At 39.7% G+C, this 144,179-nt stretch overlaps 1 protein-coding gene across 1 annotated transcript; it reads right to left on the bottom strand.

The window, feature by feature from the left end:
* Positions 1-25,956: 25,956 nt before the first annotated feature.
* On the bottom strand, positions 25,957-109,380 carry LOC120853743 (sperm equatorial segment protein 1-like). The gene is made up of 2 exons (XM_040227658.1): positions 109,278-109,380; positions 25,957-27,131 (listed from the first exon to the last, which is right to left on the bottom strand). Exons 1-2 carry the CDS (start codon positions 109,378-109,380, stop codon positions 26,116-26,118), a joined length of 1,119 nt encoding a protein of 372 aa, XP_040083592.1. The 3' UTR covers positions 25,957-26,115.
* Positions 109,381-144,179: the final 34,799 nt, after the last annotated feature.

The raw sequence follows: 144,179 nt of genomic DNA on the forward strand, positions 1-144,179 counted from the left end.
TCTCTGACCACACTGCTATGAGACTAGATATCAACTACAAGAAAATAAATATAAGAAACACAAACACATGGAGATTAAACAACATGTTTCTAAATAACCAACAGGTTACTGAAGAAATCAAAAGGGAAATAAAAAAATTTCTAGAAACAAATGACAATGAAAACACAACTCAAAACCTATGGGATGCAGCAAAAGCGGTCACAAGATTTAAGTTCATAGCAATATAATCCTACCTTAAGAAACAAGAAAACATTGAATAGACAACCTAACTTTACACTTAAAACAACTGGGATAAAAAGAACCAAAAAACCCCAAAATTAGTAGAAGGAAAGAAATCATAAAGATCCAAGCAGAAATTAATGAAAAAGAAACAATAGTAAAGATTAATAAAACTAAAAACTGGTTCTTTGAGAACATAAACAAAATTGACACACCTTTAGCCAGACTCATCAAGAAAAAGAGAGAGAAGAATCAAATCAATAAAATCAGAAATGAAAAAGGAGAAATTACAACAAACAATGCAGAAATATGAAGGAGTATAGGAGACTATTATGAACAACTATATGGCACTAAAATGGACAACCTGGAAGAAATGGACATGTTCTTAGAAAAGTTCAATCTTCCAAGACTGAACCAGGAAGAAATAGAAATTATGAACAACCCAATTACAAGCACTGAAATTGTAGCTGTGATGAAAAATCTCCCCCCCCCCAAAAAATGCCCAGGACCAGGTGGCTTCACAGGAGAATTCTATCAAACATTTAGAGAAGAGCTAATGCCTATCATTCTAAAACTCTTTCAAAAAATTGCAGAGGAAGGAACACTTCCAAATTCATTCTACAAGGCCACCATCACCCTGATACAAAAACCAGATGACGACAACACAAAAAAAGAAAACTATAGGCCAAAATCACTGATGAACATAGACGCAAAAATCCTTAACAAAATTTTAGCAAACAGAATTCAGCAACATATCAAAAAGCTCATAAACCATGATCAGTTCAGTTCAGTCGCTCAGTTGTGTCCAACTCTTTGCGACCCCATGAATAGCAGCACGCCAGGCCTCCCTGTCCATCATCAACACCCAGAGTTCACCCAAACTCATGTGCATCAAGTCGGTGATGTGATCCAGCCATCTCATCCTCTGTCGTCCCCTTTTCCTCCTGCCCCCAATCCCTCCCAGTATCAGGGTCTTTTCCAATGAGTCAACTCTTTGCATGATGTGGCCCAAGTATTGAAGTTTCAGCCTCAGCATCAGTCCTTCCAATGAACACCCAGGACTGGTCTCCTTTAGGATGGACTGGTTGGATCTCCTTGCAGTTCAAGGTACTTGCAAGAGTCTTCTCCAACACCACAGTTCAAAAGCATCAATTCTTTGGCACTCAGCTTTCTTCAGAGTCCAACTCTCACATCCATACATGACCACAGGAAAAACCATAGCCTTGACTAGACGGACCCTTGTTGGCAAAGTAATATCTCTGCTTTTTAGTATGCTGTCTCAGTTCAGTTCAGTCACCCAGTTGTGTCCGACTCTGTGACCCCATGAATCGCAGCATGCCAGGCCTCCCTGTCCATCACCAACTCCCGGAGTTCACTCAGATTCACGTCCATTGAGTCAGTGATGCCATCCAGCCATTTCATCCTCTGTCTTCCCCTTCTTCTCCTGCCCCCAATCCCTCCCAGCATCAAAGTCTTTTCCAATGAGTCAACTCTTCGCATGAGGTGGCCAAAGTACTGGAGTTTCAGTTTTAGCATCATTCCTTCAAAGAAATCCCAGGGCTGATCTCCTTCAGAATGGGCTGGTTGGATCTCCTTGCAGTCCAAGGGACTCTCAAGAGTCTTCTCCAACACCACAGTTCAAAAGCATCAATTCTTCGGCCCTCAGCCTTCTTCACAGGCCAACTCTCACATCCATACATGACTCCTGGAAAAACCATAGCCTTGACTAGATGGACCTTAGTCGGCAAAGTAATGTCTCTGCTTTTGAATATACTATCTAGGTTGGTCATAACTTTTCTTCCAAGGAGTAGCGTCTTTTAATTTCATGGCTGTAGTTACCATCTGCGGTGATTTTGGAGCCCCCAAAAATAAAGTCTGACACTGTTTCCACTGTTTCTCCATCTATTTCCCATGAAGTGATGGGACCGGATGCCATGATCTTCGTTTTCTGAATGCTGAGCTTTAAGCTAACTTTTTCACTCTCCTCTTTCACTTTCATCAAGAGGCTTTTTAGTTCCTCTTCACTTTCTGCCATAAGGGTAGTGTCATCTGCATATCTGAGGTTATTGATATTTCTCCCAGCAATCTTGATTCCAGCTTGTGTTTCTTCCAGTCCAGCGTTTCTCATGATGTACTCTGCATAGAAGTTAAATAAGCAGGGTGACAATATACAGCCTTGACGTACTCCTTTTCCTATTTGGAACCAGTCTGTTGTTCCATGTCCAATTCGAACTGTTGCTTCCTGACCTGCATACAGATTTCTCAAGAGGCAGCTCAGGTGGTCTGGTATTCCCATCTCTCTCAAAATTTTCCACAGTTTCTTGTGATCCACACAGTCAAAAGCTTTGGCATAGTCAATAAAGCAGAAATAGATGTTTTTCTGGAATGCTCTTGCTTTTTCCATGATCCAGCGAATGTTGGCAATTTGATCTCTGGTTCCTCTGCCTTTTCTAAAACAAGCTTGAACATCAGGAAGTTCACAGTTCACGTATTGCTGAAGCCTGGCTTGGAGAATTCTGAGTGTTACTTTACTAGCATGTGAGATGAGTGCAATTGTGAGGTAGTTTGAGCATTCTTTGGCATTGCCTTTCTTTGGGATTGGAACGAAAACTGACCTTTTCCAGTCCTGTGGCCACTGCTGAGTTTTCCAAATTTGCTGGCATATTGAGTGCAGCACTTTCACAGCATCATCCCTCAGGACTTGAAACAGCTCAACTGGAATGCCATCACCTCCACTAGCTTTGTTCATAGTGATGCTTTCTAAGGCCCACTTGACTTCATATTCCAAGATGTCTGGCTCTAGATGAGTGATCACACCATCGTGATTATCTGGGTCATGAAGATCTTTTTTGTACAGTTCTTCTGTGTATTCTTGCCATCTCTTCTTAATATCTTCTGCTTCTGTTAGGTCCATACCATTTCTGTCCTTTGTCGAGCCCATCTTTGCATGGAATGTTCCCTTGGTATCTCTAATTTTCTTGAAGAGATCTCTAGTCTTTCCCATTGTGTTGTTTTCCTCTATTTCTTTGCATTGATCGCTGAAGAAGGCTTTCTTATCTCTTCTTGCTATTCTTTGGAACTCTGCATTCAGATGCTTATATCTTTTCTTTTCTCCTGTGTTTTTCACTTTTCTTTTCACAGCTATTTGTAAGGCCTCCCAGACAGCCATTTCGCTTTTTTGCATTTCTTTTCCATGGGGATGGTCTTGATCCCTGTCTCCTGTAGAATGTCATGAACCTCATTCCATAGTTCATCAGGCATTCTCTCTATCAGATCTAGGCCCTTAAATCTATTTCTCACTTCCACTGTATAATCATAAGGGATTTGATTTAGGTCATACCTGAATGGTCTAGTGGGTTTCCCTATTTTCTTCAATTTGAGTCTGAATTTGGTAATAAGGAGTTCATGATCTGAGCCACAGTCAGCTCCTGGTCTTTTGTTGACTGTATAGAACTTCTCCATTTTTGGCTGCAAAGAGTATAATCAATCTGATTTTGGTGTTGACCATCTGGTGATGTCCATATGTAGAGTCTTCTCTTGTGTTGTTGGAAGAGGATGTTTGCTATCACAGTGCATTTTCTTGGCAAAATTCTATTAGTCTTTGCCCTGCTTCATTCCGCATTCCAAGGCCAAATTTGCCTGTTTCTCCAGGTGTTTCTTGACTTCCTACTTTTGCATTCCAATCCCCTAGAATGAAAAGGACATCTTTTTTGGGTGTTAGTTCTAAAAGGTCTTATAGGTCTTCATAGAACCGTTCAACTTCAGCTTCTTCAGCATTACTGGTTGGGGCATAGACTTGGGTTACCGTGATATTGAATGGTTTGCCTTGGAAACAAACAGAGATCATTCTGTCGTTTTTGAGATTGCATCCAAGACTGCATTTCGGACTCTTTTGTTGACCATGATGGTTACTCCATTTCTTCTGAGGGATTCCTGTCCGCAGTAGTAGATATAATGGTCATCTGAGTTACATTCACCCATTCAGTTCATTTTAGTTTGCTGATTCCTAGAATGTTGACGTTCACTCTTGCCATCTCTTGTTTGACCACTTCCAATTTGCCTTGATTCATGGACCTGACATTCCAGGTTCCTATGCAATTTTGCTCTTTACAGCATCAGACCTTGCTTCTATCACCAGTCACATCCACAGCTGGGTATTGTTTTTGCTTTGGCTCCATCCCTTCATTCTTTCTGGAGTTATTTCTCCACTGATCTCCAGTAGCATATTGGGCACCTACTGACCTGGGGAGTTCCTCTTTCAGTATTCTATCATTTTGCCTTTTCATACTGTTCATGGGGTTCTCAAGGCAAGAATACTGAAGTCGTTTGCCATTCCCTTCTCCAGTGGACCACATTCTGTCAGACCTCTCCACCATGACCTGCCCATCCTGGGTAGCCCCGTGGGCATGGCTTAGTTTCACTGAGTTAGACAAGGCTGTGGTCCTAGTGTGATTAGATTGACTAGTTTTCTGTGAGTATGGTTTCAGTGTGTCTGCCCTCTGATGGCCTCTTGCAACAAACCATCTTACTTGGGTTTCTCTTTTTTGAGCATGGGGTATCTCTTCACGGCTGCTCCAGCAAAGTGCAGCCACTGTTCCTTACCTTGGATGAGCGGTATCTCCTCACTGCCGCCCTTCCTGATCTTCAAAGTGGGATGGCTCCTCTAGGCGCAGCCACCGCTCCTTGGATGTGGGATTGCTCCTCCCGGCTGCCACCCCTGGCCTCAGGCGCAGGGTGGCTCCTCTCGGCTGTCGCCCTTTGGGCATGGGGTCCTCCCGGCTTCTGCCCCTGACCTCAGATGTGGGGTAGTTCCTCTCAGCCGTGCTTAGCGCACCGGTCACAGCCGCCTGCGCTTAGTGCGGTTGGTCATAACTTTCCTTCCAAGGAGTAAGCGACTTTTAATTCCATGGCTGCAACCACCATCTGCAGTGATTTTGGAGCCCCCCAAAAATAAAGTGTGACAGTTTCCACTGTTTCCCCATCTATTTCCCATGAAGTGATGGGCAATTGCAAAGAATGCTCAAACTACCGCACAATTGCACTCATCTCACACCATGACCAAGTTGGGTTTATTCCCGGAAAGCAGTATTCTTAAATATATGCAAATCAATCACTGTGATATACCATATTAACAAATGGAAAAATAAAAACCAGATGATAATTTCAATAGATGCAGAAAAAGCCTTTGACAAAATTCAGCACCCATTTATGATTAAAACTCTTTAAAAAATGGGCATAGAAGGAACCTACCTCAACATAGTAAAGGCCATATATGATAAGCCTACAGCAAACATTATTCTCAATGGTGAAAAACTGAAAGCATTCCCTGCTAAGATCAGGAACAAGACAAGGGTATCCAGTTTCACCACTATTATTCAACATAGTTCTGGAAAGCCTAGCAAGAGCAATCAGAAAAGAAAAAGAAACAAAAGGAATCCAGATTGGAAAAGAAGAAGTAAAGCTCTCACTGTTTGCAGCTGACATGATACTGTACATAGCAAATCCTAAAGATAATATCAGAAAATTACTAGAACTAATCAGTGAATTTAGTAAGGTTGCAGGATACAAAATCAAAACACAGAAATCACTTGCATTTCTATATACTAACAGTGAAAAATCAGAAAGAGAAACTAAGGAATCAATACCATACCACTGCAACAAAATTAAATATCTAGGAATAAACTTACCTAAGGAGACAAAAGAACTGTACACAAAAAATTATAAGACACTAATGAAAGAAATCAAAGATGATGCAAACAGATAGACAGATATTCCATGTTCCTGGGTAGGAAGAATCAATATTGTGAAAATGACTATACTACCAAATGCAATCTGCAGTTTAAATGTGATCCATATCAAATTAAAATGGCATTTTTTTTTCACAGAACCAGAACAAAAAATTTCACAGCTCATATGGAAACACAAAAGACCCTGAATAGCCAAAGCAGTCTTGAGAAAGAAGAATGGAGCTGGAGGAATCAACCTTCCTGACTTCAGGTTATATTACAAGGCTATAGTCATTAGGATAGTACGGTACTGGCACAAAAACAGAAATATAGACCAATGGAACAAGACAGAAAGCCCAGAAATAAACCCATGCACCTAAGGGTACCTTATTTTTGACAAAGGTGGCAAGACAGCCTCTTCAATAAATAGGGCAAAGACAGCCTCTTCAATAAATGGTGCTGGGAAAACTGGACAGCTACATGTAAAAGAATGAAATTAGAACACTTCCTAACACCATACACGAAGATAAACTCAAAATGGATTAAAGACCTAAATGTAAGAGCAGAAACTATAAATCTCTTAGAGGAAAACACAGGCAGAAAGAACATTCAATGACATAAATCAAATCATAAATCTATGACCCACCACCTAAAGTAATGGAAATAAAAACAAAAGTAAACAAGTGGGACCTGATTAAACTTAAAAGCTTTTGCAGACCAAAAGAAACTATAAGCAAGGTGAAAAGACAACCCTTAGAATGGGAGAAAATAACAGCAAATGAAACAACTGACAAGGGATTAATTTCCAAAATATACAAGCAGGTCAGATAACTCAATACCAGAAAAACACACAACCCAATCAAAAAGTGGGAAAAAGACCTAAACAGACATTTCTCCAAAGAAAACATACAAATGACTAACAAACACATGAAAAGATGCTCAACATCACTCATTATCAGACAAATGCAAATCAAAACCACAATGAGATATCCCCTCACACTGGTCAGAATGGCCATCAACAGAAAGTCTACAAACAACAAATGCCGGAGAGGCTGTGGAGAAAAGGGGACGCTCTTGCACTGTTGATGGAAATGTAAACTGATACAGCCACTATGGACAACATTATGGCGATTCCTTAAAAAAGGAAGAATAAAACCATCATACGACCCAGCAATCCCACACCTAGGCATATACCCTGAGGAAACCAAATTGAAAAAAAACACATGTATCCCATTGTTCATTGCAGCACTATTTACAATAGCTAGAACATGGAAGTAACCTAGATGTCCAGGATAAAGAAGCAGTGGTACATATACACAATAGAGTATTACTCAGCCATAAAAAGGAATGCATTTAAGTCAGTTCTAATGAGGTGGATGAACCTAGAGCCTATTATACAGAGTGAAGTAAGTTAGAGAATGATAAATATCATAGTCTAACACATATATTTGGAATCTAGAAAAATGGTACTGAAGAATTTGTTTACAGGGCAGCAATGGATAAATGGACATAGAGAATAGACTTACAGACATGGGGAGCGGGAGGAGAGAGTGAGATGTATGGAGAGAGTACCATGGAAACTTACATTACCATATGTAAAATAAATAGCCAACAGGAATTTGCTATATGGCTCAGGAAACTCAAACAGGGGCTCTGTATCAACCTAGAGGGGTGGGGTAGGGAGGGAGATGGAAGGGAGGTTCAAAAGGGAGAGGATATATGTACACCTACCCTGCTTATTTAACTTCTATGCAGAGTACACCATGAGAAACGCTGGACTGGAAGAAACACAAGCTGGAATCAAGATTGCTGGGAGAAATATCAGTAACCTCAGATATGCAGATGACACCACCCTTATGGCAGAAAGTGAAGAGGAACTAAAAAGCCTCTTGATGAAAGTGAAAGAGGAGAGTGAAAAAGTTAGCTTAAAGCTCAACATTCAGAAAATGAAGATCATGGCATCCGGTCCCATCACTTCATGGGAAATAGATGGGAAAACAATGGAAATAGTGTCAGACTTTATTTTTGGGGGCTCCAAAATCACTGCAGATGGTAACTGCAGCCATGAAATTAAAAGACGCTTTTGGAAGAAAAGTTATGACCAACCTAGACAGCATATTCAAAAGCAGAGACATTACTTTGCCGACTAAGGTCCGTCTAGACAAGGCTATGGTTTTTCCAGGAGTCACGTATGGAGAGTTGGACTGTGAAGAAGTCTGAGGGCCAAAGAATTGATGCTTTTGAACTGTGGTGTTGGAGAAGACTCTTGAGGGTCCCTTGAAGTGCAAGGAGATCCAACCAGTCCATTCTGAAGGAGATCAGCCCTGGGATTTCTTTGGAAGGAATGATGCTAAAGCTGAAGCTCCAGTACTTTGGCCACCTCGTGCGAAGAGTTGACTCATTGAAAAAGACTGATGCTGGGAGGGATTGGGGGCAGGAGGAGAAGGGGACGACAGAGGATGAGATGGCTGGATGGCATCACTGACTCGATGGAAGCGAGTCTGGGTGAACTCTGGGAGTTGGTGATGGACAGGGAGGCCTGACGTGCTGCAGTTCATGGGGTCGCAAAGAGTCGGACACGACTGAGCGACTGAACTGAACTGAACTGATGGCTGATTCATGTTGAGGTTTGACAGAAAACAACAAAATTCTGTAAGGCAATTATCCTTCAATTTAAAAAATAATTTAATTAAAATAAAAAATATACAAAAATGTGTTGGATGCCATGAAAGCAGTACTCAGAGGGAAACTTATAGCATTAAATGCCTATGTTAAAACAAATAGATATTTTAAACGAATAATTTAGGGACTTCCCTGGTGGTCCTGTGGTTACAACTCTGTGCTTCCAGTGCAGGCAGCACAGATTCCATCTCTGGTCAGGGAACTAGGGTCCCACATGCTGCAGAGCCAAAAAATAAAATAATAATAATTTAGCTTTACACCTTAAAGAACTAGAAAAAGAAGAACACAATAAACACAAAGCTAGAAGGTGGAAGAAAATAATAAATATTAGAATGAAGACAAAGTTAGAGCATAGGAAAACAAAATAAGTGAAAATAAAGTTAGTTCTTTGAAAAGACCAACAAAATTGACAAATTTTTAGCTAGAATAACACAGAAAGAGAAAGAGGAGACTCAAATAACTAAAATCAGAAATGAAAATGAGGACATTACTATCTACTTTACAGTAATAAAAATAACTATAAGAGAGTACTATAAACCATTGTATGCCAAAAAATTAGATCTAGATGAAATCTGCAAGTTCCCAGAAACACAGATATCAAAAACAGACTCAAGAAGAAATAGAAATAGAAAATCTTGATAGACCTATAGCAGTAAAGATTGAGTCAGTAATCAAAAACCTCTTTCCCAAGAAGAAAAGTTCATGATTAGATGGTGTCACCAGTGAATCTACCAAACATTAAAGAAAAATTAACATCAATTCTTCACAATTCTTCCAAAAGATAGAAGAGGAGGGAATATCTCCTAATTCATTCTATGAGGTCAGATAAACACATTTCAAGAAAAATTACAGCTCAATATCCTTTATGAATATAGATACAAAATTCTTTAAGAAAATACTAGGAAACAGAATCCATTGGCATATTAAAAAGAATAGACTCTATGTTCAAGTAGGATTTATCCCAAGAATACAAGTGTGAATCAGTATAAGAAAATCAATCAGCATGATACACCACATTAATAAAAGAAATGAAAAAAACCATATTGTCTTCTCAACTGATGCAGAAAAATCATTTGACAAAACTCAACACCCTTTCATGTTAAAAAAAAAATTCAGAAAAGTAGAATTGATTGGCATTTTCTCAACATAATAAAGGTCATTTATAAAAAAAAGAACCCACAACTAGCATCATACTCAGTAGTGAAAGACTAAAAGCTTTCCCCCTAAGATCAGGAACTAGATAAAGATGATCACTTTCTCCCCTGCTATTCAACATTTGCTGGAAATTCTAACCAGGGCAGTAAGGCAAGAAAAAGAAATGAAATGCACCCAAAAGGAAAAGTCAATCTATCTTTATTTGTAGATGACATGATCCTACATAGAGAAATTCAAAATAATCCACAGAGCTACAATAACTATATAGTACTATATAGTAACTACACACTATAATAAATTCAGAAAAGCTGCACAGCAGACAAAATCAGTTATGTTTCTATACATCAACAATGACCAAGCTGAAAACAATTCCATTTACAATAGCATTCAAAACAATCAAATACTTGAGAATAAATTTCCCCAAAGAGGTGAAAGATTTTTACACTAAAAATATAAAACATTGTTAAAAGGCATTAAAGAAGACCTAAATAAACAATCAAAAAAAAATCCTTTGATGGAATATTTCTATTTTAAGGCCCAAGGATATCTACAGATTTAATGCAATCCCTTTTAAAATTCAAGCAGTCTTTTTTTTTTTTTTTCCCCAGGAATGGAAAAGCTAGTTCTCAAATTCATATGGAATTGCAAGTTGCCCGGAATGAGCAAAAGCAATCTTAAAAAAGAAAAACAAAGTTGGGGAACTCACACTTCCCCATTTCAAAACTTATTACAAATCTACAGTAAGCAAAATAGTGTCATAATAGCACAGGGATAAACATGTAGATCAATGGAGTGGAATTCAGAGTTCAGAAATAAACTCATTTATCTATTGCCAGTTGATTTTCAACATTGGTGCAAGAGCATTCATTGGGGAAAAATAATCTCTTCAACAAATGGTGCTGGGACAACTGGATATTCACATACAAAAGAGTAAAGTTCAACTCCTACCCACATCACATACAAAAATTAATTCAAAATGGATCAATGACCTAAGTATTAATATAAGAGTTCATACTACAAAACTCATAATAAAATATACACTATCATATGTATCTTAGAAAGCAAGGACTAAAGAAAGAATTTTCAAATGAACGTTTCAAGAACTTTGCCAGATTATAGAGGAGATATTTTGAATATTCTCAAATCATGCTATACAGCTTTGACCCTGTATAAGCATAGAAAACCTCTTTAAAGCTGCAAGTAACAAAAAGCTATTATTTATTAAGCACTTAGTATGTACCAGTCCCTTCACATATGTTATTCTTTTTAAACTTTTTAATTCACCCAATATCAACAGGTATTCTACATCACTGAAAAAAAAAATAGAAGCTACAATCTGGAATTCCCTCAATTTTTTGCTACAGAACCTATAATCTCACCAATATCTGAGCCCATTCTTTCTCCTTCCCTCCTATTGCAATAAAGGAGGTGTTAATCTTTTCATCTATAGAAAAAAAAAAAATCCTCTACCAGAACTCTGGATCTCCATTTCACCCTCCTACCCATCTTCAGGCTCTCCTTGTCTTCTGGCTCCTTCTCATCAGCTCCTAAACACGAGTCTCACCTATCTCAAAATAACTAATATTTTCCCTAGGCTTTACTTTCCCCTCCAGATAATCATCTTTTCCTCTCATCCTAGGCAGTTAAGTATCTCAAGAATTGTCTACATTTTATATCTCTATTTTCTTATCTCAACTTATTTGTCCAGTATGCCTTCCTCATCAACACCTCTACCACAACCATTTTTGGACTAATTGAGAACAAGATCTTGAGTCTTTATCTCGATTTCTCAATTACAACAGTGTCAATTCCTCCCAAGTTATATATTTCACATAAAGACTTTAGTTCCAACTGAAAGTACTGGAGGCAGATATTGTTACTGAGGCTGCACAGGCATATTCCTGAGCAAATGGCTTGGGATAAGATGCTGAGCTTTGCAGGAGAAGTGAGGGCAGTGGAGAAAGGCAGTGAAAGAAGAGAAGCAGGGAGGAATGGACCACCTCCCCCACGAGGGGCGCCCCATCAGCAAGTATGTCCTTGAAATGACACAGGAGCAGGGTTCTTCCAGGCTCCACATTTGCCCCTTTCATCATAAAGTAAGAACAGCTGAAAAGAATAGATGCTATGAATACTGCTGTGAAGCAGAAGAAAACCAAGGCAATGTTTTAGTTAAATAAGTAAAGGAGAGGAAAAAAAGGGAAAGGAAGCACAAAGCCCAAAGTACCGGTGGCAAATATCCACCAGGGAAGATGAACATGATGAGGAAGATCCCAAAGGTGGCAAATTCTTCTTTCTTTAAATACTTTTCCTTTGGCTTCTATTTTGGAGAAGAAAATGGCAACCCACTCTAGTATTCTTACCTGGGAAATCCCATGGATATAGGAGCCTGGTGGGCTACATCCACGGGGTCACAAAGAGTTGGACATGACAGAGAGTCTTCCCCTTCACTTCACTTGACTTCTATTTAACTACACTTTCCCTAGTATGCCTCTTACTTCTCTATTCTTGCCCCCAGTTGCTTTAGGAGCGCCTTTTCCTTATTTGTCTTTTTAAATTGGAGTTCCTTAAGCCCTAGTTCTAGGCCTTATTCTCTTCTCTTCTCTATATATTACATACAGAATCTTGCTATATCAGTGGTTTATATTCCCATTTATATGCAGATAGCTCCTAAATACGTATATTCCCAACTATTTAAGGTTTAGACCAATATATCTAACTGGTACATGTCTCATAGGCATCTTAAATATAGTAAAAAAAAATAGCATTTCCAAAATAATCTCATTCATAAATTTGCTTACTCTTAAACATACTGAACCAAGGACTTCCAGATGTTCAAGCTGAATTTGGAAAAGGCAGAGGATCCAGAGATCAAATTGCCAAAATCCATTAGATCATAGAAAAAGCAAGAGAGTTCCAGAAAAACATCTACTTATGCCTTATTGATTATGCCAAAGCCTTTGACTATGTGTATCACAACAAACTGTGGAAAATTCTTAAAGAGAAGGGAATACCAGACCATCTTACCTGCCTCTTGAGAAATCTGTGTGCAGGTCAAGAAGCAACTATCAGAACTGACATGGAACAACGGACCAGTTCCCAGTTGGGAAAGGAGTACATCAAGGCTGTATATTGTCACCCACTTATTTAATCTATATGCAGAGTACATCATGTGAAATGCCAGGCTGGATGAACCACAGGCTGGAAACAAGATTGCAGGGAGAAATATCAATAAACTCAGATACACAGATGACACCACCTTTATGGCAGAAAGCGAAGAGGAACTAAAGAGCATCTAGATGAAGGTGAGAGAGGAGAGTGAAAAAGTTGGCTTAAAATTCAGCATTCAAAAAATGAAGATCATGGCATCCAGTCCCATCATTTCATGGCAAATAGATGGGAAAACAATGGAAACAGTGACAGACTTTATCTTTTGGGGCTGCAAAATCACTACAGATGGTGACTGCAGCCATGAAATTAAAAGATGCTTGCTCCTTGGAAGAAAAGCTATGACCAACCTAGACAGCATATTGAAAAGCAGAGACATTACCTCGCTGACAAAGGTCCATCTAGTCAAAGTTATGGTTTTTCCAGTAGTCATGTATAGATGTGAGAGTTGGACCATAAAGAAAGCTGAGCGCCAAAGAATTGATGCTTTTAAACTGTGGTGTTGGAGAAGACTCTTGAGAGTCTCTTGGACTGCAAGGAGATCAAACCAGTCAATCCTAAAGAAAATAAACTGAATATTCATTGGAAGGACTGATGCTGAAACTGAAGCTCCAATACTTTGGCCACCTGATGCAAAGAACCGACTCATAGGAAAAGGCCCTGATGCTGGGAAAGATTAAAGGCAGGAGGAGAAGGGGATGACAGGATGAGATAGTTGGATGGCATCACTGACTCGATGGACATGAGTTTAAGCAAGTTCTGGGAGTTAGTGATGGACAGGGAAGCCTGGTGGGGGCAGTCCATGGGGTTGCAAAGAGTTGGATACAACTGAGCGACTGAACTGAACTGAATGTGTTAATATTATTGAGCACTCCTTTGTCTTAGACATCAATCACCAAGTTCTATTGATTCTTAAATCCTTAATATCTCTTGAACTCAACTACTTATTTCTATTCCCTCTGTTACCTTCCAGATCCAGAACATCATCTTTCACCAGATTCTTATAGTCTCATAACTGACCTCTACTCCCAATCTGTTCCCTCTTTTATGTACCCTGCAGCCAACTAGGATGACTTGTTAAAAATGCTTAAAATCATTTAAAATATTCTTATGGTCTTTAGGACAAAGTACAAACTCCTGCTGCTGCTGCTAAGTCGCTTCAGTTGTGTCCGACTCTGTGCAACCCCATAGACGGCAGCCCACCAGGCTCCCCATCCCTGGGATTCTCCAGGCAAGAACACTGGAGTGGGTTGCCATTTCCTTCTCCAACAAACTCCTAAACACAACTAAAATCCCTGGACATTATATATAAACTAGATATAAGAAGACTCTTAAAGGTAAACAAAAAAAGGTATACTGGCTAAAGGCCTCTAAACCCAAGAAATGGCATGGTAGCGCATTCTCCATGGACTTCCCTGGTGGCTCAGACGGTAAAGCGTCTGCCTATAATGCAGGACACCTGGGTTCAAACTCTGGGTTGGGAAGATCTCCTGGAGAAGGAAATGGCAACCCACTCCAGTATTCTTGCCTGGAGAATCCCGTGGACAGAGGAGCCTGGCGGGCTACAGTCCATGGGGTCACAAAGAGTTGGATACAACTGAGCAACTTCACTTGCAGGGCATTCTCCAGATTTCCTTCTTTGCCTCATACACCCCAGACTTGGAGCTGAAGCAGTTGACAACTCTGAAAAAGGAGGCAGCACATACATAAAAACCCCATAAAAGCCATTCCCTTTAGCCAAAGGATCTGGGAAGGGGGAGGCTAGCAATGCAGAAAACTTTTAGATAGTAACCACTCTATTCCAGCAAAATAGTACAGAAAAACTGTGACCACCAGCAAAACCCAAGTAGGGATGCTGCCCTCACCAGTGTGGTGCCAGAGAAAGGGGAGTAGGAAGCCAGAAATTTCATCCCTGATGGGTGTACTGAATAGTGGAGAGCATGGGGACAGCCTGGACTTCTACCTCTATTCAGCAGTAGTAAGTCATCCTTCCTGCTCACCACTACAGTGGTGAGAAAGGAGGCCTAGTGGAGAATGTTCACCACTAACTTAGCAGGAATGATAATCAACTGATGTCAACACCAAGATGACCGAGATGTTAGAATCATATTACAAAAATGTTAATGTAGCCATCATAACATGCTTCAGTGAACATTATAAATATGATCAATATAAATGAAAAAGTATAAAATTTCCCCAAAGAAACAGAAGATATAAAGGAGTACCAAATGAAAATTTTAGAATTGAAAAATAAAATAACTGAAACAAAAAGCTAAGTGAACAGTCTCAACAGAAGAATAGGGGGCAGGAGGCAGGGAACAGAGGAAAGAATATGTAAACTTGAAGACAGAGTAATAAAAATTACAGAAATCTGAATGAGAAAGCAAACCAAAAAGATAAATGAAGAGAGCCCCAGAATCCATAGTACTATAGTAAAATGACATGCCTGTCACTGGAGTCCTCGGAAGAGAGATTAAGGTAGAGTTGAAAAAGTGCTCAAAGAAATAATGAATGAAAAGTTCCCAAATTTGGCAAAACCCATAAGCCTATAGATACAAGAATCTGAACAAATTCCAAATAGGATAAATCTAAAATAATCCACACCAAGATATCTTATAGCAAACATGTCAAAATTAAAGTCAAAGAAAAATCCTTGAAAGCAGTGAGAAAGAAGTGACATCTTACCACCAAGAAAAGACAAAACAAATGACAGTGGATTTCTCATCAATTATACTTCTGTATTTTAGTAATGACCATGTGACCACTGAAATTAAAATACCATTCTAAGTTGTTCAAAAATGAAATAAGTATGCTGCTGCTGCTGCTGCTGCTAAGGCGCTTCAGTCGTGTCTGACTCTGTGCGACCCCATAGACGGCAGCCCACCAGGCTCCCCTGTCCCTGGGATTCTCCAGGCAAGAACACTGGAGTGGGTTGCCATTTCCTTCTCCAACGCGTGAAAGTGAAAAGTGAAAGTGAAGTCACTCAGTCGTGTCCGACTCTTAGCGATCCCATGGACTGCAGCCTACCAGGCTCCTCCGTCCATGAGATTTTCCAGGCAAGAGTACTGGAGTGGGCTGCCATTGCCTTCTTTGAAATAAGTAGAAACCTAGGAAAACATAAGAAGGCTTGTCCACAGAAAACTCAGAATACTAATGAAAGAAATTAAAGGTCTAAATAAATGGAGAGACAGATTGTGTGAATGGATTGGAAGATTCAGTAAAGATGTTACTCATCTCTAAACTGATATCTAAGTTTGATGCAGTTTCTATCAAAATCCCACAAAGATTTTTTTTCTGTAGACATAGGCAAGTTTTTTTTTTATAAAATTTACATGGAAAGGCCACAAAGCTAGAATAATTATTTAAAATAAGAGAAAAAATGGGAGAGGGACTTCCCTGGTGGTCTAGTGGTTAAGACTCTATGCTCCCAATGGAGGGGGCACTGGATCGGTTTCTAGTTGAAGAACTAAGATCCTGCATACCCCATGGTGCAGAAAAAAAAAAAAAAAGGGAAGAAATAAGAGAAATTCATTTATTTAATTTCAAGATTTATTAAAGACAGTAATCAAGACTGTATGCTATCGGCAAAGGGATAAACACTAAACCAACAGAATAAAGTATTCAGAAATAAGTAGATCTCTACATACATGCCTAATTGATTTTTTTTTAAAGATACAAAAGCAATTCAATGGCAGAAAGATAGACTTCTCAAAATATGGTGCTTGAGCAACTGAACATTCATAGATTAAAAAAAAAACCTCAAGCTTAGCTTCACAGCTTATGTAAAAATTAACTCAAAATGGATCATAGACTTATAAGTAAAATGTAAAACTATAAAACTTTAAGATAAAAACATAGAAGAAAATCTTCCAGGTACAAGGGTAACCAGAGCTCTTAGTCTTGACACCAAAGGCATTATTCATGAAAGGATTAACTGGACTTCATCAAAATAAAACTTGTGCCCTACAAAAGACTATGTAAAGAGTATGAAACAACAAGCTACAGATGGGGACAAAGTATTTGCAAACCACATATACAATAAAAGACTAGCAACTAGTATGCATAAAGAGCTCTCAAAATTCAACAGGGGAAAAAAAAGGAAAAGGAAATAAGAAAGAATCCAATGAGAAGACAAAACACATGATGTGACATTTCACCAGAGAACACAGGGATGGCAGATAGGCACACAAATACTATGAATAACCATTATGAAAATGCAAATTAAATCCGCCATAATCTACTACAATACATACCCACTGCTGCTGCTGCTAGTCACTTCAGTCACGTCCGACTCTGTGCAACCCCATAGACGGCAGCCCACCAGGCTCCCCTGTCCCTGGGATTCTCCAGGCAAGAACACTGGAGTGGGTTGTCACATACCCATTAGAATTTCTTTAAAAAAAAAAAAAAAAAAGGATAACAGCACCAATGCTGACAAGGATAAAGAGAAACTGAATTGTTTACACATTCCTGGTGGGAATGTTAGATGGTATGACCTCTATGGAAAAGAGTTAAAAGAGTTTCTTTGAAATCTAAACACACAGCTTCCATACAATCTAGTATTGTACCCCTGGGTATTTATCCCAGAGAAATTAAGACTTATGTTTACATAGAAAGCTATATAAGAATTCTTTTTTTTTTTTAATAAGAATTCTTATACAGCTTTATTCATAATAGCCAAAAACTGGGAATAACTCCCATGTCCTAGAATGGGTGGAATGGTTAAACTCTGGTACACCTGTTTCATGAAATACTACCCAGCAATGAAAAGGAGGGAGCTATTGATACAGCAGCCGGGGTGAGTCTGCAGGGAACTGTGCTGAGTGAAATTAGGCAATCTCAAACATTTACAGTTACACAATTCCACTTATACAAAATTCTTAAAAGACAAAATTATAGAAATGTAGAGCACAATCATTGTGTCAGGGGTTAATGAAGGACTGGGGGCTGGAGAAAAGTGTGGCTATAAAAAAGGCAACATGAAGGATCTTTGTGCTGATAGAAATGGTCTGTATATTGACGGCACCAATGTTAATATCCTGGTCATGATATTTTACTATAATTTTGTAAGATCTTATCATTGTGGGAACTGGTATCGGGTGTACAGAATTTCTCTGCATTATTTCTTACAACTACTGTGAATATACAAGTATCTCAAACTAAAAATATCAGTTAAAAAAAAAGAGAAGTAATAAACTGGGGAAAATATCTGTAGCAAGCATATAAGGCACAGGACAACAAAATCATTTTACAAAAAGCTTTAAAATAAACATTTTTTAAAGTTTTAGTAAAAAGCTTTTTTAAAAGCTTTAGTAAATTAATAATTAAAATAGTAAACATCTTCCAGAATGATAGGGAAACAGATATGTATATATAATTTTTTTTTTAAATTACCATTAGAATTTGGGAAAAAAACCATTTATCAGCATTCAAAGGAATACAAATTAAAACTTCAATAAGGTATAATCATCTTTCTATGAAATTGGCAAAAAAAACCCTAAATTAAAAAAATATATCCAAACGTAACTGAGTTGCATGAAAAAGTGCTCTTGTATACTCCTTGTATATTTGCTAGTGTTAACTGTAAAAAGCATTTCTAAGTTTTGACCTAGTAACCCAAATTCAACAATCCATCTGAAGAAAAATAAAAATGTCGTCAAAGATGTACAACCAGTAATGCTCACCCCAGCTTTGTTTGCAGTAGAAAAACTTGGAAACAAGCCCATGTTTAACAATAGCGAATGATTTTACAATTTATATATAGTACATACATACAATGGAATTAACTAAAAGTTATGCTTTTAAGAACACTTACTGACAAGGAAATGTTCAAGATATATTAAGTAAAAAATATACTAATTTGTCACTAAGTGATTCTCTTTGGGTCACGGGTTTACAGATTTAAATTTTTTTGTTTCTACCTTTGATATTCCAAATCTTAGAGTGGGAAGGGCAAGACACAAAGCATAAAGACTCTCAAAGAAAAAAATGTGTAAATTGGTTTTATAAATGTTTTAAATTTCTACATGGAAAAATCAAAATACAAACAATAAGCCTGAAAAAATATTTGTAAAACTATGACACAAAATTCTAATTTCCTATTATATAAAAGGTTGTATGCATCACTAATAAAGAGCAAACCATAGAGAAATAAATAGACTATTTCTACAGATAAAATATAAATACAAAAAAAATGTTCAACTCATAACTAAGAAATATACATTATAACAATAACTAGCTGGCATTTTTTCATTTATCAGATTGGACAAATGTAAAAGTTTGATCAAGTATCTCACTTTCAAAGGTGTGAAAAAACTGGCACAACTAAAAGTGCATGTCTACACGAAAACATGCACATGGATGTTTACAGCAGCTTTTTCATAACTGCCCCATCTTGGAAACCACCAAGATATCCCTTCAATAGGTGAATGGATAAACTGTGGTTCAGTTCAGTTCAGTTGCTCAGTCATGTCCGACTCTTTGCGACCCCATGAATCACAGCACGCCAGGCCTCCCTGTCCATCACCAACTCCTGGAGTTCACTCAGACTCACGTCCATCGAGTCAGTGATGCCATCCAGCCATCTCATCCTCTGTCGTCCCCTTCTCCTCCTGCCCCCAATCCCTCCCAGCATCAGAGTCTTTTCCAATGAGTCAACTCTTCGCATGAGGTGGCCAAAGTACTGGAGTTTCAGCTTTAGCATCATTCCTTCCACAGAAATCCTGGGGTTAATCTCCTTCAGAATGGACTGGTTGGATCTCCTTGCAGTCCAAGGGACTCTCAAGAGTCTTCTCCAACACCACAGTTCAAAAGCATCAATTCTTCGGCGCTCAGCCTTCTTCACAGTCCAACTCTCACATCCATACATGACCACAGGAAAAACCATAGCCTTGACTAGACGGACCTTAGTCGGCAAAGTAATGTCTCTGCTTTTGAATATACTATCTAGGTTGGTCATAACTTTTCTTCCAAGGAGTAAGCATCTTTTAATTTCATGGCTGCAATCACCATCTGCAGTGATTTTGGAGCCCCCAGAAATAAAGTCTGACACTGTTTCCACGGTTTCCCCATCTATTTCCCATGAAGTGATGGGACCGGATGCCATGATCTTCGTTTTCTGAATGTTGAGCTTTAAGCCAACTTTTTCGCTCTCCTCTTTCACTTTCATCAAGAGGCTTTTTAGCTCCTCTTCACTTTCTGCCATAAGGATGGTGTCATCTGCATATCTGAGGTTATTGATATTTCTCCCGGCAATCTGGATTCTAGCTTGTGTTTCTTCCAGTCCACCATTTCTCATGATGTACACTGCATATAAGTTAAATAAGCAGGGTGACAATATACAGCCTTGTCGTACTCCTTTTCCTATTTGGAACCAGTCTGTTGTTCCATGTCCAGTTCTAAGTGTTGCTTCCTGACCTGCATACATCTGTTCAATAAAATGCCATACAGTACTGAAAGAAATGAGCTGTCAAGCCACAAAGACATGGAGGGACCTTAAATGCATATTGCTAAGTGAAAGAAGCCAATCTGAAATGGTTATGTACTGTATGATTCTAATTATATGATATTCCGGAAGAGGCTAAAATATAAAGATACCAGTACTGCATGGGCTGGAACACAGATATCACTTTGCCAGCAAAGGTCCATATAGTCAAAGCTATGTAGTCATGTAGGGATGTGAGAGCCTGACCACAAAGAAAGTTGAACACTCAAGAATTGATGCTTTCAAATTGTGGTGCTGAAGACGACTCTGGAGAGTCCCTTGGACTGCAAGGAGATCAGATTAGTCAATCCTAAAGGAAGTCAAAATTCTCCAAGCCAGGCTTCAGCAATACGTGAACCATGAACTTCCTAATGTTCAAGCTGGTTTTCGAAAAGGCAGAGGAACCAGAGATCAAATTGCCAACATCTGCTGGATCATCAAAAAAGCAAGAGAGTTCCAGAAAAACATCTCTTTCTGCTTTATTGACTATGCCAAAGCCTTTGACTGTGTGCATCACAATAAACTATAGAAAATTCTGAAAGAGATGGGAATACCAGACCACCTGACTTGCCTCTTAAGAAATCTGTATGCAAGTCAGGAAGCAACAGTTAGAACTGGACATGAAACAACAGACTGGTTCCAAATAGCAAAAGGAGTACGTCAAGGCTGTATATTGTCACCCTGCTTATTTAACTTATATGCAGAGTACATCATGAGAAATGCTGGGCTGGAAGAAGCACAAGCTGGAATCAAGATTGTGGGAGAAATATTAATAACCTCAGATATGCAGATGACACCACCGTTATGGCAGAAAGTGAAGAGGAACTAAAAAGCCTCTTGTTGAAAGTGAAAGAGGAGAATGAAAAAGTTGGCTTAAAGCTCAACATTCAGAAAATGAAGATCATGGCATCCGGTCCCATCACTTCATGGGAAATAGAAGGGGAAACAGGGGAAACAGTGTCAGACTTTATTTTTGGGGGCTCCAAAATCACTGCAGATGGTGATTGCAGCCATGAAATTAAAAGACGCTTACTCCTTGGAAGGAAAGCTATGATCAACCTAGATAGCATATTCAAAAGCAGAGAAAAATAGGAAAGAGAAAAGGGGGTTAGGTGAAATAAAATTGGTCACTAGTAGATAAATTGTTGAAACTGGATGCTGGGTACATGGGTTTATTAATCTGTTTACTTTTGCACATGTTTAAAATTTTCCGTAGCAAACTCTTTGCCGACTAAGGTCCGTCTAGTCAAGGCTATGGTTTTTCCAGTAGTCATGTGTGGATGTGAGAGTTGGACTGTGAAGAAGGCTGAGGGCCAAAGAATTGATGCTTTTGAACTGTGGTGTTGGAGAAGACTCTCTTGAGAGTCCCTTGGACTGCAAGGAGATCCAACCAGTCCACTCTGAAGATCAGCCCTGGGATTTCTTTGGAAGGACTGATGCTAAAGCTGAAACTCCAGTACTTTGGCCACCTCATGCGAAGAGTTGACTCATTGGAAAAGACTTTGATGCTGGGAGGGATTGGGGGCAGGAGGAAAAGGGGACGACCGAGGATGAGATGGCTGGATGGCATCACCAACTCGATGGACATGAGTCTGAGTGAACTCCAGGAGTTGGTGATGGACAGGGAGGCCTGGCGTGCTGCAATTCATGGGGTTGCAAAGAGTCAGACACGACTGAGCAACTGAACTCAACTCAAAGGAATTCAACCCTAAATATTCATTGGAAGGACCAATGCTAAGCTCCAATACTTTGGCCACTTGTTGCAAAGAGCCGACTCATTGAAAAAGACCCTGAATCTGGGAAAGATTAAAGGCAAAAGGAGAAGGGGGCGGCAAAGGATGAGATAGTCAGATAGTATCACCCACATGAATCTGAGAAAACTCTGGAATAGTGAAGGACAGAGGAACCTAGCATGCTGTAGTCCATGGTGTTGCTAACAGTCAGACACTACTTAGCTACTGAACAACAAATGGAAGGTTGGGAGAAGGAGAGATGAGTAGGTAATGCACAAGGCCTTTTTTAAGACAGTGAAACCATTGTGTATGATATTGTAATGGTGAATACATGGTATTTTACATTTGTCAAAACTGAAAGAATGTACAACACAAAGAGTGAAACTTAAGGTACTATGGACTTCAGTAATAATAATGTATCAACATTGGTTCATCAGTTGTAACAAATGTACCACACCAGCATAAGCTATAAATAATAGGGGAGATTTGGGGGGAGGAGAGCAAGGTATGTAGGAACTTTGTACTCTTTTTAAATTTTTTTGCAGCTCACAACTGCTCTAACAGAATAAAGATCTGATTTTTAATAACTTGTCCTATTGGAGGATTCTATGAACTAACTGTTCTGAAAATTATTAAACATAGGGAAAGATTCAAGCACATGATGCCTTTCCAACACACTGGACCACTGGGGACTCAAACAACATATGGGAGGCACTTTCTCTTTATAAGACATATTTCAGCTAATAAAGGAAGGAATGACATCCCCTTTTTAAACACCTGATCAATTAATCTATCCATGTAATAATCATCAAAGCCTGCTAAAAATATAAAAACAGACATACCAGATTGACAACACATCTTGACAAAAACCAAAACCATCAACCTGAGTCTGACAAAGCCTCTCTAGATCTAACTACCAACTTACCAAAAACATACTAAATGGTACTATGGGGGGATATAATCAGCAAAATCCATGCTGTGTAAAACCACAAGTACAATGACTAATTTCTTTGACAAATTTTAAGAAGGGGAAAAAGAAGAGGTGTCGATTAAAAGAGATTTAAATCAACTAATCTCAATGTGTAAACATTATTTGGATCTATTTAGTTTGTTCCATTCAAACTAAATTTATTATAATATTTTTATTTACTTATTTATTTTTGGCTGTGCTTGATCTTCGTTGCTTTGCACAGGTGTTCTCCATTTGTGACACGGAGGGGCTACTCTCTAGTTGTCATGCTTGCACTTCTCACTGTGCTGGCTTCTCTTGCTGCCAGTGGGCTCTAGGCTCGCAGGTTTCACTACTGCGGCACAAAGGCTCAACAGCTGCAGCAGGGGGGCTCTAAGGCACATGGGCTTTGCTTTAGTAGTGGGGCACACAGGCTCAGTAGGTGCAGCTCATGGACCCTAGAGCAGGGGCTCAGTAGTTGTGGCACACAGGCTTAGTTGCTCGGGGGCATGTGGGATTTTCCCGGACCAAGGACCAAATCCATGTCCCCTGCATTGGCAGGTGGATTCTTATCCACTGTGCCACCAAAGTCCAGGCTGATAAAATTTTAAAATTATTACACAATCAGAAATTTGAACATTGACTAGATTTGATGACTTAAAGAATTATTAAACTTTTATGTGTGGTATTTTTGGTAGTTTTTTTTTTTTTAAAGCTTATAGAGCTTTACACTATCATATTTACAAATAAAATGAAAAGTATCTAGTACTTAATCCAACATGAAAATAGGAAAGAGAAAAGGGGGTTAGGTGAAATAAAATTGGTCACTAGTAGATAAATTGTTGAAACTGGATGCTGGGTACATGGGTTTATTAATCTGTTTACTTTTGCACATGTTTAAAATTTTCCGTAGCAAAATTGTTTTTTAAAAATAAGCAACAGTGGACTTCCGTGGTGGTCCAGTGGTAAAGAAATCACCTGCCAGTGCAGAGGACACCGGCTCAACCCCTGGTCCAGGAAGATCCCACAGGCCATGGAGAGACAAAGGCCAAGTGCCACAACTACTTGAGCCCTTGCACTCTAGGACTCATGCACCGTGACGACTAAACCCACACACTGCGACTACTGAAACCCACTCTAGAGCCTGTGCTCCACAGCAGGAGAAGCCGCCGCCATGAGAAGCTTGAGCACTGCAGCGAGAGTAGTCCCAGCTAGTCACAACTAGAGAAAGCCCTCACCCAGCAACGAAAAGCCAGCATAGTCAGAGTAATAAATCAATCATTTTATAAAATACAATAAGCAACAGTAGTAAACAGTAAAAGTGTTATCAGACAAAACGTGTATACTCCTTTTTATAATACAGCTAACTGTGTGGGAGTTAGTTTTGATCCCTGCTACTCCCTCAGTCACTGTATCCATTCAATCACCAAATCCTGTTGATTCTACCTCTTAACTGTCACTTCTTCCCATCTAGTCCAAGCTAAATTTGACCTGTGCACACTTCTACTTCTGCCTACTTTCAAAACTGTAGCCAGAGTGGGGTTTTTTAAGAACACAAATTTGATCATATCTACCCTTTGCTTAGAATCTACTGACGACTTCACACTATCAGATAAAGGCTAAAATTATTCAATATGCAATTTGAGGATTTGCAAGATCTAGTCCAGCCCCATGTACCTTACCAGCTCCATCTGGAGGTGCTCTCCTCTACCTTTCTGTTTTTTTTTTTAATTTCATTTATTTATTTTAACTCTCTCCTACCTTTCTATACTCTGGCTGCTTCTTGAACTTGCCATTACTCATTCTCACCTCACAGCATTTACACATGCTCTTCCCTCTACCTGGAATGCCCCCTTCTTCCTTACACACAACCTTATCGTACAGATCTCACTTTAAGGCTACAGTCCATGAAGTTTCAAGAGTTGGACATGACTTAATGACAAAACCACCACAAATTGTGAAACAGAATTACCTGTACCATAATCACAAAATTACAGTTAACCTTAATGGTGTTAGTCGTGTGTGTGTGCATGTGAAGTCACTTCAGCTGTGTCTGACTCTGTGCAGCTCTATGAACCTGCCAGGCTCCTCTGTCCATGGGATTCTCCAGGCAAGAATACTTGAGTGGGTTGCCATGCCCTCCTCCAGGGGATCTTCCTGACCCAGGGATCAGAACTGCATCTCCTGAAACTCCTGAACTGCTGGAGGATTCTTTACCATTGAGCCACCAGGGAAGTCCATGTTAGTCATACTCCCAGATGCAAAATTTGGAAAGCTTCCATGTATATGTGTATAAACAAACAGAAAATAAGTGAGAATGATCTCGTTACAAATCCAGGTTACAGTCCTTCACTAATACTCCAGAAGTATTTAACAACAAAGGAATAGGGATGTATCTTAATATATCATCCACCTTTCAAAAGTGGCACATATATAATATTCAGATAAAAGTAGTTTTGATTACAAGCTCCAATTATGCTATTCAGATAGAACACTCAGATCCTCTAAAAGAGTAATAAGATAACATATCTTAAAATTTTACATTTATATGCAATTATTTTAAACCAGCTACTCTGGAGAAGGGAATGGCAACCCACTCCAGTTTTCATGCCTGGAGAATCCCATGGACAGATACCTGGTGGGCTGCAGTGCAAGGGGTTGCAAAGAGTTGGACACGACTGAGCGACTAACACTACTACTACATATATAGTGGACTGCACAGTCTCTTAAGTCTTATAAAATGGAAGAATTCACTAACCTCTCAAGTAAAATCAAAGCGTAAACACTTTAAAGATTAGATACTCATAACTTTTACAATGAATGAGAAAACTACAAACTCCTGAACCAAAATTTTATTTTAATTTGTTAGCTTTCAGTGCATATGAAACTTTTTCATAACATGTGACATATAAAGATGTTAACACAGTGAACTACAATAGAAAATATTTTCATACAATTTTTGAATCACTAATATGCTTATTTCTCCCACGAACGAATGCACAGTTAGCTTAAATCACCTTTGTCATGAGTATCAAGTATGTGTAAAATTTTTATATTATTATTTAATAACTGCTTAAGGAGGTTGTGAGTTTCTTCTCCATGACCAACACATAGTATTTTTTTCAATGTATGGACTACTACAGTAGCTTTTCCTCTCATCTCTGATGGAACATATTTTATATCTAAATATTCAGATAATTTATATCTAGAACTATACAGCATGTTAATAACAGTTATAATGTCATAAACTCCACCACTGCTTCGTCCTTGTGGTAACAACTGGGATTTATACATTTTTTCTAATTTATGTTCTGCTGCTATGGCTAGAGCAAGGCTTCGTTTTAGGTGTTCTTTAGAGGCTCGGATGTCCGCTCTATATTCTGGCTTGTAGCTCTCAGGAAGAGGTACGTGATGCAACTGTGAATTAATATCTGCAATTCTTTTCAAAACGTCTTCATTATACACATCATGTGATTCAAGATAATCCATTCCATTGTCACCTGAGAGCTGAGGAACATCTTCTTCCGTGGCAGTATCCAAGTCAGTGCTCCTGCTTAAAGAGGTGACATCTTGACTTGGTTCAGTAACACTTGGCACTTGCGTTGGTGCCTCAGTGCGATGTTCAATTGGCTCTGGCTCCGGCTCTGGCTCATCTTTCTCAATAAAAGGTTCTTTTGCATGTAAAACAACAGAAACATTATTTGGTTTAATCGACCAGAATGCTGTGCTTTTAGTACGTTTTTTCTTGTCTATTTCCAGTGTGAAGCCCCTAGTAGGGAAAGTTGTAGTTTCTTCACTGACAGGATTGATTAAAACATCATTGTCACCTGGACCGACATCATGTGTATATTTTAGCTCCTTAACTCTTGATACTCTCGGTCCTATGAAATTAGCATTATTTGGAGACTTTGATTTTTTCTGACGACCTGGCTCCTTAGTGGGAACACTTAGTATTAGGTTCTGTAAAACTTGTACGTAATGATTCAAGTTTTGTTCTTCATCAGGCGTCACAGTTACTCCTTAAGGGAAAAAAAAATAAGTAACATTTATTATTATATATGACATACTGACAGTATGTACTCACCTAAGTTTACTTCACATGCTATCACTTAAAAGTTGAGATAAAGAACCAAGAAATAAAGCACCTCTGACACAGTCAACTCTCACCTAAATAAACAAAATTATTTTTAAAGATTCTTATTAAAATACATGAGCAAGATTACTGTAAAAGTTGTATATTAACACAATTCTCTATTTCTCTTTGCTTTTACTCTCCTATATAACTTACGATTCAGTAGGTAGCTTATTAAAACAAAATTCTTAGTTATGTTCTCTAACACAGGGGTGTGTTATAGTAGACTCACAGTGGCTCATTAGAGCCAACTATTAAATTTTAAGGAACAACATGAGCCAGATGGTAAACATAGACATCACTAAAAATTAAATTCTGTATTTACAATTAAGTAAATATATTCAAAACAAGGTAATAAATATTCAAAACTCACCCTTTCTTATTATTTTATTTCATCTCACTATTATCTTTGCTCTTGAGGTTATTTATATCTAGTATGTTATAAATGCTATGTAGTGGCTGGCTTCCCCGGTCACTTAGTGGTAAAGAATTTGCTTGCCAATGTAGGAAACGTGGGTTCAGTCCCTGGATCAGGAAGATCCCCTGGAGTAGGAAATAGCAACCTACTCCAGTGTTCTTGTCTGGAAAATTTGTATCTAGTACATTATAAATCCTATATAATGGGATTTATAGGTTTATTGATGTTTATCACTCGACAGGGAGGTGAAAGAGATAAACAGATATGCCTCTGTTTATCTCTTTCACCTCCCTGTCGAGCAATGTCAAGTAGGTAGTTTGAAATCGACCATGGTGAGAGTATTTATACCATGTAAATGGGCAAATGCTATAAGTCAGGGTGTATTCATCTCTCAGAAAAGCCAGTTGTTAAACATTTACCAGTATATCAGTCGGACACAACTTAGCAACTAGACCATCAACACTCCTTTCAACCCAGAAAAGATCTAACTACAGCCTCTGGGTCATATCCACCCAAATGTTTTTATAAATAAAGTGGGTTTTTTTTTTTCCACTCAGTCTTGCTCCTTTGTTTATGTATTATATACACTGCTTTGCTGTTCAGTAGAGCTGAATAGTTGGAACAGAGACTTTATGGCCTAGAAAACTATCTGGGCCTTTACAGAAAAAGTTTACTGATTTCTGGTTTAAATCATCAACATTTTACTCTTACAGTAAAATGGCAGTTCTATTTATACTGGTATTTTGTAGCATCTTCTCATTTTCAATGTGGAAAACAGAAAAGATTACTGAATAATATACTCTGAAATTCTGTTCAACTCCCCTACTCTGATGGATATAAATTGATTTAATTCAAGGAGGTAAGTTACCTTTTCCCAAACACTAATGAATAAGTTCTAATTGAACATTCCCTCTGCAGGCAAAATGGAATAACAAACTTTCTGCCCAGAAGGCACTTTTATTCAGCTCTTTAGCAAGCACAAGTTCAGTTTAGTTCAGTTGCTCAGTCATGTCTGACTCTTTGCGACCCCATGAATCGCAGCACGCCAGGCCTCCCTGTCCATCACCAACTCCCGGAGTTCACTCAGACTCTCGTCCACCGAGTCGGTGATGCCATCCAGCCATCTCATCCTCGGTCGTCCCCTTCTCCTTCTGCCCCCAATCCCTCCCAGCATCAGAGTCTTTTCCAATGAGTCAACTCTTCGCATGAGGTGGCCAAAGTACTGGAGTTTCAGCTTTAGCATCATTCCTTCCAAAGAACACCCAGGGTTGATCTCCTTCAGAATGGACTTGTTGGATCTCCTTGCAGTCCAAGGGACTCTCAAGAGTCTTCTCCAACACCACAGTTCAAAAGCATCAGTTCTTCAGTGCTCAGCCTTCTTCACAGTCCAACTCTCACATCCATACATGACCACTGGAAAAACCATAGCCTTGACTAGACAGACCTTTGTTGGCACAGTAATGTCTCTGCTTTTGAATATGCTATCTAGGTTGCTCACAACTTTTCTTACAAGGAGTAAGTGAAAAGGAAAGATATAAGCATCTGAATGCAGAGTTCCAGAGAATAGCAAGAAGAGATAAGAAAGCCTTCTTCAGCGATCAATGCAAAGAAATAGAGGAAAACAACAGACTGGGAAAGACTAGAGATCTCTTCAAGAAAATTAGAGATACCAAGGGAACATTTCATGCAAAGATGGGCTCGACAAAGGACAGAAATGGTCTGGACCTAACAGAAGCAGAAGATATTAAGAAGAGATGGCAAGAATACACAGAAGAATTGTACAAAAAGGATCTTCATGACCCAGGTAATCTCGATGGTGTGATCACTCATCTAGAGCCAGACATCCTAGAATGTGAAGTCAAGTGGGCCTTAGAAAGCATCACTACGAACAAAGCTAGTGGAGGTGATGGAATTCCAGTTGAGCTAGTTCAAATCCTGAAAGATGATGCTGTGAAAGTGCTCCACTCAATATGCCTGCAAATTTGGAAAACTCAGCAGTGGCCACAGGACTGGAAAAGGTCAGTTTTCGTTCCAATCCCAAAGAAAGGCAATGCCAAAGAATGCTCAAACTACCGCACAACTGCACTTATCTCACATGCTAGTAAAGTAATGCTCAAAATTCTCCAAGCCAGGCTTCAGCAATACACGAACCATGAAATTCCAGATGTTCAAGCTGGTTTCGAAAAGGCAGAGGAACCAGAGATCAAATTGCCAACATCCGCTGGATCATAGAAAAAGCAAGAGAGTTCCAGAAAAACATCTATTTCTGCTTTATTGACTATGCCAAAGCCTTTGACTGTGGGCATCACAAAAAACTGTGGGAAATTCTGAAAGAGATGGGAATAGCAGACCACCTGAGCTGCCTCTTGAGAAATCTGTATCCAGGCCAGGAAGCAACAGTTAGAACTGGACATAGAACAATAGACTGGTTCCAAATAGGAAAAGGAGTACGTTAAGGCTGCATACTGTCACCCTGCTTATTTAACTTATATGCAGAGCAAGCACAAAGTAGTCCCCAAATGCTTTTCCTCCTCTCTTTCTCATCTGTTAAATTTAGACCAGATGGAATTTTAATCAAACTTGAAAGCATATTTCTAAATTTTGAAAAAGTCTTAGTCAGAAGTTTAATAGGCCATGTGACAGTGGAAAGATGCTAGACATGTCTACTAGAGATCTAGATTCTAAAAGCAGACTCTGCATTTTATGTCATGTTTAGAAAAGTCTGGCATCTTCAAGATCCATTTGATGATAGGTGAAAAAAGAAAGAGAACGTAGATTTATTTGTATATTATCCTCATAATTTTTTATGAATAAATGATATAGCATCATACATTTGTCTGGAAATTGAGATTTTTTTTCACCGATTAGAAGGATAACATTATCAAATTCATGTGGGCATTTGCCCCTGAGGAGAGAGAATGGGACTGAAGTTGGACATTAAAGGGGTCTTTGAACTTATCTATAAACTTTTACTCTCTAAGCACACACGCCCAATCATTTAGCACAGTAAACAATTAAAGGTCATATTTTAAAAAGAAAATACTTATTTACATATTCTTATGTGTATAAATTAGATTAGGTCCAGTAGACAGAGTGCCAGAAGAACTATGGATGGAGGTCAGTAACATTATACAGGAGGCAGTGACCAAAATCATTCCAAAGAAAAAGAAATGCAAGAAGGCAAGTGGTTGTCTGAGGAAACTTTACAAATAGCTAAGGAAAGAAGAGAAGCAAAAGGCAAAGGACAAAGGGAAAGATATATCCAACTGAATGCAGAGTTCCAAAGAAGAGCAAGGAGAGATAACAAGGGCTTTTTCAATGAACAATGAAAAGAAATAGAGGGAAACAACAGAATAGGGAAGAATAAAGAACTCTTCAAGAAAACTGGAGCTATCAAGGGAATATTTCATGCAAGGATGGGCACAATAAAGGACAGAAACAGTAAGGACCTAACAGAAAAAGAAGAGATTAAGAAGAAGTGGCAAGAATACACAGAAGAATTATACAAAAAAAAAAAAATCTTAATGACTCAGATAACCACAATGGTATGGCCACTCACCTAGGGCCAGATATCCTGAAGGGTGAAGTCGAATGGGCCTTAGGAAGTATTACTACCAACAAAGCTAGCAGAGGTGATGGAATTCTAGCTAAGCTATTTAAAATCCTAAAAGATGATGCTGTTAAAGTATTGCACTCAATATGCCAGCAAATTTAGAAAACTCAGCCATGGCCCCAGGACTGGAAAAGATCAGTTTTCATTCCAATCCCAAAGAAGAGCAATGGCAAAGAATGTTCTAACTACCATACAATTGTGCTCATTTCACGTGCTAATAAGGTTATACTCAAAATTCTTCAAGCCAGGCTGAAGCAGTGTGTGAACCAAGAATTTCCAGATATATAACCTGAGTTTAGAAAAGGCAGAGGAATCAGAGATCAAACTGCCAACATTCATTGTATCAGAGAAAGCAAGGGGATTCCAGAAAAGAAAAAAAAAAAAAAACCTACCTGTGCTTCACTGACTAGGCTAAAGCATTTGACACTGTGGATCACAACAAACTGTGGAAAATTCTTAAAGAGTAATACCAGACCACCTTACCTGTCTCCTGAGAAACCTGTTTGTAGGTCAAGAAGCAAACAGTTAGAACTGGACATGGAACAACTGACTGGTTCAAAATTGGGAAAGGAGTATGACAAGGCTGTATATTATCATCCTGCTTATCTAACTTAAATGCAAAATACATCATGTGAAATGTCAGATTGGATGAATCACAAGCTGTAATCTAGACTGCCCGTAGAAATATCAAAAACCTCATCTATGCAGATGATACCATTCTAATGGCAGAAAATAAAGAGGAATTAGAGAGTATCTTGATAAGGGTGAAAGAGGAGAGTGAAAAAGCTGGCTTGAAACTCAACATTCAAAAACCTAAGATCATGGCTGCAGATCCCATCACTTCATGCCAAATAGATGGGTGAAGTGGAAGCACTAACAGATTTTAGTTTCTTGGGGACAAAATCACTGCATGGTGACTGCAGCCATGAAATTAAAATATACTTGTTTCTTGGAAGGCAAGCTAAGACAAATCTAGACAGTATATTAAAAATCAAAGACCTCACTTTGCAGACAAAGGTCCATCTAGTCAAAACTATAGTTTTCCCAGTAGTCATGTATGGATGTGAGAGTTGGACCATAAAACAGGTTGAAAGGTGAAGAATTGATGTTTTCAAATTGTGGTGCTGGAGAAGACTCTTGAGAGTCCCTTGGACGATCAAACTAGTCATCATTCCTGAAGAAAATCAACCCTGAGTATTTATTGGAAGGATGCTAAAGCTGAAGCTCCAATACTTGGACCACCTGATGCAAATAGCTGACTCAATGGGAAAGACCCTGATGCTGGGAAAGACTGAGGGTAGGAGGAGAAGGGAGGGATAGAGGATGAGATGGTTGAAAGGCATCACTAACTCAATTGACATGAGTTTGAGCAAATTCCAGGAGACAGTGGAGGACAGAGGAGCCTAGTGTGCCACAGTCCATGGGGTAGCAAAGTCGAACCCGACCTGGCGATTGAACAACAGCAAATATTTATAAAATGCATTGTCCTGAATCTAGAGGTTTTTCTGAAGGAAAATACTAAGGAAGATTAACTTGTGACCTAGTGCAGTGAAAAAATATCTTTCATTCTGGTTCTGGTTCTACCACTTTCTAGCATCATGATCTTATTTCTCTACTACTAAATTACTATCTACTAAATTTCTCTGAATATCTACTTAACTATAGAATTAAGATACTAAATCTGCCCTTTATCTCATAGACTTAAAAATATTGGTTATTTGAAAACACTTTAGGAGGCGGTCCTTAGATGGTGGAGGAATAGGACAGGGAGACCACTTTCTCCCCCACAAATTCATCAAAAGAACAGTTGAACGCTGAGCAAATTGCACAAAACAACTTCTGAATGCTGGCAGAAGACATCAGGCACCCAGAACGGTAGCCCATTGTCTTTGAAAGGAGATGCAGAAGTCTTGAGGCTACTGTAAGAATAAGACTGAAAACCAGAGGCAGGAGGCTTAAGTCCAAAACCTGAGAACACCAGAGAACTCCTGACTCCAGGGAACATTAATCGATAAGAGCTCATCAAAAGCCTCCATACCTACATTGAAACCAAGCACCACCCAAGGGCCAACAAGTTCCAGAGCAAGACATACCATGCAAATTCTCCAGCAACACAGGAACATAACTCTGAGCTTCAATATACAGGCTGCCCAAATTCACACCAAACCCACTGACATCTCAAAACTCACTACTGGACACTTCATTGCACTCCAGAGAGAAGAAATCCAGCTCCACACACCAGAACACTGACACAAGCTTCTCTAACCAAGAAACCTTGACAAGCCACCTGTCCAACCCCACCCACAGAAAGGAACCTCCACAATAAACAGGAACCACAAACTGCCACAATACGGAAAGGCCACCCCAAACACAGCAATATAAACAAGATGAAAAGGCAGAGAAATACTCAGCAAGTAAAGGAACAGGATAAATGCCCAATAAACCAAACAAAAGAGGAAGAGATAGGGAATCTACCTGAAAAAGATTTCAGAATAATGATAATGAAAATGATCAAAAATCTTGAAAACAAAATAGAGTTACAGATAAATAGCCTGGAGACAAGGATTGAGAAGATGCAAGAAATGTTTAACAAGGACCTAGACAAAATAAAAAAGAATCAGTATATAATGAATAATGCAATAAATGAGATCAAAAACACTCTGGAGGGAACCAACAGTAGAATAACAGAGGCAGAAGATAGGATAAGTGAGGTAGAAGATAGAATGGTGGAAATAAATGAAGCAGAGAGGAAAAAAGAATGAAAAGAAATGAGGCCAACCTCAGAGACCTCTGGGACAATGTTAAATGCCCCAACATTCGAATCATAGGAGTCCCAGAAGAAGAAGACAAAAAGAAAGACCATGAGAAAATACTTGAGGAGATAATAGTTGAAAACTTCCCTAAAATGGGGAAGGAAATAGTCACCCAAGTCCAAGAAACCCAGAGAGTCCCAAACAGGATAAACCCAAGGCAAAACACCCCAAGACACATATTAATCAAATTAACAAAGATAAAACACAAAGAACAAATATTAAAAGCAGCAAGGGAAAAACAACAAATAACACACAAGGGGATTCCCATAAAGATAACAGCTGATCTTTCAATAGAAACTCTTCAGGCCAGGAGGGAATGGCAGGACATACTTAAAGTGATGAAAGAAAAAAACCTACAGCCCAGATTACTGTACCCAGCAAGGATCTCATTCCAATATGAAGGAGAAATCAAAAGCTTTGCAGACAAGCAAAAGCTGAGAGAATTCAGCACCACCAAACCAGCTCTCCAACAAATGCTAGAGGATCTTCTCTAGACAGGAAACACAGAAAGGGTGTATAAACTTGAACCCAAGACCACAAAGTAAATGGCAATGAGATCATACTTATCAATAATTACCTTAAATGTAAATGGGTTGAATGCCCCAACCAAAAGACAAAGACTGGCTGAATGGATACAAAATAAAGACCCCTATATATGTTGTCTACAAGAGACCCACCTTGAAACAAGGGACACATACAGACTGAAAGTGAAGAGCTGGAAAAAGATATTCCACACAAATAGAGACCAATATAAAGCAAGAGTAGCAATACTCATATTAGAAAACACAGACTTTAAAATAAAGGCTGTGAAAAGAGACAAAGAAGGACACTATATCAAGATCAAAGGACCAATCCAAGAAGAAGATATAACAATTATAAATATATATGCACCCACATAGGAGCACCACAATATGTAAGACAAATGCTAACAAGTATGAAAGGGGAAATTAACAATAACACAATAATAGTGGGAGACTTTAATACCCCACTGACACCTATGGATAGATCAACTAAACAGAAAATTAACAAGGAAACACAAACTTTAAATGATACAATAGACCAGCTAGACCTAATTGATATATATAGTACATTTCACCCCAAAACAATGAATTTCACCTTTTTCTCAAGTGCACATGGAACCTTCTCCAGGATAGACCACATCCTGGGCCATAAATCTAGCCTTGGTAAATTCAAAAAACTTGAAATCATTCCAAGCATCTTTTCTGACACAGTGCAGTAAGATTAGATATCAATTACAGGAGAAAAGCTATTAAAAATTCCAACATATGGAGGCTGAACAACACGCTGCTGAATAACCAACAAATCACAGAAGAAATTTAAAAAGAAATCAAAATATGCATAGAAAGGAATGAAAATGAAAACACAACAACCCAAAACCTGTGGGACACTGTAAAAGCAGTGCTAAGGGGAAGGTTCATAACAATACAGGCTTACTTCAAGAAACAAGAAAAAAGTCAAATAAATAACCTAACTCTACACCTAAAGCAACTAGAAAAGGAAGAAATGAAGAACCCCAGGGTTAGTAGAAGGAAAGAGTTCTTAACAATTAGGGCAGAAATAAATAAATGCAAAAGAAACAAAAGAGACCATAGCAAAAATCAACAAAGCCAAAAGCTAGTTCATTGAGAAGATAAATAAAATTGACAAACCATTAGCCAGACTCATCAAGAAACAAAAGGAGAACAATCAAATCAGCAAAATTAGAAATGAAAATGGAGAGATCACAACAGACAACACAGAAATACAAAGGATCATAAGAGACTACTATCAGCAACTATATGCCAATAAGATGGACAACTTGGAAGAAATGGACAAATTCTTAGAAAAGTACAACTTTCCAAAACTGAACCAAGAAGAAATAGAAAATCTTAACAGACCCATCACAAGCATGGAAATTGAAACTGTAATCAGAAATCTTCCAGCAAACAAAAGCCCAAGACCAGATGGCTTCACAGCTGAATTCTACCAAAAATTTAGAAAGGCGCTAACACCTATCTTACTCAAACTCTTCCAGAAAATTGCAGAAGAAGGTAAACTTCCAAATTCATTCTATGAGGCCACCATCATCCTAATACCAAAACCAGACAAAGATGCCACAAAAAAAGAAAACTACAGGCCAATATCACTAATAAACATAGATGCAAAAATCCTTAACAAAATTATAGCAAACAATCCAACAACACATTAAAAAGATCCTACCTCATGACCAAGTGGGCTTTATCCCAGGGATACAAGGATTCTTCAACAGTCACAAATCAATCAACGTAATACACCACATTAACAAATTGAAAGATAAAAACCATATGATTTTCTCAATAGATACAGAGAAAGTCTTTGACAAAATTCAACATCCATTTATGATTAAAAAAACCCTCCAGAAAGCAGGAATAGAAGGAATGTACCTCAACATAATAAAAGCTATATATGACAAACCCACAGCAAACATTATCCTCAATAGTGAAAAGTTGAAAGCATTTCCCCCAAAGTCAGGAACAAGACAAGGGTGCCCACTCTCACCACTACTGTTCAACATAGTTTTGGAAGTTTTGGCCACAGCAATCAGAGCAGAAAAAGAAATAAAAGGAACCTAGATTGGAAAAGAAGAAGTAAAACTCTCACTGTTTGCAGATGACATGATTCTCTACATAGAAAATCCTAAAGACTCCACCAGAAAATTACTAGAGCTAATCAATGAATATAGTAAAGTTGCAGGATATAAAATTAACACACAGAAATCCCTTGCATTCCTATACACTAACAATGAGAAATCAGAAAGAGAAATTAAGAAAACAATTCCATTCACCATTGCAACAAAAAGAATAAAATACTGGAATATATCTATCTAAAGAAACAAAAGACCTATATATAGAAAACTATAAAACACTGATGAAAGAAATCAAAGAGGACACAAATAGATGGAGAAATATACCATGTGCATGGATTGGAAGAATCAATATAGTTAAAATGAGTATACTACCCAAAGCAATCTATAGATTCAATGCAATCCCTATCAAGCTACCAACATTATTTTTCACAGAACTAGAACAAATAATTTCACAATTTGTATGGAAATACAAAAAAAACTCAAATAGCCAAAGCAATCTTGAGAAAGAAGAATGGAACTGGAGGAATCAACCTGCCTAACTTCAGGCTATACTACAAAGCGACAGTCATCAAGACAGTATGGTACTGGCACAAAGAAATATAGATCAATGGAACAAAATAGAAAGCCCAGAGATAAATCCATGCACCTATGGCCACCTTATCTTTGACAAAGGAGGCAAGAATATACAATGGAGAAAAGACAATCTCTTTAACAAATGGTGCAGGGAAAACTGGTCAACCACTTGTAAAAGAATGAAACTAGAACACTTTCTAACACCATACACAAAAATAAACTCAAAAGGGATTAAAGATCTAAACATAAGACCAGAAACTATAAAACTCCTAGAGGAGAACATAGGCAAAACACTCTCCGACATAAATCACAGCAGGATCCTCTATGACCCACCTCCCAGAATATTGGAAATAAAAGCAAAAATAAACAAATGGGACCTAATTAAAATTAAAAGCTTCTGCACAACAAAGGAAACTATAAGCAAGGAGAAAAGACAGCCTTCTGAATGGGAGAAAATAATAGCAAATGAAGCAACTGACAAAGAATTAATCTCAAAAATATACAGGCAACTCCTGCAGCTCAATTCCAGAAAAATAAATGACCCAACCAAAAAAAAGAGCCAAAGAACTAAACAGACATTTCTCCAAAGAAGACATACAGATGGCTAACAAACACATGAAAAGATGCTCAACATCACTCATTATCAGAGAAATACAAATCAAAACCACAGTGAGGTACCATCTCGCGCCGGTCAGAATGGCTGTGATCCAAAAGTCTACAAACAATAAATGCTGGAGAGGGTGTGGCGAAAAGGGAACCCTCTTACACTGTTGGTGGGAATGCAAACTAGTACAGCCACTAAGGAGAACAGTGTGGAGATTCCTTAAAAAACTGGAACTGCCATATGACCCAGCAATCTCACTGCTGGGCATACATGCTGAGGAAACCAGAATCAAAAGAGGCACGTGTACCCCAATGTTCATTGCAGCACTGTTTATAATAACTAGGACATGGAAGCAACCTAGATGTCCATCAACAGATGAATGGATGAGAAAGCTGTGGTACATATACACAATGGAATATTACTCAGCCATTAAAAAGAATACATTGGAATCAGTTCTAATGAGGTGGACAAAACTGGAGCCTTTTATACAGAGTGAAGTAAGCCAGAAAGAAAAACACCAATACAGTATCAGTTCAGTTCAGTTCAATCGCTCAGTCATGTCCAACTTTTTGCATCCCCCTGAACCGCAGTATGCCAGGCCTCCCTGTCCATCACCAACTCCCAGAGTCCACCCAAACCCATGTCCATTGTATCGGTGATGCCATCCAACCATCTCATTCTCTGTCATCCCCTTCTCCTCCTGCCCTCAAATCTTTCCCAGCATCCAGGTCTTTTCAAATGAGTCAGCTCTCTGCATCAGATGGCCAAAGTATTGGAGTTTCAACTTCAACATCAGTCCCTCCAATGAACACCCAGCACTGATCTCCTTTAAGATGGATTGGTTGGATCTCCTTGCAGTCCAAGGGACTCTCAAGAATCTTCTCCAATACCACAGTTCAAAAGCATCAATTCTGAGCTCAGCTTTCTTTAAAGTCCAACTCTCACATCCATACGTGACTACTGGAAAAACCATAGCCTTGACTAGATGGACATTTGTTGGCAAAGTAATGTCTCTGCTTTTTAATATGCTGTTTAGGTTGGTCATAAGTTTCCTTCCAAAGGAGCAAGCAGCTTTTAATTTCATGGCTGCAATCACCATCTGCAGTGATTTTGGAGCCCAGAAAAATAAAGTCAGCCTCTGTTTCCACTGTTTCCCCATTTATTTGCCATGAAGTGATGGGACTCAATGCCATGATCTTAGTTTTCTGAATGTTGAGCTTTAAGCCAACTTTTTTCACTCTCCTCTTTCACTTTCCCCAAGAGGCTCTTTAGTTTTTCTTCACTTTCTGCCATAAGGATGGTGTCATCTGCATATCTGAGGTTACTGACATTTCTCCCAGCAATATATATGGAATTTAGAAAAATGGTAATGATAACCCTACATGCAAGACAGCAAAAGAGACACAGGTGTATAGGACAGTCTTTTTGGACTCTGTGGGAGAAGGCAAGGGTGGAATGATTTGAGAGAATAGCATTGAAACATGTATATTATCATATGTGAAACAGATCACCAGTCCAGGTTCAATGCATAAGACAGGGTTCTCAGGGCTGGTGCACTGGGATGACCCAGTGGGATGGGATTGGGAGGGAAAGAGGGGGTTCAGGATGGGGAACACATGTACAGCCATGGCTGACTCATGTCAATGTATGACAAAACCACTATAATATTGTAAAGTAATTAGAATCCAATTAAAATAAATTTTAAAAAATAAAAAAAAATAAATTTCTATGTAAGACTTCAACTATTTCTATATGTTAAAATATAACACTTGCAAACTAAACTAGCTGGAAATATTTGGTTTACGCATTGTTTACCCAGAAGCATTAACTATAAAAATTGATTAAACTATACATTAGACTGTGCACCTTATTCTATGTATATTATATATTTAAAATCTCATATTGGTAACTGGTTTGCATTATACTTACTGGACATTAACACAAAGATTTTAAAAATCATTTTAAAAGAACTAGAATTAATAAAATTTAAATTTATCAATAGAAGTTATTTTCATTTTAGTTAGCATAGCTAACTGAAGGCATGCATAAACCAAGAGTTTTATTTATCGGTTTCATTATGCTATATCTCTTCATTATGTCATTATGCGATGCTGCTGCTTCAGTCGTGTCTGACTCTGTGCAATCCCACAGACTGCAGCCCACCAGGCTCCCCCGTCCCTGGGATTCTCTAGGCAAGAAAACTGGAGTGGATCATTATGCCTTTACATAAGCCAAATTTTACTATTTTAAAGCATGAGGAAGTTAATATAAAATTGCATGAATATATCTAATTGAATAAAAACTTCAATTCGTAATAGGTGTAAAAATAATTTCTTTCACAATATGCATTTAAAAGAATGGAAATATATAAACGTATTGTTTTGTAAAAACCTCAACAGTTACACCTTTATCTGTTTCTGGAGAGATTTTCCTAATTAGTAAAACTAAAGTACATTAACTGTTCTAACTAACAATTTTTTCCAGAAACCTTACACTAAAAAGGGGGGTGGGGCAAGAGTTTCTATGCAGCTAAAAAGTGACTCAGTTCAGTCAGTTTACTCACTCAGTCATGTCCGACTCTTTGCGACCCCATGAACTGCAGCACGCCAGGCCTCCCTGTCCATCACCAACTCCTGGAGTTCACTCAAACTCACATCCATTGAGTTGGTGATGCCATCCAGCCATCTCATCCTCTATCATCCCCTTCTCTTCTGCCCTCAATCTTTCCCAGCATCAGGGTCTTTTCAAATGAGTCAGCTCTTCGGATCAGGTGGCCAAGGTATTGGAGTTTCAGCTTTAGCATCAGTCCTTCCAAAGAACACCCAGGGCTGATCTTTAGAATGGACTGCTTGGATCTCCTTGCAGTCCCAGGGACTCTCAAGAGTCTTCTCCAACACCACAGTTCAAAAGCATCAATTCTTTGGCTCTCAGCTTTCTTCAAAGTCCGAATCTCACATCCATACATGACCACAGGAAAAACCATAGCCTTGGCTAGGTGGACCTTTGTTGGCAAAGTAATGTGTCTGCTTTTGAATATGCTATCTAGGTTGGTCATAACTTTTCTTCCAAGGAGTAAGCGTCTTTTAATTTCATGGCTGCAATCACCATCTGTGGTGATTTTGGAGCCCCAAAAAATAAAGTCTGACACTGTTTCCACTGTTTCCCCATCTATTTCCCATGAAGTGATGGGACCAGATGCCATGATCTTCGTTTTCTGAATATTGAGCTTTAAGCCAACTTTTTTCACTCTCCTCTTTCACTTTCATCAAGAGGCTTCTTTGTTTCTCTTCACTTTCTGCCATAAGGGTGGTGTCATCTGCATATCTGAGGTTATTGATATTTCTCCTGGCAATCTTGATTCCAGCTTGTGTTTGCTCCAGCCCAGCGTTTCTCATGATGTACTCTGCATAGAAGTTAAATAAGCAAGGTGACAATATACAGCCTTGATGTACTCCTTTTCCTATTTGGAACCAGTCTGTTGTTCCATGTCCAGTTCTAACTGTTGCTTCCTGACCTGCATACAGGTTTCTCAAGAGGCAGCTCAGGTAGTCTGTTGTTCTCATCTCTTTCAGAATTTTCCAGTTTATTGTGATGCACACAAAGGCTTTGGCATAGTCAATAAAGCAGAAATAGATGTTTTTCTGGAACTCTCTTGCTTTTTCCATGATCCAGCTTATGTTGCCCATTTGATCTCTGGTTCTTCTGCCTTTCTAAAACCAGCTTGAACATCAGGAAGTTCACGGTTCGTGTATTGCTGAAGCCTGGCTTGGAGAATTTTGAGCATTACTTTACTAGCATGTGAGATGACTACATGCCAAAAATAACAATAAAAAGTAATGACACTAATGCTAACATTAAAAAGCTTATTAAAAAGATACCTAGTTCTTTAGTTCCTTTGAGACTAAAGTTTTAAGAAATAAAAAAAAAAATGTCACCCTAAATCTTGATCAAAGAACCAATAGCTTCTAAGCTGAATAAAAAGGAAAACTAAACCAAAAACTCCAGCTTTTTGGTTAAAAAAAAGGAAATGAGCTACAATTTTTAAAAGATGTATAACCTTAAATTTGGAAGCTTTAATATGAAAAATCTTTACTTCAAAGGGTAATAAAATGTAGGACTGTAAGAAAACTAGGTAATTTTAATATTTCTTGGTAAGTTCCTTATTTAATGTAACAATTTAAAATCTCAAAAAGTGGTAAATCTTAAGACTTTTTTTAAAAATTTACTTTTAAAAATGTATTCTTCTGTGTTTTATTTATGTGGTGATTGTGTAGTTATCACAGAATACAAAACTGGAAAGTAAGGACACATCCAAATCTATACAGAATTTGGATTTCTGCACTTGAAGTCCATATAGCTAAACTTTTCAAGAACGGTATTGAACAACACATACATAAAATGTAAATATGGGATTTCACTTGAAATGTATTACAAACCAAACATATGGAATCTCAAACACTGGTTATTATAAAACTTACACAATACTGTAAAATCATAAGGACCAATAAAATTTTTTCATTAAAATGTTCTATGTATAGTCTTTAACTGCTGTAATTCTCTGACAACATTTAATATGACTTGTATTTTATTTTGACATTAACTTGGTTATAATTCCTGAAATTCTTAATTATGAACCTGCAAACTAAAACAATGTTAAATTAATAGCATATGTATTCATCTAAAGGCTTTTAAAAGACAAAAACTTCAGGTTTGGTATCAAACATTTTAAAGTAAAAACAAGGTTGCTAGTAAAATAAAGTATACTGGTTAGTTGCTTATAATTAATAAAAAATTAAAGGACAATTTTAAATAAACTCTCAAATACTGAGTTTATTTATAGTCTCTTTCTAATTTAGAGTACTATGAATCACTATTTAGATAAAATTGTATCTAAATAACTTAAATAGATATCTGATAGTCAATTAAGACTTCTCTCTTCTTTCCAATAACTAGTACCTATCAACTACAAATTGGCATTTGCCACTGGCACTTGCCATCCACCTCTACAAGGATTAAATCATGTGCTGCTGCAGCTGCTGATTTTCAATACCTGCCCCCTTCAAAAGGAGTTCAGGGTGAACAGAAATGAGGCACCCTACTCAGGGAAAAACTGGCAGGACAGGTCTTCAGATAGTTAGATATTTTCAGGAGCCGATTTTATGAGCCCAATTCTTGTATCTATTCATATTTTAAAAAGCACTAAAATCCTGCAAGGTGATGAATGATCCTCATGACAGGCAGAAAGCTTCACAGGACTAGCAGAAACTTTCTGGAAAAATATGTGTCTGGTTGCATGTATTCCTCCTTAACCAAAATTACATATATACTGACCTTCCCCCCGCCTCTTTGGATCCAAAATCTGAGGTGCTGTCTCCCAGGCTGCACTCCTCATTTTTTCCCAAATAAAACTTAACTCACAACACACACATTGTGCATTTTTTTTAAGTCAACATACTTTATACACAAACTGGAAAATAACATAGACAAAACGACTATAAACTTAATTCCAACATATTTTGACCAAAATTAAAAATAAGTCATCACACAATTCCTATGTGTGTTCTACTCAGGTAATCTTGTTTACTTGTAAAACATAATGCCTCTTCCATAAGCCCCAAATAAAATGTTTTAAAACAATATATTTGGACTTCTACTTCCAAAAAGATAGACAATATGTATTTTTCCTCTATCCTTCCTACTAAAAGTTAAAAATCCTGAACATTATATGTAAGACAAGCCTGAGATGAGAAGACTCTGAAAGGTAGAGCGATGAAGGTAGACCAACTAGGGACTTCAGGACCTGAGTAACGACACAGCAGTGAGTTCCCTGGGTTTTCTTTTTGCCATATATATCCTAGACTGGGAACTGGAGATGCTGGCAATCCAAAAACACCAATGGACACAGACCAAAAAGTCTCAAAGAAAAAGACTGCTTTCTTCATAGCCAAAGGATCAGGAAAAGAGTAAACTAGCAAGACAGAAAAGGGAGGAGATATATGTATACCTATGGCTGATTCATGTTGAGGTTTGACAGAAAACAACAAAATTCTGTAAAGCAATTATCCTTCAATTTAAAAAAAAAAAAACCAAAAGCACAGTAAACCTTGCAATCCTACCCCCACCAGCAAAGGCTGAGTGGAGAACATAGACTTTCACCCTCATCAAGTTTCATTAAGCTCCCCCAATTCCTCTGCCCTTATCCCACAAAGTGCTGCAACAAATATGAATACCTCTTCTTTTCAAGTAGAGAAGGCCAAGTAAGGAGCTAGGACTTTCAGCTCCTTCCTGTGGTAACAAGGCAACACCCCGCATCCACCATTGAAGTGGTGTCAGAGACCTATTTAAATCTGTAGTAAATGAGTTAAATAAGGTCCAGAGTCTTACAACATAATACCCAAAATATCCAGGTTTTAATCAAAGGCTAGTGGTCATTACAAGAACCAGGAAAAATCTCAATTTGATTAAGAAAAGAAACCCAACAGATGCCAACACTGAGATGATGCAGATGTTAGAATTATCTGACAGGGATTTAGAAGTAGCCATCATAAAAATGCTTCAACAAACAATTATGGATTTCTTGAAACAAATGAAAAATAAAAAGTCTTAATAAATAAGTAGAAAATCTCAGCAAAGAAATAGAATATATAAGGATGAATTAAGTTTTAGAATTGAGTAACAATAACTGAACTGAAAAACTTATTGGATAGGTTCAACAGCAGAATGGAGGGGAAAGAAGAAATAAGCAGTGAACTGGAAGATAGAATAACAGCAATTACCCAATCTGAATAAAAGAGAAAAATTGAAATGCAAACAAATGAAAAGAGCCTCAGGGTCTTGTGAGACTGTAACAAAAAGATCTAACATTCATGTCACCGGAGCCTTGGAAAGAGAAAAGAAAAAGGATAAACAGAAAAGGTATTCAAAAACATAATGACTGAAAATTTCCCAAATCTGGCAAGACATGAATTTACAGATTCAAGAATCTGAATCTCAAAACAGAATAAACCCAAAGAAATCCATGTTAAGATGTATCATGGTCAAACTTCTGAAAACTCTAAAGACAGAGAAAAAAATCTTGAAAGAAGCAGGTTAAATTACAATTTGAATTCTCAAGAGAAATCATGAATGTCAGAAGGAAATGGCGTAATATTTTTCAAGTGATAAAAGGGAAGGACTATCAATCTAGAATTCTTTATCAAGGGAAAATATCCTTCAGCAATGAAAGGATAATCAAAACCTCTCAGATGAAGGGAAATTAAGATAAGTTGTTGCCAGAAGACCTATTCTAAAAGAATAACTAAGTTAAGCTCATTAAACAGAAAGGAGGGCATCCCTAGTGGGTCAGCAGTAAAGCATCTGCCTGCAATGCAGGAGACGCAGGTCCAGTTTCTAGGTCAGGAAGATTCCCTGGAGAAGGAAAAGGCAATTCACTCCAGTATTCTTGCCTGGAAAATCCCATGGACAGAAGAGCCTGGTGGGCCATAGTCCAGAGAGTCACAAAACAGTCAGACACAACTTAGTAACTAAACAAGTGAAGTCGCTCAGTCGGGTCTGACTCTTTGCAACCCCATGGACTACCCTGCCAGGCTCCTCCATCCATGGGATACAACAACAACATAAAAAAAAAGGAAATCATAAAAGAAGGTATCCTGAACATTGGCAAGGAAGAAAGAGTAATAGAAAGAGCAAAAATATGGAAAATTCAGTGAACTTTTCTTTTCCTCTTGAGTTTTTCAAACTATGATTGACAGCTGAAGTAAAATTATAATACTATCTGATATGGTTCTCTATGTATGCTAAAGAAATAAATATGACAATTAACAGTATGAATGAGAGAAGGTAAAAGAACATAAAGGGAGGTTAGGTTTCTACATTTCACTGAAACTGGCAAAATGCTGATACCAATAGAGTGTAGTAAGTTATGTATACATAATGTTATACCCAGGCAGTACAAAGAAATATGCTCAAAAACACTACAAGTTAAGAGAGAATCCTAAAAAATTCTAAATCCTAAAAAAAAAAATCTCTCTCTCTCTCAATATAAAATGAGTTCCCTTGCAATCCCATAGAAGAAATGGAGTCGCCCTCATAATCAACAAAAGAGTCCAAAATGCAGTACTTGGATGCAATCTCAAAAACAGAATGATCTCAGTTCGTTTCCAAGGCAAACCATTCAACATGACAGTAATCCAAGTCTATGCCCCAACCACTGATGCCAAAGAAGCTGAAGCCGACCAGTTCTATGAGGACCTAAAAGACCTTATAGAACTAATATCAACAAAAAATGTTCTATTCATCATAGGGAATTGAAATGCAAATGTAGGAAGTCAAGAAATACCTGGAGTAATAGGCAAGTTTGGCCTTGAAGTACAAAATGAAGCAAAGCAAAGGCTAACAAAATTCTGCCAAGAGAACACACTGATCATAGCAAACACCCTTTTCCAACAACACAAGGGATGACTTTACACATGGATATCACCAAATGGTCAATACTGAAATCAGATTGATTATGCATTCTTTGCATCCAAAGATGGAGAAGCTCTATACAGTCAGCAAAAACAAGACCGTGAGCTGACTGTGGCTCAGAACATCAGCTCCTTATAGCAAAATTCAGGCTTAAACTAAAGAAAACTGGGAAAACCACTAGGCCATTCAGGTATGACCTAAATCAAATGCCACCTAAATCAAATCCCCTATGATTATACAGTGGGTGTGATGAATAGATTCAAAGGATTAGATCTGATAAACAGAGTGCCTGAAGAACTATGGACAGAGATTTGTAATACTATACAGGAGGCACTGACAAAACCATCCCAAAGATCAAAGAAACGCAAGAAGGCAAAGTGGTTGTCTGAGGAGGCCTTACAAATAGCTGAGAAAAGAAGAGAAGTGAAAACCAAGGGAGAAAGAGAAAGGTATACCTAACTGAATGCAGAATTCCAGAGACCAGCAAGGAGAGACAAGAAGGCCTTCTTCAATGAACAATGCAAAGAAAGAGTGAAACAACAGAAGGGAAAAGACTAGAGATCTCTTTAAGAAAATTGGAGATATCAAAGTAACATTTCATGCAAAGATGGGCACAATAAAGGACAGAAAGGGTAAACACCTAATAGAAGCAGAAGAGATCACGAAGAGATGGCAAGAATACATAGAAGAACTGTACAGAAAAAGATCTTAATGACTCAGATAACGATGATGGTGTGATCACTCACCTAGAGCCAGACATCCTGGAGTGTGAAGTCAAGTGGGCCTTAGGAAGCACTGCTGCCAATAAAGCTAGTGTAGGTGATGAAATTCCAGCAGAGTTACTTAAAATTTAAAAAAAAGAAAAATGATGCTATTAAAGTACTGCATTCTAAATGTCAGCAAATTTGGAAAACTCAGCAGTGGCCACAGGACTGGAAAAGGTCATTCTTCACCCCAATTCCCAAGAATGGAAGTACTAAAGAATGTTCAAACTATCAGACAATTGTGCTCACTTGCCATGCCAGTAAGGTTATGCTCAAAATTCTTCAAGCCAGGCTTCCATAGTACTTGAATCAAGAACTTCCAGATGTTCAAGGTGGGTTTAGAAAAGGCAGAGGAACTAGAGACCAAATTGCCAACATTTGCTGTATCATAGAGAAAGCAAAGGAATTTCAGAAAAACATCTACTTCTATCTCATTCATGATGCTAAAGCCTTTGACTGTGTGGATCATAACAAACTGCAGAAAGCTCTCAAAGAGATGGGAATATCAGACCATCTTACCTGTCTTACGAGGTATGCAGAAGACACACCTGTATGCAGGTCAAGAACCTTATATGGAAAAGCTGACTGGTTCACAATCAAGAAAGGAGTATGACAAGGTTGTATATTGTCACCCCGTTTAGTTAACTTATATGCAGAGTACATCATGTGAAATGCTGGGCTGGATGCACTATAAGCTGGAATCAAGACAGCCAGGAGAAATATCAACAACCTCAGATATGCAGATAACACCACTCCAATGGCAGAAAGCAGAGAACTAAAGAGCTTCTTGATGAGGGTAAAACAAGAGTGTGAAAAATCTGACTTAAAACTCAATACTAAAAAAATTAAGATCATGACATCTGGTCCCATCACTTCATGGCAAATAGATGGAGAAAAGGTGGAAGCAATGACAGATTACCTCTTCTTGGGCTCTAAAATCACTACAGATGGTAACTTCAGCCATGAAATTCGAAGATGACTACTTCTTGGAAGAAAAGGTATGACAAACCTAGACAGCATATAAAAAGCAAAGACATCACATCAACAAAGGTCCTTATAGTTAAAGCTATGGTCTTTCCAGTAGTCATGTATGGATGTGAGAGTTGGACCATAAAGAAGGCTGAGTGCCAAAGAATTGATGCTTTCAAACTATGATGCTAGAGAAGACTCTTGAGAGTCCTTTGGACAGCAAGGAGATCAAACCAGTCAATGCTAAAGGAAATCAACCCCAAATATTCATTGGAAGGACTAATGCTCAAGTTGAAACTCCAATACTTTGGCCACCTGATGCATTGGAAAAGACCCCGATGCTGGGAAAGATTGAAGGCAGAAGGAGAAAAGGGCAACAGAGGATGAGATGGTTGGTTGTATCACCGATTCAGTGGACATGAACTTGGGCAAACTCTGGGAGATGGTGAGGGACAGGGAGGCCTAGCGTGCTGCAGTCCACAGGGTCACAAAGAATCAGACAGGACTCGGTGACTGAACAACAAAATAAGATGAGTGCTATCTGATCATGTGCTTAAAATGTAATTTACGTTTTTAAAAACTAAGGCCTTAAAGCCCAATTATATTACTGATTTAAACAAAAAAAAATTGGCATAACAATAAATACCTGGTAAGTTAAAGATAACAACAAAATGTTCAGTATAACTGGGGAAACATAGTAGCTCAGTAAAGAAGGAAAGATACATTTTTAAACATTTCAGATACAGACAAAAGTAGTTAAAGTTCAGCGGAATATGATTGGTCATTGTGCTTTGGAACTCATATGTTTTTACTGTAATCTTAACATAATACTTGGTGATTGCACCCAATTTAAAACAAGAATCATGGATGCTCATCTTTTGAAAGATTCAAATATAACTAGTATTTGTATTACCACAAGAGTGAATAGCTTTGTCAACAAAGAATTCATGTATATAAAGCTTAACATACACCCACGCATTGAATCATTTATAAATGGGACAGAGTCTGCCTGAATGTCTTAGCTCTAGAGAACAAATTGCTTGTATTTTCCATCCAAGTCATGAAATGAGCTCATAAAGAACAGACTTCCCATACTCTACAGAAGTGTTGCAAGTAAGAATTAATACCTGAAAGCTGTCAGCATGTAAGAACTTCCAGCTAAAACACCAATACCTTCAAGTTAAAAGAAACTTGAATAACTGAGCTGAAGTACTTCCAACTCAAAGCTGTAATAACTATGCTTCATTAGTAGGGTATACTCAAAGAATGATCAGAAAAGAAAATGTTGCATCTTGTTATTCATGCAGCAGTTTTCCTATAATTTGTTAATTCAAATTTTAACTTTTGCTAGCAAGTAAAACAAACAAGTAATTATGTTTATATTAATTAAGTGTTCATGTTAAGGAAACATAACTTCAGGGTTAAGGACAGAGGAAATGGGGAGAACGACTGGTTAAAAAAATAATAATAATACAAACTTTTAGTTATAAGAAAAACAAAGCCTGAGGATCTAACATATAGTGACAACAGTTGATGATACACACAAAAAGGTAAAGATGTGAGGTGACATGTGTTAATTAATTCAATCAGTTCAGTTCAGTCACTCAGTCGTGTCCAACTCTTTGCGACCCCATGAATCGCAGCACACCAGGCCTCCCTGTTCATCACCATCTCCCGGAGTTCACTCAAACTCATGTCCATCGAGTCAGTGATGTCATCCAGCCATCTCATCTTCGGTCGTCCCCTTCTCCTCCTGCCCCCAGTCCCTCCCAGCATCAGAGTCTTTTCCAATGAGTCAACTCTTCGCATGAGGTGGCCAAATTTCAGGAGTTTCAGCTTTAGCATCATTCCTTCCAAAGAAATCCCAGGGCTGATCTCCTTCAGAATGGACTGGTTGGATCTCCTTGCAGTCCAAGGGACTCTCAAGAGTCTTCTCCAACACCACAGTTCAAAAGCATCAATTCTTGGGTGCTCAGCTTTCTTCACAGTCCAACTCTTGCATCCATACATGACTACTGGAAAAACCACAGCCTTGACTAGATGGACCTTTGTTGGCAAAATAATGTCTCTGCTTTTGAATATGCTATCTAGGTTGGTCATAAGTTTTCTTCCAAGGAGTAAGTGGCTTTTAATTTCATGGCTGCAGTCACCATCTGCAGTGATTTGGAGCCCCAAAAGATAGTCTGACATTGTTTCCACTGTTTCCCCATCTATTTCCCATGAAGTGATGGGACCAGATGCCATGATCTTCATTTTCTGAATGTTGAGCTTTAAGCCAACTTTTTCACTCTCCTCTTTCACTTTGGTGGGAGTTAATATATATATATTAATACATATGTCAAATTATCATATTGTACACTTTAAATATAATTTTTATTAATCAATTATGTCTCAATGAAGCAGAAAAAAAAGAAGAAACATAACTTTACGGCTTTGCTCTTCTTGGTATTTATGTTTTGGGTTAATATGTCTCTTCGCACGCTGAATATAGGTTCTCCCATGTGACTGTCTTGGCCTATCACAGGACACTAGCAAATCTGCCGTGGCGTCGGCTTTATAAAAGTTGCATGTTGAGGGCTTATAAAGTTCTGTCTTGGAAGCAAGTTCCCATGATATAAAGACACTTGGGCTAGATTACTGAAAAATGAGAAGTCATATAGAGAAAGAGCCTGAAAGATGAGCAGCCATGTTGGATGTTCTCATCCAAACTGAGCTTCTTCAGTTCCACCACGTGAAGCAGAACTGTTCAGCTGAGTGCAGACAACCCACAGAATCGTGAGAAATGATAAAATTTGAGGGTGGTCTTTTATGCTGCAACAGAAAACCAAAATAACTATACTAAATTATATTTTGAAAAAGGAACACAAATTTAGTTAAGGTGAAGAGTCAAAAATCAGAAAGTTATCTTATGAGTAATGTTAAAATTTAATCAGAACCCAAACAAATTCATGACCATGAAATATAGCTCTTTTAGTTCTGTTGAGTAAAATGACCTAAATAATAATATTACCTCAGCATTGATATATATCCCAAATACTCGGCTCTCTAACACTATGTACTATTTTGTCTTCTCAGAAGGATGGCTAATTCCATTCAGAACACAGAATATACAAAAAGTGGTCTTAACTGGTTACTGTCAGAAAACAAGAAGTCTTAAAAAACACAAGACCCTATCAAACAACACAGACAAGAGCTCCAAAGAACAGACAGACAGAACTTTTCCCATAAAATATTAATAGGCTAATGAAACTACTATATCCCCAAAGGCCACCCTCTGATATCTGCATTAGAAGACATACTCCTCATTATCCAAAACATTAATGAAGTGTGTCATAACATTCCATTCACAGGTTTGAAACTCTCCCAAATGCCATGGCCTTGAGCCTTGAAATAGTGAAAGATAAACTTGCAGCACCAGAACCAAGTGAATTTCACCTTCTCAATGTTCTTGAAATTAGAGCAATATGCTTTCCCTTTCAATTCCAATCAGTTGCCAATAGATATGAATATTTATTGCCTACTACTTCCCTTGCCTTCTGTGGTCCATTAGGACTAAAGTTTTCCCAAAGACAAAGACAGATGCCAAAGAAGTACTGATGTTTTCAACAAATATAATAATTCCTGTGATGTTTGCTTAAGGTAACCTCAAAGCTATCATGTATTCTAAAAAAAATTGTTAAAGATGCACTTTTCCTTAAAAAACCAATGTGTCTTTTATTTGGCATGAGAGAGCAGTTTTTTATATGGCTCTCTTGGCAATACTGTTAGAAGAGCAGACATACAAAACAAAGAATACATACCCGATTTAAATCAAACACAGTGATAAACCTGGTTTCACAGGGAAAGTAGCCGTGTTAGCACTGCCCTACATATCCCTTAATCTGCTTCTATGAAAAAGATGTAAATTACATTTTATAACATATCTTTGTCATTTATGACCTGTATATATATTTCCTTTTCTCTTGTATCATCTGTATATTCAACACAAAATTATTCCTTTTTCTGAGAAGTATCTTTTCATTTCCTACAAGCCTTAAGAAAGTTTAGATTAGGAAGGGTATAAACAAAGAGCACAGGCCATGGAGTTTTGGAGTTAGACAAGAGATCGAACTGAGTTGAGTATCCAGGTATTGCTCTCAAGCAGTCTCAGAGAGTAGTGTGTGACAGTATTAATTCCACTTCAGCTGAAGTCTGCATATATATTAGTCAGTTGTGAACTACTGCTCTACAACTACCAAAATTCAATCTCTGATGTTAGCAATAATGACCACTAGTAGCAGCAAGAAAAGACAATTATCATCTTCAGTATGCTCTGTTCTTTACAGCCAAAAATTTTACAAAGACTTTTGTTTAAAACAACTAACAATCATTAAGTGCTAGTATTGAAAGGGCTGACTCTAGTTACCTAGGGCACTTTATTCAGAACTTTATGACTTTGGTTGTGCTGTGTTTTCATTTTTGAAATTTAATTGTTAACTAAGAGCTTTTAACAAGTCTGAAATATAGCTCTGCATAACTAGCATGCACTTTAGTACTTTTTTCACACCTACCTGTTAAATTTTATTTACTTAGTTAAACCAAACCCCAACATCAGTAGATACTACAGTGAACTAAAGTTAGTCTAGATGAATAGGCCTCCATGGTCTAACTGGAATACCAGATATCAGACCCTTAAATACCTTAAGGTGTTCATGTGATATTAATATAGTAGTCTCAGCACCCCTGAATATGACCTTATTAGTTTTCAGCCATTGGGGAGGGACAAGTAGTTAAGTCATAATTCTGCTCTGCTAAGGTTTTGAATCCTGTGCACCTGAGGATGCTCAGTGGGCGTGCATAGGAGGTCAGGAAGTGTCCTAGACAGCTGTCCAAAATCCACACACTCTCCTTGTTTAAACATGGGCTCAAAGTCTTTCTGTCAAGGGCGAGAGAGAGAATAGTTCAGGCTTTGCAGCCCATCCTGTCTCCGTGGCAACTACTGAACTCTGCTGTTAAAAGGCGGGAAAGCAACCTGGACAATAGGCTGGCTGTGTTTCAACAAAACTTGACGAACAATGAAACTGGAATTTCATACTTTTGCACATGTCACGAAAGATTACATTTACAGCCAAAAACGGTAGCGAACAATGTAAAAACCATGCCCCCCAGCCAGCCAGGCAGCCATCCAAAACCTGGCCGCAGGTGCTCCCCCCCTGCTTTACCACACCTGCAGCGACTCTCCGGTAAACGAGGCCAGGTGAACAAGGGTTGTCTCTGCCCGGTCCTTTGCGCAGTCCCAGATGCCCAGTCTGGCTCACCCCAGCCACGCTTGGGACTCAAAGCCTGGATCCCTGCCTGACCGCGCGCAGGTGGAGCGGACCAGAACTGGGACACAACTCGGCACCTGAGGCCGAGCCCCTGGAGAATGGGGTTTGGGAGGCATGTAGGACCCAGAAAAGGAAGAGCTGAGTCTCAGGCGGGCCCGGGAACCCCGGGAGGTTCCCCCACAAGTGTCCCTGGAGTGGCAGCCGCCTCTGGCCAGTCACTCACTTCGATACGCTGGCAAGGACGAGGGCCATAGCAGCAGCGCAACTAGAAGGACTAAGAACTTCATGGGCATCATCCACAGCACTCCGCCATGCGTTGGGAACGTCCTGGGGCCACCAGGCCGGGTACCTCAGTCCGAAAGGGGAGGGGATTGGCGGGACGACCGTCCTTCCTCGGGGCCCCAGGCGCCCCGCAACGGTTGTCCCAAGCACGCAAGCGCAGAAGGTGTTGAGGGTCGCGAACGGCAGTGGCCACGCCCCCTATTAGCGCCGCACACAGGGGGTGGGGCCACGGCGCCTGGCCCCGCCCTCCTACACATGGTTGCTAAGCCTTGGAAGCCCTTATCAGGGGAAGGCAGGGGAAAATCTTGATGCCCAGGGGAATCTTGAGGCTTTAAAGGGTGGGTGTGGTGGCCTTGGCCTATTCCAGGAACTGGACTTGCTGTGCCTAAAACAAGGTCGCTGTGCAGAAGGAAGTGACTGGTGGAAAGACAGACAAATAGCCTGGCCGTTACAACAACTTGGAAATGTCATAATGGGGAAGCATAGTGGCCAGCCATCTGAAGTTAACAACTGACCAGTTGAGAGCAGTCATCGAAGATGATCCTCTTATAGCTACAGGAGTTGTCAAAGAACTCAATGTCAATCATTCTACTGTCATTTGGCATTTGAAGCAAATAGGATAGGTGAAGCTAAAGCTAAAGGCAAAGGAGAAAAGGAAAGATAAACCCATTTGAATGCAGAGTTCCAAAGAATAGCAAGGAGAGATAAGAAAGACTTCCTCAGTGATCAATGCAAATAAATAGAAGAAAACAATAGAATGCGAAAGACTAGCGATCTCTTCAAGAAAATGAGCGATACCAAGGGAACGTTTCATGCAAAGATGGGATCAGTAAAGGACAGAAACGGTATGGACCTAACAGAAGCTGACTGTATTAAGAGGTGGCAAGAATACACAGAAGAACTATACAAAAAAGATCTTTATGACCCAGATAACCATGATGGTGTGTTCACTCACCTAGAGCCAGGCATCCTGGAATGCCAAGTCAAGTGAGTCTGAGGAAGCATCACTATGAACAAAGCTAGTGGAGGTGATGGAATTCCAGTTGAGCTATTTCAAATCCTAAAAGATGATGCTATGAAAGTGCATTCAATATGCCAGCAAATTTGGAAAACTCAGCAGTGGCCACAGGACTGGAAAAGGTCAGTTTTCATTCCAATCCCAAAGAAAGGCAAGGCCAAAGAATGTTCAAACTACTGCACAATTGCACTCATCTCACACGCCAGCAAAGTAGTGCTCAAAATTCTCTCAGCAGGCTTCAACAGTACGTGAACCGTGAACTTGCAGATGTTCAAGCTGGATTTAGAAAAGGCAGAGGAACCGGAGATCGAATTGCCAACATCCATTGGATCACTGAGAAAGCAAGAGAGTTCCAGAAAAACATCTACTTCTGCTTTATTGACTACTCCAAAGCCTTTGACTGTGTGGATCACAACAGACTATGGAGATTCTTAAAGAGATAGGAATACCAGACCACATTAACTGCCTCCTGAGTAATCTGTATGCAGGTCAAGAAGCAACAGTTAGAACCAGACATGAAACAATGGACTGGTCCCAAATCAGGGAAGGAGTACGTCAAGCTGTATATTGTCACCCTGCTTATTTAACTTAGATGCAGAGTACATCATGCGAAATGCCAGGCTGGATGAAGCACAAGCTGGAATCAAGATTGCAGGGAGAAAAAATATCAATAACCTCAGATATGCAGATAACACCACCCTTATGGAAGAAAGCGAAGAACTAAAGAGCCTCTTGATGAAAGTGAAAGAGGAGAGTGAAAAAGTTGGCTTGAAACTCACCATTCAAAAAACGAAGATCATGGCATCTAGTCCCATCAGTTCATGGCAAGTAGATGGGAAAATAATGGAAACAGTGACAGACTTTCTTTTCTTGGGCTCCAAAATCACTGCAGATGGTGACTGCAGCCATGAAGTTAAATGACACTTGCTCCTTGGAAGAAAAGCTATGACCAACCTAGAGAGCATATTAAAAAGCAGAGACATTATTTCGTTGACAAAGGTCCATCTAGTCAAGGCTATGGTTTTTCTAGTAGTCATGTATGGATATGAGAGTTGGACTATAAAGAAAGCTGAGTGCCAAAGAATTGATGCTTTTAAACTGTGGTGTTGGAGAAGACTCTTGAGAGTCTCTTGGACTGCAAGGAGAACCAACCAGTCCATCCTACAGGAAATCAGTCCTGAATATTCATTGGAAGGACTGATGTTGAAGCTGAAACTCCAATTCTTTGGCCACCTGATGCACAGAATGGTCTCATTTGAAAAAACCCTGATGCTTGGAAAGATTGAAGGCAGGAGGAGAAGGAGACAACAGAGAATGAGATGGTTGGATGGCATCACCAACTCGATGGACATGAGTTTGAGCAAGCTTTGGGAGTTGTTGATGGACAGAAAAGCCTGGCGTGCTGGAGTTGGACACAACTGAGCAACTGAACTGACTGACTGATGATTGTGTAAATTATACAAATTCAGGGTGAGGGAGAATATGCCATAAGATAACCATAATAGACCATCTATAAAATAATTTTTAAAAATAAGAGAATAGTAAATTATATTTGTTTGTTAGAATACTGGGCAACCATTAAAATGATGTTTATAAAATATACTTAATTTGGGAAAATGTTCAAGTTCTAGTAGATCATATTTGAGATATCATCCGGGCTTCCTTGTTCTGTTCCCTTTCATTCCACCATTGAGATATCCATGCACTTGCCTTAGGGAAGGCCAGCTAAAATCTCAGAGACTTAAAAGAGGACCTGAGTTTTTACCAATTCATGGTGGGACTGAAGGTCAAAATACAGTTGTAGGAGCTACTGCTTAGGTAAAAAGTTTTGTTTTGTAAACTTGTTTTGTTGGTGTTTTAGTGGACATACTTGCTTTGGATATCAAAAATCAAGGAAACTGACAGTGGGAGAGGAAAGTCCATAGATTGGGGTGGATTCAGGAGATGGAAGGTCTACTCCTCCCATGCAGAGTAAAATTTCTTGGAGTAGAGAATAGAGTTTGCAGTTTGCAGACAGAACCCTGGACAGGTTTGGAGGTTGCAAAGATTGTTTGTGTCTCTCCTTCCAGGGTAGAGTTCAGGGAATTGGGTGAGGAGCTTTAAGTGAGAGTTTCAAATAAGATATCTGTTTGAGAGACATGGATAAAGAAGATGTGGTATATTATGTATACAATGGAATACTACTCAGCCATAAAAAGAATGAAATAATACCATTCACAGCAACATGGTTGGACATAGAGATTATCATACTGAGTGAAGTAAATCAGACAAAGATAAATATAACATGATATCACTTATATATCTAAAATATTATACAAATGAACTTAATTAAAAAACAGAAACAGACTCACAGACATAGAAAACAAACTTATGGTTACCAAAGGGGAAAAGTGTGGGGGAGGGATAAATTAGAAGTTTCGGATTAGCAGATACAAACTACTATATATAAAGTAGACAAAAACAAAACTCATATAATATATCACAGGGAGCTATGTCCAATATTTTCTGATAAACTATAAGGAAAAAGGAATATAAATATACATATAATTGAATCACTGTGCTGTACACCAGAAATTAACACATTTCATATCAACTATACTTCAATAGAAATAAATAAATATGAAAAAAAGATGTCTGTTAGGTCCAGCATTGAGGTGGGTTTTTTTTGTTTGTTTGCTTTGTTTATGCAAAGAAGATAAGACTTTAGTTTCTCTCACTTTATGGACCATCAAAACGGACATGGTGAAATAGCATTACTATGAAATTCTAGTTAAGGAGGAGTTTAAACTGTATGTACTATCATAGAAAAATATCCAAAATATGGTACTGAGTTTTTTCTGAAGTGCAGAAAGACACATATATCCATTTATGTAAAATCACAGCAGAGTTATATAGTCACATAAATACACTAGAGATCATTCTGAAAAAAAAAAAAAACACAATAAGCTGAGAGCATTGTTTGCTTTTAGGAAAAGAAATGAGATTGGGCAGGGACCCAACGATTTTAAAGGGAGAATTTTACTCTATTTTTCTTATCCTTTGGATTTTTCCGAACATGCATTGCTCATATGATAGAAAATAATAACTTTTTTTTTTCAAAATCTAGAAGCTTAGAGGTGGTGAGGGCAGTGGCGTGTGTGTGCTCAGTCACTCAGTTATGTCCAGCTCTGTGACCCCATGGACCGTAGCCCTCTATTCTCCTCTGTTCACAGGACTGCCCAGGAATGAGTACTGGAACAGGTTGCCATTTCCAACTCCACGGGATCTTCCTGACTCAGGAATCAAACCCACATCTCTTGTGTCTCCTGCATTGGCAGGCAGATTCTTTACCACAGAGCCCCTGACTCAAATATTTCACGTCTCAAATATAACATCTACTAGGAATCCACCCCTCCCTTATCTCTCTAATTACAATGAACTGTATCTTCCTTATCACATATTTCCATAATGCTGTGTTATAGCCATTATTTTACTGAATTACTGTAGCTTATGTTTTTACAAGTCAGACTTCTCTAGACCAAGGTGTTTCAGTGCAAGGAACCAAATCTAAGTCATCCCTTCATCGTTCTTCCCAAGGAGCCAAAGTCTTACATTCAACGGGAGCTCAGCAAATGAATGTTTGAGGTCAACTGAAATTAAAAGGTTGGGGATTTTATAAATGTTTTTACAGAATCATAACAGGAGATAAGAGTAGTAACCAGCCACAGAGACAACTGCCAACACAATTTCGATCTCAAGAAGGAACCCCTAAGAAACTCTATGCATCTGTGATGCCATCATTTAAGCCTAGGTGAAATGAAGGGCACATGGTCTTATCATCTGCTCTTTTCTCTACATACCTCCACAAGTAGTTCTGTACAATGAATTTCTAACACTGGATTTGCTGTGTCAAATGGAATGCGCCAGTTTCCATACCCATCAATACTACAGTGATTTACTAATACAGGCTGTCATAATCTCTGAGGATAAGCCATGTTAAATATGGCATCCTGTTTTTTTTTAATCAGTTTTGTTTATTTTTTTCAGTGAAGCAAAGGGTTTTGACTATTCTCTTCCTGTCCCCACCTCAAACTTTCCCTGTATAAACCTTCTAGTGTATATCTAATGCTCACATTTACCTTTACTTTCTATTCTTTCCCTTATTAACCCAATGGATTTCAATTATTAATAATAGGCTATAAGATATGTTTGTGCCCCTGGGGGAAGAAACATATTTGGAAAATCCTGCCTCCATTATCATCGGTCACTTCCCCAGTCCTTGCTACCTCCTACTGTTCTCCTGAGACCAATGCCCAGGGCAGCCCTGAGCATGGCCCTTGACTTCTTAATGATAAGGCAGTTTTCAGATCTTTGATCTCAAATGTCATTTCCTAACAGCACTTGGCACAGTGCCTGGCAATATAGTTGAAATTCTATATTTATTAATTGAATAAATAAGTGAAGGAATCCCAATCATCACCCTATCCATACATTCTCTGCTCCGTTCTAAAAATCACTAACTTCTGCATTAGAACACTGGAGTTGTCAGAGAAGGGCTTCAGCCACCTGGGGGCAGCAGAGCCCCACCAGTGGCTAGGATGGTATTCTACTTGGCTGCTGCTGCTAAGTCGCTTTAGGCGTGTCCGAGTCTATGCGACCCCATAGACGGCAGCCCACCAGGCTCCCCCGTCCCTGGGATTCTCCAGGCAAGAACACTGGAGTGGGTTGCCATTTCCTTCTCCAATGCGTGAAAGTGAAAAGTGAATGTGAAGTCACTCAGTTGTGTCCAACTCTTAGCGACCCCATGGACTGCAGCCCACCAGGCTTCTCCATCCGTGGGATTTTCCAGGCAAGAATACTGGAGTGCGGTGCCATTTCCCTCTCCTTATACTTGGCAGTTATTTCCAAATATCCCTCCAGCTATGAGTCTAGGAACAGGACTCTGATTTTGTTGTGCTGAAGAATATTTTGCTATTGTGTGTTTTGTTTTACGCTCATGCTTTGTTTTCTAAATGCACCAAGTAGCATGTAAAAACACTTTACATAACAATAGCCCTTATTCTCCAAGTGAGATTTTTTTATTGCAGGCTGTCTAGAGGAATGATGCATACCAGTCTTTCTCTGACTGTTAAAACTACTTCATTTTACAAATTGATTTCAGCAATGTACGATGCAGACAAGGAACTGAAGTCAATTTGTAAAATGAGACCTGGGAAAACAGAGATGAGGCAGGCTGACCCTTTCAACAGGTTCCGTCCTATTTGAGGTAGGCAAAATGTGTTTTTTATTCAGTGTACAGGACTCTAAATTGGCTCCATGGGATGTTTTCGTTTCATTTTAATAAATGCATGCAAAGAAATGGAACTAGAGATGAAACTAGCTGGAAAGGGTGACAAGAATGTGAGCCTCAGAGTGTTTTTACTTTTGTCCAGGAAAACCCTCCCCCTTTCCTTTTGGCTCTGCTAAGGTCAGTGTGTAGCCCCTGAAAATATGAGGATGGTGTACAATCTGTTTAAATATGCTATGAATTTGGCTTCCTAGTATTTTGTTGGGAATGTTTATGTCTATGTTTATATACTGTTCTATAGTCTTTCCTGTGACATCATTGTCTGGATTTGGCATCAAGGTAATATTGGCTCTGTAGAATGAATAAGTGTTCCCTCCTATTCTATTTTATGGAAGAGTTTGAGAAGAATTAGTATTAATTCTTTAGAGTTTCATAGAATTCACTATGATTTTTTGCTCCATGGATCCATCCACCTAGAAAGGTTCCAGAATTCTAAAGAAGTGCTCAATATACATTTAATTTGAATTCACTTAACTTTTGGCATCCAGTCCCATCATTCATGGGAAATAGATGGGGAAACAGTGGAAACAGTGTCAGACTTTATTTTGGGGGGCTCCGAAGTCACTGCAGATGGTGATTCCAGCCATGAAATTAAAAGATGCTTCTCCTTGGAAGAAAAGTTATGACCCACCTAGATAGCATATTCAAAAGCAGAGACATTACTTTGCCAACTAAGGTCCGTCTAGTCAAGACTATGGTTTTTCCTGTGGTCATGTATGGATGTGAGAGTTGGACTGTGAAGAAGGCTGAGCACCCAAGAATTGATGCTTTTGAACTGTGGTGTTGGAGAAGACTCTTGAGAGTCCCTTGGACTGCAAGGAGATCCAACCAGTCCATTCTAAAGGAGATTAGCCCTGGGATTTCTTTGGAAGGAATGATGCTAAAGCTGAAGCTCCAGTACTTTGGCCACCTCATGCGAAGAGTTGACTCATAGGAAAAGACTCTGATGCTGGGAGGGATTGGGGGCAGGAGGAGAAGGGGACAACCGAGGATGAGATGGCTAGATGGCATCATGGACTCGATGGTTGTGAGTCTGAGTGAACTCCGGGAGTTGGTGATGGACAGGGAGGCCTGGCGTGCTGTGATTCATGGGGTCACAAAGAGTCGGACATGACTGAGAGACTGAGCTGAACTGAACTTTTGAAAAATGGAATACTTTCCCACAAGAAAGGAAGATTTGTAAGGACAGGACTATGTATTTTTGTATCTATGTCCCATGGACTTTTCACAGTGTCTGGAAGAATATGTAATCTGTTGAATAACATATGAACCTTTCTGGATAATGCTGCCTAATCAAATTGAAGATGACCTTAGGTAAGAAGGACCGTAATGTCTATTGTCCTTATCCCTCAAATAATAACCTTTTATATTTGAATACTGGCTTTAGTCTAAACCTTATAGACTATATTTTTCTTTAATGCTCACAAGGATACTGGGAGGGTAGGCTACACAGGTATTAGCATCCCAATTCTATGGAAGAGAAAAATGAGTCTCAGACTAAATGATTTGGCCAGGTCACCCAGTCACATCCTGATGCAATGACTACAAAACCCAAGTCTTTTGAATCTAAGTGCAGCAAACTTCATCAAATGTTATATCTCTTGGGACCTTTTCTCTAACTCCAGCAGTCCTTACTGCACTTTATAATTAGTGCAGAGCTTTAAAAATGTTAACCAGTAATCAAGACTATGTGGTATTGGCAGAAAGATAGATACATTGATCAATGGAACAGAATAGAAAATCCAGAAATAGGCCCAGCCATATCTGCCCAACTGATATTTTCCAAAATGCAAAAACAATTCAATGGAAAAGGATAATTTTTTTTGAGAAATGGTGCTGAAGCAATTGGACATTCATAGTTTAAAAAATGAAACTCGACCCAAACATTACACTTTATATAAAAATTAACTTCAAATGAATGACAGATATAAGTATAAAACTTTTAAGGAAAAAAAATGGATAAAATCTTTAGGATCTAGGACTAAGTGAAAAATTCTTAGACTTGACACTAAAAGCATGATCTATACAAGAAAGAAAATTTGATGTTAGACAACATAAAAATTAATAACATCTGCTCTAAGAAAGACCCTGTTAAGAAGGTGAAAAGCTACCAACTTAGAGAAAATACCTGCAAACCACAAATCCGGCAAAGGACTAGTATCTAGAATATATAAAGAGTTCTCAAAACTCAAGATTAAAAGAAAAAAATTCAATTCGAAAATAAGCAGAAGATATAAACAGACATGTCCCTGAAGAGGATATAGAGGTGAGAAATAATACACATGAAAAGATGTCCAACATTACTGGTCATTAGAGAACTGCTAATTAAAACCACTGTGAGATACCCCTGCACACACATCAGAATAGCAAAAATAAAAATAGTGACACCATCAAATGTTACTGATGATAAGAGAAATAGGATCACTGTGAATTGCTGGTGGGATATAAAATTATGTCGCCATTCTAGAAGACAGTTGGCATTTTCTTATAAAACTAAACATGAAACATTTATATGACTCAGGAATTACAGTCTTGGGCACTTATCCAAGATACTTAAGAATGTATTTATACAAAAACTGAATGTGAATAACAACTTTGTTCATAATAATCAAAAAACTAGAAACAACTCAATTGTCATTCAGTGGATAAATGGTTAAACAAACTCTGGTACATCTATGCCACAGAATATTATTCAGCAATAAAGAGAGTTATTGATGTGACAACTTGGATGCAGAGTGAAGTAAGCCAGAAAGAAAAACACCAATACAGTATACTAACACATATATATGGAATTTAGAAAGATGGCAATGATGACCCTGTATGCAGGACAGCAAAAAAGACACAGATGTGTATAACGAACTTTTGGACTCAGTGGGAGAGGGAGAGGGTGAGATGACTTGGGAGAATGACATTGAAACATGTATAATATCATGTAAGAATCGAATTGCCAGTCTATGTCCAATGCGGGATATGGCACGCTTGGGGCTGGTGCGCGGGGATGACCCAGGGAGATGTTGTGGGGAGGGGGGTGGGAGGGGGGTTCAGGTTTGGGAGCGCATGTACACCTGTGGTGGATTCATGTCAATGTATGGCAAAACCAATACAGAATTGTAAAGTAAAATAAAAAATAAATTAATTATTAAAAAAGAAAGGAATTCTGAATGAAAAAAGCCAAACCACAATTGATCATGGTGTATAGTCCTTATTAAATATGCTGTGAATTTGGTTTCCTAGTATTTTGTTGAGAATTTTTATATCTATATTTATATACTGTTCTATAGTTTTCTTTCTTATGACATCTTTGGATTTGGTATCAAGGTAATACTGGCTCTGTAGAATGACTGAGGAAGTGTTCCCTCCTCTTCTATTTTTTGGAAGAGTTTGAGAAGAATTAGTATTAATTATTCTTTAGAGTTTCACAGAATTCACTGTTGAAACCATCTTGTTCTGGACTTTTCTATATTGAGAATTTTAATTACTGATGCAGTCTTTTTACTTGTTGGTGGTCTGCTGAGATTTTCTATTTCTTCTTAAGCCAGTTTTGGTGGGTGTTTGTCCATTTCATCTAGGTTATCCTATTTGTTGGCATCCAGTTGTTTTACAATATTCTCTTACAATCTTTTTTATTCACGCAAGGTCAGTATTAATGTCCCACTTTCATTTCTGATTTTAGTTGTTTAAATTCATTCTTCTCTTTTTTATGGTAATTTTAGCTAAAAGTTTGTAAATTTTATTGATCTTTTCTAAAAACCAACTTCAGATTTCATTGATAATCTCTATAAAAATAGGTAATTCTATTTTCTATTTTGCTTATCTCCTCTCTAATCTTTATAACTTAATTCATTCTGCTTGTTTTGGCTTTAATTTTCTATACCTTTTCTAGTTCCTTAAGTTGTATATTTAGGTTACTGATTTGAGATCATTCTTTTTTAACACAGGCATTTACAGCTATAGATTTTTCCTCCAGCTACTGTTTTCACTGCATTCCATATGTTTTGGTATATGGTGTTTTCATTTTCACTCATCTCTAAACGTTTTACAGTTTCCCTTTCTTCTTTGACCCTTGGTTGTTTAAGACTACACTGTTTAATCTGCACACAGTTTAAAACTTCCCAGTTTTCCTTACATTGCTCAGCTCTAGCTTCATTCCATGGTGGTTGAAAAAGATACCTCAGAGGATTTCAGCCTTTTTAAATGTACTGAGATTTTTCTGTGGCCTAAAACATGGGCTATCCTGGAGAATGTTCCGTGTGCACTTTAGCGGAATGTGTATTCTGCTGCTGTTGGGTAGACTGTCCAATATGTCTGTCAAATCTAGTTGGTGTAGAGTGTTGCTCTATTATTATACTGTCGTTCTATTTTCTTATGACCTTCTGTTTAGATGTTCTATTCATTATTGAAAGTTGAATATTGAAATCTCCAACTACTATTGTAGAACTATTTCTTCCGTGGCTGTTCACTTCATATATTTTGGGGGCCCTGTCTTATGTTTATTTTGGCTGTGTTGGATCTTGGTGGCAGTACGCAGGATCTCGTTGCAGGATGCAGGATCTTTCCCTGTGGCACACGCGCTTCTCTCTAGCTGTGGCCTGGGCTGTACAGTATGTAGGCTTAGTTGCCCTGCAGCATATGGGATCTTAGTTACCTAGCCAGGTATTGAACCAGCATCTCTTACATTGGAAGGCAGATTCTTAACTGCTGGACCACCAGGGAGGTCCCTGTAACTTCTTAATGAATTAACCCTTTTACAAATAATATGTAATGTCCTTCTTTGTTTCCTGTAGTAGTATTTAACTTAAAATCTATTTCCTCTGATTTCAGTTTAGTTACTCCAGTTCTTTTGGTTAGCATTTGCATGGAATATTTTTTTACATCCTTTTACTTTCAACCCATACATCTTCTCAGAGTTGAAGTACCTCTGTTATAGACAACATATAGCTGGATAATTTTTTTTAAAGTTCTGCCAATCTCTGCCTTTTTTTAGAGTCATTTCACTCATTTACACTTAAAGTAACGACTAATAAGGAAGGACTTACTTCTACCCTTTGCTGTTTGTTTTCTGTATGTCTTACACCTTTTTGTTCCTCATTTTCTCTATTACTGCCTTCTTTTGCACTTAATTTTTTGTAGTGTGCCAGTTTTCCCTCCTTCTCATTTGCTTTTGTGTATCTTTTAGATATTTTCTCAGTAGTTTCCATGGGGATTACAATGAATGTTCTAAATTTATAACAATGTAGCTTGAATTTATTCCAACTTAATTTTATTAGTGTACAAAACTGCTCCTATACAGCCCCATTTCCCCCTTTATATTGTTGTTTTCACAAAATATATCTTTATATGTTTGCACCCTCTGACACAAATTTATAATTGTCTTATGCATTTGTCTTTATTCATGTAGGATGTAAAATGTGGAGTTAGAAACCAATAACACGGGCTTTTATATTTACCTATGTAGCTATTTTTACCAAAGATTATTTTTTTTCATATGGCTTTGGGTTACTGATAGTGCCCTTTTCTTTCAACCTAAAGAACACGTTCAGTGTTTCTGGTATGGCAGTTCTATTACCAATAAATTCTCTTAGCTTGTATCCATCTAGGGATGTCCTAGGGCTTCCCTAGTGGCTTAGCGGTAAAAAAAAATCTGCCTGCAATGCAGGAGCTGCAGGAGATATGGGTTCAATCCCTGGCTCTGGAAGATCCCCTGGAGTAGGGCAGGCAACCCACTCCAATATTCTTGTTTGGAGAATTCCCTGGACTGAGAAGCCTGGTGGGCTACAGCCCATAGGGTCACAAAGAGTCAGACATGACTGAAGTGACTTTGCACACACACACAGGGATGTTCCAATTTCTCCTTTCAGTTCAGTTCAGTCACTCAGTCATGTAGGACTCTCTGCAACCCCATAGACTGCTGCACGCCAGGCTTCCCAGTCCATCTCCAACTCCAGAACCTTGTTCAAACTCATGTCCATTGAGTTGGTGATGCCATCCAACCATCTCGTCCTCTGTCATCCCCTTCTCCTCCTGCCTTCAATCTTTCCAAGCATCAGGGTCTTTTCAAATGAGACCTTTCTTCGCATCAGGTGGCCACAGTATTGGAGCTTCAGCTTCAGCATCAGTCCTTCCAATGAATATTCAGGACTGATTTCCTTTAGGATAGACTAGTTGGATCTCCTTGCCATCCAAGGGACTCTCAAGAGTTTTCTTCAACACCACAGTTCAAAAGCATCAATTCTTCTGTGCTAAGCTTTCTTTACAGTCCAACTCTCACATCCATACATGACTCCTGGAAAAACCATAGCTTTGACCAGATGGACCTTTGTCAGCGAGGTAATGTCTCTGCTTTTTAATATGCTGTCTAGGTTGGTCGTAGCTTTTCTTCCAAGGAGCAAGTGTCTTTTAACTTCATGACTGCAGTCACCATCTGCAGTGATTTTGGAGCCCAAGAAAAGAAAGTCTGTCACTGTTTCCATTATTTCCCCATCTATTTGCCATGAAGTGATGGGACCAGATGCCATGATCTTCATTTTTTGAATGTTGAGTTTTAAGCCAGCTTTTTCACTCTCCTCTTTCACTTTCATCAAGGGGCTCTACAGTTCCTCTTCACTTTCTGCCATAAGGGTAGTGTCATCTGCATATCTGAAGTTATTGATATTTCCCCCTGCAATCTTGATTCCAGCTTGTGCTTCATCCAGCCCAGCATCTCTCACGATGTACTCTGCATATAAGTTAAATAAACAGGGTGACAATATACAGCCTTGATGTACTCCTTTCCTGATTTGGAACCAGTCCGTTGTTCAATGTCCACTTCTAACTGCTGCTTCTTGACCTGCATACAGATTTCTCAGGAGGCAGGTAAGGTGGTCTGATAGTCCCATCTCTTTAAGAATTTTCCAGTTTTTTGTGATCCACACAGGATCCACATATCCTTCTTGGAATTTGTTGAGTTTCTTGAATGTGTAGGTTGACATGTTATATCAAATTTGGGGAGTTTTGGACCATTATTTCTTCAAATATTCTCTGTGTACCTTTCTCTCTCTTCTCACTATACATACATTGTATGATAGATGGTGTCCTGAAGGTCTCTTGGGCTCTGTTCGGTTTTAGTCATTCTTTTTTCTCTCTGTCCCTAAAACTGGGTATTTTCAATTGATCTATTTTCAAGTTTACCATTTTCTTCTTCCTGCTCAAGTCTGCTTTTGAAATCTTCTAGTGAGTTTCCATTTCCATTATAGTAATTTTCAGCTCCAGAACTTCTGTTTGGCTCTTTTTTAGCATTTCTGTTTCTGTGTTAATATTTCACATTTTGTCACATTGTTCTCCAGCTTTCCTTTATCTATTTGTTCGTGGTTTCCGTTAGCTCTTTGAGAATAATAAAGATGATTGATTTAAGTCTTTTAAGTTCAATAACTTCCCTAGGGACAGTTTCTGTTAACATTTTCTGTGAATGGGCTATATTTTCTTGTTTTTTTTCATGCTTCATAATTTTTGAAAACTGGGCATTTTGAATATTATAATGTAGCAACTCTGGAAATTCAGATTGTTCTTTTTTTCAGTGTTTGTTTTCATTGTTTGCTGTAGGCTTTAGCTGTTTGTTTGCTGAATTACTTTTCTAAATTATTTTTGTAAAGTCTATAATCTCCATTATATGTGGTCTCTGAAGTCTTATATGGAATTCCATCACCTCCATTAGCTTTGTTCAGCTAGCATTTAACTTACATTCAGCTAACATTTTGACAGATTTCCTTGGATACCACAACTGAATGGGAGACAGACATAGAGAGATATACAGAGAGAAAAATCTTTCTTAACCCTTTCACTCTGGCTCCATCCTAGGGCACTCCTCCAAAGCTTCTTCAACTTGTTTCAACTCCCAGTTGCTCTGGTCAGCACTTCCAGTATAATGTTGAACAGCAGTGATGAAAGAGAACATTCTTGCCTTGTCTTGGTTCTGATCTTAAGGATCAAACTTTCAGGAGAAAGGAGAAAACTGTCAGTCTTTCACCACTGAATACGGTGTTAGCCATGGGATTTTCATAAATTCCCTTCTTGGGACTTTTCTGTTGTTTTGTTTGTGTTTTCTTATTAAGTTCATACAAAACCACTGATCTGGTTACCCAAAAAAATTAAGTGGAAAGGACTTCAAATTTAAATCTCCCATTGTACGGAGAGAAGCTGAGGCCCAAAGAGGACAAATGTCTTATCCAAGGTTACTAGTGTTACTGAGGCTTCCGTGGTGGCTCAGCAGTAAAGAATTCACCTGCCAATGCAGGGGACTCAGGTTCGATCCCTGAATCGGAAAGATCCCCTGGAGTAGGAAATGGCAACCCACTCCAGTATTCTCGCCTGAGAAATCCCATGGACAGAGGAGCCTGGTGAGCTGCAGTCCGTGGGGCTGCAAAGAGTCAGACACGACTGGGTGAGTAAGCAACAAGAATACTAGTGTTGTTAAAGGCAGAGCTTGGACCAATAATAATAAAAGATACTGTAACTCCTTGCCTGCCTACTGAATGTCAGTTACTATGCCAAACTACACTATCTCATTTATTCTTCATATTAATCCTATGAGGTAGGTACCACGACTAGTATCTTATAAATGAAGATGCTGGAGCTTGGAAAGTTTATGAAACTTGTTCAAGCTGATGAACTGGTGAGCCTGGGTGATCTTGTTATGTCAGAAAGTAAAGAACTTTCAAAGGCTTTTAAGTTTGTCAAAGGAATAAGCCAGCTTGAAGGGGTTTTACTGGCCAAAAGCATAACAATGTGAACACCAAAAAATACTTAATGTTATTGTTTGAAATATTTAGAATTCATAATGATATCATACTAAAAATCCATGAAAATATTCAAATAAGAATAAAACAACAAATTCACTTCTTATCAGTGGTGGTGGCTATAACAGTAACTTTGAAAATTGGTAATTACTTTCTTACTTTGAAAACAGGTTTTTAAAAGAAAGTAATTAGGCATTTATTCCACTTTCCATTAGGAATTATTATCAGCATAATCAACTAAACCTTGCTGATGAGAGAGAGTCTTAGTAATAGAAGAATGTTAGATAATAAATGTAAAAAATAATAGAATTAGGAAATCAATTTATAATCCCTTAGTGAAATAGTTTGTTCAGGCAAGGATCAACAAAGATGTTAAAAGCATTATGTGAAGATCAATGGGGAACCCGTGTTTTACATATTTCCAAAATTTCACCTCAAAGATTACTTGCTATGCACAAGCAAGAAAATGTAATTTTATAATCCTAGGATCAGGCTGTTATCATCTTAATCCAAGGATCAATCTTAGCATTGCAAATATTAAGAGAATCAGATTCATGTGCCTTCTAAGATGATGAAATAGAAAGTATATATCACCTCTCCTATGAAGTATTTTCTGCCGAAAAATGTTTAACTTCTAGGTAAAAGGAAGTAGAAGAGATGAAGAAACAACTCACACGGCTCTGAGGAAGCAAACAGACAAATCTAGACAGTGCTTCTTCAACAAGTGAGTGGTAAGGTAGTTCAAGATGAAACATACAGGGACTTCCCTGGTGGTCCAGTGGTTAAGACTTCACCTTCTAATGCAGAGAGTGCAGGTTTGATCCCTGGTCAGGAGACAAAGATCCTACAGTCCTTGCCTTGTGGCCAAAAAAAAAAAAAAAAACAAAAACATAAAAACAGAAGCAATGTTATAACAAATTCAATAAAGACTTTTAAGTGAAGTCACTCAGTCGTGTCCAACTCTTTGTGACCCATGAACTGCAGCCCACCAGGCTCCTCCGTCCACGGGATTTTCCAGGCAAGAGTACTGGAGTGGGTTGCCAATGGTACACATAAAAAAGATGAAACATACAATGAAATAATATGAATAAACCAGACAGTGGTTCGTGACATCGTACAGGAGACAGGGATCAAGACCATCCTCATGGAAAAGAAATGCAAAAAAGCAAAATGGCTGTCTGAGGAGGCCTTACAAATAGCTGTGAAAAGAAGAGAGGCAAAAAGCAAAGGAAAAAAGGAAAGATATAAGCATTTGAATGCAGAGTTCCAAAGAATAGCAAGAAGAGATAAGAAAGCCTTCCTCAGTGATCAATGCAAAGAAATAGAGGAAAACAACAGAATGGGAAAGACTAGAGATTTCTTCAAGAAAATTAGAGATACCAAGGGAACATTTCATGCAAAGATGGGCTCGATAAAGGACAGAAATGGTCTGGACCTAACAGAAGCAGAAGATATTAAGAAGAGATGGCAAGAATACACAGAAGAACTGTACAAAAAAAGATCTTCATGACCAAGATAATCATGATAGTGTGATCACTCATTTAGAAGAAGACATCCTGGAATGTGAAGTCCAGTGGGCCTTAGAAAGCATCTCTACGAACAAAGCTAGTGGAGGTGATGTAATTCCAGTTGAGCTATTTCAAATCCTGAAAGATGATGCTGTCAAAGTGCTGCACTCAATATGCCAGCAAATCTGGAAAACTCAGCAGTGGCCACAGGACTGGAAAAGGTCAGTTTTCATTCCAATCCCAAAGAAAGGCAAGGCCAAAGAATGCTCAAACTACCACACAATTGCACTCATCTCACATGCTAGTAAAGTAATGCTCAAAATCCTGCAAGCCAGGCTTCAGCAATACGTGAACCGTGAACTTCCAGATGTTCAAGCTGCTTTTACAAAAGGCAGAGGAACCAGAGATCAAATTGCCAACATCTGCTGGATCATGGAAAAAGGAAGAGAGTTCCAGAAAAACATCTATGCCTGCTTTATTGACTATGCCAAAGCCTTTGACTGTATGGATCACAATAAACTATGGAAAATTCTGAAAGTGATGGGAATAGCAGACCACCTGACCTGCCTCTTGAGAAATCTATATGCAGGTCAGGAAGCAACAGTTAGAACTGGACATGGAACAACAGGCTGGTTCCAAATAGGAAAAGGAGTACATCAAGGCTGTATATTGTCACCCTGCTTATTTAACTTCTATGCAGAGTACATTATGAGAAATGCTGGGCTGGAAGAAGCACAAGCTGGAATCAAGATTGCCAGGAGAAATATCAATAACCTCAGATATGCAGATGACACCACCCTTATGGCAGAAAGTGAAAAAGAACTAAAAAGCCTCTTGATGAAAGTGAAAGTGGAAAGTGAAAAAGTTGGCTTAAAGCTCAACATTCAGAAAACTAAGATCATAACATCTGGTCCCATCACTTCATGGGAAATAGATGGGGAAACAGTGGAAACAGTGTCAGACTTCATTTTGGGGGGCTCCAAAATCACTGCAGATGGTGATTGCAGCCATGAAATTATAAGACACTTACTCCTTGGAAGAAAAGCTATGACCAACCTAGATAGTATATTTAAAAGCAGAGACATTACTTTGCCAACAAAGGTCCGTCTAGTCAAGGCCATGGTTTTTCCTGTGGTCATGTATGGATGTGAGAGTTGGACTGTGAAGAAAGCTGAGCACCAAAGAATTGATGCTTTTGAACTGTGGTGTTGGAGAAGACTCTTGAGAGTCCCTTGGACTGCAAGGAGACCCAACCAGTCCATTCTAAAGGAGATCAGCCCTGGGATTTCTTCGGAAAGAATGATGCTAAAGCTGAAACTCCAGTACTTTGGCCACCTCATGCGAAGAGTTGACTCTTGGAAAACTCTGATGCTGGGAGGGATTGGGGGCAGGAGGAGAAGGGGACGACCGAGGATGAGATGGCTGGATGGCATCACGGACTGGATGGACATGAGTCTGAGTGAACTCCGGGAGTTGGTGACGGACAGGGAGGCCTGGTGTGCTGCGATTCATGGGGTCACAAAGAGTTGGACACGACTGAGCTACTGAACTGAACTGAAAGATATTTTGGAAACAGTTGGAAAGTCTTAAGTAACATCTAGATATTAGATTATATGAAGAAATTATTGTTAATATTGTTAGAGATGATAATGTTTTTTGGTTATGTAGGAAAAGGTATTAACTTTAGAGATGCCTTCTGATATTCAGGGTGAAATATGATAATATATGTATTTACAACATCTTAAGATCAGTGTGGCAAATATGGTCAACATTAACAATTGTTAACTCTCGCTTATTTGATGAACTATTCAATTTGTTCTTTTTTTACATTAAAATTTTTATCATGGAAATTAGGGGGAAGCATAATGTATCCCTTTTGGCTCATACAGTTCAGCATAAAAATAGCAAACCACCCAATCAAAAAATGGGCAATAGACCTCAATAGACATTTTTTTCAAAGAGGGAATGCAGATGTCCAACCTGCACATGAAAAGATGTTCAACATTGCTAATCATCAGAGAAATGCAGAAGAAAACCACAATGGGATATCATCTCATACCTGTCAGAATGACAATCATCCAAAAGAACACAAATAACAAATGCTGGGAAGATGTGGAGAAAAGGGCACGATGGTACACTGTTGGTAAGAATGTAAATTGGTAAAGCCGCTGTGGAAAACAATATGGTAGTTTCTCAAAAAACTAAAAATAGAACTACCATATGACCCAGCAATTCCACTCCTGGGTATAGGTCCACTTCTAGCTATATCCGCAGATGTAGAAAATAAACTTATGGTTACCAGAGGGAAGAAGGAGAAGGGATAAATTGGGAGATTGGAATTTATATACACACACTACTATATAAAATAGATAACTAATAACGACCTACTGTATAGCACTGGGAACTCTTTTCAGTACTCTGTAGTGGCCTATATGGAGAAAAAATCTTAAAAAAGATGGATATATGTATAACAGATTCACTTTGCTCTATTCCTAAAACTAACACAACATTGTAAATCAACTATACTCCAATAAAAATTAAAAGACTAATTCAAAAAGATACATGCACCTCAATATTCATAACAGCATTATTTACAATTGCCAAGATATGGCATACGGAACATGCCAAGATATTTGTTGACATCCATCAAAAAATAAATGTATAAAAAAGATGTGGTATACATATGCACAATGCTATACTACTCAGCCATTAAAAAAAGAATGAAATTTTGCCACTTGCAGCAACACGGACGGACTTGGAGGGCATTATGCTAAAGTGAAATAAGTCAGACAGAGAAAGACGAATACTGTATGATATCACTTATATATGGAATCTAAAAATATACAAACTAGTGAATACTATAAGAAAAAGGACAGACTGATGGACATAGAGAATAAACTAGTGGTTACCCATGGGGAGAGAGAAGGGAGGGGCAACATAGGGGTAGGGATTAAGAGGTACAAACCAGTAGGTATAAATTAAGCTACAAGGATATATTATATAACACAGGGAATACAGGCAATGTTTTCTAATAAGTGGACTGTAACCTTTAATAGTTGTGCATCCTATGTTGTATACCTGTGGCTTATATTGTGCATCAAGTATACTTCTATAAAAAATAAGAATATATCCCTGTTTGCCCTGAAGACATCCTTGTATGAAGAACAAATTTAGGCAAGTTCTTGGATAGGAGGTCAAAATCCACAAGGAACAGCCAGCAGCACCAGTAGAATGACCAGCAAAGAAGGAGGCTGGACCAAGAGCCTCACACTAAAGTGGAAGATCACCAAAGTGCGTTGCTCTGAGCCAACCTGAAAATTCTTGGCAGAGGAAATGGAGAGGGAAAAGTGGCATAAGATGATAGAGTGTGTTCTGTGCAGGGAGGAAGACACTGAACACCTTCCATGACTGGGATGGTAAAATGAGAGTGATGGCTAGAAAACTGGAGGCTCCACCTGGCAAGTCTACCCATACCACGAAGTCAAGGAGCACATCCATATCCTTCCTGGAGGAAGTGGTGAAGCAGGACATCCCCCCGCAGGGACTCTCAGAAGAAACTGATGGACTTAGTCACTCTTCTTGACTCCAGCATTTCCAGGAAGGCTGTTAAATTACACAGCTTCCCTTTGTAAGAGATAAACCACCTTCATAAATTGGAAATTTCAATATTGTGACATTGATCTTTCCCAAGACAATCCAAAAACAGGCCCACAAATATATTGTCCCCTGACATTTAAAAAAATTAGTTGTTTCTGGGGTATTGTTAATGTACTGTTTCTTAATCTGGATGCTGCTTATATAGAAGAGTTGCATTTGTGAAAATTTAACAAGCTGTTCATTTATTATATGTGTAATTTTGTGTTTATATACTGCAATGAACATTTTTTAATCCCTTTAAAAGAGTTCAAATGATGTTTTCCAAGATTAAACTGCTATTATTCAAAGTAATTGAGTAATATATTTTTAATACTTTCTGTTAGTTCTTGGGTTGCTTTCACAGGTACTAAACTGATAGACAGGCATTGTTAACAGGTGGAGATACAAGTGCCATATTGGTGAGTTACTCTTGGTCTTTGGGTAGTTGCTCTTCAGTCTCTCAATAATTGTTGGGTTACTTGTTGGATCCCACAAGTATGTGCTGACCCACTCTATTCTCTTAGCACATTTGGAAACTTCCAGAAATAACACTTCTTTTAGAACCATTCGTGAGATAGCTTCTGCCTCCTGTTTTAAAATATCTTAAAATTTATTTTAATTGAGTAGTGTCTAGAGAGAGACAGATGTAGGCCTGGGAAGAGAAATAACTTGGGTAAGAGGAAAAAGCATCCTTCATCCTCCAAACTTGAAATAGAGTGATATAAATAGATATAAACAGATAACTTTAATTTAATAAAATTAACTTAAATAATATATTACCTTTATTTGATAAGTGATTTTAGTACATTACCTGGTTGAAGCCTTTTGCCAGAAGTACTGTAGGATAGAGCGGCTCTCTCTTTAGATGGAGAGGACTGATTTTACCTACTGTCCGTGGTGTCTTTTTATATCCAGTCACCACTGCCATTTGTCTCTGCTATGGTCAGTGCAAGAAAGAAGTACAATGATTTTCAGTTAGGACCTAACTGACAACATGCTTTCTTGTTCTTAAAAGAAACAAAAAGGAAATTCTGCCTTCAAACAAAGAAAGTAATGTAAGTACATCCCAAAAAATTCAAATGAAGCACCTCTGCTCCCATTTCTAAGCATTAACCACTCAACAGTTTGCCGCGAACATATTTCCTAAATGATTTATGAGTGCATACACAAATGTGTATTCAGATTGTTTTCTTATATTTATTTTACAAAATAAAATTACATAATGCATGCTGCTCTGCAACTTGTCATCTTCTCCCCAGTATATTCCAGCCTTATTCCCAAGCCAATGCGCATAACCTACCTCCTTCTTCCTGGTGGCTAAATAGTTTTCTTCAATGTGGAATGCCAATAAAGTTGTTTTTCTTCCAGTTTTATTGACATACAATTAACATACAGCACTGTATAAATTTAAGGTGTGGCAGCACAATGATTTGACCTTCATACATATGAAATGATTATCACAATAAACTTAGTGATCATGTGGGTAACAATAGTAGAGAAATAGAAAAAAATAATATTTTTCTTATGAAGAGAACTCTTGGGATTTACTCTCTAAACTCTTATATAAATTAAAGCAGTGTTAATGACATTTATTACATCCCTAGTACATTACATCTCTAGTACGTTATAACTGAAAGTGTGTACCTTTTGACTATCTTCATCCAATCCTCCCTCCCCATACCTCTGCCTCTGATAACTACTATAAAGTTCTTAACTCTACTGTTAGATTTAGGCTGTCTAGATGGACAACTATCACAAATAATATCAATGTTCATCAATAAGCTTTCCTTGTTTTGCAAATCTGTGCCATTATGTCAATGTACCAAATTCTTAGAAATGGCCTTGCTCAATCAGAGGACATTGCATTTAAAATTTTGTTTATCAGGTCAAATGACCTTCCGAAAATTTGTACCAATATCCCTTCCAACAAACACAGATGCTAGTGTTCTAGTTGTGGGCCCTTCCTGTTTGGTGCCCCACTTTCGCAAAGCTAATGCACGTTCAATCATTCATCAACAGCAACTGCCTTTGTTTTGACTGACCTTGCAGTTTAAGTCTAGCAGGTGTGGCAAAAGGCCAAATTTTAAGTGGTCAGTCGATGAAGTTTCTGTAACCTAGTTTTGTTCTGTTTTTTTTTTTTTTTGAACTTACATCACGGCAATTTAACAGAAAACAATAATAATTTGAGGAGTCCTGTTCACAGATGGCAATCACAGCAACCCCCTTCTGGTGAGTGCTGTCAGAGGGGATGGGTGTGACATCCTCAATCTGCCCAATCTTCATTCCTGAGCAAGCAGGCTTCTGAGGGCTGATTGAGACCCCTGCCCAGGAGTCTTGGTCCTATTTCCTCCTGTGGCCTGGAGTTTGATGTGGACAGCAGTGATGCCCAGCTCTGTGACCTCTGGGCTACATCCCAGGCAGGCAACATAGCAGCATATGGAGATGCTTCATCTCAGTCGGTCTTCCCCTTCATCCCACCAGTTACACAGGAGATGGCTTCCTTGCCAGAAGGGTCAGTGACATGGACAAGCGTCACAGAAGGATGCACAGATGTGCAATACCACCTACATGTGCTCTCCAGCCACCTGAGGGCCAAACCTGAAGGAGAAAATGGCCTGCTCTTCCTTCTACCATTCCCCTTATGAAGTATCATTTCTACACACCTTTTCCAGACTCTGCCACCACCAGAAAGTTGTAACCTATTCTTTAAACATTATCTTTCAGGCTTAGATGTCTTTTATTTTACTGTTTTGAAAATAAAAACAGGCAAAGGTGTTCATCAAACTTTCACAAATGACTTTATTTCAGTGCTTGAGTCCTGCCACAAAGCACTATTTATAGATCATGCTATTGGTTTGAGGGCAACGTATGACACATGAAAAACACCATCATTCTCTTTTACAACTATCTGTTTCAGCACAGAATCACCAAAAGACAATAGCTTGGTTGTCAGTAACACTATGTATTGATTTTTTTAGTTATTTTACTCACATGGGGTACAGTTTTAGCAGGATAATATACTCTCCAAGCCTCTTGTTTCATTACATATTCAAGGGTTTGGATCCCCCAACTATCTTGGACACTTCCAATTTCAACTCTGGAACCTCAAATCTAGGGCTTTCTGATTTACATCACCTAAGTCTCTGCTATGTTCTTTAAAAATTGGAAAATTTCTACATTCACCATGTGTTTAGTTGTAAAACACTCTATGGTGACTTATATAAAGGACATTCCCTAATAGCATTTGCTGTTGTCATCAAACAAATGCTCTGTTTGGGTCAGTTTAGGGAGGAGAGGACATCGGTATAAAGAGGCAGCCATGCTTCTAGGCTGAAGCCTCCTAGTCTGAGAGCCTGTTTCAGCATCAAGAAGAAATGGCTGGCTTCTCCATCCCTCCAGAAAAGACTCGGCCAGTGAGAAACCAGTCTTCTATGAGATAGTGGTGTGCTGCTCTCCGAGGGGCTCAGGTAGGGTGGCTAACAACCTGGGCTTGCCTGAACTGTCCCAATTTTAGCACCGAAGGTCCTGTATCCTGGAAAGCCCCTTAGCCCCTGGAAAACTCATAGGACTGGTCACTTTAGCAGTGCTTACAGGCTCAATAATTACTTTGTCATTTTGTAGAAATGACAAAACTGTTATTAAAAATTATGGTATTTTTAATATTTACTTATATAACTTTTTTTCAAAAGTTTTGTTGGAGTATAGTTGATTTACAATGTGGTGTTACTTTCTGCTTTGGGTAGTACACCTATTTTAAATACCTCAAATGTACAATCCATTATGCTTGTGCTAATCACAAGAAATTTTCAGATTTTTAAACAAAATTAATGTACATGTAAGTGTAATGCCACAGGACTGGAAAAGGTCAGTTTTCATTCCAATCCCAAAGAAAGGCATGCCAAAGAATGCTCAAACCACTGCACAATTGCACTCATCTCACATGCTAGGAAAGTAATGCTCAAAATTCTCCAGGCCAGGCTTCAGCAATACGCGAACCGTGAACTTCCAGATGTTCAAGCTGGTTTTACAAAAGGCAGAGGAACCAGAGATCAAATGGCCAACATCCGCTGGATCATGGAAAAAGCAAGAGAGTTCCAGAAAAACATCTATTTCTGCTTTATTGACTATGCCAAAGCCTTTGACTGTGTGCATCACAATAAACTATAGAAAATTTTGAGAGAGATGGGAATACCAGACCACCTGAGCTGCCTCTTGAGAAACCTGTATGCAGGTCAGGAAGCAACAGTTAGAACTGGACATGGAACAACAGACTGGTTCCAAATAGGAAAAGGAGTACATCAAGGCTGTATATTGTCACCCTGCTTATTTAACTTATATGCAGAGGACATCATGAGAAAGGCTGGGCTGGAAGAAGCACAAGCTGGAATCAAGGTTGCCAGGAGAAATATCAATAACCTCAGATATGCAGATGACACCACCCTTATGGCAGAAAGTGAAGAGGAACTAAAAAGCCTCTTGATGAAGTGAAAGAGGAGAGTGAAAAAGTTGGCTTAAAGCTCAACATTCAGAAAACGAAGATCATGGCATCCGGTCCCATCACTTCACGGGAAATAGATGGGGAAACCGAGGAAACAGTGTCAGACTTTTTTGGGGGGGCTCCAAAATCACTGCAGATGGTGACTGCAGCCATGAAATTAAAAGACGCTTACTCCTTGGAACGAAAGTTATGACCAACCTAGACAGCATATTAAAAAGCAGAGACATTACTTTGCCAACAAAGGTTCATCTAGTCAAGGCTATGGTTTTTCCAGTGGTCATGTATGGATGTGAGAGTTGGACTGTGAAGAAGGCTGAGAGCCGAAGAATTGATGCTTTTGAACTGTGGTGTTGGAGAAGACTCTTGAGAGTCTCTTGGACTGCAAGGAGATCCAACCAGTCCATTCTGAAGGAGATCAACCCTGGGATTTCTTTGGAAGGAATGATGCTAAAGCTGAAACTCCAGTACTTTGGACACCTCATGCGAAGAGTTGACTCTTGGAAAAGACTCTGATGCTGGGAGGGATTGGGGGCAGGAGGAGAAGGGGACGACCCAGGATGAGATGGCTGGATGGCATCACCGACTCGATGGACATGAGTCTGAGTGAGCTCCGGGAGTTGGTGATGGACAGGGAGGCCTGGCGTGCTGTGATTCATGGGGTCGCAAAGAGTCGGACACGACTGAGCGACTGAACTGAACTGAGCTGAATGCACATGTACCAATCCAGTAATGACACAAGTCAAAAATTGTAAGGTGAACATCTTCCTTCATTCTTGCTGGTCTAGCTCTGTGGCCACAAGGGTAGCCTCATATACACGGAACATCTAAATGCAAAACTCTCTGTGAATATGAGGTCTGGCCCATGATAGGCTGGCTGGTGGGTGAGGGCGGGAGTGAGTCAGTGGTTGTCTCATGTTAAAGTCACAAAATGCAAGTAACTTGGGAGGGTGGATTACCAAGAGCAAAGGAAGCAGGCAACAGGGAAACACTGAAGAGAATTTTAAAATAATAAAACTGACTAAAAGCTGATCTCCTTTTTGTTATCACTACTTCTGACAATTCTAAAAAATATCAATGCTAAAATACTCTTCTCCAGGGGGAGAGAAGCATTGGGAGTTTAGGATTACCAGATTCAAACTATTATATTAATATCTAGGACGGATAAACAATAAGTTCCTACAGTGTAGCACAGGAAACTATATTTAGTATCCTGTGATAAACTAATGGAAAAGAATCTGATTTATAAACATATAGTGGTGGTGATGGTGGTTTATTCACCAAGGCCTGTCTGACTTGCAACCCCATGGACTGTAGCCCATCAGGCTCCTCTGTCCATGTGATTTTCCAGTCAAGAATACTGGAGTGGGTTGCCATTTCTTCTCCAGGGATCTTGCTGACCCAAGAAGACTGTGTGTGTGTGTGTATATATATATATATGACTCAGATAAATACTTTACCATATAGCAGAAATGAACACAACATTGTAAATCAACTATACTTCAATAAAATTAAAAAAAATACTCTTCCCTCCCCCCCCCAAAAATGTTATTGGCCTACATTCTAAACAATAGTAGTTATTGTTGAATTTTAAGAACATACATGTAAGCTCTGAATTAGCACATTTGTTTATCACATACTTTGGTAAGCATCATACTTTTGGTGGAGACTAATTTGAAGAACTCTCAGTTTTATAGCTGACCCCAACACTCACCTATGCACTTTCGTTTTGAGGTTCAGTTCAAACCATTCATGATTCTTCAAGTTCTCTTTGATGTTGTATGTGCCCACAGAGCTTGTGATGTGATTTTAGGTGCATTTTGATGCATTTAGATGGTAAATTTGACATAAGCAAAGATGACACAAGTTATAAAGATGAAGAACAGAGTCTGAGGTATTTCAATTTCATCACTCTTCATGATCTCTTGGGAGTTTTTTCCTTGTTGTTATTCAGTAATGTCTGGCTCAGTCATGTCTGACTCTTTGTGACCCCATGGACTGCAGTACTCCAGGCTTCCCTGTCCCTCACTATCTCCTGGAGTTTGCTCAAACTCATGTCCATTGAGTCGGTGATGCCGTCCAACCATCTCACCCTCTGTCATCGCCATCTCCTCCTGCCCTCAACCTTACCCAGCATCAGGGTCTTTTCCTAAGAGTTGGCTCTTCTCATCAGGCGGCTAAACTGTTGGAGATTTGGCTTCAGCATCAGTCCTTCCAATGAATGTTCAGCGTTGATTTCCTTTAGGGTGGATTGCTTTCACAGGGAGTTTTCACTTGTGTTTAAAATTGAAAATTGAAATAGTGTGTCATTGAGAAATATATTTTTTTATTGGTAAGTGCAAATTTTACTTCAGCTGTGAAATTTCTTTAAGATTTATATTGGTTATTCTTTTTAAATAGTTGTTACAAAGCTAAAGAACAATCAAGAAAATTATTATTACTGATTATTACAGAAAACAATCTTGTAAAGGTTACTTAGAGGATACAGGATGTTAAATACATTAGTGTGTATCTGTTAATGTTAATGTTTTCTTCTATTTTGTTTGTGTCTTTTATGGGTCAAGTGGCTTGCTCAAGATCACACAGTCAGAAACTAAACGAACAGAAATTTAAACTCTGTTCTTCTGACTCCGACGTCAGTACTTTCCACAACCTTGCAGACATCTTTCACCATCTGTTCTTGCTCGTTTTTCAAGTGTAATTCAAGGTCTAAAAAATGTGGGTCTAGAAGTTCAGCAGCAAAAGAATCTATTGTCTACAAGGCAAAACATCTTTTTGTGCAGAATTTTATTTTGCACACAAGAGTAGCCATGGTTCTCCCAAATGTTTTCTTTTCCTTTTTTTCTAAATATAAATGGCTGTCTGTGAGACCTTCCAGACAGCGTCTCTGTAAACTGTGGGCCCCTCTGGAATGCTCTTCATTGAGTGCATAGAGTTTGCTGGGAGCTACACCAGAAGCAAGAATATTCAGGGGTTAGTGCCTCATCCCTGTCAGTTCATGGGCAAAGGGAGACCCACAAAGGGTCCCAGGAGTTAGTGGTTGTGGCTGGGGAGAGACCTGTAGTATACACTTGAAAATGTTGCACTGTATCACTCATCTGCATGGCCAATTCCACCTTGGTCCAGTATGTAAACAGACCTTAGGCGCTGTCACAGAGTGTTCCCTTATGCTGTTAATGACATCGGGTAGAGATGTTTTACATGTCCAATGAAGGCACAGGTTGTTCCAAAGCTTTCCGTTTTCTTCCCAGGCTACCCTTCAGTGATGAGTCATACAGATATCTTTAATACTCTCTGCTTCTAAGGATAGACATTTATGGGTGTTTTTACCCCCCATGGGGAGAGAACATAAAATACAATGTCAATACAAACACTTTATATTTATTATGGAAGCATGGTAAACTAAGATGCATCTTTATTTAGACATTCTGGTCTAGCTGGGTGTGTGCCCTCAATGAACACTTTCTGCTTTTACCTTTGAAAAGTCTGTATAACTTAGCTTGAACAATTTGACTTGTTCGTTTACTAATGTGTAAAGGAATGCACTCAGAATGTCAGATGTGTGAGGAGTGAAATATTTTAATAATGTATTAATAATTCAGTGGATAACACAGCTCCGCTGTCTTCACTGGATGGTTTTTCTACTCAGTCCCTGTGCTCGACTCTGACACACAGGAATGGCTGTAGAAGGTGCGTCTAAACTTGGCACATGCTCCGTCTTTGGCATCATTTAGTGAATCGAAACCCAGTGGTGTATCTGAGGCAGACAGCCTTTTCACCATAGGGTTTTAAATGTATTAAAAGACGTCTTCCAGCAGCATACCAGAATGCAGCCCTGCTGGGTTCTCCCTGGATCCCCCAGCGACTCTGGAATGTCTGGGCAGCCTGCTCTGCTCTGGCGCTGTCCCCAGACAGGCAGCCCTCTTCTCCCTTCCTCCCATGACAAAATTTACCTTCTCTTTATTTCATATGGTCCTTCAATTCAATAGACATGCTGGCTGTTATTTATTCTCACTGTGAATTGATTTTTTTTTTTTGAACTTCCTTTTAGGAGTATATTTTAAAGCCAGAATCAGTCAGGATTTCACCTTTAGAGATTTAACAAACTGACTTTCCTAACTTTAGACTAGTGCATGCAAACAGAATCAAAATGTGATTGCTACCAGTGAAAATTAAATGATATTAACTTAAAAAATGTGAAACAGGCAAAATATTCACTAAGATACAGTGCCAGTGAGTTGATCTCCTTGTTTGTTACTCAGTAATATCAGTGAGAAAAAAGCTAGTTCCCATTGCCACCTTAAAGAAACAACAAAATAGAGCAAAATATATTCAGACAACAGCCATTCAGATTTCGGCAAAACTGGTCTTTCTAGATCAATAATATAGAAGAAACACAGGGTCTTAACAACATTATAACTTCACTTACTAATAATTACATGAAAATAGGAATTATTCAATATGGTATTCAAGCCTCTGGTTTTTTATTTGGGGGGAAATAAGTTCTTTTCATACCTATTTCATACCTTATGGCAAAAAATGTGTAGGTAGATCAAGGAGTTAAATATATAAGCATCAAGCCATACATACAAAAAAGAGTTGCATATCTAAAGAGCAATGTTAGAAATTCAAAGGAAAGTAGCAACATATTTAACATTAAAATGTTTGAAATCTATATGAGACTATAAACAAAATTAAAAGACCAACTAGAAGCTAGAAAAAGATTGCCACAAATATGATGAATAACAAATGTCTTTACCAAATAAAGATTTCATGTAGAAATAAGAAAACCATCAAGGATCAAAAAGATCAACAGGCAAAAAATATAAATAGTTCAAAAAAAAGAAAAAAATAATTAATTAGCTAATTAATAGGTAAAAATACATTTAGCCTCAACTGTATGCAAATTAATATAACAAATGCCATTTTGCTTAATTCAAATAGTGTACATTATTAAAAATCAATTATAATAAGCAATTCTAGTCAAAGTGCAGTAAGATGAATTCTTGTTGACTATGGTGAATTAACATGTTTTTTAATTTTCTGAAACTAGTTCAAATGTGTATACCAATTATCTGAAAGGTAGTGATATTCTTTACCATAAAAGTAGCTTTAGGCTGATTATGTCCTTGGGATGTTGTTTAGTGTTGTTGGATCCACTGGTTGATTAGACTCAGGTTCAAGATTTTTTCTTTTTCCGGGAAGAGCACTGCCGATGTGCGGCTGTGCACTGCATTCTGCATCTTTTCAAAAGACACAGTACAACCGGTTGTCCCATTCTTAATAACGCCAGATGGCATAAACCGCACAGCCTCAAATGTGGGATGTAACTCTATTTCTTTTTGATATATGAAAAATAATCAAAATCATATAAAAATTATCTTAAGAATTACAAATAAAAGTTCTATATGTAAAATATGGAGGGGAGTGTTTTTTCTAATGTGCACTGTAAAAAATTGTGTTTTTTTAAATTTTATTGAAGCATAATTGATTTATAATGTTGTATTAATTTCCACTGTACAGCAGTGATTCAGTTATACATAGACATTCTTTTCATTATAGCATAGCTCCCTGTGCTGTACACTAGGACCTTGTTATTCATCCATTCTATATGTGACAGTTTGCATCCGCTAATCCCAGACTCCCAACCCTTCCCTCCTCCTCCCCGCTCCCCCTTTGGCAACCACAAGTCTGTTCTCTATGTCTGAGTCTGTTTCCATTTCGGAGGTAGATTCACTTGTGTCATATTTTAGATTTCACATATAAATGATATCATAAGGTATTTGCCTTTCTCTTTGTGACTTACTTTGCTCAGTATGATAATCTCTAGGTCCATTCATGTTGCTGCAAATACATTATTTCATTCAGAAAAAATAAATTTTGATGTTAAGCATGTAGTTATATACCTTTTAAATAATTCAACGTATGAAGTGGTTAATTCAAATTTGGTACAGTTAAAATGCCATCCAGAGAAGACTTTCAATGTTCTAGAACACATGGAACAATCATCACCAAGATGGGTAAAGCCAGGACGCTTCTAAAAACAGAACTATAATGCACTGGATTCTGATCTGATTATCAGTCTAGGAATTTTCCAACACCAAATTCTACCACTCACACTAAGGAAGGACTCTGTGCATTTATTCCATTTATCTTCATTTACTCTCTATATTGGGAGTTCCAGCTCCTAGGTAACCCTCTCCAATCTTTTTACTACATGAAATAAGCTGTTTGCCTCTACTTAGAAGAGGGAACTGGTAGAGTTTTAATAGATTTCTCTTTTGGGAAAGGCACACTATCCTACATCACATTATAAGCTCCATGGTGCTAGGCATAATTTTAAAAGTGTTCTTAAAGATGTACATTCACCATCAAAGAGAGTATAATTATGAGACAATACCTTAAGGACTACTGGGCTACAAAAATTCCACATACCATATTGAATTAGAGCATTTGTGAGGGTCAACAAAACTCACCCTGCAGCGGGCTGGGATATAATGGATGGAATTTAGGGAGAATCAAACTATTTTATGGCACAAGATGGCCAAAATCTAGTTGGTAATGTTAGGATGTCTGATACAAACCTATTTTGAAAATTTGAGGTTGTAATTTCACTCTTTAGTTTCCTCCCCAACACCCTCCATGCCCTCCTCCTCCCTCTTCCAACATCATACATTGAAGGAGCAGAAAGTCTCATGAGCATCATCACTGACAATCCATGGGAAGAGTCTTAACCTTTTGTAAGGGTATAATGAAAACATCCTGAAAATATCCTTTCAGTTAATATTTTTCTTTTCCATATGGTTTATTTCTTACAGTTAAATTTAAACAAAATATTTTTGACCTGAATAAAAATAACCTGAGTATAGGACTATTTATTTGAAAATAAAAGAACTTCTCTATTTGGTGTCATTAGGGTCTCATGGCTTTTTAAATAGACTTCAGTTCAGTTCAGTTCAGTCCAGTCGCTCAGTTGTGTCCAACTCTTGGCGACCCCATGAATAGCAGCACGCCAGGTCTCCTGTCCGTCACCATCTCCCGGAGTTTAATCAAACTAACGTCCATCGATCAGTAATGCCATCCAGCCATCTCATCCTTTGTCATCCCCTTCTCCTCCTGCCCCCAATCCCTCCCAGCATCAGAGTCTTTTCCAATGAGTCAACTCTTTGCATGAGGTGGCCAAAGTACTGGAGTTTCAGCTTTAGCATCATTCCTTCCAAAGAAATCCCAGGGCTGATCTCCTTCAGAATGGACTAGTTGGATCTCCTTGCAGTCCAAGGGACTCTCAAGGGTCTTCTCCAACACCACAGTTCAAAAGCATCAATTCTTGGGTGCTCAGCCTTCTTCACAGTCCAACTCTCACATCCATACATGACTCCTGGAAAAACCATAGCCTTGACTAGATGGACCTTAGTCGGCAAAGTAATGTCTCTGCTTTTGAATATGCTATCTAGGTTGGTCATAACTTTCCTTCCAAGGAGTAAGCGTCTTTTAATTTCATGGCTGGAATCACCATCTGCAGTGATTTTGGAGCCCCCAAAAATAAAGTCTGACACTGTTTCCACTGTTTCCCCATCTATTTCCCATGAAGTGATGGAAATATTAGGCTATGTAAACAGTAGCCTTTATACTGCTCATCCTAAGCACCTCATAGCCCAGTTTTCCACAGACATTTGGAGCATCATTGAATATTCTTAGCCAGAAAGGCTAGATGGCAGATTACTTTCCTTGCAGCCTGGTTAGCTTGAGAAGTGTTCTGTCTCTCTAGGCCTCTCTCAAAGTTGGCAAGCTTTTGCTTATCCAAAAACGTCCTATAAAATATAGTATCTCAGCGTGTACATGGCCATTCCAAACTCCCTAAGTAGTCCTCATTGCTATTTTTTAAATGGATAACCAACAAGGTCAGACTTGTATAGCACAGGGAACTCTGTCCAGTGTTATGTGGCAGCCTGGATGGGAAGGGACTTTGGGGGGAAAGGATACATGTATATGTATGGCTTAATCCCTTTGCTGTTCACCTGAAACTATCACAGCATTGTTTAATTAGCTACATGTGAGTGTTCAGTTGCTCAGTCATGTCCCATTCTTTGCGACCTCATGGACTGTGGCCTGCAAGGCTCCTCTGTCCATGGAATTTTCCAGGCAAGAACACTGGAGTGGGTTTCCATTTCTTCCTCCAGGGCATCTTCACAACCCAGGGATTGAACCCACGTCTCCTGCATCTCCTGCTCTGCAGGTGGATTCTTTACCGATGAGCCACCTGGGAAGCCCCAGTTGGCTTTACCACAATACAAAGCAAAGTGTGTTTTTGGTCTTTTTTTTGTGGTTGTTCATTGGTTTGTTTTTAGAAATATGGTATCTCTGTCAAGAGTGTAGAAGGGTACAAGATGAAGACACTAGTCTTTCATTCTGGAGCAAGTATCCATCATGACTCAGACTACGGGACTCCCTCAAACTTTACTGACGTGGTAGTTTCCTGATTTTTCTTGGTATTTATCTGCCACCTTTGGTATGCCCGTGTCTTCCAAGGCAACCAGCAGACCTATTCCTTCCCACTCACCAGGCCCTCTTAGTGATGACATCCATGTAGAGGACCAGGACTGTATCCTGTGGACTGGTGAGATGATCAAGGTTTGTAAATACAACTCTTTGCGACCCCATGGATTATACAGTCCACAGAATTCTCCAGGCCAGAATACTGGAGTGGGTGGCCTTTTCCTTCTCCAGGGGATCTTCCCAACCCAGGGATCAAACCCAGGTCTCCTCATTGCAGGCGGATTCTTTACCAGCTGAGCCACGAGGGAATCTCTCTAAATACAAAACTGAATCACAAAACCATGGAGCTGCTACAAGTCTAAGGCAAGATATTAAAAGTATTCTGTAGCCCCTGCCATGTAAAAGCAAGCTGCTTCTGGTATCACTGTTTCTTAAGATGGAGAAAGAAGCACTTGCCAGATTGATAATACCTATCAGGGGCCATGAACGAGACAGCAGCTATAAGAGCAGATGCAGTTGAAGTCACTGTCATTACATTCTCCAAATTCTTCCAAACTGTGCGTCAGCCACACTGTCAGGTAAACTGCAAGCTGGGATAGAAATCATCACTTCTGCATCTTTCAAATTTTAGACAGTGGCACTAATTGCTACAGTTTTCCCAGGGATACCACATTTCTCTTTGGCTTGGTGAAAAAAAAAAGGGGGGCAGTCTGGGTTTTCCAACTGTAATAGTTCTCACTCCATGGTTCAGGGATCAGTGTGAAGATTCTGCTAATTTCTAAGTATATCAATTTCAACTGTACACTCAGCAATTTAGGAAATAATTACTAAATAGGTTCAAAACATCTTATCTCAGAGGTTGTTTAATTCCAAGGTATAAGTAAAATAGATGTTTACCAGCTTCTTTCAGGTTCTTCTATGCATCAGTGAAGGTAATTCTAAGCGATAATTCCTAAAAGTGGGGATGCTGGGTCACAGGGAAAATACCAATTTCCATCCCATAAACAATGTATTGAATTAACAATCAGCTTGGGGATCTTGTTTTAATCTTCATTTCCTTAATTTTTAGTGAGGCAAAGAGCTCTATCTAGCTTTCCCTTCCCCAACCCAAACACTTAGAAATATCTTTAAAGTCAGCCTACTGTGAGACGGGATCAAATCAAAGCATCATTTATTCCCTTGCCCACTAGGAGTCCCCACCCTCACTGGTGGACAACGATGGCAGATAAGCTCTTGGTATTTCCCTTTCCTCAGTACTTGTTACTTAGCCAATGGCCGCTAGTCTCTTTGGGGATGGCTTGAAGTAAGATTCTCAGTTCACTCTCTTAGCGCCATCACTGGGTTCTTATTCAGGGGTCCCCAGCTTCCCCTCCTTCTCGGATCTGTGAATTGATTCAGATCTTGGGATCAACAATGACTCTCTAGAATGGTGGCATAAGACAAGGCTCCATTTACTAAATCCAGACTAGGATTAGTTGTTGTTGTATACATCGAGGAGAACCTGATTGGGTTGCTCACGTTACGATTGATCAGATGGAAATACTTAAGTAACTAAGTCAGATGCACCATACCACGGGGTACCAGTTTTAAAAAACAAGGTATATATAAATGGAACAACACATAGAGTTCCCTAAATATAGTGGAGTAAAAAAACAGTTGATTAAAATATTCAGAATATTACCATTTCTATAAAACACAGAGACAAAAAAACTATATATATATTTATATACACATAATTATATGTAAATGCATAGATGGGAGGATCCACACCAAACTCAATGGTAGTTATATCTGCAGAGAGATGTGGCCTTGGAGGCAGTTGGAAATGATAAAGGGAGGTTCTGAATTTTTTTTTTATGCTTGAATTTTTTGCCAAAAACGTTTTCAGATATAATTCATAAACATTAAGAAATAGTGATACATTTTAACCCAAACCTGAGAAAAGGTAATGGTAAAAATGTACCTCTCGTCTTGCCCTTTGCCCTCAGCAGGCTGTTTTCCACTATATGCTGCGAATATTCAGGGCAATGGCTCATTCCTGGGTCCTGCTGACAATACAATTGTCACCATAATTATACACTGTAATTTAACATCAGACCTTTTTTCTCCTTGTGATGTGTTTTTGCTCCTTTCATGGTAGAAGGTCCTCCTACTTCTATGTCCCACATAGTATCTATACCATGTTCAGTATGAGCTCAGCAAACACTTATCAAGTAAAAAAGGCCTCATGCAGTTCTTAAAGCAGAAGCTCCTTCCCCCCTCCATTACTCCTATGCCAAATCTATCAAAATCCAATTAATTCTTCAAAATCTGTTCAAATGTCATGTCTTCTGGGAATCGTCCTCACTCACATTTCTTCTATTACAATTTATTGTGCTTTTCTTTTCATGTAAACACACATTCTCATACCTAGGGCTTCCCTGGTGGCTCAGACGGTAAAGCGTCTGCCTACAATGTGGGAGAAATGGGTTCGATCCCTGGGTTGGGAAGATCCCCTGGAGAAGGAAATGGCAACACACTCCTGTACTCTTGCCTGGAAAATCCCATGAACTGAGGAGCCTGGTAGGCTACAGTCCATGGGGTCGCAAGAGTCGGACACGACTGAGCGACTAAACTTTGACTTTTCACTTTCTCATACCTATAATATACCAAGTGCTCTGTGCTCCGTCGTGTCCAGCTCTTTGCAACCCTTTGGACTGTAGGCCGCCAGGCTCCCGTGTCCATGGGACTTTTCAGGTAAGAATACTGGAGTGGGTTGCCATTTCCGCCCTAGAGGATCTTCCCAATTCAGAGATCAAACCTGTGTCTCTTGCATCGCAGGCGATTACTAACCGCTGAGCCACTGGGGAAGCCCTGATTATTTTATTGTAATGACTGTATTTGGATTTGTCACATGTCAGCCTTCCTTTCTAGACCATGTTTCTGGAGCACAGGAAGCCAGGTGTTACCCCTTCTCATTAAAATACATTTCTTTATCCCTGACAAAGCCTTGTATCAGCAGGTACTCAATAAGTGTGTTGAACTGAACTGAAACTAAAAGGATAGGAGAGATTGTTATATAGAAATGTTTCTGCACATGGATCTGCTTTTACATAACCCCACATGGAGCGATCAATGGTAATTCACCACTGAGACAACCTCCCACACAATACATACTTTTCCTCTCTCAAAAAGAAACCTCTCTCCCAGACCGGGCTACCATCCTATTATTTAAGCCCAGCCATGCTCTCTTTCTCTGCTAGACTCTTCACATAGCGATGCCCATAATTCTGCAGGCTAATTTTCTGACAGTGAGTTTGCTGTGTCAGATTTTCCGTTCTCACCAGCACTGTGCATTTATCTGCCTTTGCCAACGGGTTTCATGAAATACGGCATCTTTTTGTTTTAGGTTGCATTTCTTCATTTTCAGCACTCCATCTTGTCTCCTTCCTGTACCTTCCTCGTCCACTTACTTGTAGCTGTCCCTAGAGACAACGCTTTCCTACATTATTGTTTTCTTACGTTAACTCAATGAAATAAATATATAATTGTCTTCAACTATCCAGGGACATGATTGTCCACTTAGGGAGAGATCAGAGTCAGATCAAGAAAAGCCTCCCTCCTCCAACTTCATGGGCCATTTGCCCAAAAGGGCAAGGACACCTGAGGCAATTACCTAAGTAGTGTAGTTCATCACCCTTACCTGGTTAATTCCAACTCAACTTTCAGAACTCACTTCAAAAGTCAGTTTCTCAGGTAAACCTTTGCTAACCCCTAGATGAGTTCAGGCTGCCCTGTTCTTAAGATCTGTAATCTATGTGATGACAGGGGAGTGGTCTTTTTTTGGCTCATCATCTCTTATCACAGTGCTTAGCACCTAGTGAGAGCTCTATAACAATATTTTGTGAAATAAATGAAAGAAAACTACCCGACAGTAATTAAAAGTGAAATCCTCACACAGGGGTTCTCAGCCCTGGCTGCACATTAGAATCATCTGTGAAGTTGTTTTTTTTAAACAAGACTAATGTCCCTCCCTACCAAGTTATTCTTTAGCCACTAAGTCGTGTCTGACCCTTTTGTGACCCCATGGACTATAGCCTGCCAGGCTCCTCTGTCCATGGGATTCTCCAGGCAAGGATACTGGAATGGGTTGCCATTTCCCTCTCCAGGGGATCTTCTCGACCCAGGGATTGAACCCACATCTCCTGCACTGTAGGCAGATTCTTTACCACTGAGCCATTTGGGAATGACCCACCAAGACTTTTAAACAAATGACCATATACTTAAAAAAAAAAAAAATAGTTTCAGGTTTTCAGGGAAATTAAGAGGAAGGTACAGAGATTTTCCATAAACCATTTCACTTATATATAAGCATATATAAATGTAAATATATATAAAATCATAATCAAATATATTTTGCCATTATTATTTTGAACAATTAAGAATAAGAAAATTATAATAGTATTATTTAAGAAGTAATAAATTTTTAAAAATAAGAAAAGTGATAGTTTTTGTTCTACCATTATTTAATCCTTCTTTGATGTTCTTCCTTTCTTAACATCGATCATGTTTTCTGTCCTATATTATTTTCATTCTCTCTAAAGAACTTTTTAAACATTTTTTGAAGGAAAATCCACTGGCAGCAAATCCCCTCAGTTGTGTTGGTCCAAGAAAGCCTTTATCTATCCTTCACTTTTTTTTTTTTTTTTAATATTTCTTTATTTGACTGAGCCAGGTCTTAGTTGCAGGATGTGGGATCTAGTTCCCTGGCCAGGAACCGAACCCTGGTCCTCAGCATTAGGATCACCGAGTCTTAGCCACTGGACCACCAGGGAAGTCCCTATCCTTCACTTTTGAAGAATAATTTCACACAGTACAGAATTCTAGGTTGGTGGGAGTTTTCACTCAACACTAAACATTTCGCTCCCCTCTCGTCTTGCTTTCCTGGGTTCTGAAGAGACAGTAGGTGTAATGCTTATCTTTCATCCTCTATAGGTAAGATCGCTCCCCCAGTTCCTTTCGGGGTTTTTTCTTCATCTTTGATTTTTGTAATGAGAAAATCATGTGCCCAGGTATAGGGTGTTTTGTTTACTATTTACTTCTTTCTGTATTTATTTTGCTGCTTCGACTCAGTCGCGGCACTCACGATCTTCCGTTGAGGCGCGCTGGCTTCTCTCTAGATGCGGAGCGTGGGCTTAGCCGCCCTGCGGCATGTGGGATTTCAGCTCCCCAACCGGGATGAAACCTGCAATCCTTCCCTGGAAGGTGGATTCCTAAACCCTGGACCACCAGCGGAGGCCCTGTAGGGTGTTTTTTTTTTTTTTTTTTTGGCATTTATCCTCTGTGGTTTGATGTCTGACATTAATTGGGGGAAATTCCCTGTCGTGGTTTCAAGTATTTTTTCTGTTCTTTGCTCCCTTTCCCCTCCTGCTGGTATTTCCATTAAGTGTGTTACGACTTTCAGAGTTGCCCCACAGCCTTTGAATATTCTGCTCTGTTTCTTAGTCTCTGTTTTCTTTGCTTTTCATCTCAGAGGATTCTATTGAGAGATCTCACACGCAGAGATTCTTTCCTCAGCTGTGTCCAGTCTACTAATGAGCCCATCAGAGACATTCTTCATCCCTGTAAAAGTGTTTTCTTTCTCTAGCATCTCTTTTCGGTTCTTTCTTAGATTTCCATCTCCCTGCTTACATTGCCCCTCTGTTTTTGCATGCTGATTACTTTATCCATTAGAGCCCCTAACATATTAATCATAGTTATTTTAAATTCCTGAACTGATAATGCCAACATTCCTGCCATGTCCGACTCTGATGCTTGGTCAGTCTCTTCAGATTTCTGCCTTTTGGGGTGGTTTGTAAGCTTTTTCTTGATAGCTGGAGATGATGGACCAGGTAGAAGGAACTGCTGGGCCTTCAGTGATATGAGGGGAAGTTGTGGGCACATGAGAACATTTCTATAGTCCTGTGATTATGTCTCAGTGTCTTAGTGAGCCTCTGCCGCTGGACTGTGAACTTCACAAGGGTTTCTCACTCCTGCTCCCCACCCTCTTAGGTGGAACAGGCTGCCTAGACTGGGCTGGAGTTGGGTTCTCCCATAACTGAGCAGGCTCAGCTATGCCCTGCTTAAGTAGTCTCTCCTGAGGACAGGTGTTAAGAAGCACAGAGTGCTCTGGTATATTTCAGAATGGTTCCTTTCCCTGTCTCCCTCCTGGAAGCCTGAGGGGATTTTTCTGTGCTGTTTACTATGGGAACCTGATCAAGCTCCTGGAGGCACATCTCAAAATACTGTGGCAGCTGCACTATGACTGGGTCCTCCATGCATCAGTTACAGCGCAGGTGCTCCTGAGCAGCACTGGGTCCTGTAGCTGTTTCGGCTGGTGGACGAATCTCTGCTCCGTCAAGCCATTATTCTCTGTATTTGCCTGTTGGTCTCTGTATTCTTGGGAGCAGTGGTTTACTGTATCCTCCCTCTCTTAGGGATCCCAAAAGCATTGTTGGTTGTTCAATCTGTTCAGCTTTTTATATGTTGTCAGGACAGAGTAATGCTTATATGCAGAACTAGCAACTGGAAGTCCTGTGAGAATCTCAGGGCGATCCTTAACAGGTAGCCAGAGCTAGGAAAACTGATGACCAGTGCCAACAACCTCTCCAACAGGGAAGATCACTGGCCACCAGGGGGCACCCACACAACACCAATGGCTCCAAGAACATCAGGCTAGATTCTCCCAGATTAAGAAATTCATCTCTTCGGTGCAAAGTTTAGACACACACATTAGCGCTTTAAATGCAGATCCATCAAAGATCATGACGGTTATATGAATAGTGATTCAAACATAAAAAATAATAAAGAATGGCTCTCACTCTGAGATTTGCCTCAGTCCAGGATACCTAGAGTTTTTCTGTTTGCCATTTTCTGATAAAGTTTACTGAGCTAGGCTGAGGATGGGTCTTAGGCTTGAAACTTGTCATGTGGAAAAGCTGGAAGGGAGTCTTGGAGGCAGGGTATTACCCTGTGGCTACTGCCTTGCCTGGATGAGGCAACATGAGGTTTTTTATTCTTCTCCAACAGACAGCAGAATGAGCTCTGTGGACTGCATTGTTTTGTCTTAACACAGTGGATGGCGGGAAATTCTTGGTTAGAAGCCTGTGGAATGGATAGGCCTGGGAGGCAACAGCTGTCTTTCCTTTTGCCTACCACAAAATCAAGCCCATCCTTCAGTCTTAACTGCTTGGTCTCAAAGTTTAAGGCAAGCACTACTCAGTTTGTCACCTTCAAGACGCAGCTCTATGCCCAAAGGTTTATGTCCTCAATATGAGCCATCATGTTGCTAGCAAAAGCATTATGCCAGGATGCCCAACTTTGTGCCTGATTATTCTACTATCATATCTTCAGCGCCTTCCGTGGGCCAGGCCTATGTGAACGACTTGAGTATGCCCACACATTAACTCCCTAGACTGTGAATACCAACCTGCAAAATAACTATTACTAGCCCATTTTACTGGAGAAGGCAATGGCACCCCACTCCACTACTCTTGCCTGGAAAATCCCATGGGCGGAAGAGCCTGGTAGGCTGCAGTCCATGAGGTCACACAGTCGGACACGACTGAGTGACTTCACTTTCACTTTTCACTTTCATGCTTTGGAGAAGGAAATGGCAACCCACTCCAGTGTTCTTGCCTGGAGAATCCCAGGGATGGGGGAGCCTGGTGGTCTGCCATCTATGGGGTCACACAGACTGAAGTGACTTAGCAGCAGCAGCCCATTTTACAGATGAGGAAACTTAAGCATGCATCTTCTGATTCTGAGGCCATGGATATAACCAAGTCAGAGAGACCTGGGATCAAATCCATGCCACTGACAGGCTGTATAAACTTGGCACACCTGTCATCTTCCTGAGGTTTCATTTTTTTATCTGTAGGATGGATTGTTATAGAAATCAGACAACGTACAGGAAAGTATCTAGTAAGGTACCCAAACATGGTAGGCACTTCATAAATTATCTGTTCATTTTCCCTTCCTCCTTTATTCTTTCCAGCTAGAATAAGGTGGGTGATCAGATGTGAGCTCAAAAAAGGAGTGAGGTCCACCATTCCAGCACCTTTGGCGTACTCTGAGCGCTCAGTGCTAAGCTACATGGTGACACTCCTTTCCTGACTGGACAATAAAGCCCTTTCTCACATGTGCCTTCTAGTAGATAAAAAGGGAAGTACCAGAATTTCCACATGGTGATCGTGCTGAGCTACTGAAACACTTTTACCAAGGCAGGAAACTTCTTCCCAGGAAATCCATAGTTTTTCAAATGTCCGGCATGGTTTGAATGCCCAGAGGCAGGAGATGGACTAGCCCAGCCTGAGGTCAGGGTCTTCCATGGTGTTCTGCTTGCAAACCCCTAAAAGAACTGTATACTTTAAAAAAGTTGATCTCAAAAACTTTTGTTATTTCTTGCATATCACAGAAGTTGACATTTTAACAAAAAACTCACATTCTTTTAAATACACACAATGGAAAATAAATACTATGCAATTTGATTCCCATTGTTGTCCATTTAAAACATGAATGAACTCATCTTTAACAGTCAAAAATTCCACATAATTTTTTTTCTTGAACTCAGAATTTTGCATAAAAATAGCTTTATATCTCAAAGTTTTAAAAACTGATTACCTTATCACCCTTATCTGCAACTAAGACATGGGAAAATTGATTTAAATTTTTTAGTTTCAAATAACCATGGAGCTCTAAATGTTAAAAAATAATTCTAGATCGAGTTATCATTGCCATTAATATTAGTATATGCTGTGCTGTGCTTAGTTGCTCAGTCGTGTCTGACTCTTTGCAACCCCATGGACTGTAGCCTGCCAGGCTCTTTTGTCCATGGGGATTCTCTAGGCAAGAATAATATTGGAGTGGGTTTCCTAAGCACTCCTCGAGGGGAAATTCCCAACCCAGGAATCAAACTGGAGTCTCTCACATTTCAGGCAGTTTCTTTATCATCTGAGCCACGAGAAAACCCAAGAATACTGGAGTGGGTAGCCTATCCCTTCTCTGGGGGAAATTCCCAACCCAGGAATCAAACTGAGGTCTCTCACATTGCAGGCAGATTCTTTACCAGCTGAGCTACCTGGGAAGCCCCTAATATTAGTAAGAGCCTGGCAGGCTACAGTCCATGGGGTTGCAAAGAGTCAGACAGGACTGAGCAACTAAGCACAGCACAGCACATGCTAATAATAATAACAATGATAACTCAATCTAGAACTCAGTCTCAAACTGTGGGAAATTCTTTCCCTTAGAAGAAATGGAGCAGCCCTCATAATCAACAAAAGAGTCCAAAATGCAGTACTTGAATGCAATCTCAAAAATGACAAAATGATCTCTGTTCATTTCCAAGGCAAACCATTCAATATCACAGTAATCCAAGTCTATGCCCCAACTGGCTGGGATATGCACCAACCAGTAATGCCAAAGAAGCTGAAGTTGAATAGCTCTATGAAGATCTACAAGACCTTCTAGAACTAATACCCAAAAAAGATGTCCTTTTCATCATAGGAGACTGGAATGCAAAAGTAGGAAGTCAAGACATACCTGGAGTAACAGGCAAATTTGGCCTTGGAGTACAGAATGAAGCAGGACAAAGGCTAACAGAGTTTTGCCAAGAGAATGCACTGATCATAGCAAACACCCTCTTCCAACAACACAAGAGAAGACCCTACACATGGAGATCACCAGATGGTCAACACTGAAATCAGACTAATTATATCTTTGTAGCCAAAGATGGAGAAGCTCTATACGGTCAGCAAAAACAAGACCAGGAGCTGACTGTGGCTCAGATCATGAACTCCTTATTGCCAAATTCAGACTTAAATTGAGGAAAGTGGGGAAAATCACTAGACCATTCAGGTATGACCTAAATAAAATCCCTTATGATTATACAGTGGAAATGACAAAGAGATTCAAGGGATTAGATCTGATAAAGTGCCTGAAGAACTATGGATGGAGGTTCGTGACATTGTATAGGAGGCAGTGATCAAGACCATCACCAAGAAAAAGAAATGCAAAAGGCAAATGGTTGTCTGAGGAGGCCTTACAAATAGCTGAGAAAAGAAGTGAGAGGCAAAGGAGAAAAGGAAAGATATACCCATTTGAATGTAGAGCTCCAAAGAATAACAAGGAGAGATAAGAAAGCCTTCCTCAGTAATCAATGCAAAGAAATAGAGGAAAAGAACAGAATGGGAAAGACTAGAGATCTCTTTAAGAAAATTAGAGATACCAAGGGAACATTTCATGCAAAGATGGGCACAATAAAGGACAGAAACGGTATGGACCTAACCAAAGCAGAAGATATTAAGAAGTGGCAAGAATACACAGAAGAGGTACACAAAAAAGATCTTAATGACCCAGATAACGATGATGGTGTGATCACTCACCTAGAGCCAGACGCCCTGGAATGCGAAGTCAAGCCTTAGGAAGCATCACTATGAACAAAGCTAGTAGAGGTGATGGAATTCCAGTTAAGCTATTTCAAATTCTAAAAGATGATGCTGTGAAAGTGCTGCACTCATTATGCCAGCAAATTTGGAAAACTCAGCAGTGGCCACAGGACTGGAAAAGGGCAGTTTTCATTCCAATCCCAAAGAAGGGCAATGCCAACCATACAATTGCATTCATCTCACACACTAGCAAAGTAATGCTCAAAATTCTGCAAGCCCGGCTTCAACAGTATGTGAACCGTGAACTTTCAGATGTTCAAGCTGGATTTAGAAAAGGCAGAGGAACCAGAGATCAAATTGCCAACATCTGTTGGATCACAGAAAAAGCAAGAGAATTCCAGAAAAATATCTACTTCTGCTTTACTGATTACGCCAAAACTTTTGACTGTGTAGCTAACAACAAACTGTGGAAAATTCTTCAAGAGATGGGAATACCAGACCACCTGACCTGCCTTCTGCAAAAACTGTGTACAGGTCAAGAAGCAACAGTTAGAACTGGACATGGAACAACAGACTGGTTCCAAATAGGGAAAGGAGTACATCAAGGCTGTATATTGTCACCCTGCTTATTTAACTTAGATGCAGAGTACATCATGCGAAATGCCAAGCTGGATGAAACACAAGCTGGAATCAAGATTGCAGAGAGAAATATCAATAACCTCAGATATGCAGATAACACCACCCTTATGGCAGAAAGTGAAGAAGAACTAAAGAGTGTCTTGATGAAAGTGAAAGAGGAGTGTGAAAGAGTTGGCTTAAAACTCAACATTCAGAAAACTAAGATCATGGCAAATAGATGGGGAAACAATGGAAACAATGACAGATTTTCTTTTCTTGGGCTCCAAAATCACTGCAGATGGTTGACTGCGGCCATGAAATTAAAAGACATTTGCTTCTTGGAAGAAAAGTTATGACCAACCTAGACAGCATATTAAAAAGCAGAACATTACTTTGCCAACAAAGGTCCATCTGATCAAAGCTGTGATTTTTCCAGTAGTTATGTATGGATGTGAGAGTTGGACTATAATGAAAGCTGAGCACCAAAGAATTGATGCTTTTGAACTGTGGTGTTGGAGAAGACTGTTGAGAGTCCCTGGGATGGCAAGGAGATCCAACCAGTCCACCCTAAAGGAAATCAGTCCTGAATATTCATTGGAAGGACTGATGCTGAAGCTGAAACTCCAATCCTTTGGCCACCTGATGCAAAGAACAGAGTCATTAGAAAAGACCCTGATGCTTGGAAAGATTGAAGGCAGGAGGAGAAGGGGACGACAGAGGATGAGATGGCTGGATGGCATCACTGACTCGATGGACATGAATTTGAGCAAGCTCTGGGAGGTGGTGATGGACAGGGAAGCCTGGCGTGCTGCAGTCCACAGGGTCACAAAGAGTTGGACATGACTGAGAGACTGAATTGAACTGATTAGAAAAGGCAGAGACTTTAGATTGAGACTAGGATCAACACAACTTCTGTTCCTCTCTCCATCTCTATGTAAATCATTAGAAAATATGTTTATATATATATATCAGTGGGTGGAAATGGGAGAAATTTTACTACATAATTGTAATGCAGTCTTTCAAACAGTCTTAAGTTATATATCAAAATCCCATCGTCATCTAATGCCATGCTGTGTCCCTAACACATATATGTCTAACTAATGAAAAACACAAAGCCTTGACTTCAATTTACAGGTTCTTGATTAATATTAATAACTAATACTTCAGAGTACCCTTTGGTGCTCTGGAGGCAAAGAACCACAGTGAGAAGGGAAAAGGGTGTACAAAGTCCCTTTCTTCTGTGAAAGTGAGTGAGGCAGGATTATAAAGGAAGATGAAAGGAAAAGATTCATGATGCAGGGGCTGTGGCCACACTACAAGGCAGATATAGGGGCTCTGTTTTCCTGTTGACAATGAGCTGGACTAGGGACATGGACTTGTACTATGGAAAGGGAAATAGACCGAAACAGTTTTATGTAAAGCAGAAGTGGACAGAACTACAAGGGTAAATAGACAAATCTTTTATTTCAATGGAATATTTTAGTATATTCATCTCAGTAATTAATAGGACAAGCAGACAAAAAAATCCACAAGGGATACAGATTTGAATAGCTCATGTAACACACTTGACATAATGCCCATGTGTAGACCCACAACAGCCATCTGCAAAATATACATTCTTCACATCACACCTGGAATATTTAGAAAAATTGCCTGTACAGTAAGGCTATAAGTCAATTTCAAAAGGATTAGCTATAATGCCATTGAGATAGGAATCAGTAATAAAAACATAATGGAAAATCCATCCTCCCCTGTGACACATTGAGAGAAGAAGCACAGCTGGTGACCTCAGAGATGTCAAAGCTGTAACTTCTTCCCATGGGAACATATTAGAATGCATCTGAGGATCTGTCCACTCAGAGTCCCAGAATTCTTAAGTAATCCTCAATCCAAATCAATAAGAAAACATAAACCCAGTAGGGAAGTGGGCAAAGCCTTGAGGAAGGAGTTGCTCAAATGAAGAAATCCAAAAGTCCAGTACACATAGGTTCAATGTGAGGAAAATGTAAAGTAACATCACAGTTAGATATCACAGAACACTGGTCAGATTGGCAAAAATTCTAATGACTATCAAGAAAATCCACTCCAGAATTCTTGCCTGGAAAATCCCATGGACAGAGGAGTCTGGCGGGCTACAATCCATGGGGTTGCAAGAGTCGGACACGACTTAGCAACTAAACCACCACCACCATCATCAAGCCAATGAGAGTAATTTCCTACAGTTCTGGTGGGGAGGAGAACTGGAGCTTAACTTCAAACACCAGTTTAGCATGATCTAGTAAACTTGAAGATGCCCACAGACCATGATTCAGCTGTTCCGCTCCCTGAGAAACTTGTGCTCATGTGTCCTAGGAGACATACACAAGCATTGTTCACGAACGCCCCATACCAGACAACCCAAATGTCCATCACCAGGAGAAGAGGCAGATAAATTGTATTGGAACATCCAAAAAAATGCAATGCTACACTGAAATCTATGAATGCATATTACAAAGTTCAAATGAATCCAGTTTACTTTTCAGGTAGGCTACAGTCCGCGGGGTCGCTAAGAGTCGGGCGCGACTGAGCGACTTCACTTTCGATTTTCACTTTCATGCATTGGAGAAGGAAATGGCAACCCACTCTAGTGTTCTTGCCTGCAGAATCCCAGAGACAGAGGAGCCTCGTGGGCTGCCGTCTATGGGGTCGCACAGAGTCGGACACAACTGAAGCGACTTAGCAGCAGCAGCAGCAGCAAACTCTACTGAACCTAACATACATACAGAAAGGTACACAAGTTACCATTATACAGCTCAATGGATTTTCACAAAGTGAACATAGTCATGTAACCAACACCCCAGAAGCTATCTATTACCCCATTAGATGATGAGTTTCTTTAGAACAGAGATAACAATCTCTTATATTTTCATTATCTTTTGATTTTACTAATACCTTTTGTATACTCTATCTCATTTAACCCTCATAATAATCCTAAATGTAGACTAAGCAGGTATTATCAATGCGTCTCTCTGTTGTGGAAATTGACTCTCAAAAAAGCTGAAAGTCTTGGCCAGTGAGGTGGATACCAGATGGGCCAAGATGAGTATGCCCGGATCTCCTTGGCCTTAATATATCAGTCTTTCTCCTACATGATACTGATCTGGTCAACTGGACTTATTAGCCTCCAAACAGCATCTTCCAGTTCCGACAACCCATGATGTTTTGGGGTCATAGACTTCAAAAAGGAGTTAAATATGACCTATCTGGGACCAGAGGGAGGCAAATGCAATATGGTTTCCCTGCTGGTTCAGCAGTCAGGAATTCACCTTTCAATGCAGGAGATGCACATTTGACCCCCGGGTCAGGAAGATCCTCTGGAGAAGGAAATGGCAACTTACTCCAGTATTATTGCCTGGGAAATTCCATGAACAGAGAAGCCTGGCTGGCTGCAATCCATGGGGTTGCAGAGAGTTGAACAAAAGAAAACTGAGTACTGAAGAATTGATGCTTTTGAACTGTGGTGTTGGAGAAGACTCTTGAGAGTCCCTTGGACGGCAAGGAGATCCAACCAGTCCATCCTAAAGCAAATCACTCCTGATTATTCATTGGAAGGATTGATGCTGAAGCTGAAGCTCCAATCCTTTGGCCACCTGATGCAAAAAAAAAAACTGACTCATTGGAAAAGACCCTGATGCTGGGAAAGATTGAGGGCAGGAGGAGAAGGGGACGACAGAGGATGAGATGGTTGGATGGCATCACTGACTCGATGAGTTTGAGTAAGTTCTGGGAGTTGGTGATGGACAGGGAAGCCTGGTGTGCTGCAGTACAAGGGGTCACAAAGAATCGAACACAACTGAGCAACTGAGCTGAACTGAATTAGTGACTAAACAACAACAACAACACAGTGTAGTGTAACAAGCAGTCCTTGATTAAACAATGTGCTCCTGGGCTTGGGAAAAGCTCCTAGAATCCTCCGTTTTAGTGCCAATGTGCTATATTTTTTCCCCTTTTTAAAACTGAAATATAGTTGATGTACAATATTATGTTAGTTTTAGGTATATTACAGTGATCTTACATTTGCATATATTTACCACAACAAGTCTTGTAACCATCTATCCCCATACAATGTTATTACATTATTGACCATTTTGCTTATGCTATATATTACATATTCGTGATGTTTATTTTATTACCAGAGATTTGTGCCTCTTAATCCTCTTCACATATTTTGGCCCCCCCCCACTTCCTCTCTTCTGGCAATCACCCATTTGTCCTCTGAGTCTGTTTTCATTTTGTTTCATTGGTTGGCTCGTTTTGTTTTTTAGTTTCCACATATAAGTGAGCTCATATGATATTTGTCTTCATCTGACTTGTTTCCTTAGCATAATACCCTCTAGGTTCATCCATGTGTCACAAATGGCAAGACTTGATTCTTTTTTATATTTTTTTCTAGTATTCCATTGTGTGTGTGTGTGTGTATGTGTGTGTGTGTGTGTGTACATACACATACCACATCTTTTTATCTATTCATATGTTGATGGATACATAGGTTGTTTCTGTATCTTGATTGTTGTGGATAATGCTGCAGTGAACATAAGGGAACATATGTCTTTTCAAATTAGTGTTTGGGGTTGAAAAATACCCAGAAGTGGAATTGCTGGACTGTATGGTACTGCTAATATTTTGAGGTATTTCCATACTGTTTTCCATAGTGGCTGCACCAGTTTACATTCCCAACAGTGCATGAAGTTTCTCTTTTTTCCATATCCTTTCCCACATTTGTCATTTATTGTCTTTCTGATTATAGCCTTTCTGAAAGGTGTGGAGTGATATCTCATTGTGGTGGACAAAATTCTTTTACATGTTATGTTTTGAGTAACAATTCATGAATAATATATAATTTATTATATGTAAATTATACCTAAATTAAGTTGATTTTCTATTAAAAAAAAATGATTCATACCACTGGTAGCCCCTTGGGTGGTTAGTGCAGTCTGAAACTTTCTCACTGGTTCAGTAGTGGCCACACAATGGTAGACTTGGAGTCCAGGGCAAGATCTATGACATGACAACTTTAACTGAGGCTCAAGAAAATACTTGAATAAACATAAATTTACCGCATGCATGAGAAGAATCAATCAGTATGCCAAAGATGTCAATATTCTTTAATTAACATGGGTTTTTCATCTTGTATGTGTATAAACAGGCTGGTCTAGTTTTTTTAATTTTAGTTTTCGGCTGCCCTAGTCTTCGTTGCGGTTCCTGGGCTTTCTCCGGCTGCAGCAGGCAGGGGCTACTCTAGCTGCAGTGGGCAGTCCTCTCATTGCAGGGGCTTCTCTTGTCACGGGGCATGGGCTCCGGGTGCGCAGTCTTCAGGAGCTGTGGCCCAGGGGCTCAGCAGTTGTGGCTCACGGACTCTAGGGCATCGGGTTCAGCAGCTGTGGGGCACAAGCTTTGTTCCCCAGCAGCATGTCAGATCTTCACTGACCAGGGATCAAGAGTCTGCGTCCCCTGCACTGCAAGGTGGATTCTTAACCACTGGATCACCAGGGAAGCCCTTAGTTTTTACCTTGAACAATAAGGCAATAAGCAAGCAATAATATTCAGAAGAATTCTGATAAAAATAATGAGGGACCAACATTCCTTTCACTTATTTTAATATAGTAATTTAAAAGGTGGTACTGAAATCCATGGAAAATAATAGAAGATTCAGGAGATCTAAATAAAAACAAAAAATGTGGTAATAATTATAGTTTATAATTGTAAATATAAATATAAATAATTATAGTTACAGTTCTAATCAGTGGGGAAAATATGAATTATTTAATAAACGGTATTGCAACATTTGGGTAGCCATGCAGCTTACACAAGGACAAATGACAAATGGATCAAAATGTATGCATAAAAATGGAAGAAACAATCAAAGTACTAGAATAAATAACGATGAAAAAATTTCAGTGTAAGAGTGAGGAATCCTTTTCTAAAACACAAATCCAGAAGCCATGCAAAAAGTAGGGGGGATACATATACATGTACATACATATATGCATATATGATAAACTTGACTACACACACACACTCAAAATACCATGAGAAAAATAAACATGCAAGTGCCAGAAATACTCAAAGTACAACCCAAAGTAACATATAAAGCACTGGTAGGCAAATAACTGAGTATAAAAATGGATAAAGGATTTAAACAGATAGTTCAGAGATAAATAAAAATGCATTAATCTTAGACATATGAATCTATGCTTAACTTCACTCTTATTAAGGAAAAACAAATTAAAATTCCACCAAGATATCATTTTTAATCTAGTAGGCTGGCAAAAATAAAAAAAGATTGATAATACACTGGGATGGTAAAGATTCAAAAAAAACAGTTCTTTCACACAGTCTTTGAGGGACTGAAAACTGGCATTTATGGTGGATAATTTGGGCGGGTCATGGTGGAGAGGTCTGACAGAATGTGGTCCACTGGAGAAGGGAATGGCAAACCACTTCAGTATTCTTGCCTTGAGAACATCATGAACAGTATGAAAAGGCAAAATGATAGGATGCTGAAAGAGGAACTCCCCAGGTCAGTAGGTGCCCAATATGCTACTGGAGATCAGTGGAGAACTAACTCTAGAAAGAATGATGGGATGGAGCCAAAGCAAAAACAATACCCAGCTGTGGATGTGACTGGTGATAGAAGCAAGGTCCGATGCTGTAAAAAGCAATACTGCATAGGAACCTGGAATGTCAGATCCATGAATCAAGGCAAATTGGAAGTGGTCAAACAAGAGATGGCAAGAGTGAACGTCAACATTCTAGGAACAGCGAACTAAAATGGACTGGAATGGGTGAATTTAACTCAGATGACCATTATATCTACTACTGCAGGCAGGAATCCCTCAGAAGAAATGGAGTAGCCATCATGGTCAGCAAAAGAGTCCGAAATGCAGTACTTGGATGCAATCTCAAAAACAACAGAATGGTCTCTGCTCGTTTCCAAGGCAAACCATTCAATATCACGGTAATCCAAGCCTATGCCCCAACCAGTAATGCTGAAGAAGCTGAAGTTGAACGGTTCTATGAAGACCTACAAGACCTTTTAGAACTAACACCCAAAAAAGATGTCCTTTTCATTACAGGGGACTGGAATGCAAAAGTAGGAAGTCAAGAAACACCTGGAGTAACAGGCAAATTTGGCCTTGGAATGCAGAATGAAGCAGGGCAAAGACTAACAGAGTTTTGCCAAGAAAATGCACTGGTCATAGCAAACACCCTCTTCCAACAACACAAGAGAAGACCCTACACATGGACATCACCAGATGGTCAAGACCGAAATTACACTGATTATATTCTTTGCAACCAAAGATGGAGAAGCTCTATACAGTCAACAAAAACAAGACCAGGAGCTGACTGTGGCTCAGATCATGAACTCCTTATTACCAAATTCAGACTTAACTTGAAGAAAGTAGGGAAAACCGCTAGACCATTCAGGTATGACCTAAATCAAATCCCTTATGATTATACAGTGGAAGTGAGAAATAGATTTAAGGGCCTAGATCTGATAGATAGAGTGCCTGATGAACTATGGAACGAGGTTCGTGACATTGTACAGGAGACAGGGATCAAAACCATCCCCATGGAAAAGAAATGCAAAAAAGCAAAATGGCTGTCTGGGGAGGCCTTACAAATAGCTGTGAAAAGAAAAGAAGTGAAAAGCAAAGGAGAAAAGGAAAGATATAAGCATCTGAATGCAGAATTCCAAAGAATAGCAAGAAGAGATAAGAAAGCCTTTTTCAGTGATCAATGCAAAGAAATAGAGGAAAAGAACAGAATGGGAAAGACTAGAGATCTCTTCAAGAAAATTAGAGATACAAGGGAACATTTCATGCAAAGATGGGCTCGATAAAGGACAGAAACAGTATGGATCTAACAGAAGCAGAAGATATTAAGAAGAGGTGGCAAGAATACACAAAAGAACTGTACAAAAAAGATAACCCAGATAATCACGATGGCATGATCACTCATCTAGAGCCAGACATCTTGGAATGTGAAGTCAAGTGGGCCTTAGAAAGCATCACTATGAACAAAGCTAGTGGAGGTGATGGCATTCCAGTTGAGCTGTTTCAAGTCCTGAGGGATGATGCTGTGAAAGTGCTGCACTCAATATGCCAGCAAATTTGGAAAACTCAGCAGTGGCCACAGGACTGGAAAAGGTCAGTTTTCGTTCTAATCCCAAAGAAAGGCAATGCCAAAGAATGCTCAAACTACCGCACAATTGCACTCATCTCACATGCTAGTAAAGTAACGCTCAAAATTCTCCAAGCCAGGCTTCAGCAATACGTGAACTGTGAACTTCCTGATGTTCAAGCTTGTTTTAGAAAAGGCAGAGGAACCAGATATCAAATTGCCAACATTCGCTGGATCATGGAAAAAGCAAGAGCATTCCAGAAAAACATCTATTTCTGCTTTATTGACTATGCCAAAGCTTTTGACTGTGTGGATCACAAGAAACTGTGGAAAATTTTGAGAGAGATGGGAATACCAGACCACCTGAGCTGCCTCTTGAGAAACCTGTATGCAACAGGTCAGGAAGCAACAGTTAGAACTGGACATGGAACAACAGACTGGTTCCAAATAGGAAAAGGAGTACATCAAGGCTGTGTATTGTCACCCTGGTTATTTAATTTATATGCAGAGTACATTATGAGAAATGCTGGACTGGAAGAAACACAAGCTGGAATCAAGATTGCTGGGAGAAATATCAATAACCTCAGATATGCAGATGACACCACCCTTATGGCAGAAAGTGAAGAGGAATTAAAAAGCCTCTTGATGAAAGTGAAAGAGGAGAGTGAAAAAGTTGGCTTAAAGCTCAACATTCAGAAAATAAAGATCATGGCATGCGGTCCCATCACTTCATGGGAAATAGATGGGGAAACAGTGGAAACAGTGTCAGACTATCTTTTGGGGGGGCTCCAAAATCACTGCAGATGGTGACTGCAGCAATGAAATAAAAAGATGCTTATTCCTTGGAAGAAAAGTTATGACCAACCTAGATAGCATATTCAAAAGCAGAGACATTACTGTGCCAACTAAGGTCCATCTAGTCAAGGCTATGGTTTTTCCAGGAGTCATGTATGGATGTGAGAGTTGGACTGTGAAGAAGGCTGAGCACCCAAGAATTGATGCTTTTGAACTGTGGTGTTGGAGAAGACTCTTGAGAGTCCCTTGGACTGCAAGGAGATCCAACCAGTCCATCCTAAAGGAGATCAGCCCTGGGATTTCTTTGGAAGGAATGATGCTAAAGCTGAAACTCCAGTACTTTGGCCACCTCATGTGAAGAGTTGACTCATAGGAAAAGATTCTGATGCTGGGAGGGATTGGGGGCATGAGGAGAAGGGGATGACAGAGGATGAGATGGCTGGATGGCATCACGGACTGGATGGATGTGAATCTGAGTGAACTCCGGGAGTTGGTGATGGACAGGGAGGCCTGGTGTGCTGCAACTCATGGGGTCGCAAAGAGTTGGACACGATTGAATGACTGAGCTGAACTGAACTGATAAAAATCATGACTATTCGTACCTTTTGACTTACAATTTTTCTCTTCTCAGAATTAATCCTTGTAAATATTTTAACACGTGGGAATTAATACTGTACCAGGTCATTCTATACAACATAGTAATATCAAAAGATCAGAAACCATCTAAATATCCATCAATAGGTGACTGGTTAAATAAAATATGATACATACATACAGCAGAAAATCACATAACTGTCAAAAATAGTAACAAAGCTTTTAATGTACTAATATGAAAACAAACCTGTCCGAGATAAATCAAGTGAAAATAGTGTAAGACTATGTACATGGTATTCTACCAGGAGGCTGCCAGGGATAGAAAATAGATACTTGTTGAGATACACATATATGTATGCATATAAAATCTCAGCTAGTCACAAGAACTTGACAATAACATTTGCCTCTGGAGAGAGGGATGGACTGGGGGTGGGAGGGAAGCGTTTTCCCTGTATTACCATTTATTGCTGTTTAATTCCAGACTCCGTCATTGTATCACTTATTCATAAACATTTGTTGTCATCATTGCTTAGTCGCTAAGTCATGTTCGACTCTTTTGCAGCCCTACGGACTGTAGCCCCTCCGGGGTCCTCTGTCCATGGGATTTCTCCAGGCATGAATACTGGAGTAGTTGCCACTTCCAATCCAGGGGAATCTTCTCGATCCAGGGATTGAACCCGCATCTCCTGCACTGGCAGGAAGATTCTTTACCCCAGAGCCACCTGGGAAGCCCTCATAAACATTTAAATATATGAAAATAAACATAAATCAAAGAGAACACAGGAGGCCAGTGAACAGAGCAGAGCCTACCAAATTCGACCAGTAGCCCCTGTGTAAGGCTGAGACTGAGTCAGCGGGTAAAGACAATGAGGTCTGGTTGCATGTCAGAGAGGGTCCCCTGCCAGGCTCAGGTTGGAGGGGGCTCTCCTAGAGAGTGACTGAGTGTTCTTGATCTGCCACCAGACCCATGGGCTGGAGAAGCCACCACTCACTGTCTGTGCCCCACCTAGCTGGACACTGTGTGCCTGTGCACGAGTGACAGGCTCTCGGGTAGGGCTCCTGACACCTGAAGTGGGCGCTCCCGCTCCAGCGGCTCTGGGCTTCTGTAGTACAACCACCCCTCCCCGAAGAGGACTGTGCACCCAAGGACTGCACTCCCGGACCTTACCAGCCTCTGACTGGTGCCACTTGGTTCCTCCTTCTTGGCAAAGGTCACCTCACGAGAAGACCCGCTTCTTTGGTGTGGTGAGAGCATTTACTATCTAGTCTTTTTTATGTTTTAAATTTTTTTTGGAATATAGTTGCTTTATAATGTTGTGCTAGTTTCTGCTGTGCAGCAAAGTGAATCAGCTACGTGCGTGTGTGTGTGCTAACTCACTTCAGTCGTGTCCAACTCTGTGAGACCCTATGGACTGTAGACCACCAAGCTCCTCTGTCCATGGGATTCTCCAGGAAGGAATACTGGAGTGGGCTGCCATGCCCTCCTCCAGGGGATTTTCCCAACCCACGGATCAAAGGCGCATCTCTTACGTCTCCTGCATGGGCAGGCAGGTTCTTTACCACTAGTGCCACCTCTTTTTTTTTTATTTTCCTTCTTTTTTTACTTTCCTTCCCATTTAGGTCACCACCGAGCACTGAGTAGAGTTCTCAGGCTATACAGTAGGTTCTCATTAGTAATCTTTTTTATACACAGTATCAAGAGTGTATATATGTAAATCCCAATCTCCCAATTCATCCCAATCCACCTTCCCCCCTTGGTAAGATCTAGTCTTTTACCTCCTTCCAACTGCACCCCTGCAGTGGTCTCCAAGGGGCTGACACTTGCGGGGTGGGGTGGGGGGCGGGTCTGGCTCACCGAATCACGCAGCAGACTCCCCATTATCCAGTTTCAAAGGCTCACTCTTTCAGGATAGATGCAAAGCTGCCTTAGTTTTACCCCATACAGAATACACAGAAAAATCTGCCTGCCTCCTGGAATAGCCCTGGCCTAAACCACCCACCAGGGGAGCCGCGGCAGAGGGGGTTGCCCAGCATCACAAGCTCTGTCGCCTCTGCTAGAAGCAGTGGACTCCATCTGTAGACACTGCTGATGGACCTCTGTCCTCACCCACCAGGCTCCTCTGTCCATGGGATTCTCCAGGCAAGAATACTGGAGTGGGTTGCCATTTCCTTCTCCAGGTGATCTTCCCAACCCAGAGATCGAACCCAGGTCTCCTGCATTGCAGGCAGACGCTTTAACCTCTGAGCCACCAGGGAAGCCCTTTCACCTACCTCACTGGGCCCTAAATCCTTTTACTGTCAAATTTCAGAGACACAGAATTAGATTAGTGATAATATTCAGTTCCTATCACACCGATACCATGACATCCATGTGTTCTCCAGGGGACTCCCAGGAGGTCAGGGATGAGAGGCGTCCCCATGACCTGGAGCAGTGACAACTGGGCCCCGGATGGTTTCCTTGCTCCCAGATCACGGCAATGCACTGAAGTTTACAGACACTGGGCTACACAGATCTACAGGCTATACTATCTCCTTTTAGCTTAAGTAACCTGCCCCAAATATGGTAAAATTGGGCCTACAAAAGGACCTTGGATCAGAGATAACACTAACAAAGCAAGCACAACTCAACAACAACGAAAAAAGGGGGCAAAGCTGACATATCTCCTGGGAATTTACAAGGTTTGAATCAGCAACCATCCAATAATCAGGTCTGACAGTCAGGCAAAAAGGCTTGAATTCATCAAATGTATCTAATTTATACTATTAGAAGTATATTAATTTACACACATTATTATTAACTATCAACATCACCTCAAGTACACAAATGTAAAGCAAGACATTTCAATAGCTGTGTGCACGTTGGCTTAGGGGAAAAAAGACATCAGAAAATTTCCTTTTTAAAAACAATCTCAAAATAATCTTTCATGTTAATAGCAAGATATAAATTATTCAATCTTGATTACATTTGACTTAACAGTATATGATATATTGTATATAGATTATTGCTCCAAGTTGCTAAACATTTCCTGATTTTATTTCCAAAAAGACTTCCTAGTTGAAAAAGAAAAACTTTAGAAATAGTAAATGAGAATTAATGCCAGGGTGTTCTGACTATCTTGCATCTGATTCATGAAACAAAAGAAAGGCTGTGTTCAACTCTCAAAATTTGGTGCCAATATTGCATATTCAACAATCTACTTAGAACATCCATTTAGCAGATAATCTATAATAAAGTGTATAGTTTTTTAATCATTGTTCAATGCCAGGCCATGAGCAGAAAATTAAAATAGTGAGAATTATATTGTTGTTTTGAAGAGAAGAAATTGTCTTAATTATTTTTAAATTACTCCTTCACAAAATAGAAACAGAAATTCATTCTGTTGTATTTTTTAGAATCCAAACCCAGAAAACAAATTTATATGATAGGTGAATTATGTACTTAGAAACAGCTTAAATCTCAGAATCATTACATTTAAATCATTAAATGTCAAAAATCATATAAATACCTTTACTATCTGGCTTCAGAAAAGTATTTTGTTGTTCACTGAGCTGATCAGTCCACAGTTTAATATGACCAGATATCACCTCCTCCTCCTATTCAGCCTGCCAGGGTAGGAATGATGACTCTCTTCTTGCATGCTTATGCCACTTCATACATAAATATAATATGGCACTGCCCACAAAGAGCCATCATCATGGCTCATTTTGCTTTGCAGCTGACTAGATGTAATTCTTCTCAGGCTGAATCCACTTTTCATTTTTTCCCTACATCTCCCAGAGTGACTGATGTACAGTAGACATCAGTGAGTATATGTAAAATTAATGTATCTTACTGAACTATCTGTACCATTTCTGAGGGTATATATTCTGTACTTGGGTATGCTGGTCCAACCTATCTACCAAGTGATCTGCAAGACTAAGTCTTCAAGTGGGGCTCAGAGTAAGAGCAAATTCTTTAGCAGGTACAGGCTGTCACTCAGGCTTATGACACAACAGATTCAGTGGTACTCAAAGCTTTATTTATTTTTGGCTGTGCTAGGTCTTCATTGTTGCATGCAAGCTTCCTCTCATTGCAGTGAGCAGAGGCTACTCTCTAGCTGGGAGCACAGGCTGACTGTGGTGGCTTTTCTTGTTGCGGAGCACAGACCCAGTAGTTGTGGTGCATGGGCTTAGCTGCCCCACAGCATGCAGGATTTTCCCGGACCAGGGATTGAACCCATGTCCCCTGCATTGGCAGGTGGTTAGTTAACCACTGGACCACCAGAGAAGTCCTCAAAGTTGTGTGGAATAGGAAATTCCAGTAAGAGAATCACAGCATAGCCCCATAGAGTTTTGAAGCAAAGCTGTGTCTTTCTGAGCTGATAACTGTTCTTCCCCTGAGCAGACCCTGACATGCCTCAAGCACTTCACAGAGTTTAAACACTCGACTGTGTGTTTGGTTCCCCAAAAAGTCAACTCTGAGACGGAGACTGTCTGAGATGGAGATCTGAGACAGAAGGCATATTGGGGCCTGAACTTGGGTACAACAACTGTAAGAGACTACAAGAGTCAGGATTGGGCAAGAGGAGACGTTGAATGGTGATGCAATTGCAACAGAAGCCTCAACTGATCCCACAGGGAGTTCTGGAGTTGAGCTGTCTCTATAGAGTTGTCTTGCCTTAAAGAGCAAAGGGAGCCAGATATTGCTACAACAACCAGGTACTGGATGTGGGCTTCCCCCAGAGAGAGGGGCAGAACTTTGAGCAAGTCTGCTTCCACAGGCTCTGGGAAATTTCCAGAGGGGGATCAACTATGATCATGTTCTTGCAGAAAGTGTTATTTCAGGAAGACAAGGACTCAGTCCTGACCGGGGCAGGGTGCCACGGCATCTACTATACCATGGACTCTGAGTGACTATGTAGCTTGAGCTTCCTATCATGAATCGAGTGCTCTCAAACCCACTAAGCCGTAAGGGTTGGTGCAAGCAGAAACAATTTCTTTTCATTGCAAGTGCTGTCTGTGAGATTAGGTTCCAGGACATCTGGAAGAAACAAGCAAGTTACGTCTATCACCATTTGCTACAGTGCGGATCCTCCTTCAATTCACACCGCCATATGAGGACCTTCTATTGCCCAGCTGATGGACAAAGTTGGACATGACTTAGTGACTAAACAACAACAACAGCAACAACTCGGAGTTAGCACCTACAAGGCTGAAGTGCTGCCCTGAAGGCTCTGGGAACTAAGGTGTAAAACTGGGAGGGGTCACTTTGACTGTTATACCCGATAAATCACTGGGCAAGCTCTTGTTCCCCATCCCCAAACCTTGGGTTCTACTGCTTTTGTGACCTAGGTCCTCAGGAAAACTGTTATTTCTTCAGGAGATAAAATAATGGTCCCACTAAACTTGAAGTGGATTAGGGGTTACTGACCATTCAGGATTCCTCAGGTCAAACTGAGAAAGTAGGTCAGGGGTTATTGGTATTAATGATCATGGGGAAATTAAGTTGCTGCTACACATCTGGTGCAGGAATGACCATATTTGGACTTAGGATAGTCATTAGGGAGCCATTTATAATCTGGAAATAGCTGAAGAGCAGTAACTGCATGCCCAATATTAAAGCCCAATTAAAGATGAAAGTAACCCAATAAAACCATAGAAAAATAAAGACTTAGACCATTTAGGTATGAAGATATTTTTCATCACGTAAATAATCCCAAATAACCAATGGACTGACTAACAGCCAAGGTAACATGGAATGGGTGATGGAATCTCAGTGAAAAAATTTTATTTTTTCAATGAGAAAATATCAGTGATGACCTTTGTGACCAGTTAGAGAAATAAGAACTGAAGGGTCTGTACATTTTTATGGACCTATTATCTATTGATCATTTTTTTCTGCTTTTCCTCTCCCCCTCATATTTTATGTGAAAAATGTTGTTGATGCTTAATTTCACAATGAATTCACTAGGCCATGAGAAGCCACATCCAAACTAGATGGGGAGTGCTGAAATTTACCTGGAGATCTTGGATCCAAGATTAATATGATGACTGATGGAATCTGCAGCTCCTCTTTTCAGAGGGAAGATGGTGAAGGCTTTTGTAGGAGAGAGGTGTTTCACATCTGACATTAAATATAGCTGGGAACATAAGAATGAACGCTGGATATTAAAAGGGGTGGACTATACTGGTCCTGAGTCTGTTTCCGTCAGATCCACTCCATCCAGATTCTCTTCCGCTGCTCTGCTCTGTATCTCAAGGCTGATCCCTGAAGACTCCATTTCCAGGTGCCTTGATGGGTCTCCAATGGGAGGTTCTGGAGGTAGAAAATCTAGCCCTCTTCATGTCAGATGGCATCTCCAGAAGCAGGTGAATTTCCTCCCTGGTTTGAGCTCCCATAGGAAAGGTCTGCCATGATTGTAGCTTCTGCCAGTGACCCTGGCCCTAGGCTCTGGTTACTGCCTTTCCCTCTCTCCCACCTAACAGTAGTAGTGCCTTCTTGCTACTGGTAATCTTTGGGGTTTCTCATTTCCCCTATTTTATTTCTCAGCTTTCTTAACACCTTTGTAACCATTTCTCTGTGTTACATTTCTTCTAAGTTCTCATGTGGCTTCCATTGCTTTCTTTTTTTAAATTGAACTCTAATTGATTGTTTATTTCTTAATTAGACCCTGACAGGTTAACTGCCCATGAAGAGGAAACTGATTAAAGAATGATAATGATAATCACAATAGTTTATATTTATTAAGAACTTACTGGGACGACTCTGGGGTCTAGTGGCTAAGACTCCATGCTTCCAGTGGCCCAGGTTCGATCCCTGACCAAAGAACTAGATCCCACATGCTACAGTTAAAGATCCTGCATGCTGCAACTAAGAACCTGAGCAGTCAAATTAATGAATTAATTTTAAAAAAACTTACTAAAATCTAGGCCTTGTGCTAGAGATTTTATGTACACTAACTAATTTAATCTTCCCAACAACTCTAAAAGGTAACTCCCATTTTGTTTCAAGAGGTGACACAACTTGCCAAAGTTACTCAGTCAGTGGCCAAAGTGAGTCTTGAACACAAGTCAGAGTGAATCAAATTCATACTCATCACAGTCATTCATCACCATAATGCATGTTGTACAAATATCAAACAATATTTTGATAAACAGTATTTTCAAAATAATAAATTTTCCAAACAGTATTTTCAAAAAAATACATATATACAAAAGTGTCGATGATATAATATTAAGTTTTTTAAAGTAAAACAGAAAACTCCATGCACAAGATCATAAGAGGGTTTTTTTTTTTTTAATTTAATATGTATGTGTTTATCTCATAAATGGTACTGGATTTCTACATGATAGAATTCCAGGCCATTTTTATTTTCCTTCATATGCACCAATATTCTTTTCTGAATTTTTCCCTCTTAAAAAATGGATGTGTATGATCTTGTGTTAGTGAGGATTAGGTGTGATACCTCCAAGATGTCATCAGATTCAGACTAATGCCCTCTTGTGGCTCCATCCACCTCAGTGTGCCACCTCAGAGGCTTCCATTCCCATACCAGTAGCAGGAAAGAGGAAGGAAGCACTAGCCCTTTAAAGAAGTTTTCCTGGAAATGTCATACCCTTCCTGTTTCCATAGCATTGACCAGAAGTTAGTCACATGGTCACCCCAGCTACAAGGGAGGCAATAAATATAGCCATTCAGCTGAGGGCCAACATGGGTTCAGTTAGTTAAGAATCGATGTGCAGCCAATTGATTTTCTCTTGTATAGACCATTATAATCAGTATAAAATAAAAAATAAATTTTGTTGCTTTAATTGTTCAGTTCTACTACATATTTTCTAACTAGGTTCCACTTATATCCAAACAGAGATGTTTAACCTTTCAGCCTATTACAGAGGGTATTGTACATGGGGAGTGATTTTTTGAAATAAACTTTTAATTTTGGAAAATTTTAGATTTACAGAAAATTGCAAATGTAGTACAGAGAACTCCTCATTTACCCAGTTTTGGTTTCTCCAAATACTTTCATCTTAAATTACCGTGGTGTATTTGTCAGAACTAAAAAGACAACATTGGTACATGGTACATTCAGTTCAGTTCAGTTTAGTCGCTCAGTCGTATCCGACTCTTTGCGACCCTGTCCATCAACAGCTCCCGGAGTCCACCCAAACCCATGTCCATCGAATTGGTGATGCCATCCAACCATCTCATCCTCTGTCATCCCCTTCTCCTCCTGATCTCAATCTTTCCCAGCATCAGGGTCTTTTCCAATGAGTCATTTCTTTGCATCAGGTGGCCAAAGTATTAGAGTTTCAGCTTCACCATCAGTCCTTCCAATGAACACCCAGGACTGATCTCCCTTAGGATGGACTGGCTGGATCTCCTTGCAGTCCAAGGGACTCTCAACAGTCTTCTCCAACACCACAGTTCAAAAGCATTAATTCTTCAGTGCTCAGCTTTCTTTATAGTCCAACTTTCACATCCATACATGACTACTGGAAAAACCATAGCCTTGACTAGACGGACCTTTGTTGGCAAAGTAATGTCTCTGCTTCTTAATATGCTGTCTAGGTTGGTCATAACTTTCCTTCCAAGGAGTGTCTTTTAATTTCATGGCTGCAATCACCATCTTCAGTGATTTTGGAGCCCAGAAAAATAAACTCAGCCACTGTTTCCCCTGTTTCCCCATCTATCTGCCATGAAGTGATGGGACTTGATACCATGATCTTCATTTTCTGAATGTTGAGCTTTAAGCCAAATTTTTCACTCTCCTCTTTCACTTTCATCAAGAGGCTCTTTAGTTCCTCTTCACTTTCTGCCATAAGGGTGGTGTCATCTGCATATCTGAGGTTATTGATATTTCTCCTAGCAATCATGATTCCAGCTTGTGCTTCCTTCAGCCCAGCGTTTCTCATGGTACATTACCATTAACTAAACTCCAGATTTTATCAGATTTTATTTCACCAGGTTGTCCTTTTTCTGTTCCAGGGTCCAAATAAATTTCCCACATTACATTTACTTATCATTTTTTCCTAGTTTTCTCTGGTCTGGTACAGTTTTTCAAGTCTTTCCTTTTAAAATTTGTGTTTCTAATGACATCGACAGTTTTGAGGAGTACAGACCAGGTATTTGTAGACTGTCCCCTGGTCTGGGTTTGTCAGGGGTTTTCTCAAGGTTAGACTAAGGTTACAGGTTTGGGGGAAGTGCAGTGCAGAGGCAGTGCCTTTCTTATCACATCCCATCAGGGGTGCCTGCTATGTACAAGACATCTCAAGGTACTCACTGACAATGTTAACCTTTGTCACTTGCTAAAGGTGGTACTGGCAAGATATCTAAACTGTAAATTATTATTTTTTCCTTTCCTATATGCTACTCTTTGGAAGTGAGTAACAGTCCAGGCCATACATGGAGTAGGAGGTGAAGGTATCTACAAAGATTATTTGGGATTCCTCTGTAAAGAAATGTTGCCTCTTCTCAGTGAGGGAGTAAAATGGATTGCTTTTGCTTCAAGACAATTAACTAGTGATGAGAACATCTTTACAGGCACTGTGGTCAGTTCTGGGATATCCTGATGTATCCCTAGTTTCAAGGAATATGTGATCTTGTCAAGGACAAAATAATATAAGCAGAGAGTCATGGTCTAAAGTGAGAGGTGCTCTAAAAGGTATTTGTGCCATGGAGCCTGGATTACCCAGGTGAGGGAAGGTTTATTCTCTGGGAGAGAGATGGTCAGGAAAAGCCTCTAGGAGGAAATGACATACAAGGTTACGTACATTTATCTGGTTAAGTAAATTTGAGATCCCATTAATCATTATCCCAAAAAAAGGACCAAAAGCTGGCCTGCAGCCTATAAAACTGGAGGTGTTTGATTTGCTGAATTTGAGGTGGGAATGTCCAACAGACATTTGGAAATTATGACCTGGGTCCTGGGAAGAGGAAGGAGTTTAAGAGAGAGATTTGGAAATTTCCCCTGGGATGGGCAGAGTCTCAGGGGGGCCTCAAGAGGAGTCAAGTCTTATCAGAGAGCATGAAGAATGAAAAGGGAGGTAAAGGAGAAAGTGAAAGGATACAAAGTTCCCTCCTACTTTTAAGGTTTCTCAAGGTACCCACTCTACTAGAGATACTCAGGCAAAGGCTTGTACCTCCACTACACCGTGAAGCAAGACCACATTTATTGCAAGAATGAAGTGTGTATGGATGGAAATCAGTCAGCACCCAATCTCAAAGCAAATACAACACATGGGGCTTTTTCAATGACTTAATGATTGTGTGATGGATGATAGATACTGAGCATGACTTCTACCTCCCTGAACCATTGCAATAAGATCTCCAGCAAGATTAAAACCAAGGAAAGATGTCTTTTTTTTTTTTTTACTTTAAAATGTTCAGGTATGTGTTTCTGCTGATTATGTTATATCTGTTCAACACAGACAATAAATAAAATTAAGAAACAAGTAGTAAAAGTTACTCATGATTGTATTTCACAAAATAACTGACTAGAATTTTGGTATATGAACACACAAGCACATATACATATAACAAATAGATATCATAATATATTTACATTGTAGAAAAATTTTTAATGATAGTTATATGTAAAAATTAATGTATATAATCTTCTGGCAATTTTTAAATACCTATCTTTGCATACCTTATTTTTTAACCAAAATAAATGGAATCATACTGTGCACATTGCTCTATAACTCTCTTTTAAAAATATTATCATTAAATCATCATTATTACTACCATGAACATTATTATTTATTGAAACATGTACTTTTAGGGAAGCATCACTATTTTCATTTTACAGATAAAGAAACTGAAGATGACAGACATTAAGTAAATTGTGCTCCAGAGTCATTTTAACCCAGTCTTACAAGGGTCCATATCCATGGACTTTATATCAATAAATACTCATTTAGAATATTGGTTTAAAATTAATTGTCCAACTTAGTAAAATTACAAATACACTGTATAGCATAGGGAATTCTATTCAATACTCTGTAATGACTTGTATGGGAATCGAATCTTTAAAAAGAGAGGATATATGTATAATTGATTCACTTTGCTGTATAGCAGACACTAAAATAACATTGTGAATCAACTATACTCCAATAAAAATTAACTTTAAAAATAAATAAAATAAAATTACAAATACAACATTCAACTTATAATATTAATCACTATCTTATTTTCCTTGTAAATGTAGAAAATTTTAATAGTCTTTAATAAGGAATTAGTATTAATTCTGGTCCTATTTACAAACTTCATTAAATGTTTTAATCCTTTCAAATTGAATTTTGTTTTGTTGTTGTTGTTGTTGTTTTTTACTTTGTTTTACTTTACAATACTCTATTGGTTTTGCCATACATTGACATGAATCCGCCACAGGTGTATAGTCTATTACCTTTTTAAGTATTTCAATATCTGATTTACAGGGAGACCTCTCTGAAGTATTTAAGAATATTTGTATATCCAATAAGTTAAATATAAACAAGAATCCAAAATGCCTTTCATTCTTCCCATATTGTTTATAAAATAAGTGAGATTTAAACATTAAATCACAGACTTAAATTATTTAATTACACATTAAAAGTTAGGACTGCAAACCTAGCATGTCAAATTCTTCTAAATATCACAAACACCCAAAATACCAAACAAAAATCTAATCCATTAAAATGTAAATATTATTGCTGCTTGTTTCATTTACTTCTTCACATTTATAGTGAATTCTAAATAACCTTGAATCAAAACACACCTATCCAGCTCTACTAACTGGAGGAGTAGCCTGTATTAAATTAACTCTCTTGCCAATAACAATTATAAATCTTTGATAAGATATAAAAAAACAACTGTATGAAGACACTAGAGACCAACACAAAGTAGGGAGAAATGGAAAGGATATTATCCTTGAAGAAGAGAAGCTTACTGGGTGAAAATGAAAGTCACTCCGTCATGTCTGACTCTTTGGGATCCCATGGACTGTAATTTGCCAGGCTCCTCTGCCCTTGGAATTCTTCAGGCAAGAACACTGGAGTGGGTAGCCACTCCCTTCTCCAGAGGATCTTCCCGACCCAGGGATCGAACCCTGATCTTCTGCATTGCACGTGATTCTTTGCCATCTGAGCCACCATGAGACCTACATTCAATAAGCTTTCCCCTGGGAGCATTTCATAGTTTATTGCAGTGTGTGGGCAAATTGAGCTCAAGCAGAGAGCAGCATCACCTGACCTGCCTCCTGAGAAACCTGTGTGCAGGTCAAGAAGCAACAGTTAGAACCGGACAAGGAACAACAGACTGGTTCCAAATAGGGAAAGGAGTACATCAAGGCTGTATACTATCACCCTGCTTATTTAACTTAGATGTAGAGTACCTCAGGCGAAATGCCAGGCTGGATAAAGCACAAGCTGGAATCAAGACTGCAGGGAGAAATATCAATAACCTCAGATATGTAGATGACACTACCCTTATGGCAGAAAGTGAAGAACTAAAGAGCCTCTTGATGAAAGTGAAATAGGAGAGTGAAAAAGCTGGCTTAAAACTCAACATTCAAAAAACAAAGATCATGGCATCCGGTCCCATCACTTCATGGCAGGGCAACAATGGAAACAGTGACAGACTTTCTTTTCTTGGGCTCCAAAATTACTGCAGATGGTGACTGCAGCCATGAAATTAAAAGACATTTGCTCCTTGAAAGAAAAGCTATGACCAATCTAGACAGCATATTAAAAAGCAGAGACATTACTTTGCCAACAAAGGTCCGTCTAGTCAAGGCTATGGTTTTTCCAGTAGTCATGTATGGATGTGACAGTTGGACTATAAAGAAAGCTGAGCACCAAAGAATTGATGCTTTTGAACTGTGGTGTTGGAGAAAACTGTTGAGAGTCCCTTGGACTGCAAGGAGATCAAACCAGTCAATCCTAAAGGAAATCAGTCGTGAATATTCATTGGAAGGACTGATGCTGAAGCTGAAGCTCCAATACTTTGGCCACCTGATGCAAAGAAATGACTCATTAGAAAAGACCCTGATGCTGGGAAAGATTGAGGGCAGGAGAAGAGGATGACAGAGGATGAGATGGTTGGATGGCATCACTGACCCGATGGACATGAATTTGAGTAAGCTCCGGGAGTTGTTGATGGGCAGGGAAGCCTGGTGTGCTGCAGTCCATGGGGCCACAAAGAGTCAGACACGACTGAGCAACTGAACTAAACTGACTGAGAGAGTAGCATTTTTACTAGAATGATGAGACAGAAGTTGGAGTTTTAGAAATGATCCAGAAGTACTGGAAATCAGGGAGAAAGAAGTCGGCTGAGGCAGGGAGAGTGGAGCTCAGAAAGGAAAAAGTCACAAAAGGCGGCAATCCAATCATTGTTTTATGGCAGAAACCAACACAACATTGTAAAGCAATTTTCCCCTGATTAAAAAATCAATAAATAAAAGAAGTAAATCCAAAATTTTCATAGATACCTCTTTGAGTGAGTGAAGTGAGTGAAGTCGCTCAGTCGTGTCCGACTCTTTGCGACCCCATGGACTGTAGCCTATCAGGCTCCTCTGTCCATGGGATTTTCCAGGCAAGAGTGGAGTGGGTTGCCATTTCCTTCTCCAGGGGATCTTCCCGACCCAGGAATCGAACCCGGGTCTCCCGCATTGCAGGCAGACACTTTACCGTCTGAGCCACCAGGGAAGCCTCTTTAATACCTCTTTAACCCTTGACTAATTCCTAAATTGTATATGCACAGGACAAGACCTCTGTCCATGGAACTCTCCAGGCAAGAATACTAGAGTGGGTAGTCATTCCCTTCTCCAGGAGATCTTCCCAACCCAGGGGTCAAACTCAGGTCTTCTGCATTGCAGGCAGATTCTTTTTCTTTTCTTAAATTTATTTATTTATTTTAATTGGAGGCTAATTACTTTACAACATTGTACTGATTTTTGCCATACATTGACATGAATTAGCCATGGGTGTACATGTGTCCCCCATCCTGACTCCCCTCCCACCTCCTTCCCCATCCCATCCCTCAGGATTGTCTCAGTGTTCCAGCTTTGAGTGCCCTGTTTCATGCATCGAACTTGGACTGGTGATCTATTTCACATATGGTAATATACATATTTCAACGCTATTCTCTCAAATCATCCCACCCTCACCTTTTCCACAGAATCCAACAGTCTGTTCTTTATATCTGTGTCTCTTTTGCTGTTTCACACATAGGGTAATCGTTACCATCTTTCTAAATTCCATATATATGCATTAATATACTGTATTGGTGTTTTTCTTTATGACTTACTTCACTCTGTATGCTGCTACTGCTAAGTTGCGTCAGTCATGTCTGACTCTGTGTGACCCCATAGACAGCAGCCCACCAGGCTCCCCCATCCCTGGGATCCTCCAGGTAAGAACACTGGAGTGGGTTGCCATTTCCTTCTCCAGTGCATGAAAGTGAAAAGTGAAAGTGAAGTCGCTCACTGTAGGCCACCAGGCTCCTCCATTCATGGGATTTTCCAGGCAAGAGTACTGGAGTGGGTTGCCATTGTCTTCTCATAATAGGCTCTAGTTTCATCCACCTCATTAGAATTGATTCAAATGCATTCTTTTTAACAGCTGAGTAATATATCATTGTGTATATGTACCACAGCTTTCTTATCCATTTGTCTGCTGATGGACATCTAGGTTGCTTCCATGTCCTGGCTATTATAAACACTACTGCAATGAACATTGGAGTACACGTGTCTCTTTCGATTCTGGCTTCCTTGGTGTGTATGCCCAGCAGTGGGTTGCTGGGTCGTATGGCAGTAGTATTTCCAGCTTTTTAAGGAATCTCCACACTGTTTTCCATAGTGGCTGTACTAGTTTGCATTCCCACCAACAGTGTAAGAGGGTTCCCTTTTCTCTGAACCCTCTCCAGCATTTATTGCTTATAGACTTTTGGATAGCAGCCATTCTGACTGGTGTGAAATGGTACCTCATTGTGGTTTTGATTTGCATTTCTCTAATAATGAGTGATGTTGAGCATCTTTTTATGTGTTTGTTAGCCAGCCTATGTCTTCTTTGGAAAAATGTCTGTTTGGTTCTTTGGCCCGTTTTTTGATTGGGTCATTTTTTTTTTCTTTCTGGAATTGAGCTGCAGGAGTTGCTTGTATATTTTTGAGGTTAATTCTTTGTCAGTTGCTTCATTTGCTATTATTTTCTCCCATTCTGAAGGCTGTCTTTTCACCTTGCTTATAGTTTCCCTCGTTGTGCAAAAGCTTTTAAGTTTAACTAGGTCCCATTTGTTTATTTTTGCTTTTATTTCCATTACCCTGGAAGGTGGGTCATAGAGGATCCTGCAGGCAAATTCTTTACCATCTGAGGCATCAAGGAAGCCCAAACAAATAAATAAAAGAAGGCAAACCAAAAGTTTCATATAGATATCCCTTTAATTCTTGACTAATTACTAAACTGTGTAGGCACAGGACAAGACTTCAAGAAACCCAGCAAAAAGGAGGCTAAGGAACTGACCTGAGATTTTAGCAGCTGCTTAGGACACAGGATTTTAAGGTTGGCATTTAAGTCCATCCAAAATAGAGGAAGTTTCAAATAGCTAGAGCTTTCTTCTGACCTTCGTGAAGAACTACACCTATGGAATAAAGACAACATCTGAGGAAAAAAACTGAATATGTTTTTCTTAATGAAGATTAAAACTAAGCCCCCAAGGATCCAGATAATCTGCCAGTAAATTAACTATTGCCACAACAAAATTCTTTAGAAGAAGATAATCCAGATTTTCTGCAACATATTATCCTCAACAACTAATATATAATAATAAAAAATTAGATATGCAAAGAAGCAAAAAAAAATTTTTGATCTATAATTAAGAGGTCAGTAGAAGCAGACCTGTAAGTGACTCACAAAATGGAGTTACTTGAAACGGATATAATAAATATGATAGAGAACCTACAGGAAAATATGGCCAAGGTGGATGAACAGACAGGGAATCTCAATGGACAAATGAGAAAAGTTGTTTTAAAGAACCATATAGAAATTCCAGAATTCTAGAAATTTTAGATGTATAACCTAAATCGAATCATGAGAAATTATCAGACAAACTCAAATTGACTGATATCCTGCAAAATACTTGTCCTATAATCTTTAAAAATATCAAAGCCATGGAAGTCAAGGAAACACACAAAAAAACGGTTTTATAATGCTCAGCATGCAGACTCTATATATTATTCAACAGATTAATACTCGTCATAGTCATTCTTCACTATGATTCATATTAAAAGCCACCAAACTATTTTGAAGAATATATACATAAAAGTGTTTATAACACTAGTTTCTTAAAGGTACAATTAAAAACTCAATGCACAGAATCATGAGTTCATGAGTTTTATTTTTTAATCTAATAGCTATCTATCTAGCTATCTTATAAATATACTAGATATGACTATACAGAACACCCTTCTTTACACAAGATTGCCAGCTAACAAACATAAAGTAATGATAAAAATTATCCTTTTACCATAACTGAAAAAAATTAATTCAGGCAGACTTGTCAATGGATCCCAAAGCCTTTGAATGAAAGATTGGTGGGGAGCCAACTGTTCACATAGTTCAGGAGTCTTACACCACTGGTGTGATAACCACAAGAGGGAAAAATTTACATTGGAGGAATCAAGCTGTCAACACATTAACTCACTGATCAACCTCGTCATCCTTCATGATAAGACAAAGATATACATGCTTCCTGGTGTGATATAATATGAACAACACAGTAGTACCTGTGAATATTCTTGCCAAAAATATTTACCAGTGTTTAACTGATTATTTACATCTAATTTTCACTTAATGAGAAATCTGGGGATGGAGGAACAGGTTAAACTGACACCATGAGGGGTCAACCAAACAAACCCAGAAGGTAGAAGATATTGCTGGACAAATGCCCAATTCCCTTGAAAAAGCATCCTATAATGAAAAAAAATGCAGTCTCCTGACCGTCCTTGATTTTAAAAAGACTGTAAGACACATAACCACGTTACATTGGTCCTTGATTGGATTTTGGTTTGAATAAATTAAGTTTTAAGTATACTTTTGGGATAATTGGAAAATTTTAAACGTAGCCTATTAGATCATATTATGGAATTGTTAATTTGGTTAGAAGTGACAATGGGTTGTGATTAAGTAAGAAAATGTCCTTACTCTTTGGAAATGCTTTGTAATATATTACTCTCCTCAATTATTTGACCCTTCTTTTCTGGATAAGAATTATATATCCTCTCCTTCCCTCACCTCTCGCTATGTGATTTGCAGGCCTTCCTCTAGAAGGAGTATATTTTCCCAGCCACTGACATCATGCTGGTCTTTGGTCAGTGAAATATAAGCAGAAGTGACACTTTGCCAGTCTGACAGAAACTTGAAGTGGCACTGCAAATTTCTGTCTGCTCTCTTATTCTTTTCCTTCTTCCATGGGAATGGCATGACCTAACTAGGGGCTGCTCCTTCATCCTGGATCCCAGGATGAAGAGAAAGATGAAGTAGACTCATAGCCTATTGATTCACTGAGTATAGCCACCGATGATTAATAGATTACATGTAATGCAAAGGAAGAGAAACTTTATTGTACGCTGCTGAGATTTGGGGTTGCTCTTTATAGCAGCATCACTTAGTGGAAGCTGAGCTTCCACTCTGATACAGAGACATATTGGAGTATTCAGGGATGACATATTTTTAATTATTCAGTGTCACGTGAGTGTATGTTCCTCGGTTCTTTGTCTCGTCACAACAAAGATCTGGAGCGACGGACATTAAAGCCCTCGGCGTGTCACAGCTCTCGGGTCTTGGACAAACCGTGTTATAGCTCTTAGGCAAATCAGTGTTACAGCTCTATTTTATTTAGAAGATAGCAGGAGAATCCATCCTCGAAGTGTGAGGGCATGCCAACCCAAAGACTTGAAGAGAAGAGAGTGGAGGAGCGCGTGGGGGAGGGAGAGAGAGAGAAAGAGCGCACACAGGTGGGAGAGAAAGAGCGAGAGAGAGAGAGAGAGAGAGAGAGAGAGAGAGAGCCCTTTGGCTCCTCCTTTTATATGTTTTCTTCCTCCACTTGGGCCTGCCCTATGCAAATTGGGCTTAGCCAGGAGTGCTGTTTGTACTACTTGAAGTCTTCACTATGGTCCTCGGACCTTCCGTTGACCTTCCTTGTTTTTTAGCCACCGCCATTTTGGACTCCTTTTCCCTATTCTACCTACCTATCAATGCAAAGAAATAAAGGAAATGAACAGAATGGGAAAGACTAGAGATCTCTTCAAGAAAATTAGAGATACCAAGGGAACATTTCATGCAAAGATGGGCTCGATAAAGGACAGAAATGGAATGGACATAACAGAAGCAGAAGATATTAAGAAGAGGTGGCATGAACACACAGAAGAACTATACAAAAAAGATCTTCACGACCCAGATAATCATGATGATGTGATCACTAATCTAGAGCCAGATATCTTGGAATGTGAAGTCAAGTGGGCCTTAGAAAGCATCACTACGAACAAAGCTAGTGGAGGTGATGGAATTCCAGTTGAGCTGTTTCAAGTCCTGAGGGATGATGCTGTGAAAGTGCTGCACTCAATATGCCAGCAAATTTGGAAAACTCAGCAGTGGCCACAGGGCTGGAAAAGATCAGTTTTCATTCCAATCCCAAAGAAAGGCAATGCCAAAGAATGCTCAAACTACTGTACAGTTGCACTCATCTCACATGCTAGTAAAGTAACGCTCAAAATTCTCCAAGCCAGGCTTCAGCAATACGTGAACCGTGAACTCCCTGATGTTCAAGCTTGTTTTAGAAAAGGCAGAGGAACCAGAGATCAAATTGCCAACATCCACTGGATCATGGAAAAAGCAAGAGAGTTCCAGAAAAACATCTATTTCTGCTTTATTGACTATGCCAAAGCCTTTGACTGTATGGATCACAATAAACTGTGGAAAATTCTGAAAGAGATGGGAATACCGGACCACCTGAGCTGCCTCTTGAGAAATCTGTATGCAGGTCAGGAAGCAACAGTTAGAACTGGACATGGAACAACAGACTGGTTCCAAATAGGAAAAGGGGTACGTCAAGGCTGTATATTGTCACCCTGCTTATTTAACTTCTATGCAGAGTACATCATGAGAAACGCTGGACTGGAAGAAACACAAGCTGGAATCAAGATTGCTGGGAGAAATATCAATAACCTCAGATATGCAGATGACACCACCTTTATGGCAGAAAGTGAAGAGGAACTAAAAAGCCTCTTGATGAAAGTGAAAGAGGAGAGTGAAAAAGTTGGCTTAAAGCTCAACATTCAGAAAACGAAGATCATGGCATCCGGTCCCATCACTTCATGGGAAATAGATGGGGAAACAGTGGAAACAGTGTCAGACTTTATTTTGGGGGGCTCCAAAATCACTGCAGATGGTGACTGCAGCCATGAAATTAAAAGACGCTTACTCCTTGGAAGAAAAGTTATGACCAACCTAGATAGCATATTCAAAAGCAGAGACATTACTTTGCCGACTAAGGTCCGTCTAGTCAAGGCTATGGTTTTTCCAGGAGTCATGTATGGATGTGAGAGTTGGACTGTGAAGAAGGCTGAGAGCCGAAGAATTGATGCTTTTGAACTGTGGTGCTGGAGAAGACTCTTGAGAGTCCCTGGGACTGCAAGGAGATCCAACCAGTCCATTTTGAAGGACATCAGCCCTGGGATTTCTTTGGAAGGAATGATGCTGAAGCTGAAACTCCAGTACTTTGGCCACCTCAAGCGAAGAGTTGACTCGTTGGAAAAGACTCTGATGCTGGGAGGGATTGGGGGCAGGAGGAGAAGGGGATGACCAGGGATGAGATGGCTGGATGGCATCACCGACTCGATGGACGTGAGTCTGAGTGAACTCCGGGAGATGGTGATGAACAGGGAGGCCTGGCGTGCTGCGATTCATGGGGTCGCAAAGAGTCGGACACGACTGAGCGACTGAACTGAACTGAACTAAACATTCCCCTCTCAAGAGATGGGAGGCCCAATTCTTTGGGAATAGGGGCGTCGAGGTCTTTCTGGCTACTTCCTGCTGAACTGGGGCAGCGAGGGGTATTGTGCCTCCCCCTCTTGCTAGTCTCAAGCCTCAGAGTCCTTATAGCGGTGTCCATCTAAGGGTGTGTGATATTTTTCGTGGTTGGCTGTAGTTTTATATCTTTGTTGAACTGGCACTGCATGTTGTAGCTTGTTGACCTGGGCAGAGACAAAATGGGTTAGACAATTGACAGTACATGGAATAATCATAAGCATCATCAATACAGCATAACAAGGACCAGTAGGGGCATTAGTCAATTTTAAATTCACATCACCAGGATGGCTCAAGTCCCTCCTTGTTCAGGGATCAGAAGATCTATCTCCTGTCTGTTTTGGAGTATAATCTCTGTCAAGCTGTGCTGGCTGTTTACAGTTATCCTGAGAAATCTTATCCCCAGAAACCAGATTTTGAGGGTGTTCATTAGAATGGCACTCACTGGTAGTCCTGAATAGGTATCTGAGATCTCCCAGGGGCTCACAAGTGTACTGAATGTCCTCTTCTGTTTTCTTCCATGGCTTGACTCGTGAGTAGTGAACCCAGGTGTCATGTCCTGGTACCTTGACTGCTGTGGGGGTAGAAAGTATTACAGGGTAGGGGCCCTTCCATGTGGGCTGGAGTTGAGCTTTTGGGGACCCATCTGTCCAGACTTTAATTAAGACTTGAGTCCCTGGAGCAGATAGTGGTGACTCCTTAGAATCTTTTGGGTCCTGGTTTATACCCCACAAGCGTATATCCTGTTGGAATTGCCCAGTGGCGATGGTATAAGACTGGAGGGTCTGAACCTCTGGATCTAGGAAGAGGTCATTGACATAAACAAAAGGTCTCCCATATAGCATCTCATAAGGACTAAGACCAAGCTGTTCCTTAGGGGCAATGCGGGTGCGGAGGAGAACTATTGGTAAAACCTCCTTCCATCCCAGGGAGGTCTCCTGGGTTATCTTTTCTATTGCTGATTTTAAGAATTGATTGGCTCTTTCTACTTTTCCCGAAGATTGAGGCCTCCAGGCACAATGGAGATAATAAGTAATGCTCAATGCTTTCGAGACCCCTTGGGTGATCTTGGAAGTAAATGATGTCCCATTGTCACTTTGTAATGAGCTGGGCAGACCAAATCTTGGAATGATTTCATGAAGCAGTTTTTTTACCACCTCCTCAGCCTTCTCAGTCCGGGTGGGAAAGCCTTCAATCCATCCTGTGACTGTATCTATCATGACTAATAGGTATTTATCCCCTTGAGAAACTGGCATCTGGGTGAAGTCCATCTGCCTGTCCTCTCCTGGGTAGGCCCCACGTCGTTGGATGGGCTGGGCCAGCTGGGGTCTTCAAGCTCCTTGGGGGTTGTTTAATTGGCAAGTGGGACAAGAGGAGACCACCTGTCTTATAGTTGTTTGGAAGCCTGTTCCTCTGAAGGACCTTTCTAGTAATCTTTGGAGGGCCTTTTCTCCTAAATGAGTAGTGGCGTGTAAGGAGTTAACCAACTTCCATTGGAAGTTCCCAGGCAGAAAAAGGAGTCCCTCCTTTTGGAACCACCCCTTATGATCTTCTTGAAAGCCCTCACTCTTAGCTTTAAGAGTCTCACCTTCAGTATATGAAGGAGTTTCTGGCAAATTAGTCTGTGGAACTAAGGTGGCAACCCCTATTAGGTCATGGTTCTGTAATGCTGCTCTCCTAGCTGCCTGATCAGCTGCTTGGTTCCCTTGTGCCTCTTCTATGTTCCCTTTTTGGTGTCCTTTACAGTGGGAGACTGAAACCTCAGTGGGCAGATGGACTGCCTCCAATAGTCGAAGAACCCGATCACCATATTTGATTGGGGACCCTTGGGTGGTCAAATGGCCCCTTTCTTTCCAAATAGCAGCATGTGCATGTAGCACCAGAAAGGCATATTTGGAATCAGTGTAAATGGCTATTCTTTTTCCTTTTCCAAGCTCTAAAGCTCAAGTCAGGGGTATGAGCTCAGCTAATTGGGCTGAAGTACCTGGTGGCAGAGGCTTAGCCTCTATGGTCTCAAAATTGGAGACTACTGCATACCCAGCTCTTCTTTTTCCATCCAAGACAAAGCTGCTTCCATCAGTGTACCAGATTTCCTCAGGATTGGTCAGAGGATCTTCTGACAATCCCTCTTGGGGTTTTGTCCAGTGATCCAAGGTTTCTAGACAAGAGTGAAAAGGGAGAGAGCCCTCAGGGGTAGGCAGGAGGGTGGCTGGGTTAAGAACCTCACAAGGGGATATAGTGATGCCTGGATTTTCCATCAACATTACTTGATATCTGAGGATTCTTTGATCAGACATCCATAAATGGCCTCTCCCATTTAGGAGTTGTTTTACTTGGTGGCTGGTAAAAATAGTTAGTTTGCCCTCAAAGGAGAGTTTTAAAGCATCTTCTATCATGATTGCAATAGCTGCAAGATTTCGAAGGCAGGGGGGCCAGCCTCGGGTAGCTGGATCGAGCTTTTTGGATAAGTAAGCCACAGGCTGGGGCTCAGATCCCAACCTTTGAGTTAACACTCCCAAGACTATTCCCTCTTTCTCATGGACATAAAGTTGGAATGCTTTCTCTGGGTCTGGCAACCTCAAGGCAGGTGCCTGAGCTAAGGCCTATTTTAGTGTAGCCTCTGCCTTCTTTTGAGGAGTTCCCCACATCAGTGGGATTGAATCATCTTGTCCCTTTAAGTTTTCATATAAGGGCTGGGCAATTAGACCATGGTTGGGTATCCAGATTCTACAATATCCAGTTAGCCCCAGGAAAGCTCGTAATTGTTTTCGAGTCATGGGGGAGGGCAACTGGAGGATTCCTTGTACCCGATCAGAGGACAGCCTCCTGGACCTGTGTGTAATCTGAACTCCCAGGTAAGTGACCTTTGTCTCGACCATCTGTGCCTTAGCACAGGAGACTTTATATCCCCTTTCTGCCAAGAAGTTTAGAACCTGAATTGCACGTTGTTGGGTACTTTTCTCATCTGGAGAGCAGATTAGTAGGTCATCTACATATTTAATATTTTCCCATTAGGTCCCAGGTCCAGATCTAGGAGATCCCAGCTAAGAGTGTGTCCAAACAGGTGGGGGCTATCTCTGAACCCCTGAGGTAATACTGTCCAAGTCATCTGTTGGCGTTTTTCTCCTGGGGCCTCCCACTCAAAGGCAAAAAGATATTGGGATTCTTTAGCCAGTGGTATGCAAAGAAATGCATCTTTGAGATCCAAAACTGTAAATCACTTGGCACTGGGTGGGATTTCTCCCAAGATTACATAGGGATTGGGCACTGTGGGATGGAGGGGGACCACAGCTTCATTTATGATCCGGAGATCTTGAACCATTCACCAGGTTCCGTCTTTTTTCTTTACTGAGAGGATTGGGGTGTTACATGGCGAACTGGTGGGGCCCAATAGCCCACAAGCAAGGAATTTATTTATTAAAGGCTGTAGTCCCTCCTGAGCCTCTCTTTTTGAGAGGGTATTGTTTCTCGTTAGGAAACCGAGTGGGATCTCGGAGGACAATGATGACCGGTTCGGCTTGGTAGGCTCATCCAGGAATCCCCTGGTCCCACACCTGGGGGTTAATTTTGTCTTCCCATGGTTTTTGGTCCCTCTCTATTGAAGGTGTAATGGGTTCCTCAGGTAACCAGGAGCTGTAGAGCTCTAGGGGCTGAAAAACTTCCCATCACAAGGGTGGTCCCCAGTTTAGTATCTCTTCCCAATAAGGGAGTAGGACACTCAGGGACCACCAGAAACTGGTGGGAAAATATTTGTCCATCCCAGCAACAAAGAAGTGCTCAGGCGAATCTTTTAGTAGTTGCTTTTCCTGTAGCACCCAAAATGGTACAGGTTTGGGAGGAGAAGGCTCCGGAGTAGGAGATCAAGACAGAGTAGGTAGCCCCCGTGTCAACCAAGAAATTCTCGGACCTACCTGCCACATCCAGTTGCACCCTTGGCTCCAGCCCCGTGATGGTTATCTGTGACAGGCGGGCTGGCTGGAGCAGGCGCTTCAGTCCTCTTGAACCATTGTGAGGGTAGGCTTGGCACTTGACCTTGAGGCTCTTGGGTCCCGAGGGCAGAGTGCCACCCAGTGTCCCAGTTGATGGCATTTGTGGCAAGCCATTCTAGGAGACTTGTCGCGGTTTGGACACTCTTTGGCCCAATGCCCCGCCTGTCTACAGATCAGGCATTTGTCTCGTGCCTTGTCCTTCAAGGACTCAGAGTTTGCCATAGGGCTTTTCTGGAGGGCGGCCAGCATCTGGGCATGCCTTGTCTCTTTCTTTCTGTCCTTCTCCTGGGCCTTGGCCTCCTTCTCCTGTTCTCTGTTATAAAAGGTATTGGTGGCTGTCTGGACCATCTCATCTAAAGAGGCAGCAGGGTCCTGCTGTTGTAGCTGTTGTAACTTAATTCTGATATCTGATGCACACTGGGACAGGAATTTGTCCTTTAAAATCACCTGTCCCTCGTAAGAGTCTAAGTCCAGATTGGTAAACTTTTGGAGTGCCTCTTTTAGCCTTTCTAGAAAGGCAATGGGGTTCTCATTGGGCTCCTGAGTTACTGCTGAGACTGGGCATAGATAATTACTTTTTGTTGGGCTACTTTCAGTCCTGCATTCTCTGCTGCTTGAGACTAGCAAGAGGGGGAGGCCCAATACCCCTCGCCACCCCAGTTCAGCAGGAAGTAGCCAGACAGACCTCGACACCCCTATTCCCAAAGAATTGGGCCTCCCATCTCTTGAGGGGGGAATGTTAGGTAGGTAGAATAGGGAAACAGAGTCCAAAATGGCGGTGGCTAAAAAAATAAGGAAGGTCCAAAGACCAGAGTGAAGACTTCAAGTAGAACAAACAGCGCTCCTGGCTAAGCCCAATTTGCATAGGGCAGGCCCAGGTGGAGGAAAAAGCATAAAAAAGGAGCCAAAGCGCTTGCTCGCTCTTTCTCTCCCATGTGCACTCTTTCTCTCTCTCTCCCTCTCTCTCTCCCTCCTCCACGCGGTCCTCCACTCTCTTCTCTTCAAGTCTTTGGGTTGGCATGCCCTCACGCTTCGAGGATGGATTCTCCAGCTATCTTCTAAATAAAATAGAGCTGTAACACTGATTTGCCTAAGAGCTATAACACGGTTTGTCCAAGACCCGAGAGCTGTGACGCGCCAAGGGCTTTAATGTCCGTTGCTCCAAATCTTTGTTGTGACGAGACAAAGAACCGAGGAACATACACTCGCGTGACATCTAGCAAATATCCAAAGAAATACAAGATATGAAAAGAATCAAATGAAAATTTTAGAATTTAAAAAGCAACAGCTGAAATTTAAAAAAACAACGTACTGGATGGGCTCAAGCAAAGAGTGGAGGTGACAGAGGAGCAAACCTGAAGCCAGAAGGAAAGCAATGGCCCAACCTGAGCAACAAAGAGAAAACAGACTGGAAACCAAACAGAAATGCAGGGTCCTGTTGTACAATAGCATGCCTATAATTAACAATGCTCTATTACACACCTAGAATTTTGTTAAGAGGGTAGATCTCATGTTAATGTTCTTACCACAATAAAAACACAAAAAAGTCTTTATTATCAACAACGACAAAGCTAGGTAAGAAGCTATTTCAAATCTTGAAAGATGATGCTGCGAAAATGCTGCACTCAATATGTCAGCAAATTTGGAAAACTCAGCAGTGGCCACAGGCCTGGAAAAGGTCAGTTTTCATCCCAATCCCAAAGAAAGGCAAGGCCTAAGAATGTTCAAACTACCGCACAACTGCATTCATTTCACACGCTAGTAAAGTAATGCCCAAAACTCTCCAAGCCAGGCTTCAACAGTACGTGAACCATGATGTTGCAGGTGTTCAAGCTGGATTTAGAAAAGGCAGAGGAACCAGAGATCAGATTGCCAACATCCGCTGGATCATCAAAAAGGCAAGAGAATTCCAGAAAACCATCTACTTCTGCTTTATTGACTATGCCAAAGCCTTTGACTGTGTGCATCACAACAAACTGTGGAAAATTCTTAAAGAGATGGGAATATCAGACTGCCTTACCTGCCTCTTGAGAAATCTGTATGCAGGTCAGGAAGCAACAGTTAGAACCAGACATGGAACAACCGACTGGTTCCAAATTAGGAAAGGAGTACGTCAAGGCTGTATATTGTCACCTTGCTTATTTAACTTATATGCAGAGTACATCATGAGAAATGCCAGGATGGATGAAACACAAGTTGGAATCAAGATTGGAGGGAGAAATATCAATAACCTCAGATATGCAGATGACACTACCCTTATGGCAGAAAGTGAACTAAAGATCCTCTTGATGAAAGTGAAATAGGAGAGTGAAAAAGCTGGCTTAAAACTCAACATTCAAAAAACAAAGATCATGGCATCCAGTCCCATCACTTCATGGCAAATAGACGGGGAAACAATGGAAACAGTGACAGACTTTCTTTTCTTGGGCTCCAAAATCACTGCAGATGGTGACTGCAGCCATGAAATTAAAAGACATTTGCTCCTTGGAAGAAAAGCTATGACCAACCTAGACAACATATTAAAACCAGAGATGTTACTTTGCCAACCAAGGTCCATCTGGTCAAAGTTATGATTTTTCCAGTGGTCATGTATGGATGTGAGAGTTGGACCATAAAGAAAGCTGAGCACCAAAGAATTGATGCTTTTGAACTGTGGTGTTAGAGAAGGCTCTTGAGAGTCCCTTGGACTGCAAGGAGATCAAACCAGTCAATCTGAAAGGAAATCAGCCTTGAATATTCATTGGAAGGACTGGTGGTGAAGCTCCAATACTTTGGCTACCTGATGCGAAGAACTGACTCATTAGAAAAGACCCTGATGCTGGGAAAGATTGAAAGCAGGAGGAGAAGGGGAATGACAGAGGATGAGATGGTTGGATGGTGTCACCAACTCGATGGACATGAATTTGAGCAAGCTCTGGGAGTTGGTGATGGACAGGGAATCCTGGCATGCTGCAGTCCATGGGGTCACAAAGAGTCTGACCCAACTGAGCAACTGAACTGACTGAAGCTAAGAAGTGGTACTGAGAAGCAAGAACTATTAAAAATCAATGAATCTACTACTCTGAAAAAAACACTATGTATCAAATAAATAAGCCATGGTGATACAGCATAAGGAATATGGTAAAAAATATTGTTAAGTTTGTATGGAAACATGTGGCTGCTAGACTTATCTTGTGATCCTTTCATCATCTATGCAAATATCAAATCTCTATGCAGTATACCTGAAACGAACATAAAATTGTATGCCAACTATATTTCAATTTTTAAAAAATTAGTGTAGAGAGGTCAAATGGGATTCTAAAGTATAATCAAGAAAAAGTCTGAGAGATAACACTTCAGCAGGGTTTCATGCTACAAAGTCAAAACACAAAACTCAAACATTCTTTGATATACCAACAACAAAGATGTGCAAAACAAGATTAAAAACACAAGAGCATTTATACCCAATCAAAAGTAAATGAAATACCAAGACATGAATCTAACAGTGTATAGGATCTGTAGGCTGAAAATTATAAAAAGAGTTTCTCATGCTTCCATGATTTTCCTGGCTTTGACACTTTTTTTTTTCTTTGTGGCTTCACAATGTGGCATGTGGGATCTTAGTTCCCCAACCAGGGATGGAACCTGTGACCCTTGCAATGGAAGCATGGAGTCTTAACCACTGGCCCACCCAGGAGAAGACTGGCTTTGTTACCTTTAAAGATCACAGGGCAGGTATTCTGCTGAATGTGGGTCAGTTGGGATTAGTATGATGATCCCTCATGATTAGATTCAGTTCATGCATCTTTAGAACGTGAGAGTGAACTGTCTGCGCCATCTGTCACCCCACTGATGGCCAGGGTCAATCTGATCTGGCTGGCTAGGCAGGTGTCCCCTAGCTCCATCATTGCTCCACATGCTTCCTCTCAAAGCTGCACATTGGGTCAAAGAGGATGAGCTTCCCTGAAGAAGGAGGATCATCTTCCATCAAGGATATAACTGTGTTCCCCTGCTAGAACCTCCAAACAAGGTCTTAGATTATGCACTGTCGACAGGAATAGCACAAAACTGATGCTGCGTTCTTCTCATTGCGTCCCCTCAGGGATCACAGGGCTTCAAATCATCCCATTACTGGTGATGCTCACTTTGACTGTTTGACTAAGGTGTTGTCTCTCAGGCTTTTCCACTGTAAAGTTACTCCATTAATTTTTTTAAAAAATTACTTACAGTAAAATTTGCTCCTTTTTGTGCCCTGGTGGCTCAGACGGTAAAGCATCTGCCTGCAATGCGGGAGACCCGGGTTCAATCCCTGGGTTGGGAAGATCCCCAGGAGAAGGAAATGGGAACCCACTCCAGTACTCTTGCCTGGAAAATTCCATGAACTGAGGAGCCTAGTAGGCTACAGTCCATGGGGTCGCAAAGAGTTGGACTCGACTGAGCAACTTCACTTTCACTTTCTATGAGCTTAGACAAGTAGAATTGCATAACCACTACCACAGATGAGATGCGGAACAGTTTCATCATACTGTAAAATACATCACGTACATTCTCAGTCATGTCCAACTCTGCGACCCTATGGACTGTGGCCCACCAGGCTCCTCTGTCCCTTTCTGCATCTCATTAGGAGCCATCCCAACTATTGCAGGACAGTGTGGTCTAGTGGGGACTTGCCTGGTGGCTCAGCAGTAAAGAATCCTCCTGCAGTGCAGGAGATGTGGGTTGGATCCCTGGGTGGGGTAAATCCCCTGGAGGAGGGCATGATAACCCACTGCAGTATTCTTGCCTGGAGAATCCCAGGGACAGAGGAGCCTGGAGAATTACAGTCCATGGAGTTGCCAAGAGTCAGACATGACTGAAGCTTGACTTAGCAGCACAAACACAGTCTAGCAGGGGAGGGCACCAACTCTGGTTAGGACCAATGTCTAAATCAGCTCCACCCACCATCCATCCACTAACTGTGTGACCTCGGGAGGCTGCTTAACCTACACAGGGTTGTATTTCCTGAAAGAAAGAGAAATCATCCATCTTACAGAGTTGTGAGCATTCAAGGATATACAAAAGAACCTGACAAATAGCAGTTGCTTTTTCAGTGATTATTTCCAAAGATAGTTTAAGATTTTATTAATGATTGCTAAGACTCTGTAGACACTGTCTCAATTATCTGTTGCATGTATAGGAGAGGACACTCCCATTTTCCACAGTGGTTGGCAAAATTTTAATTTAGTACTCTGGTTGGGTGAGAGCAGTTATATATAATATACATAAATTTATCATTTTCATGAATATGCAGGGATAAAGATCTAGGAGACTCTGTAGGATGATCTTAGTTAGAACCCTTTATTGCATAGATAAGAAAACAGAAGCTCAAGAAGTGAAGCATATTTCTCTAGTATCCTCGTCAGTTACTGGCAGAGCTGGACCAGAGCGTGGGGGCTCTCCTCTCTACTCCTGTGTCCTCACTGAACATGTTTACCTGGAGGCCCTGGGTCATAACTGGTGCTTTTTCTATTCTGCTTTATCCTCATGGCCAAAGCAAGCCACATAGCCAGGCCAGATTAAAGGCCAGGGAAGTGGGGTCCACCTCTTGGTAGGAGGAACTGCAAAATCACATAACAACAGGCAAGGGTACAGGACAGGTGGAAGAACTGAGGATATTTTGGCAATCAATCTGCCACAAAATGCAGATGTCTCCCACGGCCCTGATCTTTTCTCCCAACGAAAACATCCTCAGGTTTCACACATGTTTTTTTCAGGTACAAGCATTATGCATCTCTTTGACTTTCTAGACATCTTGGAACTGTGAAGAAGCCTTGGGAAGGCAGTTCTGTGAGTGACTGCAAGAGCCTCTTGTGGGCTCAGCCCTGTACAGGGTGCTGAGTGGAGGACAAAGAGGCTGCAATCTGCTGGAGTCAGGGACCTGGCCCTGCAGGTGGGCGAGCCAGGTAAGGCACACATGGGGACACTCACAAGACAGTAAATGGCATGGAGGTCAGGTGACTCCCCGGGGCAGAAGAAGGGGAAAGCAGACTGCCAACAGTCTGTACAACAAAACTTCCTTAAAAGAAATGAAATGTACACCAAGCAGGGGAATACTCAAATGTCTTTTAATCCATATTAGTCTTTCAGCTGTTGCTGATTTTTTTTTTTTTCCTGGCATTGACTTTTCAAAGATTTTAGGTCACTGTCTTAGGAAATATCCTACATGGTATCCTTTCACTTATCCCACTATCCTCTGAATTCCTGATCTAGACAAGCTTGATTATGTTCAGGCCACACATTTTAGTAAGAATACTTAATGTTGCGTACTTAGTATTGCATCATATTAGGAAGCACAAATATCAAACTTTTCTACAATTTGCAATGTTGAATTTGATCGCTTATTTAAAGTTGTAATCACCAGATTTCTCCATTGCAAAGGTATGTGATTCTATTTGCAATTAATATGTAATCTGGGGATGATACCATGTGGATATTTGGTTTCCTAATAACCATTCACCTAATGGCTACAGCACCTATTACCAACCCTTGCTTGAACCAATTGTTTCATCAGGAGCTGTAAAAAATGGTGATTTTAAAATTCTATCATTATTTACATTCTTCTATGAAAAAATCACTTTTTTCTCTCTCTCCTTTTTATTATCATGAATTCATAGATTGTTATTTATGCATATTACAATCAATTACAGTCATTCATTTTGATGCTCAAATTGTTCCAAATTTGGCTGGTGTCCTTTAGACATACCCATCATTATTTGAGGTCTTCCTTGCTTTTTGACACAATGAAATGTCCCAGATTCACCTTCTACCTTCTCTGCCCCAAACTGGGGCTGCTTTAGCGAAGAAAGGTTTGGAAGCCAAGGTCTGGACATTAGGCATGCTCAATTAGTGTAGGGTCTAGTGGTGAACAGTTTTTGCAGTTTGATATATAATTAATATATGATAAGAAGACTATCATTTAAAACACTTTTTTTTCTTTAAACAGAAAATAATAAGTGTTGGGAAGAATGTGGAGAAACTGGAACCCATGTGCATTGCTACTGGGAATATAAAATAGTGTAGCAATTAAGAAAAACAGTGTGGAGGTTCCTCAAAACATGAAAAAATAGGATTTCTCTATGACCCAGCAATTTCACTCCTAGGTATATGTCTAAAAGTACTGAAAGCAGGGTTTAGAAAAGATATTTGAACACCTGTGCTCATAACAACATTATTCAAAATAGCCAAAAAGCAGAAGCAACTTGAGTGCCTATCAACAGATAAATGGATAGCAAAGTGTTTTAGATATAATTTTAGAACACCTTTATCACCTCCCACAAAGAAACCTGGTATTAACAATTACTATTAATAATCACGCCTCAGTCCCCATTTTTCCCAGATCCTAATTGACTTTCTATTTCTATATATTTGCCTATTCTGGACATTTAGTAGAAATGAAATCACAAACTATGTGGCCTTTGTGTCTTTTACTTAGCATATTATTTTCAAGATTCATCCATGTTGTATCAGTAATTAATTTCTTCTCATGGCCAAATGATATTCCATTGTATAGATATACAACATATGTTTATTCATTCATTAGTTGGTGGATATTTGGATTGCTTCCATGTTTTGACTATTAATACTTAAAATGGACAACATAGAAATAGACAACTTCCTAGAATGTACAATCTCCTAAGGCTGAGTCAGGAAGAAATGGAAAATATGAGCAGACCAATTGCCAGTCTGAAATTGAGTAAGTTAAAAAAAATAAACTCCCAACAAACAAAACTCCAGGACCAGATGGCTTTACAAATGAATTCTACCATACATTTAGAGAAGAGTTAACACTTATCCTTCGGAAAGTATTCCAAAAAGTTGTGGAAAGAATGCTTCCAAACTCATCCTATGAAGCCACCACTACCCTCAATACCAAAATCAGGCAAAGATATCACACAAAAAAGAAAATTACAAGCCAATATCACTGATGAACATTGATGCAAGAATCTTCAACAAAATACTAGCAAACCAACTCCAGCAATACATTAAAAGAATCATACACCATGATCACATGGGAATCATCCCAGGGATGCAAGAATTTTTCAATATCTGCAAATCAATCAATGTGATACACTGCATTAACAAATTAAAGAATTTTTAAAATATATGGTCATTTCAACAGATGAAAAAAAAAAGCTTTTGATAAAATTCAACATCCATCTGTGATTTAAAAAAACAAAAAACTCTTCAGAAAGCGGGCAGAGAGGGAACATGCATGCATGTGAAGTTGTTTCAATTGTGTCTGACCTTGCAACCATTATGGACTCTAGCCCACCAGGCTCCTCTGTCCATGGGACTCTCCAGGCAAGAATACTGCAGTGGATTACCATGCCATCCTCCAGGGGATCTTCCTGACCCAGGGATTGAACCCATGTCTCATGTTTCCTGCACTGGCAGGTGAATTCTTTACCACCAGCACCACTTGGGAAATCCATAGAGGGAACATACCTCAAAAAAATAAATACTATATATGACAAATCCCTAGAGAAGGAAATGGCAACCCACTCCAGTATTCTTGCCTGGAGAATTCCATGGACAGAGGAGCCTGGGGGACTGTAGTCCGTGGGGTCGCAAAGAGTTAAACACGACTGATTGACTAACACAAACACGACAAACCCACAGCTAACGTTGTACTCAATGGCGAAAAGGTGAAAGCATTTCCTCCAAGATCAAGAGCAAGACAAAAACGTCCATTCTCACCACTTTTATTCAACATAGTATTCAAAGTCCTAGTGACAGCAATCAGACAAGAAAAAGAAATAAGAGGAATCTAAACAGGTAAGAGAGAAGTAAAAGCATCACTGTTTGAAGATGACATAATACTATACATAGAAAATCCTAAAGATGCTACCAGAAAACTACTAGAGCTCATCAACGAATTATGTAAAGGTGTAAGATATAAAGTAAATATACAGAAATCTGTTGAATTTCTATACACTAACAAACTGTGGAAAATTCTGAAAGAGATGGGAATAGCAGACCACCTGACCTGCCTCTTGAGAAACCTATAGGCAGGTCAGGAAGCAACAGTTAGAACTGGACATGGAACAACAGGCTGGTTCCAAATAGGAAAAGGGGTACGTCAAGGCTGTATATTGTCACCCTGCTTATTTAACTTCTATACAGAGTACATCATGAGAAACGCTGGACTGGAAGAAACACAAGCTGGAATCAAGATTGCTGGGAGAAATATCAATAACCTCAGATATGCAGATGACACCACCCTTATGACAGAAAGTGAAGAGAACTCAAAAGCCTCTTGATGAAAGTGAAAGAGGAGAGTGAAAAAGTTGGCTTAAAGCTCAACATTCAGAAAATGAAGATCATGGCATCCGGTCCCATCACTTCATGGGAAATAGATGGAGAAACAGTGGAAACAGTGTCAGACTTTATTTTTGGGGGCTCCAAAATCACTGCAGATGGTGATTGCAGCCATGAAATTAAAAGACGCTTACTCCTTATAAGAAAAGTTATGACCAACCTAGATAGCATATTCAAAAGCAGAGACATTACTTTGCCAACAAAGGTCCGTCTAGTCAAGGCCATGGTTTTTCCAGTAGTCATGTATGGATGTGAGAGTTGGACTGTGAAGAAAGCTGAGCACCCAAGAATTGATGCTTTTGAACTGTGGTGTTGGAGAAGACTCTTGAGAGTCCCCTGGACTACAAGGAGATCCGAACAGTCCATTCTAGAGGAGATCAGTCCTGGATGTTCTTTGGAAGGAATAATGCTAAAACTGAAACTCCAGTACTTTGGCCACCTCATGCGAAGAGTTGACTCATTGGAAAAGACTCTGATGCTGGGAGGGATTGGGGGCAGGAGGAGAAGGGGACGACAGAGGATGAGATGGCTGGATGGCATCACTAACTCGATGGACATGAGTCTGAGTGAACTCCAAGAGTTGGTGATGGACAGGGAGGCCTGGCGTGCTGCAATTCATGGGGTCGCAAAGAGTCGGACATGACTGAGTGACTGAACTGAACTGAACTGAACAACAAACTACCAAAACGAGAAACTGAGGAAACAACCCATTTGTATTCACTTCAGAAAAGAATAAAATACCTAGGAAAAAATCTACCTACAGAGGCAAAAGACCTATGCTTAGAAAACTATAAGATGCTGATGAAAGAATTTAAGATGACACAAACAGAGGAAAGATATACCACATTCATGGATTGGAAGAATTAATATTAGACCATACTACCAAAGGCAAGCTACAGATTCAATATAATCCTTATCACACTACTAAGGACATTTTTCACAAAATTAGAAGAAATAATTTTAAAATTTGTACAAAAACAAAAAAGACCCTGAGTAGCCAAAATAATATTTAGAAAAAAGAACAGAGCTGGAGGTATCACACTCCTTAACTTCAGAAAATACTACAAAGTCACAGTAATTAAAACAGTATGGTACTGGCACAAATACAGACACATAGACCAATGGAACAAAATCGAGAGCCCAGAAATAAATCCACACACTTAAGGTCAATCAATCTATAACAAAGGAGGCAAGAATAGACAATGGAGAAGACAGTCTCTTCAATAAGTGGTGCTGGGAAAACTGGACAGCTACCTGGAAAAGAAGGGAATTAGAACATTTTCTAACACTAGATACAAAAATAAATGCAAACTGTAAAACCAGAAACCATAAAACTCCTTGAGGAAAACAGGTGGAGCACTCTTTGACATAAACTGTAGCAATATTTTTTTATGTGTCTCCTAAAGCAAGGGAAATAAAAGCAAAAATTTTAAATGGAACCTAATTAAACATAAAAGCTTGCACAGCAAAGGAAACCATCAACAAAATTAAAAGACAACCTACTGAATAGGAGAAAATATTTGTAAATAATAAGACCAATAAGGGGTTAATATCTGAAATATATAAACAGTTCATACAGCTCACCATCAAAATATAACAACAACAACAAAAGTTTCAAAAATGGGCAGAAGACTTGAATAGACATATTTTCAAATAAGATATACAGATAGCCAACAAGTATATGAAAAGGTGCTCAACATCACTAATAATCAGGGAAATTCAAGTTAAAATCACAAGGAGATTTTACCTCATACATGTCAGAATGGTTATCATCAAAAAGAACACAAACAACGCACGTTGGGAGGACGTGGAGAAAAGGGAGCCCTCATACACTATCAGTAGGAATGTAAATTGATATAGCCACTGTGGGAAAAGAATAGAGAGTTTTCTCAAAAACTGAAAATAGAACTACCCTACTGTATGACCTAGGAAATCCACTCCTGGGTATACAGCCACAAAACCCACTAATTTCAAAAGATGCATGCAGCCCAATGTCCACAATTGCCAAAATGTGGAAACAACCTAAGTGTCCACCGGCAGATGAGCAGATAAAGAAGATGTAGTATGTATAAACTGAGCACTGTTAAGCCATAAACGGAATCAAACTTTGCCACTTACAACAGTGTGGATGGATTTGGAGGGCATTATGCTAAGTGAAATAAGTCAAATACAGAAAGATAAATGCCATATGATATCACTCATATGTGGAATCTAAAAAATAAAGCAAACCAGTGAATATAACAAAAAAGAAACAGACTCACAGATATAAAGAATAAACTAGTGGTTACTGGTAGAGACAGAGAATTGGGGAGGGCAAGATACCAGTAGGTAATTAAGAGGAACAAACTACTAGGTATAAAATTAAAAAGCTAGCAAATTCCCTGGCAGGCCAATGGTTAGGACTTTCACCTAACCTAAGACTTTCAGGATTGATCCCTAGTCAGGGAGTTAAGATCTCACAAGCTGCACAGTGTGCAGCTAAATAAATAAATAAACATTTTAAAAGGGACTATAGCTAACATTTTGTAATAACTATAAATGGAGTATAACCTTTAAAAATTATGAATCATGTTGTACACCTGAAACATATAATATTGTACAACAACTGTGCATACATGCATGCTTAGTCACTTCAGTAGTGACTCTTTGTGATTCCACGGACTGTAGCCCACCAGGCTCCTCTGTCCTTGGGATTTCCCAAGCAAGAGTACTGGAGTGGGTTGCCATTTCCTTATCCAACATCAACTATACCTCAGTTAAAAAAAAGAGAATAATGCTGCTATGAACGTTAGTGTACAAGGTTTTGTGTGAACGCACATTTAACATTTTTATTGAGAATATAGCTGGGAGTGGAACTGAGAAGTTATAAGGCAACTCTATTGTTTAACTTTTTGAGGAACTGTCAGATTTCCCACAGTGGATGCACCATTTTACATTCTTGCCAATGCGTGAAGGTTTCAGGTAAAGTTTTTTAATGTTGTCATTTTTTAAACTTTCTAAAAGGGTTGTATAACTGGGTTTAAGTTATATAGTTTATGTTTTGCTTTGCAGATTTGTAATAAATAAGCTGGGAATGCCACACGTGAGAAAAAACTATTTCAATAATAAAAATGTAGTACTACCTCTGATATCTATAAACCAGATTATTTTTCTATTCAACCCTAACACCTGTAGTCTCTTGACCAACAGGAGAACATGGGGATGATTCTCAGACCTTGCGCGCGGCGCGGGCTAGACTGTTTCAGCAATCAGCATCTCTCCCACCCGGCCTCCGCAATGCAGAGCAGCGGGGAACTACATTTCCCAGAATACCCCC

This window comes from Oryx dammah, unplaced genomic scaffold, assembly GCF_014754425.2.
Source record: "Oryx dammah isolate SB20612 unplaced genomic scaffold, SCBI_Odam_1.1 HiC_scaffold_26, whole genome shotgun sequence".
Lineage (NCBI taxonomy): Eukaryota > Metazoa > Chordata > Mammalia > Artiodactyla > Bovidae > Oryx > Oryx dammah.

What these genes read in the sequence shown, in the direction of transcription:
- LOC120853743 (XM_040227658.1), bottom strand. Translation starts at nt 109,380, where the DNA reads ATGGGGAGTCTGCTGCGTGATTCGGTGAGCCAGACCCGCCCCCCACCC. An exon ending in AGGGGTGCAGTTGGAAGGAG is followed by an intron (nt 27,132 to 109,277) that starts GTAAAAGACTAG and finishes TTTTCCCTTAAG; the next exon opens with GAGTAACTGTGACGCCTGAT.